The 111,944-nt window shown below is 44.9% G+C and overlaps 1 protein-coding gene across 2 annotated transcripts; it reads left to right on the top strand.

Moving 5' to 3' along the window:
* Positions 1 to 23,538: 23,538 nt before the first annotated feature.
* Positions 23,539 to 110,265, top strand: LOC144506648 (E3 ubiquitin/ISG15 ligase TRIM25-like). 2 transcript variants are annotated; one of them, XM_078233041.1, is made up of 9 exons: positions 23,539 to 24,894; positions 26,461 to 26,556; positions 54,805 to 55,035; positions 57,778 to 57,800; positions 78,599 to 78,670; positions 85,724 to 85,804; positions 89,838 to 89,909; positions 96,631 to 96,740; positions 108,380 to 110,265. In XM_078233041.1, the coding sequence occupies exons 1-9, from the start codon at positions 24,328 to 24,330 to the stop codon at positions 108,397 to 108,399; spliced, it is 1,272 nt and encodes a 423-aa protein (XP_078089167.1). In that variant the 5' UTR covers positions 23,539 to 24,327; the 3' UTR covers positions 108,400 to 110,265. The 2 variants fall into 2 exon arrangements, with proteins under 2 accessions (XP_078089167.1, XP_078089168.1); XM_078233042.1 differs by lacking the exon at positions 85,724 to 85,804 and having other exon boundaries at positions 23,540 to 24,894.
* Positions 110,266 to 111,944: the final 1,679 nt, after the last annotated feature.

Genomic DNA, 111,944 nt, shown 5'->3' with positions numbered 1-111,944 from the left:
TAGGAGAGTGGGCCAAAATGTGGTAGATGGAGTTTAACGCGGATAAATGTGAGGTCATGCATTTTGACCAGAAAAATGGGAAGGCGACTTTTTATCTAAATGGGGAGAAACTTCAGGGTGCTCCAGTGCAGAAGGATCTGGGTGTCCTCGTTCATGAGTCACAGAAAGCTAGCATGCAGGTACAGCAGATAATAAAGAAAGTGAATGGAATGTTGGCAGTTATAGCTAAAGGAATAGAATATAAAGATAAGGAAGTATTGTTGCAACTATACAAGGCATTGGTGAGGCTGCACCGAGAGTATTGTGCACAGTTTTGGTCCCCTTATTTGAGGAAGGATGTAGTTGCATTGAAGGCAGTTCAGAGGAGGTTCACTAGATTGATTCCAAAGAGGAGGGGTTTGTCTTAAGAAGAGAGATTGAGCAGTTTAGGCCTATATTCGAAGAATGAGGGGGATCTAATTGAGATATATAAGATGCTAAATGGGATTGACAGATTAGACGTAGAGAGGATGTTTCCCCTTGTGGGGCAATATAGAATGAGAGGCCATAGTATTAGCATAAGGAGTAGCAGATTTAAAACAGAGATGAGGAAGAATTACTCTCCTTATGGGTCGTAAATCCATGGAATTCAGTACTTCAGAGTGCGGTGGATGCTAGGACATTGAGTAAATTTAAGGAGGAGATAGATTTAATTAGTAGTGGGTTGAAGGGTTATGGAGAATGGGCAGGAAAGTGGAGTGGATCTGAGACAAGATCAGCCATGATCGTATTGAATGGCAGAGCAGATTCGAGGGGCTGAATTGATTACTCCTGCTCCTAGTTCTGATGTTCATACCCCATTTATTCTTTGCATTAATATCATATCCAAGTTCTGGGAATCTTTAGTCGAACAAAGCTGGAAACCATGCCATTGTAAACTAGTGAACATTTGGGTGGCATGGTAGCACAGTGGTTAGCACCACTGCCTCTCAGCACCAGGGACCCGGGTTCAATTCTGGCCTCAGGTCACTGTCTGTGTGGAGTTTGCACATTCTCCCCGTGTCTGCGTGGGTGTCCTCCGGATGCTCCAGTTTCCTCCCACACTCCAAAGATGTGCGAGTTAGGTTGATCGACCATGATAAGTTGCCCCTTAGTGTTGGGTGACTAGGAGGGTAAATATGTGGAGTTATGGGGATAGGACTTGGGTGGGATTGTTGTCAGTGCAGGTTTGATGGGCTAAATGGCCTCCTTCTGCACTGTAGATTCTATGATTTAATGCCTATTTACAGAGAGAAACGTCTTTCCTCAGGTTCTAGTTACATGTGATCTGACATCACAGATGATGCAGTCTAGTTTCTAACATAATTGCTTTATGCATAGGCAGCTGGGGTCAAGTGAATTTCTTGAAGAGTACAGGGGGTGTAGGAGTAGAGTTAAGAGAGAAATCAGGAGGGCAAAAAGGGGACACAAAATTGTTTTGACAGATAAGGCAAAGAAGAATCCAAAGAGCTTCTACAAATACATAAAGGGCAAAAGAGTAACAAGGGAGAGAGTAGGGCCTCTTAAGGATCAACAAGGTCATCTATGTGCGGATCCATAAGAGATGGGTGAGATCCTAAATGAATATTTCTCATCAGTATTTACTGTTGAGAAAAGCATGGATGTGAGGGAACTTGGGGAGTGTTGAGGAATGTGCATATTACAGAGAAGCGCATCAAGGTAGATAAATCCCCGGGACCTGATGAAGTATATCCCAGGATGTTGCGGGGAGGCTAGGGAGGAAATTGCGGGTCCCCTAGCCGAGATATTTGAATCATCGATAGTCACGTGTGAGGTGCCTGAAGATTGGAGAGTGGCAAATGTTGTGCCTTTGTTTAAAAAGGGCTGCAGGGAAAAGCCTGGGAACTACAGGCCAGTGAGCCTCACATCTGTGGTGGGTAAATTGTTGGAAGGTATTTTGAGAGACAGGATCTACAGGCATTTAGAGATGCAAGGACTGATTAGGGACAGTCAGCATGGCTTTGTGAGTGGAAAATCATGTCTCACAAATTTGATTGAGTTTTTTGAAGGGGTAACCAAGAAGGTAGATGAGGGCAGTGCAGTTGATGTTGTCTACGTGGACTTTAGCAAGGCCTTTGACAAGGTAGGTTGTTGCATAAAGTTAAATCTCACGGGATCCCGTGAGATTTATCTAAATGGATACAAAATTGGCTTCTTGACAGAAGCCAGAGGGTGGTTGTAGAGAGTTGTTTTTCAAACTGGAGGCCTGTGACCAGTGGTGTGCCTCAGGGATCAGTGCTGGGTCCACTGTTATTTGTCATTTATATTAACGATTTGGATGAGAATATAGGGGGCATGGTTAGTAAGTTTGCAGATGACACCAGGATTAGTGGCATAGTGGACAGTGAAGAAAGTTATCTCCAATTGCAACGGGATCTTGATCAATTGGGCCAGTGGGCTGACGAATGGCAGATGGAGTTTAATTTAGACAAATGCGAGGTGATGCATTTTGGTAGATTGAACCAGGGCAGGACTTACTCAGTTAATGGTAGGGCATTGGGAAGAGTTACAGAACAAAGAGATCTAGGGGTACATGTTCATAGCTCCTTAAGTGGAGTCACAGGTGGAGAGTGGTGAAGAAGGCATTCGGCATGCTTGGTTTCATCGGTCAGAACATTGAATACAGGAGTTGGGATGTCTCGTTGAAGTTGTACAAGACATTGGTACGGCCACACTTGGAATACTGTGTGCAATTCTGGTCACCCTATTATAGAAAGGATATTATTAACTAGAAAGAGTGCAGAAAAGGTTTACTAGGATGCTACCGGGACTTGATGGATTGAGTTATAAGGAGAGGCTGGATAGACTGGGACTTTTTTCTCTGGAGTGTAGGAGGCTGAGGGGTGACCTTATAGAGGTCTATAAAATAATGAGGGGTATTGACAAGGTAGATAGTCAATATCTTTTCCCAAAGGTAGGGGAGTCTAAAACTAGAGGGCATAGGTTTAAGGTGAGAGGGGAGTGATACAAAAGTGTCCAGAGGGACAATCTTTTCACACAGAGGGTAGTGAGTGTCTGGAACAAGCTGCCAGAGGTAGTAGTAGAGGCGGGTACAATTTTATCTTTTAGAAAGCATTTAGATAGTTACATGGGTACAGAGGGATATGGGCCAAATGTGGGCAATTGGGATTAGCTTTGGGGTTTTAAAAAAAAAAGGGCGGCATGGACAAGTTGGGCCGAAGGGCCTGTTTCCATGCTGTAAACCTCTATGACTCTATACTTCATCTCCCCCAAGTCTTTTGATCTACTCATTAACATTAACTAAGCATTAATTCTGTTCCTATCCCCTGCACCACCCCCCCCCCCCCCCCCCGCCCCCCCCAACCTCCCTTGCGTAGGTGACATCAACCTCTGACTATGTTCTTGACTATCTTTGGCCATCAATTGGATGTATACTCTCCAGAATCTTCTCTTTGGAAGGCACCGACCTCCTCAGACAGAAATGTACTTTTCTGGTCTGCTGTGTAAAAGCAAAGAACAGAGTTTTCCTTTTCTTCTCTTTTTCTCTTTCTTTTTTTCTTGGTGCTCTCCAGGTTGGTCTGCTGACTGCTCTTATTTGAAAGAATGAAGCTCGTTCAGCTCCCCTAAGGAGATTTGCACAGCTGTAGAGGGTCTAGAAATTTCTGCTGCTGCAACAAACAAGGTATTATATCATGTTTCATCTATGAATAAATCAGATGGATGAAGACTATTCTGAAGAAAAAAATGATGATTGTCCTTCTAATACTGCAAGAATGTCTTTATCTGTGGCTAGCAGTTCAACTTGCACCGCACCCTTCCTTCAGATTGGATTTGCCCCTCAGCAGGCATGAACATCTCTGGAACTTCACCAGAATGTATGCTGTCACCAGCATTAACAGTGAAAGAAACATGCAGAAACAGAGAAATTACATTTCCTCTTACATCTATGGCGTTCATAAGATTTGCAGTAAGTACCTCTGTAGTTTCTTAATTTCCAGATTTAAGATTTAACAAGAGTAGGGATTTGTTGTACAATGGTTGCAGCAGCAATTCTGGTCTTGATTCTTCATTGTACAAATCAGCTGCTGCTTCGGGTTGTTGTATGTCATTGGTGTCAGTGGCAGAATGAAGGATTTGCATCTTTATCACCTTCTTCAGTAATGTTCTGTCCTCCATCAGCAAAGAACAAAGAACAGTACAGCACAGGAAACAGGCCCTTCGGCCTTCCAAGCCTGTGCCGCTCATTGGTCCAACTAGACCATTCGTTTGTATCCCTCCATTCCCAGACTGCTCATGCGACTATCCAGGTAAGTCTTAAACGATGCCAGCGTGTCTGCCTCCACCACCCTACTTGACAGCGCATTCCAGGCCCCCACCATTCTCTGTGTAAAATACGTCCCTCTGATATCTGAGTTATACCTCGCCCCTCTCACCTTGAGCCCGTGACCCCTCGTGATCGTCACCTCCGACCTGGGAAAAAGCTTCCCACTGTTCACCCTATCTATACCCTTCATAATTTTGTACACCTCTATTAGGTCTCCCCTCATTCTCCGTCTTTCCAGGGAGAACAACCCCAGTTTACCCAATCTCTCCTCATAGCCAAGACCTTCCATACCAGGCAACATCCTGGTAAACCTTCTCTGCACTCTCTCTAAAGCCTCCACGTCCTTCTGGTAGTGCGGCGACCAGAACTGGACGCAGTACTCCAAATGTGGCCTAACCAGCGTTCTATACAGCTGCAACATCAGACTCCAGCTTTTATACTCTATACCGCGTCCTATAAAGGCAAGCATACCATATGCCTTCTTCACCACCTTCTCCACCTGTGCTGCCACCTTCAAGGATTTGTGTACTTGCACACCTAGGTCCCTCTGTGTTTCTATACTCTTGACGGCTCTGCCATTTATTGTATAACTGCCCCCTACATTAGTTCTTCCAAAATGCATCACTTCGCATTTATCTGGATTAAATTCCATCTGCCATTTCTCCGCCCAATTTTCCAGCCTATCTATATCCTGCTGTATTGTCCGACAATGTTCATCGCTATCCGCAAGTCCAGCCATCTTCGTGTCATCCGCAAACTTGCTGATAACACCAGTTACACCTTCTTCCAAATCATTTATATATATCACAAATAGCAGAGGTCCCAGTACAGAGCCCTGCGGAACATCACTGGTCATAGACCTCCAGCTGGAAAAAGACCCTTCGACTGTTACCCTCTGTCTCCTGTGGCCAAGCCAGTTTTCTAACCATCTCGCCACCTCTCCTTGTATCCCAGGAGCCTTAACCTTCTTAACCAACCTGCCATGAGGGACTTTGTCAAATGCCTTACTGAAATCCATATAGACGACATCCACGGCCCTTCCTTCGTCAACCGTTTTTGTCACTTTCTCAAAAAACTCCACCAAATTTGTAAGGCACCACCTCCCTCTTACAAAACCATGCTGTCTGTCACTAATAAGATTGTTCCGTTCTAAATGTGCATACATCCTGTCTCTAAGAATCCTCTCCAACAACTTCCCTACCATGGACGTTAAGCTCATTGGCCTATAATTACCTGGGTATCCCTGCTACCCTTCTTAAATAACGGTACCACATTAGCTATCCTCCAATCCTCAGGGACCTCACCTGTGTCCAATGAAGAGACAAAGATTTCCGTCAGAGGCCCAGCAATTACATCTCTTGTCTCCCCGAGCAGTCTAGGATAGATGCCATCAGGCCCTGGGGATTTGTCAGTTTTAATGTTACCTAAAAAACCTAACACTTCCTCCCTTGTAATGGAGATTCTCTCTAACGGGTCAACACCTCCCTCTGAGACACTCCCAGTCAACAAGTCCCTCTCCTTTGTGAATACCGATGCTAAGTATTCATTTAGGATCTCCCCTATTCCCTTGGGTTCTAAGCATAATTCCCCTCTTTTGTCCCTGAGAGGTCCGACTTTTTCCCTGACAACTCTTTTGTTCCTAACATATGAATAGAATGCCTTAGGATTCTCCTTAATCCTATCTGCCAAGAACATTTCGTGACCCCTTTTTGCCCTTCTAACTCCCCGTTTGAGTTCTTTCCTACTCTCTCTGTATTCCTCCAGAGCTCCATCTGTTTTCAGTTGCCTGGACTTAACGTACGCCTCTCTTTTCTTTTTGATCAGATCCTCAATTTCCCTGGTTATCTACGGCTCTCAAATCCTACCTTTCCTATCCTTCCTTTTTACAGGCACATGCCTGTCCTGCAGCCTTATCAACTGTTCCTTAAAAGACTCCCACATGTCAGACGTGGACTTACCCCCAAACAGCCTCTCCCAATCAACGGCCACCAATTCCTGCCTAATCCGGCTATAGTTAGCCTTCCCCCAATTTAGCACCCTACCCTTAGGACAACACTCGTCCTTGTCCATTACTATCCTAAAGTTAACAGAGTTGTGATCACTATTTGCCACATGTTCCCCTACCGAAACTTTGACGACCTGACCAGGCTCATTTCCCAGAACTAGATCCAGTATAGCCCCCTCTCTAGTTGGGCTATCTACATACTGTTCCAAAGAACCTTCCAGTGCGCATTTTACAAATTCCTCCCCGTCCAGATCCCCAACCCTAAGCACTTTCCAGTCTATACCAGGGAAATTGAAGTCTCCCACTACAACAACCCTATTCTTTCTGCACATATCCAGAATCTCCTGACATATCCGTTCCTCCATTTCCCGTGGGCTGTTGTGTGGCCTGTAGTATACCCTCAGCATAGTGATTGCACCTTTCCTGTTTCTGAGCTCCACCCACAGCGACTCATTACCTGACCCCTCTAAATTGTCCACCCTCTGCACCGCTGTAATATGCTCTCTAACTAATACCGCTACTCCCCCATCTTTTTTAGCCCCTCCTCTGTCTCGCCTAAAACACTTATAGCCCGGAATATTCAGCTGCCAGTCCTGTCCTTTTAACCATGTCTCCGTCACCGCAACCACATCCAAATTCCGTGTAAGCATTAAGACCCTAAGTTCGTCCGTCTTACCCGTTACGCTCCTCGCATTGAAGCAGATGAAGCAGGAGTATCTGGGCTCACATTATCAGCATCTGCATTGTCTTCAAAGTAAAACAAGTTTCAGATCTCCTCCTGTGACAAATCATCTTGGGTTATCATTCTCTTTCCCTTTTTTTCCAAAAGAGCAAACTGAGGTCTGGAATGTAATCTTGCGGTTGGCCACCTTCACCCTTTGTGCACCTGTCTCCTGTATCACCTACCCCTCCTCTATCTATGATGTTCTCTTGTGGTTGTAACGATGGAGTTTTATCTATGAAGACTGATTCATGGTGTTCTGAATCAACTTAAGTTTATTTATTAGTCACAAGTAAGGCTTACATTAACACTGCAATGAAATTTCTGTGAAATTCCCCTGAAACTTCAGCTTCTTCCGCATTCAGTGAATGAAGATGATGTCAAGCTAAACAAGCTTCTCTGCTGAACAAAGAATAATATTAATCTGGAATTGCATATGGAGTGGTACTGAGTTTTATACCATTACGACAAAACATGGCAGTCATCTCTCCTCATGCCGCAATTGGAATACCTCCTATGCCACGAAGTTGAATGGTAGATAGTTGGAGAAATTCAGTCTTCAGCCACAAATGGATTCGGCGCAGGCCACTCAAGTCTGCTTCGCCATTCAATAAGCTCAATCCTGATCTATTTGTCACCTCAACTGCCATGGTCTGGTATCAGAAAGAATGGGCACTCCTGCTCCTGTGCCCAGAAATACTCATGTGGCTCTGCCACTTCACCTAAGAGGAATATCTTCAGTATTTCTTGGACACTTGCAGATTGGAATGGCTCATCTTGAAACTTTTGAGCTGAACACACAAATTTCCTGCTGCTGCAGCACACTATTTTAAAATGCTCCCCCTTGTGGCAGGAGGGGCACTCTGCATTAATGGCAGGGCAAGTTTCGTACCGGTGAGGGGTTTTGCCCTTCATAATGCAGACATGGAACAATGGTGGCGGCTATGTCCTCTTCATCCTGGCCCCAGTTTCTGGCAGGCTGCTGATAGCCCTATGCGATTCACAAGTTGGACCAATTTGGTGGTCTGCCCCAGGAAGGCTCCCTATTGCCCTGGATGAAGAGCTTGTTTTGCTTGCAAAGTTCAGTTGCCTGACTAACCACTGCTTTGGACAAAGGGAGATCTTCTCTGGACTGTAAGAAGTCTAACAATGCTTCATGGATCACCCCCATTACAATGAAGTGTCTGGTGAGCTCCTCTCTCAATGTCCCACACTCTCAGTTATCTGCTAAGTGATACAGATCATTTATAAAATAATCAATATTCTCTCAAGGTTCCTGGCTTCTCTCGCCAATTATAGTACAGTGTCACAGGCTGGAGTAGGTATCGAAGGCTTTCATGACTTATTCACATTTAACAGTTTCTTTTTCAAACCCTGTCTTCTTAAAATGTCATTGGCATAGCTGCTGATTATATAAAGGGGAACATTGACCTGATCCTTATCTAGTTTCTGAGCGAGTCCAGTGACAGTCCATTATCGACTGAATCAGTGATGCAGTTTCTCCAGTGCGCAGCTTAGTCAAGGCTCTTTACAAGGTCCAGGGGCTTAGCACGGTTAAGAGTTTCTCCATACCTTTGTGCACCTCTAATCTGCTGTCAATGAGCTGCACTGATTACTGCTGCTGATATTTCTCGAGTGTGATCTGCTGAACTGACAGCTGTCACTTTTCCTGCCCTTATTGATGTTGACTGGAATCCTAAGTAAAGTTCGCAGGTCATTGCCACCATGTATTAGTCTCACAGCTGGGCTCTGGGTGTCTTCGACATAAAGAGCTGGAAACCATGCAGTTGCAAACCAGTGAATATTTATTGCCTATTTGCAGAGGCAAACCTTAGCAGTGCTCGCTTGGAAATTTTTTCTCTCAGGTTCAAGTTACATGTAGTTTGACATCATTGAAGATGCACTCTTGCTATTAGCATAACACTTTACAATACACTCATCTGGCTCCATATCCATTTGGTTATACATCTATATCAGTCTTGAAAGTTCCACTAGTCCCCGTTTTAGATTTACCCTCCATTAATTTGAGGTCATCTGAAATTCTGCAGCCCATTGCCTTAACTCACACCAAGTCCTGTTCACTCATTACTACTGTACTTGCTAATCAACACTGGCCCCCATTAACCAACACCTCAACCTAAAAATTCTCATCCTTGCTTTCACATCCCTCCTTTCTGCTCCTTATCTGTGTAATCACCCCAAGCCTGCAACCTCCAGGATATCTGCACTCTAATTCTGGCCTGGTCAATACCCCCAATCTTAGTTGCTCAAACAGTGGTGGCCGTACCACCAGCTACCAAGGTCGTAAGCTCTGGAATTCCCTCCCTATACCTCTTGCCTCTCTACCTCACTTTCCTCTTTTAAGACCCTCCTTAAAATCTTGCTTTGAGTAAGCTTTTGGTAATTTGCCTTCATATCCTTTTACGTGGCTTCATGTCAAATTTATTCGGTAATGCTCTTATGAAATATCTTGGGACATTTTACAATAAAGGTGCTATATAAATACAAGTGTTGTTGTTCTATTAGCCTCTGTGGGAAAAGGGTTTCCTTATTTTGCTTCTGAGTGAACTCATCAAAATTTTACAGTGATGTCTCCCTCATGCCTTGATCCTCTTGTGCAAACCAGTCCTTTTATATTTATTCATGATCTAATTGTTAATGTCAGTTGCATAATATGCACGTTTACAGATAATACCAAGATCTGGGCACGTGTTAGGACTGTGGGTGCACTATATCCAGCCAGTCTAAACAAATTTCTCCTCTATCATAGAATCATAGAAACCCTACAGTGCAGAAGGAGGCCATTCGGCCCATCGAGTCTGCACCGACCACAATCCCACCCAGGCCCTACCCCCACATATTTACCCGCTAATCCCTCTAACCTACGCATCTTAGGACTCTAAGGGGCAATTTTTAACCTGGCCAATCAACCTAACCCGCACATCTTTGGACTGTGGGAGGAAACCGGAGCACCCGGAGGAAACCCACGCAGACACGAGGAGAATGTGTAAACTCCACACAGACAGTGACCCGAGCCGGGAATCGAACCCGGAACCCTGGAGCTGTGAAGCAGCTCTACTTGTAACTCCATCTCATTGTAATCTCTACTTGTAACTCCACCAATGGTGCAGCTTTTTCTGCAACTTACACTGTGCACACAATACAAACTAAATATAACACATAAAAACAACATTTTTAGAATGTTTTACCAAATAATTAAGTACATTGAGGAAGAGCGGAGGTTTTATTTCACTTTAATCAATCATTATGGAATCATGAATTCATGACTGTACTTCACAGTCTAAGTGGCTGAGGCATCACACCTTAGGAAAGATATATTGGCTCTGGAACTATTCTCATAAACTTTCCAAACTTTAAATATTTTGGGTTTATATTCCATCTATGCATTTTTTGGCAATCACTTCCTTAATCTGTAGTAATTTATTAATATATGTCATTGTGGTATTGAACTAGAGGAAAGTTTATTTAGAGATGAATTTGCTGAATTTCCCCAAGGTTTTTGCAGGTACCCTATTTCCACTCTTAATTACCATCCTGTGACTCCTGACTGAAACAACCATCAATTTCCATGATTTGGTGAGGATTGAGGATATAAATACTGGGCAGACTGTTCAGGTGAGTCGCACATACGAGGAGTTATCTCATGTCCAAAACATGAACAAAGTTAAAAGCAGCATTCACCAGTTGAAACGCATGGCCTGCTCGTGTTCTGGTCACAAATTCTAAGCTGACATTGCATTAGTGGAATTTTCCAGTCAGGAAACAGTGCATCTACCCAGAGATGGCCTCTTAGTTTGTCAGACTAGGGGGGGCTGGCATTCCAGGCAGGCAATGGAGGCTCTCTTTTTCTGCCTGACTTCAGCTACAGCCACAGGCTGTTGTGCACCCCACCCCCTCCCAATGGTATCCAGGCTACAGAGGGCTTTGTTAAAATGTTTGCATTTAAGAACGGTGACTTCCATCTTGGGACACCCTCCCTTTCACCTACCTCAAAAGTGATCCTGCTGCTGCTTTTGAATGTTGTGATTCCTATTGGACTTCAGGTTTCAAGAACCTGCCCAGTATCCAACGTCAGACATGGAGCCCGCTCCCTGGCCACTAACTGACTGGTTCAAGGAAAATCACAGATGAGCGACTGCTCCCCATGCTGAAGGCTTCTGACACCCATTTGGCCTTGACGACAGGGTTCTAAAATCTGCAGGGAAATCCTACCTATGAATATTGTACAAAAATGGAGAGTGTCAGCCGCCTCTCCTACTTACCTTACCTAGTCTGTTGGACACCCAGAAGGTGCCTACTGCCCTAGCTCTCAACTCACATCATCCTCCAGCTTTCATCCCATCTCACTCTGACCCTATCTTGCCCATGGGACTGACTTCTGCTTTCTGGATCCTAGTCCAACTAAACCACTGACCACTCAACTTCCTTGACAGGACACCACGTTAGCTGATATCGTTCATGGTTCTCTCCTCTCAGGTACTGTCCTCTTGCTTTTCAAATCTGCAGTCATCACCTCCTCTATACTTGAAAACTAGTGGTCCATTTCCAATATCTGTTTCCTCTCTGAAATCCTTGTTCATGCTGTTGCTTCCCAAATTCCTCTTTCCCGCAATTCATGTTTGAATCCCTCCATTCTGGTCTTACCACACCTGCCTTTGTTAAACTCACAAATTACATTCTGTTTGATTGTGACCAGGATAAACTATTCCTTCTCAGATTTCTCAACATGTTTACAGCTCTCAACACAGTTGGCCACGCCACCGTCCTCCAGAACTTCTCCACTATCATCCAGCTATGTGACCCACCCTAGCTTTGTTTCATTCTTATCTTTCTCATCATAGTAGGAAATGACCAACAATCTCTTCTCAGTCTTGCTCTGATACCATCTACGAGATGCATTGCAGTAACTCACCAAGGCTCCTTCAACAGCACCTTCCAAACAAAGAACAAACAAAGAACAAAGAACAATACAGCACAGGAACAGGCCCTTTGGCCCTCCAAGCCTGCACCAATCATGTGTTCCTAACTAGACCATCCGTTTGTATCCCTCTATTCCCAGTCTGTTCATGTGGCTATCTAGACAAGTCTTAAATGATCCTAGCGTGTCTGCCTCAGCCACCTTGCTTGGCAGTGCATTCCAGGCCCCCACCACCCTCTGTGTAAAATACGTCCCCCGCATATCTGTATTGAACCTTGCCCCCCTTACCTTGAACTTGTGACCCCTTGTGTTTGTCATTTCTGACCTGGGAAAAAGCTTCCAACTGTTCACCCTATCTATGCCCTTCATAATTTTATAAACTTCTATTAGGTCGCCCCTCAACCTCTGTCTTTCCAGGGAGAACAACCCTAGTTTACTCAATCTCACCTCATAGCTAATACCCTCCATACCAGGCAACATCCTGGTAAACCTTTTCTGCACTCTCTCCAAAGCCTCCACGTCCTTCTGGTAGTGTGGCGACCAGAACTGGACACAGTATTCCAAATGTGGCCTAACCAAGGTTCTATATAACTGCAACATCATATGCCAACTTTTATACTCTATGCCCCGTCCAATAAAGGCAAGCATGCCATATGCCTTCTTCACCACCTTTTCCACCTGTGCTGCCACCTTTAAAGATCTGTGGACTTGCACATCCAGATCCCTCTGTGTGTCTATACTCCTGATGGTTCTGCCATTTATTGTATAGCTCTCCCCTGCAAGAGATCTACCAAAATGCATCACTTCGCATTTATCTGGATTAAATTCCATCTGCCATTTCTCCGCCCAATTTTCCAGCCTATCTATATCCTGCTGTATTCTCTGGCAATGTTCATCACTATCCGCAACTCCAGCAATCTTTGTGTCGTCTGCAAACTTACTAATCAGACCAGCTACATCTTCTTCCAAATCATTTATATATATCACAAACAGCAGAGGTCCCAGTACAGAGCCTTGCGGAACACCACCAGTCACAGACCTCCAATCAGAAAAAGACCCCTCCAGTGCTACCCTCTGTCTTCTATGGCCAAGCCAGTTCTCGACCCATCTAGCTAGTTCACCTTTGATCCCATAACCTGCAACCTCTGCAACCTTTAAAGGCAAGGGCAGGAGATGCATGGGAACACCATTACCTGCAGGTTCCCCTCCAAGCCACACACCATCCTGACTTGGGAATATATCACAGGACCTTTACTGTTACTGGGTCAGAATCGCAGTACAACCTCCCACACCACATGGACTTCAGCGGTTAAAGAAGGCAGCTCCCCACCAACTTCTCATGGGAAATCAGGAATGGGCGGTAAATGCTGGCCTAGCTAGCAAGACCCACATCCTGTGAACAAATTTTAAAAAATACCTCTGGAGTTCTCCAAGGATCAATTCTTGGTTCCCTTTCATTACCCATCCAAATCCTGGCTCTTAGCAATATCATCAGAAAACATCATATCAGGGGTTGCATATATTCTGATCGCATCTTTCTCTCACATGACCACTTTTGTGGACTCCTCAGCTATCTCTAATTTATAACACTCCATGTCTGACATCCAATATAGGATGAGAAAAAATTTCCTCCAGCAAAATATTAGGAAGCTGAAGCTATTCTCTTTGATCCCACCACAAACTCTATTCCTTGTCCACCATTTCCACTCCAGTAACTGTATTAAGTTGAGTAAGACTGCTTGCAACCTGTGTTGTGTTTGACCCAGAATTAAACCACCCTCCACATTTCAACTCCATTACCAAGACTGCCTGCTATCCGTATCTTAAAAATCTCACATTCACCTATCTGCTTGGTAACCTTCACTGACAACACTTACAACACCCCCATTTAAAAATCCTTATCCTGCTTTCCAATTCCCACCATGATCTTCTTCCTCTCCATCGGTAACTTCCTTCAGCTCAACAAGCCTCCAGGCTCTCTGCTCCCCTCTAATTCTTGCCGCCTGCACATTCTTTTTTTAAAATTCATCCATGGGATGCGGGCATCACTGGCTGGGCCAGCATTTATTACCCATCCTTAATTGCCCTCCATTTCAGAGGGCATTTGAGAGTCAACCACAATGCTGTGAATCTGGAGTCACATCTGGCTAGACCAGGTAAGGACGGCAGATTCCTTTCCCTAAAGGACATAGTGAACCAGATGGGTTTTTATGACAATTGGCAATGATTTCATGGTCATCATTAGACTTTTTAAAAATGTCACCATCTTGCACTGGGTCTCTGGATTACTAGTCTAGTGACAATATCACTACACCTCACCACCATTATTGCCCCTATGCATTAGAATTCCCCAACCCTCACTGCAATAAACCCTCTCTGCCCCAACCTTCTCTGCTTCTAAGACACTCTCTCCTCTTTTAAGGTGCTACTAAAAACATTGGTCTGTGATCAAATTTTTAGTAATCTTTCCTGATTTTCCCTTCTGTGGCGAGGTGTCAGAAACTATCAAAACTGTATTTCCTGGAATGTTTTGCAGCATAAAATGCGCAATATTAATAACTTTATACAGAGAGACATAGATAACAAAAGAAAGGAAGTAAGATTAACCTTTATAAAACTCTGCTTTGGCCACCACTGGAGTTTTATATTTAATTCTAGATACCACACTTTAAGAAGAAAAGATTAAGGCTTTAATCTGGTACCACCTGCTTCAGGGTCTTTGCATAAGTTGCCCAGTTGCGATGCCAGGCTTTATCTGGCATTAGCGTTGTCCATGCATGCTGATCCAGCAATCAGAGTATCGCCTTTCCCTGCATGTGCTCGTTGATCCACCAATCACAGCTTTACCCCTTCCCCCATGCCCTTCATCCCAATCATTCTCTCCTCTTGGGGTTTGAATGCCGTAACCTCAGGGCTATGAGCCAAACGCTGGAAAATGGGATTAGAGTAGTCAGATCTTTGTTGACTGGCTTGGACACAATAGACCGAATAGCCTCTTTCCGTGTTGTAAACATCCATGAATCTTAGTTCCTTGCTTAGTTCCTCCCTGCCACACAACCTCGTGTTTGCTGATCCACCAACTAGAGCTTTACCTTTCTCTGCTGGTGCTCGCTGATCCGTCAATCTTTCTCTGCTCTATCAATGTTGTATTAAGTCAAATAAATGATCTCGAGAGGGACATGGAATACACTGCTGCATAAATTGATGCTGCGGCCATTATTACCCTCCTATGTGCAGAACTAGATCAGGTTGTCCTAACTTGTTCACGTTCTCACAGACTGTGCTGGTGCAGTAGGGGGACCCTGGGTGGGATTGTGGTCAGGGCAAGCTCGATGGGCTGAATGGCCTCCTTCTGCACAGCAGGGATTCTATGTTCGCTGATCCACCAGCCAGATCTTCACCTTTCCCCACACAGGATCTTCCAATAGCTTTCACCCCCTTCCCCTTCAACCATTCGATCTTTTCTCATTGGGATCTCAAATCTTCGTCTCCCCCGCCCCGCCCGCGGATCCACCTTTATTCACCCCTCCCCCCTCCTCCCAACAGCTCCCACCGTCCTCCTGGGGGAGGGGAAGGGGGGTGAATGCCCGCTTATCCACCAATCAGAACCTGGTCTTTTCCCCACGTGCTCGCGGATCCACCAATCAGCGCTTGTCCTTTCCCCGGCGGGTGCTGGCGGATGGTCCAATCAGAGCGGCGCCTCTTTCCCGCTCCCGGTTTGCTGCCGCGTGCGTTTGCGGTTGGTGCTTGAGTGGCGGGCTCGAGGCCGCCCTATCTGTGTCCCTCTCTGTGTCTCTCTGTCTCTGTATATCTCTCTCTGTGTCTCTCAGTCTCTGTATATCTCTCTCTGTGTCTCTCAGTCTCTGTATATCTCTCTCTGTGTCTCTCAGTCTCTGTATATCTCTCTCTGTGTCTCTCAGTCTCTGTATATCTCTCTTTGTGTCTCTCTGTCTCTGTCTGTGTCTCTCTCTCTCTGTGTCTCTCTCTCTGTGTCTCTCTGTCTCTGTCTATATCTCTGTATATCTCTCTCTGTGTCTCTCTGTCTCTGTCTGTGTCTCTCTATCTCTGTCTCTGTCTCTCTCTGTCTCTGTCTCTCTGTCTCTCTCTGTGTCTCTGTGCATCTCTGTGCCTCTGTTTGACTCTGTCTCCCTCACGCTCTGTCTGTCTCTCTGTGTCTCTGTCTGTGTCTCTCGGTCTCTCTGTATCTCTCTGTCTTTGTTTGTCTCTCTCTGTCTCTGTCTCTCTGTGTCTCAATCTCTCTGTCTCTCTCTCTATATCTTTCTGTCTCTGTCCGTTTGTCTCTCTCTGTCTCCCTCTCTATCTCGATCTCTTTCTCTCTCTGTCTCCGTCTCTGTCTCCCCCTCTCTCTCTGTCTCTCTCTCTCTCTCCCTGTCTCTCTCCCTGTCTCTCTCTCTCTGTCTCTCTCTCTGCCTCTCACTATCTCTGTCTCCCTCTCTCTCTGTCTGTCTCGGTCTCTCTCTTTCTGTCTCTGTCTCTGTCTCTCTATCTATCTCCCTCTCTCTCTCTGTCTCCCTCTCTCTCTCACTCTGTCTCTCACTGTCTCTGTCTCCCTCTCTGTCTGTATGTCTCTGTCTCCCTCTCTCTGTCTCTGTCTCTCTCTCTCTCTCCCTGTGTCTCTATCTCCCTCCCGGCTCTGGGCCTTGGGAAAGTATTGTAAATCAGAAACAGCAGCACAAATGGTTCAGCAGGGTTGACAGGGAGAGGGCCCAGCTTTACCACTGGATGTAAAAGCACCAAGGGTATGGGGGAAACACAGATGAAGTGCTGGTTGACTCTGAAGCAGGAGGGGAGGTGATGGCCTAATTGTATTATCAATGGACTTTTAATCCAGAAACTCAGCTAATGTTCTGGGAACCTGAGTTAGAATCCCACCATGGCAGATGATGCAAAAACTATCTGGAATTAAGAATCTACTGATGACCAAGAAACCATTGTCGATTTTTGGAAATACTCACCTGGTTCACAATGTCCTTGAGGGAAGGAAACCTGCTGTCCTTACTTGGTCTGGCCTACATGTGACTCCAGAGCCACAGCAATGTGGTTGACTCTTAAGGGGCGGCACGGTAGCACAGTGGTTAGCACTGCTGCTTCACAGCTCCAGGGTCCCAGGTTCGATTCCTGGCTTGGGTCCTTGTCTGTGTGGAGTTTGCACATTCTCCTCGTGTCTGCGTGGGTTTCCTCCGGGTGCTCCGGTTTCCTCCCACAGTCCAAAGATGTGCGGGTTAGGTTGATTGGCCAGGTTAAAAATTGCCCCTTAGAGTCCTGGGATGTGTAGGTTAGAGGGATTAGCGGGTAAAAATATGTGGAGATAGGGCCTGGGTGGGATTGTGGTCGGTGCAGACTCGATGGGCCAAATGGCCTCCTTCTGCACTGTAGGGTTTCTATGATTCTATGATTCTAACTGCCCTCGGGCAACTAGGGATGGGCAATAAATGTTGGCTAGCCAGTGATGCACATTACCCATGAATGAATTTTTAAAAAGCAGACATCGAGATGAGGGAAATGCTAACCAGACCATGTCTGGAACCCAAAACATGGGAATTAGAGTATCACCGTAGCAGGGAACAACTGGTCACGGTGTGGTCAGAATTCAACGTGGGCAAGTGCGAGGTCGTACACTTTGGAAAAAAGAATAGAGGCATGGACTATTTTCTAAACGGTGACAAAATTCATAATGCTAAAGTGCAAAGGGACTTGGGAGTCCTAGTCCAGGATTCTCTAAAGGTAAACTTGCAGGTTGAGTCCGTAATTAAGAAAGCAAATGTAATGTTGTCATTTATCTCAAGAGGCTTGGAATACAAAAGCAGGGATGTACTTCTGAGGCTTTATAAAGCACTGGTTAGGCCCCATTTGGAGTACTGTGAGCAATTTTGGGCCCCACACCTCAGGAAGGACATACTGGCACTGGAGCGGGTCCAGCGGAGATTCACACGGATGATCCCAGGAATGGTAGGCCTGACATACGATGAACGTCTGAGGATCGTGGGATTATATTCATTGGAGTTTAGGAGGTTGAGGGGAGATCTGATAGAAACTTACAAGATAATGAACGGCTTAGATAGGATGGACGTAGGGAAGTTGTTTCCATTAACAGGGGAGACTAGGACGCGGGGGCACAGCCTTAGAATAAAAGGGAGTCACTTTAGAACAGAGATGAGGAGAAATTTCTTCAGCCAGAGAGTGGTGGGTCTGTGGAATTCATTGCCACAGAGGGCTGTGGAGGCCGAGACGTTGAGCGTCTTCAAGACAGAAATTGATAAATTCTTGATTTCTCGAGGAATTAAGGGCTATGGGGAGAGAGCGGGTAAATGGAGTTGAAATCAACCATGATTGAATGGTGGAGTGGACTCGATGGGCCGAATGGCCTTACTTCCGCTCCTATGTCTTATGGTCTTATGGTCTTATGGTGAAGCATGCTCCAATGAAGGATGCAGGAAGATATGAAGATAGATTCAGACAGTGATCGGCGGGGAACACATAGTGACATGTTGTCGAAAAACATCTTTGCAGGCAGCCCAATGGCTGTATGTAACCTTCATGATACTTGGATCCACCTGCGCCTGTGCAGAAACAACAATGTCTCCGATTTCCTGAGAAGCACCAGTCGTGAAGAAGAGCAGAGGAAATGCATCTTGTTAATTTACCAATGAATTTCCTGCCATCAAATGACCTCAGCTGAATGTAGAGAAAGATCAACTTAAAATGAGGTAGGTCCATTCAAAAGTCTGAAAGCAGCAGGGATTTTACATGCCTTCATCTTGTGGCCCGTTATGTCTTGCAAACCTTGCCATAGTCAATGGGAGTCTGTGTGGCCAGCCTGGGACTCTAGATTGGTCCGGTACTGCCCCTTGGCATCTTTGATGGTTCTCCGTTGTGAAAAGATAAGAAGGATCAAACTATTAGGAGGGCACAGTTGCAGTACACAGCAACATGCTCCAGACAATCCTGAACATTGTAGTTGAGATGTTCATGGCTTACAGAGCACAACACTTGCAATCATTAAATTAGTTCAAGGCTTAGTCAAAAGGAGGTAGCCTGATAGAGGTTGATAGCACATACCCACCTGATTCCAGCTCTTTTTGTGAATGCCCTGTCATGCTGGCGGAAGACGGGGAGATACTCAGCTATCTGTGATCCATCAGGGTGGCAGGTCCATTACAAGGATGGATGTGGGGATGGCATACATGAAACAAGAGCAGCCTAAGGGCTTCACAGTGGATTCACAGCTTGACAATGGAAGGTGATTATTGCAAGGTAAGGTGCAATCACGTCTTTGATCTACTTGTCCACAGCAAAAACGAGGAATGTAGTATGCGAGTTGTAGACAACACTGTCTTCCACATAGCTTGAATGCGACTGAGGAGGATAAGGACCTGTCTCCTGACAGGGCTAAGGGTGGAGCCTGAGAGGTAAAGGTCAGTAAGCCAGACAACAACAGCACCACCACCCTCGTTGGCAGGTTTGATAACAAAGTCAGGGTTGTACTTGGAGTGCAGCAAGTTCAGAAGGAAACAGGTTGGAATAAGTAAGAGGAGCAGAGACATTGAGACGGCCGAGGTTGTGCTGGCAATTCTCAATGAAAAAGTCAAAAGCAGGTAGGCCATAGGGAGGTGTTCAGGTTGAGGGAGAAGACTGGTGGTGAGTGAACGGATCCATTGAAATCATAGAAGAAATCATAGAAGCCCTACAGTACAGAAAGAGGCCATTTGGCCCATCGAGTCTGCACCGACCACAATCCCACCCAAGCCCTACCCCCATATCCCTACATATTTTACCCACTAATCCCTCTAACCCACGCATCTCAGGACACTAAGGGGCAATTTGAGCATGGCCAATCAACCTAACCCGCACATCTTTGGACTGGGGGAAATGGGGGAGGACTTTTGCCCAAAGAAGTGAGTGAAGGCGAAGGCGATGGAAAAGGATTTCAGCATCATGCTAAGCCCGAATTCATGGAGGTGAGGATGTAATGGGATGAAACTGAGCCCTTTGCTGAACACAGAAGAAGTTGACTTACGCTGGCAGAGCGGATGAGATAATTCATCCTCTTCCTGCACCACAGGAGGGATTGTCTTCTGGGGTCCACAGGGGATGACCTCCCTGGCAACCTCCTCCCAAACTGGCATAGTCAGGTTGTTGGGTCTCCTGCTGTGTCAGAGTTCTTTGGGTAACAGCAAACTAAAGGCACTCAGTCGACTCTTAACACAAACAGCTCTGGACACCATGTATCCAATGCACAGTCTTTAATTACTTGTGCACAAGGAGAACCCCCTCCATCCACGGAATGGTCGGAGCAGTTCTGAGGTTACAGAGAAATAGCTCAGCAGTTATAGTCAATTATAGCAAATCAGGAACAAGAGATTTTTCACATCTTTCATTGACTTACATATTTGCCAATTAAATCCCAACTTTTTGCCCTTTCTCATTCGATGAAAAATTGACTTCTGCTAATCCTTCATTTGCATTGCATATCCTCATATTTTGCCTTTACTATTGTTATGGAAAAAATCTGGTCTTGCTCACCCTCTGGTGAAGGCCGAAAAAGGAAAATGTTATGGGGCCTACGAAAAAATAGCAGAGACCTACTCCTTTTGAAGATCAGTAAGCTGATAAACATTTTCCACTACTGTACAAAGCATGAAATTATAATTTGAACACTTTAACTTCCGCACAATTTAACTTTCAAATTATGAAACTTAAATCTGAACATTTTAACTTCCACAACTGCCATCTCTTGGATAGATGATCTCCTGCCAGACAGCCTGGAGCAGTCTCTCCAGGAAGTTGTTGCTGAACCATGGAGCGGAGGTGAAGAGTTTTGTTACTTCTAAACAAGAATACAAATGCACACACACACACACATGGATCTGCTGCTGAACTGAGCTTCCCAAGAAAAAAACAGATTTATTCTTACCAAAAAAGGATAATCTGGATTTAGCACACCCTACTGGCAGGATTTTTATATAGCACTTTATTTTTAGATAAAATGTTCTTTTCCAAAAACATAAACTTTAGACACAAACATCACAAGAGGTTTTCATTCTTTTTGGTGCCATGGACAATTCCCAACAAATCTGTCCTGTAGAGAGTGAATGTCCGTTTAAACATGTCATCTGGATCTTCAACCCCATGAGGTAACAGCAGTGCGGGAGAAGCCCTGCCCATCCTGCCACGAGATTTGACAAGCTCCTCCTTGATGCATAAATAATAAGATGAAAAGCGGACAATCTGGTACCAGAACTTGCTCCTCTATCCAGTGGGAATCACACTAATTTTCCCACCTACTACCGCACTTAATCTCCAGAACATAAAGTTCTGCCCAATGTATTCATATGTTATTGGCATGTAAAGTGCACACTGATATCATTAAACACATGGCTTGGTCATCTTGGAGTCTGTCTTTCTTTGTAAGTACCTCCCAATATGTAGCAGATGAAGAGGATGCAAAGGGGCTTCAGGAGGATTTGACAGGCTTTGTGAGTGGGCAAGAACGTGACAAATGAAATATAATGTGGCTAAGTGTGAGGCTATCCGCATTGGTAAAAGGAATGGAGGCGCAGAGTATTTCTTAAATGGTGAGTGATTGGGAAGTCCTGATCTTCAAAGGGACCTGGATGAACCTTCTCATAAGATGCTGAAAGCTAACATGCAAGGTCAGAAAGAAATTAAGAAGGCAAATGGTATGTGATCCTTTATTACAAGAGGATTTTACTTGAGTAAAGACATCCAGCTTCAATTATATAGAACCGTGGTTAGACTGCACCTCAAGTATTACCATAGAGGGAGTGTAGCAGAGGTTCATCAGACTAATTTCTTAGAATGGAGAGACTGTACAATGAGGAGAGATTGAAGAGACTGGGTCTATATATTCTCAAGAGTTTAGAAGAATGAGAGGTGATTTTATTGGAACATGCAAATTCTAAAGGACTAGAATGTGGTGTAGGAACACTGACAGTGCTGTTAGAGAGGGAGTTCCAAGATTTTGACTCAAGGCAGATGGAGTATAATGTTGACAAATGCGAGGTTATTCACTTTGGAGGAAATAATAGCAAATTGGATTATTATCTAAATGGAAAAGAATTACAACATGCTACTGTGCAAAGGGACCTTGTGCATGAGATGCAAAAACCCAGTCTGCAGGTGCAACAGGTGATCAAGAAGGCAAATGGGATGTTGGCCTATATCGCAAGAGGGATAGAATATAAAAGCAGAGATGTCTTGCTGTATCTGTACAGGGCATTGGTGAGGCCGCAGCTGGAATACTGTGTGCAGTATTGGTCCCCTTATTTGCGGAAGGATATATTGGCCTTGGAGGGAGTGCAGAGAAGGTTCACCGGGTTGATACCAGAGATGAGGGTGTTGATTATGAGGAGAGACTGAGCAGATTGGGTTTGTACGCGTTGGAATTTAGAAGGCTGAGGGGGGAGACCTATAAGATAATGAAGGGGCTGGATAGGATAGAGGTGGAGAGATTCTTTCCACTTAGAAAGGAAGCTAGAACTAGAGGGCACAGCCTCAAAATAAAGGGGGGTCAGTTTAGGACGGAGTTGAGGAGGAACTTCTTCTCTCAGAGGGTGGTGATTCTCTGGAATTCTCTGCCCACTGAAGTGGTGGAGGCTACCTCGTTGAATATGTTTAAATCACAGATAGATGGATTCCTGATCGGTAAGGGAATTAGGGGTTATAGGGATCAGGCGGGTAAGTGGAACTGATCCACTTCAGATCAGCCATGATCTTATTGAATGGCGGGGCAGGCTCGAGGGGCTAGATGGCCTACTCCTGCTCCTATTTCTTATGTTCTTAAGGAACAATGATTTGTTCCATGTTAGGATGATGTCTGGCTTGGAGGGGACCTTGCAAGTGGTGGTGTTCCCATGTGTCTGCTGCTTTTATCCTTCTAGATGAAAACAGTTGTGGGTTTGGAAGATGCTGTTGAAGGAGCCTTCGGTAAGTGGATCTTGTAGATGGTGCACATTGCACCTTTGTGTTGGCGGTGGACGGAGTGAATGTTAAAGGTGGTGGATGAGGTGCCAATCAAGTAGGTTGCTTTGTCTTGGATGCTGTCGAGCTTCTTGAGTATATATTTTTGCTTAAACTTCTTGAGAATATTTAAATAAAAGCTACTTATGTGATGTTTCAATAGTAGACTGCAATAAGAAATCCCAAAATACTAGTGATTCAACAAGATCAATATCGAACAAATAAAAAAAATCACATATTCTTAAATATTTCCTTTTTCTTTAATTTGTAATTTGTGCTCTTAATCTCATAGAATCATAGAATCCCTACTATTCAGAAACAGACCATTCGGACCATCAAGTCTGCATCGATTCTCTGACAGAACATCTTACCCAGGCCCACCTCCCTGCCCTATCCTCATAACCATGCAAATTTACCCTGCTAATCCCCTTAATCTACACATTTTGGGATACCAAGGGATAATTTAGCATCGCCAATCTACCTAACCTGCACATCTTTGGACTGTGGGAAGAAACTGGAGCACCCAGAGGAAAACTACGCAGACACGGGGAGAATGTGTCAGTCATCCAAGACCTGGTCCCTGGAGCTCTGAGGCAATAACATTAGAAAACAGCTGGGCAAATGTTACATAATCAAATGTCATGTGATCAAGCAACACATTTTTGTGTCAGAGAACCAGATGCCGTGTGATCAAATGTTTACTGATCAAATTAGGAATACATCAAACCAATGTTGATAACATTGCCCATACTCAAGTGGATACATTGAGGAAAACAGAAGGCGCAGTTTAGCTATGTAAACCCGTTTCAGGCATCGTGGATTCTCTGTTTCTACACATATATCCCTACGGACAAGCAGCAGGTCCCAGTGAAACCAATTGTGGAAGTGCAGGAAAATCAACACCTCCTATGCTAAACTTGCCAATGGTCAGAACCTGGGCAAAGGAAGGGGAGGAGAAGATCCAAAGGTGATCCGAACCTTTTTTGGCGGCTAAGGAAGAGATCTTCCTGTCCCCACCGAAAAATAAAATCCTGTGGTATTGTGTGTAAGGTCTGCAGCAGTTATTTTAAAGATCGCTGGAAGTGGACAGTGCATTTGTATAAGTAACGTGGTGAAAATGGGACAGTCATTGCCCATCACGATTAAGCCTCTGATGCACGGAGTTAAAATGGGCCCTTGTATTTTTACTGTTCAATATTGCAGAATTCAAAGGGTTAAACTTCAGTCGGGTTCTGAAACTGAAAGCAAATATTTTTCTCTCCAGTCACGGTTCCACCCGTTCGTTTCTCTTCCACTTCCTATTTCTATACGTGGGTTATCTTTGCAGTGTTGGAAGAATGGAAGCTGCCGGAGCTTTTGCAGAGGAGTTGACTTGTGCGGTGTGCCTCCAGATATACCAGGACCCTGTCGTACTGCCCTGCCAGCACAGTTTCTGTTTGAAGTGCATCGACGATGTTTGGCGATTTTCAGGAGTTCCAGGTGGAGTGAGCTGTCCTCAGTGCCGTAGACAGTTCAGCCCTAGGCCCTACCTGGAGAAAAACTTCACTCTACGTAACATAGTGGAGAAGTACAACCAGTCCCAGACCACTCATGCTGAATCTGCCCCTGTCATGTGTGAATACTGCATTGAGAATCCATCTCCAGCTGTGAAGACCTGTCTCAAATGTGAAACTTCATTTTGTTCCCTTCATTTAAAACCGCATTTGACAAAAGAGACCTACAATGACCACATCCTGATCGAGCCTACAGCTGACCTTACAAAGAGACAGTGCCTGGATCATAAGAAAATTCTTGAGTTTTACTGTGAGGAGGATGAAAAGTGTGTGTGTATATCCTGTACAGTAATAGGGATGCATAAATCCCACACTCTGCTGAGTCTGGATCAGGCAGAAGCTAAAATCAAGGTGCGTGTTGATTTTTCAGATGCTGTCAGAATTTCACATATTGCTGTTCATCTTTGATAAAAACTAGACTGTAATTGAATCATCACAAAGAAAATGTTGCTATGATTTACACAATGTAATCTATCATATATATTCTATAAAATTATAAAACAATTCCAATATCCTTTACTCTGACGTTCAGGTCAATTTTAAACTTAGCCACTCAAATCTCTCCAGTTTTGAAAAGAATACTAATATTACAACTAATTGCAGAAATTTAGTAGTGCAGTATTGTTTTTGCCGACACTAAAGGTTTTCACTTATAGTGCAGCAGCGAGAAGAGGCTCAACATCTGTTGAAAGAATAGAGCCATCACAGATGCTGTCAGACCTGCTGAGATTTTCCAGCATTTTCTGTTTTTGTTTCAGATTCCAGCATCTGCAGTGTTTTGCTTTTATCTTATTACAGACTGACTGCTTGAAAATAGAACATAGAACAGTACAGCACAGAACAGGCCTTCGGCCCATGATGTTGTGCCGAGCTTTATCTGAAACCAAGATCAAGCTATCCCACTCCCTATCATCCTGGTGTGCTCCATGTGCCTATCCAATAACCGCTTAAATGTTCCTAAAGTGTCTGACTCCACTATCACTGCAGGCAGTCCATTCCACACCCCAACCACTCTCTGCGTAAAGAACCTACCTCTGATATCCTTCCTGTATCTCCCACCACGAACCCTATAGTTATGCCCCCTTGTAATAGCTCCATCCACCCGAGGAAATAGTCTTTGAACGTTCACTCTATCTATCCCCTTCATCATTTTATAAACCTCTAATAAGTCTCCCCTCAGCCTCCTCCGCTCCAGAGAGAACAGCCCTAGCTCCCGCAACCTTTCCTCATAAGACCTACCCTCCAAACCAGGCAGCATCCTGGTAAATCTCCTCTGCACTCTTTCCAGCGCTTCCACATCCTTCCTATAGTGAGGTGACCAGAACTGCACACAATACTCCAAATGTGGTCTCACCAAGGTCCTGTACAGTTGCAGCATAACCCCACGGCTCTTAAACTCCAACCCCCTGTTAATAAAAGCTAACACACTATAGGCCTTCTTCACAGCTCTATCCACTTGAGTGGCAACCTTTAGAGATCTGTGGATATGAACCCCAAGATTTCTCTGTTCCTCCACAGTCTTCAGAACCCTACCTTTGACCCTGTAATCCACATTTAAATTAGTCCTACCAAAATGAATCACCTCACAAAAATGTGTTACACTACCTCAGCCTGATTGTTCTTTAACTCTGCATGGTGTTTCCTGATGATGAGCAGAAACTGAATGTAAAAATTATGATTGTGTCTGTAACAATTTGGAATTTATTTATCAAAATATTTTATTCTTGTGATTATTTGTGATCCTATTTCTTGATAATCATAATTTATTTTAAAACCGAGATGAACCTGCTAAATGTGTCCCAGTCCTTTAAATTTCTGCACCACTCCTACCAAAGATCAGTCCTGGAACATAGTCATTTTCTGTTTAAATTCCTTTTGGGAATCCACTTACTGAACTATTTCAATTGCCATTTTTAGGACAAGTTGAAGGTAAAAGTTGCAAACCTTCATAGAGTTCAGGAAAATTATGCAACTGAACAACAAGACTTGAAGAAATCAGAAGCTGAAATAAAGGTAGGAAAATTGTATGTAATTGGATTTGGAAAGGATTTTCCTTGGAGCTGTATCTTATATCTCAGAAAGAGAACTGATAAATCAGGCTGGTTCTGTTAGGGACGTGTCACTGGTTACGCTGAGTAGCAGTGTGTTTAATGTGGGGTGAAATGCTTATCTCCACTCCCACATCAGATAGAATATTAACAAGTTTTTGATAATCTCCAAAAATGACTCAGTCAAAATCTGATTTGAAAAGTGACATGGTTGCGAAGGAAATCTCTCTTAGTGTCTTGGACTATGGAAGAACAGAAATGTTCTCCACCATCGGCCCAGGACATTGGGGTATAACTCAGCACCATCTGCTTTCTGCTTCATTGATTCTGACCATGGTTGGGGTTATGGCTGTTCATCCTCCCAAGTCATGGGGATGCATACGGTGAACTTCCCAGGAATTACACTGCCCTCAAACGAATTGATGTCTGTCACATTTCTGCCCATTCCACCAACCTGTCTACATTCTCTTGAAGTCCTCACAATTCACAATTCTTCCAAGATTTATGACAGCCACAAATTTTGAAACTATGCCTTGCACACTCAAGCCTCGGTCATTCATTTAAAAAAATTAATTCAAAAGAGTATGCAAGCGTCGCTGGCAAGGCCAGCATTTACCGCACATCTGTAATGACCCTTGAGAAGATGGTAATGTGTCACATGTGTAATTCTTCAGTATTATTGCATGACCTGAATGTTGGTGAACCACTGTCTTGATCTGACATAGCCCAAGTATTTTTTTATTCATTCAAGGGTTATGGGCTTCGGTGACTAGGCCAGCATTTATTGCCCATTGATAAGGTGGTGGTGAACAACTTGCTGCAATTCATGTGGTATAGGTGTACTCACAGCGCCATTGGGGGGGTTCCTGGATTTCGACCCAGCAACAGTGAGGGAGCGCTTTCGTTCCAAGTCAGGATGGTAGAGGGGAGGGGAACATCTAGTTGATGGTGTTTCCCGGCACCTGCTGCTTTTGTTCCACAAGGTGGTGAGGATACAGATTTGGAAGGTTTTATCGAAGGAGCCTTGGTGAGTTCCTGCAGAGTCGGTTGTAGATGGTACACAGTGCTCCCATGAGCACAATGTTGGAGGAATTGATGTGTCCAGTGGATTGCTGATCAGATGGGCCACCTTATCCCGGATGGTGTCCATCTTTTTGATCGTTGTTGGAGCTGCAGTTATCCAGCTAAGTGGTGAGTATTCCATCATGCTCATAACTTGTGTCTTGTAGATGGTAGACAGGCTTTGGGGAGTCAGGAGGTGAGTTAACCTCTGACCTGCTCTTGTAGCCACAGTATTTCTATGTCTGGTCCCGTTAAGTCTCTGACCAATAAATTAATACATCTCGATTGAAAAGCTTCTCTCAGTAATTATGTTCATTAAACTACTGGATTGTGAGAATAAACCATCTGGTGCACTAATGTCCTCCATGGAAGAAAATCTGCTGTCTTTATCTTTGGCCTGCATGCGCTTCCAGACCCATAACAATGTTGTTGATCCTTAATTGCGTCTATAACAGCCAGTCAGATAAAATCCTTACAAAAAAGTCAAATTAAAATAAAACCAGATGATCTATCTTGCATTTACCTAGGCACCAGAAAAGATACAAGACACTGGAAATGACAGAATTGTATCTTGTCCATTTGACTTTGAAATTATATATCAAGAAAAGGCACATTACGACAGTTACATTCTGTAATACAGACATAGAATCATAGAATCATAGAAACCCTACAGTGCAGAAAGAGGCCATTCGGCCCATCGAGTTTGCACCGACCACAATCCCACCCAGGCCCTACCCCCATTTCCCTACATATTTTACCCGCTAATCCCTCCAACCTATGCATCTCAGGACACTAAGGGGCAATTTTAGCATGGCCAATCAACCTAACCCGCACATCTTTGGACTGTGGGAGGAAACCGGAGCACCTGGAGGAAACCCACGCAGACACGAGGAGAATGTGCAAACTCCACACAGGCAGTGACCCGAGCCGGGAATCAAACCCAGGTCCCTGGAGCATAAAATGCTGGAAACACTCAGTGGATCAGACAGCATCAATGGAGAGAAACAGAATCATTCAGATCTATGACGTTTCATCAGATTGGGAAATATTAGAGATTAAATAGGTTTTGAGCAAGGGTGTGTGAGAGAAGAACAAAAGGAAGGTCTGTGATAGGATTGAAAACAGGAGAGATTGAATGACAGAAAGATTAGTCTTCCAGGGGCTCAAACAAGAAAAGAAACAAATAACCAAAAGATATGCCCAGAGTAGGTATGCTGCTGGCTGAAACGAAAGCAAAACAAGCAAAGGAAATGGAGCAGAGATTATGGTCTGAAATTGTTGAACACAATGTTGATTCCGGAAATTGATTCCTAATTGATTCCTAATTGAAAGATAAGGTGCAGATCCTCATACTTGTGCTGAGTGTCACTGGAACAGTGGTCCTTTTGGTTAGATTCTATTTTGTTGGAAATGATCATTTCCTGACACTTATGTGGCTCAAATATTACTTGCCTATAATCTTTACGCTCGTCATCACAGACCTGAATGTTGTCCAGGCCTTGCTGCATGTATCTTCATAAGTTCATAAGATATAGGAGAAGTATCAGGCCACTCATTATTTGATCATGGCTGATATGCTCCTCATCCCGATTTTCCTGCCTTCTCCCCATAACCCTTCAACCCATTACCAGTTAAAAATGTGTCTAACTCCTCCTTAAATGTGTTCACTGTCCCAGCATCCACCGCACTTTGGGGTAACGAATTCCACAGATTCACAACCCTTTGGGAAAAGTAGTTTCTCCTCAACTCTCTTTTAAATTTGCTACCCCTTACCCTAAGACTATGACCTCTTGTTCTAGACTGCCACACACGAGGAAGCATCTGTTCCACATCTACTTTATCCATACCTTTTATCATCTTGTATACCTCAATTTGATCTCTCCTCATTCTTCTAAATTCCAGATAGTATAGGCCTAAATAATGCTAAAGTGCAAAGGGACTTGGGAGTCCTAGTCCAGGATTCTCTAAAGGTAAACTTGCAGGTTGAGTCCGTAATTAAGAAAGCAAATGTAATGTTGTCATTTATCTCAAGAGGCTTGGAATACAAAAGCAGGGATGTACTTCTGAGGCTTTATAAAGCACTGGTTAGGCCCCATTTGGAGTACTGTGAGCAATTTTGGGCCCCACACCTCAGGAAGGACATACTGGCACTGGAGCGGGTCCAGCGGAGATTCACACGGATGATCCCAGGAATGGTAGGCCTGACATACGATGAACGTCTGAGGATCGTGGGATTATATTCATTGGAGTTTAGGAGGTTGAGGGGAGATCTAATAGAAACTTACAAGATAATGAACGGCTTAGATAGGATGGACGTAGGGAAGTTGTTTCCATTAGCAGGGGAGACTAGGACGCGGGGGCACAGCCTTAGAATAAAAGGGAGTCACTTTAGAACAGAGATGAGGAAAAATTTCTTCAGCCAGAGAGTGGTAGGTCTGTGGAATTCATTGCCACAGAGGGCTGTGGAGGCCGAGACGTTGAGCGTCTTCAAGACAGAAATTGATAAATTCTTGATTTCTCGAGGAATTAAGGGCTATGGGGAGAGAGCGGGTAAATGGAGTTGAAATCAACCATGATTGAATGGTGGAGTGGACTCGATGGGCCGAATGGCCTTACTTCCGCTCCTATGTCTTATGGTCTTATGGTCTTAAACTGTTCAATCTCTCTTCATACGGCAAACTCCTCATCTCTGGAATCAATCTAGTGAACCTCCTCTGAACTGCCTCCAATGCCACTACATCTTTCCTCAAATAAGGGGACCAAAACTGTGTACAGTATTCCAGGTGCAGCCTCACCAATGCCTTGTATAGTTGCAACAATGCTTCCTTATCTTTATATTCTATTCCTTTAGCTATAACTGCCAACATTCCATTCACTTTCTTTATTATCTGCTGTACCTGCATGCTAGCTTTCTGTGGCTCATGAACGAGAGTACCCAGATCCTTCTGCATCGGAACACCCCGAAGTTTCTCCCCATTTAAATAATAAGTCGCCTTCCCATTTTTCCAATCAAAATGACGACCTCACACTTATCCACGTTAAACTCCATCTGCCACATTTTGGCCCACTCTCCTATCTATCCATTTGTAAGACTCTTATTTCCTCTTTGCAACTTACTGTCCCACCTATTTTTGTGTCATCTGCAAATTTGGCGATAGAGCCTTCTATCCCTGTATCCAAGTCGTTAATATAGATTGTAAATAGCTGGGGCCCAAGGACCGAACCCTGTGACACCCCACTAGTTACTTTTTGCTATCCAGAAAAAAAACATTTATCTTGACTCTCTGTCTCTGTCCTTCAGCCAGTCACCTATTCAAGCTAATAAACTACTCCAATCCCATGTGATCTAACCTTGTGAATTAACCTTTTGTGTGGTACCTTATCAACCGCCTTCCGGAAGTCCAGATATACTACATCTACAGGATCCCCATTATCCACTTTGCTTGTTACATCCTCGATGAATTCTAGCAAATTTATCAAACATGATTTGCCCTTCATAAAACCATGCTGACTCTGATGGATAGCATTTTGACTTTCCAAATGTCCTGATATTGCTTCCTTGATAATTGATTCTAACACTTTCCCAACAACAGATGTTAAACTAACTGGTCGGTAATTTCCCACATTTTGCCTCCCTCCCATTTTGAATAAGGGCGTTACATTCGCATTTTTCCAATCCATTGGAATCTTTTCTGCGTCCTGGGAATTTTGGAATATTATAACCAATTAATCCACTATCTCCGCCGCCACTTCCTTTAATATCCTAGAATGTAGGCCATCAGGCCTGGGGGACCTATGTGTCCTCGATCCCAATAGTTTACTGAACACCTTTTCCCTATTGATGTTGATTGTTCTAAGTTCTACCCTTTCTATTACCTCTGACTTGCTCGTTCCTATAGGAATGGTACTTATGTCTCCACCATGAACACTGAGGCAAAGTGTTGACTTAGATCTCCGCCATTTCAGTGTTCCCCACTATTAATTTTCTGGTTTCATCTTTTAAGGGGCCAACATTCACCCTAGCGACTCTCTTCCCTTTTATATACCTATAGAAGCTTTTGCTATCTTTCTTGATATTTTTTGTTAGTTTTCTTTCGTAATTTACCTTAGCTGTTTTTATTACTTTTCTAGTATCCCTTTGTTCATGCTCGAAAGTTTCCCAATCTTCCAGCTTGCCACTGGCCTTTGCAATATGGTATACCTTAGTTTTTGTCTTTATATTGTCCTTGACCTCCTTGTTTAGCCATGGGTGTTTTTTAACCCCCTTACCATCTTTCTTCCCCACTGGGATGTAATTTAGTTGTGAGGACTTGAGTATTTCCTTAAACAACTGTTGCTGCTCATTCGCTGTGCTACCTTTTAGTCTTCCTGCCTACTCTACTCGGGCCAAATCTGTTCTCATGCCGATGTAATTTCCTTTAATTCCAAAACGCTAGTGTGAGACTCCATTTTCTTACCCCAAAGTGAATTTTGAATTCTATCATACTATGGTCACTACTCCCTAGAGGATCCTTAACTATGAGGTCATCAATTAATCTCTCCTCATTACACAATACCAAATCCAGAGTAGCCTGCTCCCTGATTGGTTTCACAACATACTGTTCCAAGAAACAATCTCTAATACATTCAATGAACTCTGTCTCCAAGCTACCCTTGCCAATTTGATTCTTCCAATCAATGTGCATTGTAAAATCACCCATGATTATTCTGTACCTTTCTTGCAAGCCCCCGGTATTTCCTGGTTTATACTGCGCCCCACTGCAGAACTACTGCTTGGGGACCTATAGATTATCCCTACCAAGTACTTCTAAACAACTGTTGCTGCTCATTCGCTGTGCTACCTTTTAGTCTTCCTGCCTACTCTACTCGGGCCAAATCTGTCCTCATGACGATGTAATTTCCTTTAATTCCAAAACGCTATTGCGAGACTCCATTTTCTTACCCCAAAGTGAATTTTGAAATCTATCATACTATGGTCACTACTCCCTCGAGGATCCTTAACTATCCTTATTTGCTATTTCTTATTTCTACCCTGACTGATTCCACATTTTAATCTCCCGTGCTTATGTCATTTCTCATTACAGCTCTGAACCCTTTTTTCACCAGCAAAGCTACAGCACCTCCTTTTCCTTTCAGTCTGTCTTTCCGAAATGCTGAGTACCCTTGGATATTCAATTCCCAGAACTGGTCTCCTTGTAACCATGCCACCAAATCATATGCTTTTTGTATTTGCGCTGTTAACTCATTAATTTTGTTCCGAATGCTCCATGCAAGTAGAAGCAAAGCTTTTAAATTTGTTCTACTGGTAAATTTCCTTACTCTTTTATAATCCCTTGGTGCATAATGACATTCACTGATTCTGTCCTGCTCTTTTATTGTCTGGTAACCATCCACCACATCATTAACCTGCACACTTACCTCCTCCTTCAATTTGGGTTTTCTAATTTTCCCTAGAACTGAACCCTGCTCCCCGCTATTCAGTTTAAAGCCCTATCTTCAGCCCTAGTTATGCAATTCGCTAAGACTCTGGTCCCAGCATGATTCAGATGAAGACCGTCCCATTGGAACAGGTCCTTTTTTCCCAGTACTAGTGCTAATGTCCCAAGAATTCAAACCCATTTCTCCCACACCAATCTTTAAGCCACGCATTGACCTGCTTAATCTTATTGACACTGTGCCAATTAGCCTGTGGCTCAGGTAGTAATCCAGAGATTATTACCTTTTTGGTTCTGCTTTATAATTTAGCCCCTAGCTTTCATACTCCCTTGTAGAACCTCTGCCCTTGTTTTATCTATGTCATTGGTACCTGCGTGGACCATGACATCTAGATCTTTACCCTCTCACTCTAAGTTCCTCTGCAGCCCAGATGAGATATCACGAACCCGAGCACCAGGTAGGCAACACAACTTTCAGGATTCTCAATCCTGGTCATAGAGAATAGTGTCTGTGCCCCTAACTATGCTATCCTCAATTACAACCACATTTTTCTCTTCCCCACTTGAATGGCTCCCTGCACCATGGTGCTGTGGTCAGTTGGCTCATCCCCTCTGAATTCCCCATTCCCGTCCACACAGGGAGCAAGAATCTCAAACCTGTTGGGCAAGGACAAGAGCTGAGGCTCCTGCAACCCTACCTCCTGGATCCCTCTACCTGCCTCACTCACAGCCACACCCTCCTATCCCTGACCACTGGCCGAATTCAAGTTAGTTAGTCTAAGGGGTGTGACTGCCTCCTGAAACACAGCGTCCAGGTAAATCTCCCCCTCCTTGATATGTCGCAGTATCCGAAGCTCGGAATCCAGCTCATCAACTCCGAACTGGAGTTCCTTGAGCAACTGACATTTACTACAGACGTGGTCACTGGGAACCACAATGGGGTCCACCAGCTCCCACATCATTCAGGTACAACACATCACCTGACCCTCCATCCTTATTTTATTTAATTTGTTTTCTTAAATTTTAATTTTTTTTATATCTCTGCTTATTATCTCAATCTGAACGCAACTTATAACAATTAATTTAGCACAGATTCAAATTTAACACATTCAAATTTAGCAGATTCCCTATTAGCCAATCAAATCATAACCTTACTGTGACATCACTGGAAGGGACCAGGTAATCTGTCCCCCATAAAATTCTGTCATGGGTAGCTAACTTTGTTATCAAACTGTACTTGCTGATCTATGTTCATTTTGGGTTTCATCAACACCACTCAGCTCCAGACCTCATTACTGCCTTTGACCAAACATGTACAAAAGATAATGGTTGGAATGCGAGTCTTTACAGGTAATCAATTCTTAAAGGTACACACAATGTGAGTGGAGAGAGGGCTAAGCACAGGTTAAGGAGGTGTGTATTGTCTCCAGCCAGAACAGTTAGTGAGATTTTTCAAGCCCAGGCAAGTCGTGGGGATTACAGATAGTGTGACATGAACCCAAGATCCTGGTTGAGGCCGTCCTCATGTGTGTGGAACTTGGCTATCAGTTTCTGCTCAGCGACTCTGCGCTGTCGTGTGTCGTGAAGGCCGCCTTGGAGTACGCTTACCCGAAGATCTGAGGCTGAATGCCCGTGACTGCTGAAGTGTTCCCCGACTGGAAGGGAACACTCCTGCCTGGTGATTGTTGAGCAGTGTTCATTCATTCATTGTCGTAGCGTCTGCATGGTCTCACCAATGTACCATGCCTCGGGACAGCCTTTCCTGCAGCGTATCAGGTAGACAACGTTGGCCGAGTTGCAAGAGTATGTACCGTGTACCAGGTGGATGGTGTTCTCACGTTAGATGATGGCATCCGTGTCGATGATCCGGCATGTCTTGCAGAGGTTGCTGTGGCAGGGTTGTGTGATGTCGTGGTCACTGTTCTCCAGTAGTCATGCAGTGAAAGATGCCTGGCTGCTTGCTATTCCCCTGCATACAGAAAAATTGTGGCAGAGGTGATTGAAGCCCTGAGTGGCAGTTAATTAGCACTTAAGAGCCTCAGTAGGCCTAAGGGCAGCCAGGTTGCCTGATTTATTATGGGGAATAGGGTGTGGGTTCCTCCCCACTGCCCATTTATTTTATGCCTCTCCGCATTTACAAATGTGCTTGTGGGGAAGTCATAACATTCATCGCCCAGAATCATGACTTTTCAGTCGTTTGAGTCCATGGAGGTTCCCTATAAAGTAATTGGTCATGGTTGATGCTTGATGCCAAGCCATGAGAGATTGTGGTAGAATATGATTCTGCTGCTGCTGCTGTTGGCTGACAGCATCTCATGGATGCTGAATTTGAACTGTTAGATCTGTTCTGAATTTATTCTATTTTGAATGGGGATAGTGCTACACAACACGACGAAGGTGCCCTCAGTGTGAAAACAGGACTTTATATCAGACTATGCGGTAGTCACTCCTACCTACTGTCAAGGACAGATTGAACTGCGGCAAGGAGTTTTATGACACAGGCTGATGCCAGTTTTTCCCTTTTATAGGTTCTCTCACCAGCTGCCACAAACCCAGTCGAGCAATTATGTGTTGCAAGACTCAACCAATTCAGGCATGGGGAAAATTTGCAAGCTCCACACAGACAGTCACCAGACAGTCAACTGTGGAGAGAGAAACAGAGTTAGTGTTTTGAATCCACATGACTCTTCTTCAGAGTTAAAGAGAAGGAAGAATGTGATGGATTTTATACTGTTTAAGAGGGGGTGGAGCAGTTGAGCAAAGTAAAAGTTCAGTGCTAGATGCTGAGAGCTAGGAGTGATTGCACAAATTATCTTTAACTTATAGAAACATAGTAACTAGAACTAAGAGTAGGCCATTTGGCCCTTTGAGCCTGCTCCGCCATTCATTTTGATCATGGCTGATCATCAAATTCAATAACCTGATCTCCAGTTCCTTCCATATCCCTTGATTTCTTTAGCCCCAAGAGCTATATCTAATTTCTTCTTGAAATCAGACAACGTTTTGGTCTCAACTACATTCTGTGGCAGTGAATTCCATACATTCACCACCCTCTGGGTGAAGAAATTTATCCTTACTTCAGTTCTAAAGGGTTTACCCCTTATCAAACTATGACCCCTCGTTCTGGACTCCCCCACCATTAGGACCATTCTTTCTGAATCTACCCTGCTGTAAACTCTAGTGAATATATTCTGAACCGCCGTAGTCTCTGCTCTTATGACAGCCCTGCATCCGAGGAATCAGCCCAGTAAACCATTGCTGTACTCCGTCTATAGCAAGGATATCCTTCCTCAGATAAGGACACCAAAACTGCACACAGTACTCCAGGTGTGGCCTCACCAACGCCCAATACAATTGCAACAAAACATCCCTATTCCTATCTTCTCACTATGAAGGCTAACATACCATTAGCCTTCTTTACTCCCTGTTGCACCAGCTTGCACTTACTTTTAGTGACTGATGTACGAGGACTCCAAGGTCTCGTTGAATATCCACCTCTCTGAATTTACACCCATTCAAATAATAATCTGTCTTCCTATGATTGCTACCAAAGTGAATAACCTCACGTCCACATTATATACTGCATCTGCCATGCAGATGCCCACACACTCAGGTTGTCCAAATCACGCTGAAGCATCTCTGCATCCTCCTCACAGCTCGCTCTCCCACCCAACTTTGTATCACCTGCAAATTTTGAGATAATACATTCGGTTCCCTCTAACAAATCATTAATATATAATGTGAACAGTAGGGGTCTTAGCACAGATCCCTGCGGAACCCCACTAGTCACTGATTGCCAATCAGAAAAAGACCCATTTATGCCAACTCTTTGCTTCCTACCTGCTAACCAGCTTTCTATCCATCTCAAGACATTATCTGCAATCCCATGTGCTTTAACTTTACATAGTGGTCTGTTATGTGAGACCTTGTCAAAAGCCTTCTGAAAGTCTAAATAAACCACATCCACTGGTTCTCCTCGGTCAACTCTACTAGTTACATCCTCAAAAAATTCCAATAGCTTTATCAAGCATGATTTCCCTTTTGTAACTACATGCTGTCTTTGTCCACTGCCTTCAAAATGTTGAGTTATGAAATCCTTGATGATAGATTCTAGCAACTTCCCCAGTACCGACGTTAGACATACTGATCTTTAGTTCCCCTGTTTTCTCTCTACCTCTCTTTTTGAATAGTGGGCTTACATTAGTTACCCTCCAATCTGTAGGAACAATTCCAGAGTCCAAAGAATTTTGGAAAATAACCACCAATGGATCTACTATGTCCAGGGCTACTTCCTTAAGTACTCTGGGATGAAGATTATCAGGACCTGGAGATTTATCCACCTTCAATCCCATCAATTTCCCTTTCAACTTGAAATGTTAACTCTGTTTCTCGCTTCAAAGAGGCTGCAAAACCTGATAGGCTTTTCCAACATTTTCTGTTTTTAATTCAGATTTCCAGCATCCACAATATTTTGCTCTTATTGTTATGGTGTAGTATTGAGCTGAGTGAAATGAAGAACATTGATAGGCAGCATGAGGTTTCCTTGACCCAATGCCATGAAACTTCATGGGGGTCCAGAGTCAATGTTGAGGACTCTCAGAGCAAATGACTCTCTACTGTGAATCAGTGTGCTGCCACCTCTGATGGATTTGTTCTGCCAGTCAGGGTATTAGAGAAGGCAATGATGGACTTATTTGACTTTCTGTCTTTTACAAAACACTCACTTCACTTAAAGCACTTTCCACCCTTGAATTACAAGATAACAAACTGATGACTCAAGCAAAGGGTTGTGATGTTAAATGGTCTTTGTTTATTTGTATCCACGATTACAGATTTCAAATGGACAAGGATTTGAAGTAATTATAGGAAAAGTAAAATGATTACACGGAAAATAATTACAGATTTAACAGTTGAAAAAGAAGAACAAAAAACTTTTGCTTCTTCGAGCAAAGGAATGCATCACTGATGCCCAGCATCTGAATGCTCAAATAAATTACTTTATATTACTTTATATTCTGGACAAATGTGAGGTAATGCATTTTGGAAGGTCGAGTACAGATAGGAAATATACAGTAAATGGCAGAACCCTTAAGAGTATTGATAGGCAAAGGGATCTGTGTGTACAGGTACACAGGTCACTGAAAGAACAAAGAACAAAGAACAGTACAGCACAGGAAACAGGCCCTTCAGCCCTCCAAGCCTGTGCCGCTCCTTGGTCCAACTAGACTAATCGTTTGTATCCCTCCATTCCCAGGCTGCTCATGTGACTATCCAGGTAAGTCTTAAACGATGTCAGTGTGCCTGCCTCCACCACCCTACTTGGCAGCACATTCCAGGCCCCCACCACCCTCTGTGTAAAAAACATCACTCTGATATCTGAGTTATACTTCGCCCCTCTCACCTTGAGCCCGTGACCCCTCGTGATTGTCACCTCCGACCTGGGAAAAAGCTTCCCACTGTTCACCCTATCTATACCCTTCATAATCTTGTACACCTCTATTAGATCTCCCCTCATTCTCCGTCTTTCCAAGGAGAACAACCCCAGTCTACCCAATCTCTCCTCATAGCTAAGACCCTCCATACCAGGCAACATCCTGGTAAACCTTCTCTGCACTCTCTCTAACGCCTCCACGTCCTTCTGGTAGTGCGGCGACCAGAACTGGACGCAGTACTCCAAATGTGGCCTAACCAGCGTTCTATACAGCTGCATCATCAGACTCCAGCTTTTATACTCTATACCCCGTCCTATAAAGGCAAGCATACCATATGCCTTCTTCACCACCTTCTCCACCTGTGTTGCTACCTTCAAGGATTTGTGGACTCAAAGAACAAACAAAGAACAAAGAACAATACAGCACAGGAACAGGCCCTTCGGCCCTCCAAGCCCGCGCCGCTCCCCGGTCCAGGATTGAATCCTGAATCCAGGATCCCTGCCCAATTTTCCAGCCTATCTACATACCAATATCCTATCCACCGAGCTGTCCCTCACAGCTACGATGCTTTGTTCATTACAACCTATTAACTTACCCCCACCCCCCCATTCCAGACCATGTGATCTCCAGGGAGAGGCGAAAACCCAGAGTGAAAAACCCCAGGGCCAATATGGGGAAAAAAAAATCTGGGAAATTCCTCTCCGACCCCCTGAGGCGATCGAAACGAGTCCAGGAGATCACAATGGCCCCGATCGGAAAATGCTTCCCAACCCTAGTCATTTCCACTTCCACGAACACCATATGAATTCCCTGCCCCCGAGACAGGTTCCCAACTATCCGCAGTCTCACTCTGTACTGGCACCAGCAAGATGATCGTAGAATGAAGCCTTGAAACGAGAAACCAGGAACAATTAGCCCGCGCCGCTCCCTGGTCCAAACTAGACCACTCTTTTGTATCCCTCCATTCCCACTCCGTTCATATAGCTGTCTAGATAAGTCTTAAACGTTCCCAGTGTGTCCGCCTCCACCACCTTGCCCGGCAACACATTCCAGGCCCCCACGACCCTCTGTGTGAAATATGTCCTTCTGATATCTGTGTTAAACCTCCCCCCCTTCACCTTGAACCTATGACCCCTCGTGAACGTCACCACCGACCCGGGGAAAAGCTTCCCACCGTTCACCCTATCTATGCCTTTCATAATTTTATACACCTCTATTAAGTCTCCCCTCATCCTCCGTCTTTCCAAGGAGAACAATCCCAGTTTCCCCAATCTCTCCTCATAACCAAGCCCCTCCATACCAGGCAACATCCTGGTAAACCTCCTCTGTACTCTCTCCAAAGCCTCCACGTCCTTCTGGTAGTGTGGCGACCAGAACTGGACGCAGTATTCCAAATGCGGCCGAACCAACGTTCTATACATCTGCAACATCAGACCCCAACTTTTATACTCTATGCCCCGTCCTATAAAGGCAAGCATGCCATATGCCTTCTTCACCACCTTCTCCACCTGTGACGTCACCTTCAAAGATCTGTGGACTTGCACACCCAGGTCCCTCTGCGTCTCTACACCCTTTATGGTTCTTCCATTTATCGTGTAGCTCCTCCCTACATTATTCCCACCAAAATGCATCACTTCGCATTTATCAGGATTGAACTCCATCTGCCATTTCCTTGCCCAAATTTCCAGCCTATCTATATCCTTCTGTAGCCTCTGACAATGTTCCTCACTATCTGCAAGTCCTGCCAGTTTTGTGTCGTCCGCAAACTTACTGACCACATTGGCTATCCTCCAATCCTCTGGGACCTCACCTGTGTCCAGTGACGAGACAAAGATTTGCGTCAGAGGCCCAACGATTTCACCTCTCGTCTCCCTGAGCAGCCTTGGATAGATTCCATCAGGCCCTGGGGATTTGTCAGTCTTTATATTCTCTAACAAACCTAACACTTCCTCCTTTGTAATGGAGATTTTCTCCAACGGTTCAACACTCCCCTCCGAGACACTCCCAGTCAACACATCCCTCTCCTTAGTGAATACCGACGCAAAGTATTCATTTAGGATCTCCCCTACCTCTTTGGGCTCCAAGCATAAGTCCCCACTTTTGTCCCTGAGAGGTCCGATTTTTTCCCTTACAACCCTTTTGTTCCTAACGTATGAATAAAATGCCTTGGGATTCTCCTTAATCCTGTCTGCCAAGAACATTTCGTGACCCCTTTTTGCTCTTCTAATTCCCCGTTTGAGTATTTTCCTACTTTCATTATACTCCTCCAGAGCTCCCTCCGTTTTTAGCTGCTTGGACCTAACATACGCCTCTCTTTTCCTTTTGACCAGTCCCTCAATTTCCCTGGTTATCCACGGTTCTCTAATCCTACCCTTCCTATCCTTCTTTTTTACAGGCACATGCTTGTCCTGTAGCCCTAACAACCGTTCCTTAAAAGACTGCCACATACCAGATGTGGATTTACCCTCAAACAGCCTCTCCCAATCAAGAGCTGCCAATTTCTGCCTGATCCCAATAAAGTTAGCCTTCCCCCAATCCAACACCTTACCCTTGGGACACCACTCATCCTTTTCCATCACTATCCTAAAGCTAACAGAATTGTGGTCACTATTTGCCACATGTTCCCCGACCAAAACTTTGAAGACCTGACCGGGCTCATTCCCCAGCACCAGGTCCAGTATAGCCCCCTCTCTAGTTGGGCTGTCCACATATTGTTCCAACGAACCCTCCTGTACACATTTTACAAATGCCTCACCATCCAGAGTCCCTGCCCTCAGCGATTTCCAGTCTATACCAGGGAAATTGAAGTCTCCCACTACAACAACCCTATATTTCCTGCACCTATCCAGTATCTCCTGACATATCCATTCTTCCACTTCCCTTGGGCTGTTGGGGGGCCTGTAGTACACCCCCAACATAGTGACTGCGCCTTTCCTGTTTCTAAGCTCCACCCAGAGTGACTCGCTACACGACTCCTCCGAATTGTCCTCCCTCTGCACCGCTGTAATATGCTCTCCAACCAATACCGCTACTCCCCCACCTCTTTTGGCCCCTCCTCTGTCTCGCCTAAAACACTTGTACCCTGGAATATTCAGCTGCCAGTCCTGTCCCTCTTTCAACCAAGTCTTGAGCTGCTTGATGTGGGAGCTGGCAGATCCCATTGCGAGCAACAGCGACCACATCTGCAGTAAGTGTTGGCTGCTTGAAAAACTCCGGCTCAGAGTTGATGAGCTGGAGTCTGAGCTTCAAACACTGAGGCACATCCGGGAGGGGGAGACTTACCTGGACACTGTGTTTCAGGAGGCAGTCACACCTGTCAGAGTAAATAGTTTAAATCCTGCCAGTGGCCAGGGACAGCAGGGTGTGACTGCAAGTCAGGCAGGTAAAGGGAACCAGCAGTCAGGAACTCAGGAGCCTCAGCCCTTGACCCTGTCCAACAGGTACGAGGCACTTGCTCCCTGTGTGGATGGCAAACAGGGCTGCAGGAAGGATGAGTCAGCTGACCAAGGCACCATGGTTCAGCAGGCCATTCAAGGGGAGGAAGTAAATAGGCAAGTTGTAGTTGTAGGGGATTCTATTATCAGGGGGATAGATAGGATCCTTTGTGAGCAGGATAGAGTGTCCCGTATGGTATGTTGCCTGCCCGGTGCTAGGGTGCGGGACATCTCTGACCGGCTTGAAAGGATACTGGAGAGGGAGGGGGAGGATCCAGTTGTTGTGGTCCATGTTGGTACCAACAACATAGGCAAGTCTAGGAAAGAGGACCTGTTTAGAGATTATAAAGAGCTAGGATTCAAATTAAAAAACAGGTCCTCAAGGGTCATAATCTCCGGATTACTGCCCGAGCCACGTGCAAATTGGCATAGGGAGGCAAGAATAAGGGAAGTTAACACGTGGCTGAAAGAGTGGTGTGGGAAAGAAGGGTTCTTTTTCATGGGACACTGGCATCAGTTTTGGGGCAGGGGGGACCTATACCGTTGGGATGGTCTCCACCTGGACCGAGCTGGGATCAGTGTTCTGGCGAAGAGAGTAAATGGGGTGGTCAATAGGACTTTAAACTAGAGATTGGGGGGGAAGGGAAAGTCAGGGAACCAAGAGGTGAAGGAATCAGTGGGAAGCGTAGCTGCTTAGGATTACAAAAAATCACGAAAAGACAGCACTCAGGAGAGGTTACGATAGTCCCCATCTCACAAAATATGACACAGTGTCTGGAAAGGCTCAGTAGACCAAGGTCCACCACACTACGAAAACAAAAAGGGACGGTCAATAGGGAATTAAAGGTGCTATATTTAAATGCCCGCAATGTCCGGAACAAGATAGATGAGCTTGTGGCCCAGATTGTGACTGGCAGGTATGATGTGGTAGGCATCACAGAGACGTGGTTGCAGGGGGTTCAGGACTGGCAGTTAAACATCCAGGGATTCACAACCTATCGAAAAGACAGAGGGGTGGGTAGAGGGGGCGGGATTGCCTTGTTAATTAGAAATGAAATTAAATCAATAGCACTAAACGACATAGGGTCAGACGATGTGGAGTCTGTGTGGGTAGAGTTGAGGAACCACAAAGGCAAAAAAACCATAATGGGAGTTATGTACAGGCCTCCTGACAGTGGTCAGGACCAGGGGCACAAAATGCACCACGAAATAGAAAGGGCATGTCAGAAAGGCAAGGTCACAGTGATCATGGGGGATTTCAATATGCAGGTGGACTGGGTAAATAATGTTGCCAGTGGACCCAAAGAAAGGGAATTCATTGAATGTTTACAGGATGGCTTTTTGGAACAGCTTGTGATGGAGCCCACGAGGGAACAGGCTATTCTGGACTTAGTGTTATGTAATGAGCCAGACGTGATAAAAGATCTTAAAGTAAGGGAACACTTAGGAAGCAGTGATCATAATATGGTAGAATTCAGTCTGCAATTTGAAAGAAGGAAGGCAGAATCAGATGTGAAGGTTCTACAGTTAAATAAAGGTAATTACAGGCGCATGAGGGAGGAACTGACAAAAATCGACTGGAAGCAGAGCCTAATGGGAAAGACAGTAGAACAGCAATGGCAGGAGTTTCTGGGAGTAATTGAGGACACAGTGCAGAGGTTCATCCCAAACAAAAGAAAGGTTATCAGAGGGGGGATTAGGCAGCCATGGCTGACAAAGGAAGTCAGGGAATGCATCAAGGCAAAAGAGAGAGCCTATAATGTGGCAAAGAGTAGTGGGAAGTCAGAAGATTGGGAAGGCTATAAAAACAAACAGAGGATAACAAAGAGAGAAATAAGGAAGGAGAGGATCAAATATGAAGGTAGGCTAGCCAGTAACATTAGGAATGATAGTAAAAGTTTCTTTAAATACATTAAAAACAAACGGGAGGCAAAAGTAGACATTGGGCCGCTCCAAAATGACGCTGGTAATCTAGTGATGGGAGACAAGGAAATAGCTGAGGAACTTAATAAGTACTTTGCGTCAGTCTTCACAGTAGAAGACATGAGTAATATCCCAACAATTCAGGAAAGTCAGGGGGCAGAGTTGAATATGGTTGCCATCACAAAGGAGAAAGTGCTAGAGAAACTAAAAGGTCTGAAAATTGATAAATCTCCGGGCCCAGATGGGCTACATCCTAGAGTTCTAAAGGAGATAGCTGAAGAAATAGTGGAGGCGTTAGTTATGATCTTTCAAAAGTCACTGGAGTCAGGGAAAGTACCAGAGGATTGGAAAATCGCTGTTGTAACCCCACTGTTCAAGAAGGGAACAAGAAAAAAGATGGAAAATTATAGGCCAATTAGCCTAACCTCAGTTGTTGGCAAAATTCTAGAATCCATCGTTAAGGATGAGATTTCTAAATTCTTGGAAGTGCAGGGTCGGATTAAGACAAGTCAGCATGGATTTAGTAAGGGGAGGTCGTGCCTGACAAACCTGTTAGAGTTCTTTGAAGAGATAACAAATAGGTTAGACCAAGGAGAGCCAATGGATGTTATCTATCTTGACTTCCAAAAGGCCTTTGACAAGGTGCCTCACGGGAGACTGCTGAGTAAAATAAGGGCCCATGGTATTCGAGGCAAGGTACTAACATGGATTGACGATTGGCTGTCAGACAGAAGGCAGAGAGTTGGGATAAAAGGTTCTTTCTCAGAATGGCAACCGGTGACAAGTGGTGTCCCGCAGGGTTCAGTGTTGGAGCCACAGCTGTTCTCTTTATATATTAACGATCTAGATGACGGGACTGGGAGCATTCTGGCCAAGTTTGCCGATGATACAAAGATAGGTGGAGGGGCAGGTAGTATTGAGGAGGTGGGGAGGCTGCAGAAAGATTTAGACAGTTTAGGAGAGTGGTCCAAGAAGTGGCTGATGAAATTCAACGTGGGCAAGTGCGAGGTCATACACTTTGGAAAAAAGAATAGAGGCATGGACTATTTTCTAAACGGTGACAAAATTCATAATGCTAAAGTGCAAAGGGACTTGGGAGTCCTAGTCCAGGATTCTCTAAAGGTAAACTTGCAGGTTGAGTCCGTAATTAAGAAAGCAAATGTAATGTTGTCATTTATCTCAAGAGGCTTGGAATACAAAAGCAGGGATGTACTTCTGAGGCTTTATAAAGCACTGGTTAGGCCCCATTTGGAGTACTGTGAGCAATTTTGGGCCCCACACCTCAGGAAGGACATACTGGCACTGGAGCGGGTCCAGCGGAGATTCACACGGATGATCCCAGGAATGGTAGGCCTGACATACGATGAACGTCTGAGGATCGTGGGATTATATTCATTGGAGTTTAGGAGGTTGAGGGGAGATCTGATAGAAACTTACAAGATAATGAACGGCTTAGATAGGATGGACGTAGGGAAGTTGTTTCCATTAACAGGGGAGACTAGGACGCGGGGGCACAGCCTTAGAATAAAAGGGAGTCACTTTAGAACAGAGATGAGGAGAAATTTCTTCAGCCAGAGAGTGGTGGGTCTGTGGAATTCATTGCCACAGAGGGCTGTGGAGGCCGAGACGTTGAGCGTCTTCAAGACAGAAATTGATAAATTCTTGATTTCTCGAGGAATTAAGGGCTATGGGGAGAGAGCGGGTAAATGGAGTTGAAATCAACCATGATTGAATGGTGGAGTGGACTCGATGGGCCGAATGGCCTTACTTCCGCTCCTATGTCTTATGGTCTTATGGTCTTAAGTCTCCGTCACCGCAACCACATCCAAATTCCTCGTGCGCATTAAGGCCCCAAGTTCGTCTGTTTTACCTGCTACGCTCCTTGCATTGAAGTATAAGCACTCCAGACCCCCAGGCTCAGTGAGGTCGTCCTCCCCCAGAGTGCTCTTCTTCTTTGCCAGCCTTGTCCCAGCCCCAAGCTCGTCCCCAGCCACCACACTTATAGACCTAATAGTTTGATCCCCACCCCCCTGCCATACTAGTTTAAACCCCCCCGAACTGCACTAGCAAAGCTCCCAGCCAGGATATTTGTGCCCTTCCAACTTAGTTGTGACCCCTCCCTCTTGTACAGGTGCCATCCTCTCCTGAAAACCTCCCATTGGTCTATGAAAATAAAGCCCTCCCTCCTGGACCAGTCCTTTAGCCAGGCATTCATTTGAACCAACTCCCTATTCTTATCCTCAGTGGCACGAGGCATTGGGAGCAGCCCAGAGATGGCCACCCTAGTGACCCTACTTTTTAACCTATTTCCCAACTCCCTGAATTGCTCCCTTAGGACCCCTCTACTCTTCCTATCTACGTCATTTCCACCAATGTGTATAATGACATCCGTTTCTTTATCTTCCCCTTTTAAAATGCCTCCTATCCGCTCGGAGACATCCGTGACCCCAGCACCAGGTAGGCAGACTACCATCCTGGAGTCCCGTTCGCCCCCACAGAATCGCCTGTCTGTCCCTCTAACTGACGCATCCCCCACCACTATCGCTCTCCTAACCCCTCTCTTCCCTTTCCGGGCCACAGAGCCTGACTGTGTGCCAGTGACCTGGTCACTGTGTCTTACCCCTGGAGAGGCACACTCCTCCACACTATCTAAAACAATGTACCTGTTTTGGAGTGGGACAACCACAGGTGACCCTTCTTCTAACTGTCCACTCCCCTCCCCTCTCACACCTGTCACCAAGCCCTTCCTATTTTGAGACACCTCTGGAGACCTCCCTTGTACTTTACCCTTCTGCCCTTTACTCCTCCTAACTGTGACCCACGTGTCATTCTCCCGATGCCCCGGTGTAACTAGTTGCCTATAACTGCTGTCAATTTTTCTCCCATTTTCCCTGACTAGGCTAAGGTCAGCGATCTGCAGCTCCAGTTCCCTAACACGGTCTCTCAAGAGCTGCAGTTCCACGCACCTGGCACATATGTGAACCTCTGGGAAGCTCGGTGTTTGCAGAAACTCCCACATCCCACATCGGAAGCACTGAACTGGCCGATCACTCATATCTACCCTTATCCTTTATAGGGTTGGGTAAAAAATAACTAGCCTTGCCTTGCCCTTTTAGCCCAAGCCCTGTGAGCCAAAGCCCTTATAATGCACACTCTGCTCCCCACTCACTCCACTGCCCGCTCCCGACGCTGCCCGCTGTATAGTGCAGACGGCTTTTTATGCTCCCGACGAACCCCCCAAGTAACTGCCTTTTGTACTAAGACTCAACCTCCCAGAATCCCCTTCAGCTGACCTCACTTCCTCAATTCAAAACCCTGAAAAAAGCCCGCGAAATATACTAGGAATACCCTTAAATGAATAAATGAATAATTAAATCACTTCTTAGCTTACTCTCAGCACTCCTGCTAAGACTCTCTCCCCCACTCTCACTCCAGTTAAACAAAGAGTGGGTCCCTCTGTGTTTCTATACTCCTGATGACTCTGCCATTTATTGTATAACTCCTCCCTACATTATTTCTTCCAAAATGCATCACTTCGCATTTATCCGGATTAAACTCCATCTGCCACCTCTCCGCCCAATTTTCCAGCCTATCTATATCCTGCTGTATTGCCCGACAATGCTCTTCGCTATCCGCAAGTCCAGCCATCTTCGTGTCATCCGCAAACTTGCTGATTACACCAGTTACACCTTCTTCCAAATCATTTATATATATCACAAATAGCAGAGGTCCCAGTACAGAGCCCTGCGGGACACCACTGGTCACAGACCTCCAGCCGGAAAAAGACCCTTCGACCACTACCCTCTGTCTCCTATGGCCAAGCCAGTTCTCCACCCATCTAGCCACTTCTCCTTGTATCCCATGAGCCTTAACCTTCTTAACCAACCTGCCATGTGGGACTTTGTCAAATGCCTTACTGAAATCCATATAGACGACATCCACGGCCCTTCCTTCATCAACCGTTTTTGTCACTTCCTCAAAAAACTCCACCAAATTTGTAAGGCATGACCTCCCTCTTACAAAACCATGCTGTCTGTCACTAATGAGATTGTTCCGTTCTAAATGCACATACATCCTGTCTCTAAGAATCCTCTCCAACAACTTCCCTACCAAAGTGGCAATGCAGGTGGAGAAGGTAGTCAAGAAGGCATACGGCATGCTTGCCTTCATCGGCCAGGGTATTGAGTTTAAAAATTGGCAAGTCATGTTGCAGCTTTATAGAACCTTAGTTAGGCTGCACTTGGAATATAGTGTTCAATTCTGGTCGCCACACTACCAGAAGGATGTGGGGAGGCTTTGGAGAGGGTACAGAAAAGATTTACCAGGATGTTGCCTGGTATGGAGGGCATTAGCTATGAGGAGAGGTTGGAGAAACTTGGTTTGTTCTCACTGGAATGACGGAGGTTGAGGGGAGACCTGATAGAAGTCTACAAGATTATGAGAGGCATGGACGGAATGGATAGTCAGAAGCTTTTTCCCAGGGTGGAAGAGTCAATTACTAGGGGGCATAGGTTTAAGGTGCAAGGGGCAAGGTTTAAAGGAGATGTATGAGGCAGATTTTTTACACAGAGAGTAGTGGGTGCCTGGAACTCGTTGCCAGGGGAGGTAGTGGAAGTGGATACGGTATAGTGGAAGTGGATACGGTAGTGACTTTTAAGGGACGTCTTGACAAGTACATGAATAGGATGGAAATAGAGGGATATGGTCCCCGGAAGGGTAGGGGTTTTTAGTTAAGTCGGGCAGCATGGTCGGTGCAGGCTTGGAGGGCCGAAGGGCCTGTTCCTGTGCTGTAATTTTCTTTGTTCTTTGTTCTTTGTACTCATAATTCTTGATAACCATGACACTACTGTTTTGTTGTAAAAGCCTGATTTACAAATTTCCTTCAGGGATAGAGTCTCTATCTTTACCTAGTCAGGCATATATGTGACTCCACACCCTCAGCATTGTGGCTGACTCTTAACTGACCATGGGGCAGCACAGTGGCACTGCTACCTCATTGCGCCAGGGACCCAGGTTTGATTCCCGACTTGGCTGACTGTCTGTGCGGAGTCTGCATGTTCTCCCCATGTCAGAGTGGTTTTCCTCCGGGTGCTCCAGTTTCCTCCCACAGTCCGAAAGACGTACTGCTTAGGTGCATCAGCCATACTAAATTTTCCCTCAGTGTACCCGAACAGGCACCGGAGTGTGGTGACTCGGGGATTTTCACAGTAACTTCATTGCAGTGTCAATGTAAGCCTACTTGTGACACTAATAAATAAATTTTAAACATAAATGGCCTAGCAAATGAGACAGTTGTACCAGACAGCTATGAAAAAGCTTAATGCAAATAAATCTGAATGGAAATTTTAGTTCCTCCCCACAACTTCCCCTGGCAATCCTTATTTTGATGTGGAGATGCCGGCGTTGGACTGGGGTGAACACAGTAAGAAGTCTCACAACACGAGGTTAAAGTCCAACAGGTTTATTTGGTAGCAAATACCATAAGCTTTCGGAGCGCTGCTCCTTCGTCAGATGGAGTGGAAATGTGCTCTCACACAGTGCACAGCGACACAAAATCAAGTTACAGAATACTGATTAGAATGCGAATCCCTAGAGCCAGCCAGGTCTTAAAGGTACAGACAATGTGGGTGGAGGGAACATTAAACACGGGTTAAAGAGATGTGTATTGTCTCCAGACAGAACAGCTAGTGAGATTCTGCAAGTCCAGTGGGCAAGCTGTGGGGGTTACTGATAATGTGACATAAATCCAACATCCCGGTTTAGGCCGTCCTCAAGTGTGCGGAACTTGGCTATCAGTTTCTGCTCAGCGACTCTGCGCTGACGTGTGTCGTGAAGGCCGCCTTGGAGAACGCTTACCCGAAGATCAGAGGCTGAATGCCCGTGACTGCTGAAGTGCCCCCCCACAGGAAGAGGACAGTCTTGCCTGGTGATTGTCGAGCGGTGTTCATTCATCCGTTGTCGTAGCGTCTGCATGGTTACCCCAATCCTTATTTCCACAGGGGACACCAGGCTTTGGGGAGTGTATTGCAAGGCTGTAACACACTCTAGGAATTTGGATTGTATTATAATAGCGAGTTTTGATAGTTTAAATGTTCATCTGAAGCTTGGTACAGAAAAATATGGATGTCAGTGGAGATTACAAGGGATATTTCTATTCTGTTACTTTGGTGCCATTTTGAATGTTAACTCCCTTAATTGCAGGATTCAGGTTTAGAACATAGAACATAGAAAGCCACAGCACAAACAGGCCCTTCGGCCCACAAGTTGCGCTGATCATATCCCTACCTCTAGGCCTATCTATAGCCCTCAATCCCATTAAATCCCATGTACTCATCCAGAAGTCTCTTAAAAGACCCCAACGAGTTTGCCTCCACCACCACCGACGTCAGCCGATTCCACTCACCCACCACCCTCTGAGTGAAAAACTTACCCCTGACATCTCCTCTGTACCTACCCCCCAGCACCTTAAACCTGTGTCCTCTCGTAGCAACCATTTCAGCCCTTGGAAATAGCCTCTGAGAGTCTACCCTATCCAGACCTCTCAACATCTTGTAAACCTCTATCAGGTCACCTCTCATCCTTCGTCTCTCCAGGGAGAAGAGACCAAGCTCCCTCAACCTATCCTCATAAGGCATGCCCCCCAATCCAGGCAACATCCTTGTAAATCTCCTCTGCACCCTTTCAATGGCTTCAACATCTTTCCTGTAATGAGGTGACCAGAACTGCGCGCAGTACTCCAAGTGGGGTCTAACCAGGGTCCTATAAAGCTGCAGCATTATCTCCCGACTCCTAAACTCAATCCCTCGATTAATGAAGGCTAGTACGCCGTACGCCTTCTTGACCGCATCCTCCACCTGCGAGGCCGATTTAAGAGTCCTATGGACCCGGACCCCAAGGTCCTTCTGATCCTCTACACTGCTAAGAATGGTACCCTTCATATTATACTCCTGCTTCATCCCATTGGATCTGCCAAAATGGATCACTATCCGGGTTGAAGTCCATCTGCCACTTCTCCGCCCAGTCTTGCATTCTATCTATGTCTCGCTGCAACTTCTGACATCCCTCCAAACTATCCACAACACCACCTACCTTGGTGTCGTCAGCAAACTTACCAACCCATCCCTCCACTTCCTCATCCAGGTCATTTATGAAAATGACAAACAGCAAGGGTCCCAGAACAGATCCCTGGGGCACTCCACTGGTCACTGACCTCCATGCCGAGAAAGACCCCTCCACAGCCACTCTCTGCCTTCTGCAGGCAAGCCAGTTCTGGATCCACAAGGCAACAGCCCCTTGGATCCCATGCCCTCTCACTTTCTCAAGAAGTCTTGCATGGGGGACCTTATCAAACGCCTTGCTGAAGTCCATATAGACCACATCCACCGCTCTTCCTTCGTCAATGTGTTTGGTCACATTTTCAAAGAACTCAACCAGGCTCGTAAGGCACGACCTGCCCTTGACAAAGCCGTGCTGACTACTTTTGATCATACTAAACTTCTCTAGATGATCATAAATCCTGTCTCTCAGGATCCTCTCCATCAACTTACCAACCACTGAGGTTAGACTCACCGGTCGGTAATTTCCCGGGCTGTCCCTGTTCCCTTTCTTGAATATAGGGACCACATCTGCAATCCTCCAATCCTCCGGAACCTCTCCCGTCTCCATCGACGATGCAAAGAACATCGCCAAAGGCTCCGCAATCTCCTCCCTCGCCTCCCACAGTAACCTGGGGTACATCCCATCCGGTCCCGGCGACTTACCAACCTTGATGCCATTCAATAGTTCCAACACATCCTCTTTCTTTATGTCCACATGCTCGATCCTTTCTGTCCACCGCAAACCAGCAGTACAACCACCCAGATCCCTTTCCACCGTGAATACCGAGGTAAAGTATTCATTAAGCACCTCCGCCATTTCTAACGGTTCCGCACAAACTTTTCCCCCTTCACCTTTTAAGGGTCCTATGCCTTCACATCTCATCCTTTTACTCTTGACATATTTGTAGAAAGCCTTGGGATTCTCCTTAATCTTACCCGCCAAGGTCTTCTCATGACCCCTTCTCGCTCTCCTAATTTCCTTCTTAAGCTCCTTCCTACATCCCGTATACTCCTCTATAGGAGTATAGGTTTATAGGAGAGGAACACTGACAATATTCAATTTTTTCTAGCTAACTGTGATTCTCAGTGTATATATAACAAATTACCATGGCTACTGGAACAGGTCGGCGACTGAGTATCCCTCAGTGAGTGCCTCAACCTTCAACTCTTAAAGCCTGTTTACTGTCTATGAGGCATAATGTGGAGGTGCTGGCGTTGGACTGGGGTAAGCACAGTAAGAAGTCTCACAACACCAGGTTAAATTCCAACAGGTTTATTTGGTAGCACAAGCTTTCGGAGTCTCACTCCTTCTTCAGGTGAGTGAGGAGTTGTGTTCACAAACAGGGCATATATAGACACAAACTCAATTTACAAGATAATTGTTGGAATGTGAGCCTTTACAGGTAATCAAGTCTTAAAGGCCAACACACCCGGCCGTCCCATCGTATCAGGCAATGGGACCCTGTGTGAGAACATCTCCAGCTACGTCGAGGGCATCCTGAAACCCATTGTACAAAGAACCCCCAGCTTCTGTCGCGTCACTACGGACTTCTACAGAAATTCAGCACACATGGAGCAGTTGAACCAGGAGCACTCCTCGTCACGATGGATGTCTCAGCGCTCTACACCAGCATCCCCCACGATGACGGCATTGCTGCAACTGCCTCAGTACTCAACGCCAACAACTGCCAATCTCCAGATGCAATTCTACAACTCATCCGCTTCATTCTGGACCACAACGTCTTCACCTTCAACAATCAGTTCTTCACCCAGACACACGGAGCAGCCATGGGGACCACATTCGCACCTCAATATGCCAACATCTTCATGCACAGGTTCAAACAAGACCTCTTCACCGCACAGGACCTTCAACTGATGCTATACACTAGATACATCGATGACATTTTCTTCCTTTGGACTCATGGCGAACAATCACTGAAACAACTATATAATGACATCAATAGGTTCCATCCCACCATTAGGCTCACCATGGACTACTCATCAGAATCGGTTGCATTTTTGGACACATGCATCTCCATCAAGGACGGTCACCTCAGCACTTCACTGTACCACAAGCCCACGGATAACCTCACGATGCTCCACTTCTCCAGCTTCCACCCAAAACATGTTAAAAAAGCCATCCCCTACGGACAAGCCCTCCGTATACACAGGATCTGCTCAGATGAAGAGGATCACTACAGACACCTACAAACGCTGAAAGATGCCTTCATAAGAACAGGATATGGCGCTCGACTCATCGATCGACAGTTCCGACGCGCCACAGCGAAAAACCGCACCGACCTCCTCAGAAGACAAACACGGGACACGGCGGACAGAGTACCCTTCATCGTCCAGTACTTCCCCGGAGCGGAGAAGCTACAACATCTTCTCCAGAGCCTTCAACATGTCATCGATGAAGATGAACACCTCACCAAGGTCATCCCCATACCCCTACTTCTTGCCTTCAAACAACCGCACAACCTCAAACAGACCATTGTCCGCAGCAAACTACCCAGCCTTCAGGAGAACAGTGACCACGACACCATACAACCCTGCCACAGCAGCCTCTGCAAGACGTGCTGGATCATCGACACGGATGCCATCCTCTCACATGAGGACACCATCCACCTCGGTACAAGGTACATACTTTGCGACTCGGCCAACGTTGTCTACCTGATACGCTGCAGGAAAGGATGTCCCGAGGCATGGTACATTGGGGAGACCATGCAGACACTATGACAATGTACAGCACTCGACAATCACCAGGCAGGAGTGTTCTCATCCTGTCAGGGAACACTTCAGCAGTTATGGGCATTCAACCTCTGATCTTCAGGTAAGCGTTCTCCAAGACAGCCTTCACAACACACGACAACACAGAATCGCTGAGCAGAAACTGATAGCCAAGTTCCGCACACATGAGGACGGCCTCAACCGGGATCTTGGGTTCATGTCACACTATCTGTAACCCCCACGACTTGTCTGGCCTTGCAAAATCTCACTAACTGTCCTGGCTGGAGACAATATACACCTCTTTAACTTGTGCTTAACCCTCTCTCCACTCACATTGTCTGTACCTTTAAGACTTGATTACCTGTAAACACTCGCATTCCAACCATTATCTTGTAAATTGAGTTTGTGTCTATATATGCCCTGTTTGTGAACACAACTCCTCACTCACCTGAAGAAGGAGCGAGACTCCGAAAGTGTGTGCTACCAAATAAACCTATTGGACTTTAACCTGGTATTGTGAGACTTCTTATTATAAGGCAAAATTCAGGAATGTGTTGAATATTTGCTTGGGTGGCTGGAGCATCTGCAATACTCAGAAGCTCAATACTAACGGGGAAAAACAAACTTCTTGATCAGCAGCCAGTTCACATGCTACACAGCCATTTTCTCCAGGACTAGTTTATCTTGGTTACAGTGTTTACTACTTACCGAAAGCACTGCAGCACCTCATCAAGTTTTCTTCATCACCATCTGCGAAACCTACGACCTCCACCACTTAGAACATCAAGTTGGTACATGTGAACACCTCCACCCCCACGTTTCCCTCCAGCAGAACACTATCCTAATTTGGACACATTGCTATATGTTCATTACTGCTGGATCAAAATCTTGAAATTCCCTACCTAATTATACTCTGGGAGCACATGTCTTCACCACATGTACTACAATGGTTCAGGAAGAAATTTCACCTCCATTTTCTGAAGGGCATGAAATTAATAATGAACAAAGCTAATTGTCTTACACCTGCATAATTCCTATGTTCAAGAATAACAGTTTTGTGTAAGGAATGTTTGTAATGAGAGTGTGGGATTGATTTTTAGACACTCACCAATGAACTGAAAGGAACGTTGTCGAAGGAGTTCTCTGAATGGAGAAAACAGTTGGAAGAAGATGAAAAGTACGCACTGAAACTGATCGATGACGAGGAGCACCGCATTCTCTCTCGGATCAGGAGTGATTCAGAATCACTGAGAAAAAAGATGGAACAGATAAAGTTAGTAGATGTTGAAGCACAGAAACAACTGCAAATGGATCGTCTCTCCTTTATTCAGGTACAGTTCATTTTTCCTATGATCACCTCTCTTGTAAACTCATTATTAATTGGTTCCACAGTCACCTACAACACTTAATAACCATTCTGAATGCATATGCATAAAAATCAACTGTCAGTGGGCTAGTGAACTGCAGAGAGTTTGACAGCTGATCACAAGTCAGTTTCTTATACCTGATAATGAATGGGAATGCTGATACATAGAAAGCAACATAGGAACAAGAATGACCTCAATGAAGCCATTGAGGTCGGCCTCTTGGAACATTCCTCTTAATAAATCTCCCTAATTGAGCTCATTATTACCTGTCCAATCAGGGAGTCTATTCTGTGTATATAACTGGGAGTACCAGGTCTTCTGGCACTGGACTTTGTGAGTATGAAGTACTTGATAAATAGAGCTTGTAAATAAAGGGAATCTGGTGAAGGGACACTGGCCTCTGGAGACTTATTTTGAGCCCCTCAATACTGTTCTGCCATTTGATGAGATCATGTATGATCTGCAATCTAATTCAATAAGCCTGCTTTTGCTCCCTATCCCTTAACATCTTTTGATAACAAAAATATTATCAATCTCAGATTTAAAATTAATAATTGACTGAGCATCAATTGCTGTTTGCGGAAGAGAGTTTCAAACTTTGATCACTCTTAATCTGTTTATCACTGCTTTCTAGTTCTGGGTTATCTCCAAACAGGATCTCTTGACACAAAACAGAATGCTGGAAAACCTCAGCAGGTCTGGCAGCATCTGGAGGGAGAGAAAACAGAGTTAAAATTCCAAGAACGTTTGACTCCTCTTCAGAGCATAATGAATGGATCGAAACACTGCCTCTCCAATACCTTTACAAGCTGGCTTGAGATGGCACCAGGCAGGCAACACACTGTGGGGCTCATCATTATGCTTAGACAGGATATCTGTCTCTCTAAGTATTGACCCCCTACAACTATACAATACAGATCCTCTCTCTCCCTCCTCCTCCTCCATTTCCTGTTTTGACAACCTCCTTCTCCAAGGTTCCAAAATTTGTTAATTCCCCTTCAATAAGTTTTTTAAAGTTAATTCTATATCCCCCTTGTGATTGATCTTTCTGTGAAAGGGATTAGATTCTTCCAATTAAATCTCTATATGTCTCATGATTTTAGACATCTGAACTAAATCTCTGTTCTAAAGAAAATAACCCGAGCCTATCCAATCTTTCCTTATCACTAACGGGCGGCACGGTAGCACAGTGGTTAGCTGGTTCACAGCTCCAGGGACCTGGGTTCGATTCCTGGCTTGGGTCACTGTCTGTGTGGAGTTTGCACATTCTCCTCGTGTCTGCGTGGGTTTCCTCCAGGTGCTCCGGTTTCCTCCCACAGTCCAAAGATGTGCAGGTTAGGTTGATTGGCCATGCTAAAATTGCCCCTTAGTGTCCTGAGATGCGTAAGTTAGAGGGATTAGCGGGTAAATATATAGGGATATGGGGGTAGGGCCTGGGTGGGATTGTGGTCGGTGCAGACTCGATGGGCCGAATGGCCTCTTTCTGTACTGTAGGGTTTCTAGGATTTCTAGGAAATTTCCCATTCCTAGCAACATCCTTGTAAATCTTCTTTCTAATGTCTCTCGTGATAAATCTTTTCTGTAATGAGGTGACCAGATCCACACTCTAGCTGTGGCTGAACTAGCATTTCATACAGTTTTAGAACCTTCTTTCTCTTATATTTCTGTGTCTAGGCGATTGGAAGGTATTCCATATTACTTAACCACTTTATTTGCCTCTGCTGCTAACTTCAGGATCTGTGGACATGCACTCCAAGGTCCCTCTGTTCCTCGACACATTTCGGCATCCTACCATTTATTGTCCTCTACAATGCCTTACTTGGATTGAATTCCATTTGCCACACTTCTGCCCACCTGACCAGTCCATTAACATCTTCCTGCAGTCTGAAGCTTTCTTACTAGCAACTACTCAATCAATTTTTGTATAATCTACAAATAGCTTAACATGACCACCTAGATTTAAGTCATTGCTGTATGCCCCAAATAACATGGAAACAAGTGCTTGGGAACAAGTAACCATGTGGAATCCCACTGGAAAAAGGCTTCCAACATAAATGCACCCATAGACTATTATCCTTTGCTTCCTGTTACTTCACCAACTGTGAACTCAACTTGCCTCCTTTCCATGGATCCCATTGGCTTTTACTTTTCTGATTAGTTTGCCACTGGGATCTTGTCAAAGGCATTGCTAAATGGGCAGGATTTTCTTTGTGGGCTTTGGGGCCCAATGTTAGGGTCAACTGAGGGACAAAAGCCAGCACACTGTGGGGATTTTGTGAGTTATGATTTTCCTGGAATGGCCAATCAATTAATGTTCTCTCTGCAAATGTGACTTTCTGCTTCTGGTTGCTTGCTTCTAATTCACCATCCCACTCCAACATGTCTATCTTGAGTCTCCTACACTGCAGTGAAGCTCAGTGTAAGCTCAGGGAACATAGAACCATAGAATCCCGACAATGCAGAAAGAGGCCATTTGGCCAATCGAGTTGCTCTCCAATTGAACATCTTACCCAGGCCCAGGCCCACCATCTCACCGCCTTGATTCAGAAGGTGCCGTAGACAAATGTTATTCCATTACTCACTCTACCTGCTGAACTCTTTAACAATGTTATTCCATTACTCACTCTACCTGCTGAACTCTTTAACAAAGTCATTCCCTTTGTTGCATTCGACTGTGTGTTGATTGATCTCTCTTTTTGTTTACAGGACTCAAAGCAATTCCTTTCCAGGTGAGTTTATTTCATTGTACAGTAAGTGCTGCAAGTGGGAATTTTCATTAGTACCTGGTAGAGATCAGATGCAGGAAACCTAGGTTTGAAACAGGCTTAAAAGCAAATTACTGTGGATGCTGGAATCTGAAACCAAAAGAGAAAATGCTGGAAAATCTCAGCAGGTCTGGCAGCATCTGTAAGGAGAGAAACGAGCTGACGTTTCGAGTCCAGATGACCCTTTGTCAAAGCTAAAAGGCATAGAAAAGCTTACATTCCAGGCTTACCTGCATTGCCTTTGTTAATGACCAGATGGAATACTGAGTGTGACAATTTGATATTTGCATCTTGACTAAATGAAACTTTGTTCACTGTTGAATAAAACTGTTCTTGAGAATTGTAGGTTGAGCAAAAGTGAATTATTTCCTGAATATTCAGAACACTTCTGCTAATTGGATGCAGATTAATATTAATAATATTTTAAATTTGGCATATGCCTTTATTTAGGCATCACCACTTGTAGCACTCTAGGTAAAAGGAAGCTTTTCACAACTTCAGGATGAGCCAACACACTTTTACTGCCAGTGAAATAGATTTGAAATGTAACCAATTTACAGCCAATTTCTGCACAGTAAGCTCCAACAGACAGCAACGTAAGAATGATCAGATAGTCTGTTTTTAATTATGTTGATTGGGGGATGGATATTGGCTAGGACACGTGAGTGTTCTCCCTCAAAATAATGCCATGAGGTCTTGTACATCCACCCAAGAGAACAGCTTGTGTTAATATAAAAGCAAATTAATGCTGAAATCTGAAACAAAAAACAGAAAATGCTGGAAAATCTCAGCAGGTTTGACGCATCTGTAGAGGGAGAACGGAGCAACATTTTGAGTCTGGATGACTCTTTGTCAGAGCTGAAGACAACTGGAAATAGGATCAGATTTATACTGTTGTGGGGATGGGGCTGAATAGAGGGCCATCGTTGGTGGAGGCAAAGAAGAGATTGACACAGATGTCATTGAGGTTAACAGCACAGAAACAGGCTCTATGTCCCTACCTGTCCATGCTGCCCTTTTTTTTAAACCACTAAATGAGTCCCAATTGCCCGCATTTGGCACATATCCCTCTATAATCACCCTGCCCATGTAACTTCTAAATGCTTTTTAAAAGACGAAATTGTACCCGCCTCTACTACTACCTCTGGCAGCTTGCTCCAGACACTCACCACCCTCTGTGTGAAAACATTGCCCCTCTGGACCCTTTTGTATCTCTCCCCTCTCACCTTTAACCTAGTTTTAGACTCCCCTACCTTTGGGAAAATATGTTGACTATTTAGCTGATCTATGACCCTCATTATTTTATAGACCTCTATAAGATCACCCCTAAGTTTCCGATGCTCAAGGGAAAAACATCCCAGTCTATCCAGCCCCTCCTTATAACTCAAACAATCAAGTCCTGGTAGCATCCTAGTAAATCATTTCTGCACGCTTTCAAGTTTAATAATATCCTTTCTATGATAGGTTGACCAGAACTGTACACAGTATTCCAAGTGTGGCCTTACCAATGTCTTGTACAACTTCAACAAGACATCTCAACTCCTGTGTTCAATGCTCTGACCAATGGAACCAAGCATGCCGAATGCCTTCTTCACCACTCTGTTCACTTGTACTCCACTTTCAAGGAACTATGAACCTGTATCCCGAGATCTCTTTGTTCTATAACTCTCCCCAACACCCGACCATTGACTGAGTAAGTCCTGCCCTGGTTCGATCTACCAAAATGCATCACCTCGCATTTATCTAAATTAAATTCCATCTGCCAATCCGCAGTCCACTGGCCCAATTGATCAAGATCCCATTGTAATTCTAAATAACTTTCCTCAGTGTCCACGATGCCACCAATCTTGGTGTCATCTGCAAACTTACTGACCATGCCTCCTAAATTCTCATCCAATTCATTAATATAAATGACAAATAACAGTGGACCAAACACCGATCCCTGAGGCACACCAATGGTCACAGTCCTCTGGTTTGAAAAACGATCCTCTACAACCATCCTCTGTCTTCTGTCATCAAGATGTGGAGATACCGGCGTTGGACTGGGGTAAACACAGTAAGAAGTTTAACAACACCAGGTTAAAGTCCAACAGGTTTACTTGGTAGCAAAAGCCACACAAGCTTTCAGAGCCTTAAGTCCCTTCTTCAGGTGAGTGGGAATTCTGTTCACAAACAGGGCATATAAAGACACAAACTCAATTTACATGAATAATGGTTGGAATGCGAATACTTACAGCTAATCAAGTATTTAAGATACAAACAATGTGAGTGGAGAGAGCATCAAGACAGGCTAAAGAGATGTGTATTGTCTTCAGACAGGACAGCCAGTGAGACTCTGCAGATCCAGGCAAGCTGTGGGGATTACAAATAGTGTGACATGAACCCAATATCCCGGTTGAGGCCGTCCTCATGTGTGCGGAACTTGGCGATCAGTTTCTGCTCAGCAACTCTGCGCCGTCGTGTGTCGTGAAGGCCGCCTTGAAGAACGCTTACCCGAATATCAGAGGCCGAATGCCCGTGACCGCTGAAGTGCTCCCCAACAGGAAGAGAACAGTCTTGCCTGGTGATTGTCGAGCGGTGTTCATTTATCCATTGTCGCAGTGTCTGCATGGTTTCCCCAATGTACCATGCCTCGGGACATCCTTTCCTGCAGTGTATCAGGTAGACAACGCTGGCCGAGTTGCAAGAGTATGTACCGTGTACCTGGTGGATGGTATTCTCACGTGAGATGATGGCATCTGTGTCGATGAGCTGGCACGTCTTGCAGAGGTTGCTGTGGCAGGGTTGTGTGGTGTCGTGGTCACTGTTCTCCTGAAGGCTGGGTAGTTTGCTGCGGACAATGGTCTGTTTGAGGTTGTGCGGTTGTTTGAAGGCAAGAAGTGGGGGTGTGGGAATGGCCTTGGCGAGATGATCGTCTTCATCAATGACATGTTGAAGGCTCCGGAGGAGATGCCGTAGCTTCTCCGCTCCGGGGAAGTACTGGACGACGAAGGGTACTCTGTCCACCGTGTCCCGTGTTTGTCTTCTGAGGAGGTTGGTGCGGTTTTTCGCTGTGGAGGTTCGGAACTGTTGATCAATGAGTCAAGCGCCATATCCTGTTCTTATGAGGGCATCTTTCAGTGTCTGGAGGTGTCTGTTGCGATCCTCCTCATCCGAGCAGATCCTGTGTATACGGAGGGCTTGTCCGTAGGGGATGGCTTCTTTAACGTGTTTTGGGTGGAAGCTGGAGAAGTGGAGCATCATGAGGCTATCCGTGGGCTTGCGGTATAGTGAGGTGCTGAGGTGACCGTCCTTAATGGAGATGCGTGTGTCCAAAAATGCATCCGATTCCAGAGAGTAGTCCATGGTGAGTCTGATGGTGGGATGGAACTTGTTGATGTCATCATATAGTTGTTTCAGTGATTGTTCACCATGAGTCCAAAGGAAGAAAATGTCATCGATGTATCTAGTGTATAGCGTCGGTTGAAGGTTCTGTGCGGTGAAGAGGTCTTGTTCGAACCTGTGCATGAAGATGTTGGCATATTGAGGTGCGAATTTTGTCCCCATGGCTGTTCCGTGTGTCTGGATGAAGAACTGGTTGTTGAAGGTGAAGATATTGTGGTCCAGGATGAAGCGGATGAGTTGTAAAATTGCATCTGGAAACTGGCAGTTGTCGGCGCTGAGCACTGAGGCTGTTGCAGCAATGCCATCGTTGTGGGGGATGCTGGTGTAGAGTGCCAAGACATCCATTGTGACGAGGAGCGCTCCTGGTTCAACTGCTCCATGTGTGCCGAGTTTCTGCAGGAAGTCCGTCATGTCGTGACAAAAGCTGGGGGTTCTTTGTACAATGGGTTTCAGGATGCCCTCGACATAGCCGGAGAGGTTCTCGCACAGGGTCCCATTGCCCGATACAATGGGATGGCCGGGTGTGTTTGCCTTGTGTATCTTCGGGAGGCAGTAGAGATCTCCAACGCGGGGAGTATGTGGGATGAGTGCACGGAGGGTGCTCTGAAGGTCCGGATCAAAGGTCTTGATCAGAGTGTTGAGTTGACGGGTGTATTCTTTGGTCGGATCTGCGGGTAACTGTCTGTAAGAACAGGATATGGCGCTCGACTCATCGATCGATAGTTCTGATGCGCCACAGCGAAAAAGTGCACCGACCTCCTCAGAAGACAAACACGGGACACGGTGGACAGAGTACCCTTCGTCGTCCAGTACTTCCCCGGAGCGGAGAAGCTACGGCATCTCCTCCGGAGCCTTCAACATGTCATTGATGAAGATGAACATCTCACCAAGCCCATCCCCACACCCCCACTTCTTGCCTTCAAACAACCGCACAACCTCAAACAGACCATTGTCCACAGCAAACTACCCAGCCTTCAGGAGAACAGTGACCACGACACCACACAACCCTGCCACAGCAACCTCTGCAAGACGTGCCGGCTCATCGACACGGATGCCATCTTCTCATGTGAGAACACCATCCACCAGGTACACGGTACATATTCTTGCAACTCGGCCAATGTTGTCTACCTGATACGCTGCAGGAAAGGATGTCCCGAGGCATGGTACATTGGGGAAACCTTGCAGACGCTGCGACAACGGATGAATGAACACCGCTCGACAATCACCAGGCAAAGACTGTTCTCTTCCTGTTGGGGAGCACTTCAGCGGTCACGGGCATTCAGCCTCTGATATTCGGGTAAGCGTTCTCCAAGGCGGCCTTCACGACACACGACGGCGCAGAGTCGCTGAGCAGAAACTGATCGCCAAGTTCCGCACACATGAGGACGGCCTCAACCGGGATATTGGGTTCATGTCACACTATTTGTAATCCCCACAGCTTGCCTGGATCTGCAGAGTCTCACTGGCTGTCCTGTCTGGAGACAATACACATCTCTTTAGCCTGTCTTGATGCTCTCTCCACTCACATTGTTTGTATCTTAAAGACTTGATTCGCTGTAAGTATTCGCATTCCAACCATTATTCATGTAAATTGAGTTTGTGTCTTTATATGCCCTGTTTGTGAACAGAATTCCGACTCACCTGAAGAAGGGGCTTACGGCTCCGAAAGTTTGTGTGGCTTTTGCTACCAAATAAACCTGTTGGACTTTAACCTGGTGTTGTTAAACGTCTTATTCTGTCATCAAGCCAATCTTGTATCCATTTGACTACCTCACCCTGGATCCCATGAGATTTTACCTGATGTAACAACCTACCATGTGGTACCTTTTCAAGGGCCTTGCTAAAGTCTATGTAGACAACATCAACTGCACTGCCCTCATCTACCTTCTTGGTTACCCCTTCAGACAACTCAATCAAATTTGTGAGACATGGTTTTCCATTCGCAAAGCCATGCTGTCTGTCCCTAATCAGTCCTTGTCTCTCTAAATGTCTGTAGATCCTGTCTTTCAGAATACGTTCTAACAACTTCTCTACTACAGATGTTAGGCTCACCAGCCTGTAGTTCCCAGGCTTTTCCCTGCAGCCCCTTTTAAACAAAGGCACAACATTTGCCACCCTCTAATCTTCAGGCACCTCACTTGTGGCTGTCAATGATTCAAATATCTCTGCTAGGGATCCCGCAATTTCCTCCCTCGCATCCCACAAGGTCCTGGGATACATTTCATCAGGTCCCGGGGATTTATCTACCTTGGTGCGCTTTAAGACTTCCAGCACCTCCTTCTCTGTAATATGTACACTCCTCAACACGTCACTATTTATTTCCCCAAGTTCCCTAACACCCATGTCTTTCTCAACAGTAAATACTGTTGTGGGAATTTTACCACTTCGGGGTCAGACTTGGAGGTTTCAACAATACAGTTTTATTTCGGATACGAAGCTTCGGGAGAAAGCACTGGTACTCTGCAGTACTTGGCAGCTACCTTCTCAACTACACAATCGTAGTTGATCATTTTTATACCTTTTAGACAATAGGCAGAACGGACATTAGCCTTAACACATTGTTAGAAGTTGAGTACATCGATAGTTGACACATCGTTACAAGCAGACATGTAAGGACATGGACAGTTAACATACCATTGTTCATAGAATGGATACATTTATGCAGTTTTGTCCTCTATCAAGGACTGGTTTCGATCGATACATTCAGTGGCTGATCTTGTTGCATTTATGTACTTATGTCCCCATCTGTGACTGACCTTATTATCAGACTCATTGTTCTGGGCCTGCCCTTATCTAAAGTGCCTCAAGCTCTGACCAGCTTCCTGTAGCATTTCGGATCCTGCATGTTTTAACTTTTTAGTAACTGTCTGTGCTAAAAGCCAGTGCCTGTTAATGTCCCTTCCCAGGTAACCATTTTGTGTGCCAGGCAACCATTTTGTGTCCATCACTTTAATTCCCCCACAACAATACCAATGAGAAATATTCATTTAGGATCTCACCCATCTCTTGTGGATCTGCACATAGATGACCTTGTGATGCACTATCAATCAAGCAAAGACTAGTTTGTATGCAAGAACAAATAGGCTTTTATTAGCAAAAGACTTGGAGCACACCCACGCCGAGTCCAGAGACTGAGGCAGGGGGTGGGGAGCAGTCACCTTTATACCTGGACCAGGGGGGGAGGAGTCCCAGGCAGGGCCGGCAGGGGCATGTCCAGGCATGTCTCACACACACACACAAGGCAATAAGCTATCAGTGGTTTACCACATTCACCCCCTGCTTTTAAAAAAGAGTCCGGCGGGGGTGAAGTGGGTGGAACGATATTTACAGAATTGCAAATTTAGTCTCTCTGGGGGCTTGATCTGCCGCTGCGACCGCCGTAGTGCCGGTTGTGGTGTCGGTTCCAGTGGCCACGGTGTTGGTTCAGGCGCCAGGCCGTAGTCGCTCGAGTCATCTGTAGTCCCTCGATTCTCCACCTCAATATTTTATCATTTTTGATCTTGCCCCGCTGCGTGTTATTAAACATGAATGCAACTGACCGTTGGTCCGTGAGTAGGGTGAATCGTTTACCAGCTAAGTAGTGGCGCCAGTGCCGTACAGCTTCCACTATGGCTTGGGCCTCCTTTTCGACGGAGGAGTGTCGAATTTCAGGGCCTTGGAGAGTTCGTGAGAAGAAGGCCACGAGTCTGCCCACCTGGTTAAGGGTGGCGGCTAGGGCAAAGTCAGGTGCACCGCTCTCCACCTGGAACGGGATGGATTCGTCTAGAGCGTGCATCGTGGCCTTCGCGATGTCTGCTTTGATGTGGTCGAAGGCCAGGCGGGCCTCTGCCGTCAGGGGAAAAGAGGTGGATTTGATGAGCGGACGGGCTTTTTGCGCATAATTGAGGACCCACTGGGCGTAATACGAGAAGAAGCCCAGGCATCTCCTCAGTGCTTTGAGGCTGGTGGGGAGGGGGAGTTCCAGGAGGGGACGCATGCCGTCGGGATCGGGACCGATGACCCCGTTTTCCACAACACAATCAAGGATTGCGAGGCGGGGTGTGCGGAATACGCACTTCTCCTCATTATAGGTCAGATTTAGGAGTGTGACGGTGTGGAGGAATTTGTGGAGATTGGCGTCGTGGTCCTGCTGATCATGGCCGCAGATGGTGACGTTATCCAGGTACAGGAAGGTGGCCCGCAGCCCGTTCTGGTCCACCATTCGGTCTATCTCACGCTGGAAAACTGAGACCCCGTTGGTGACGCCGAAGGGGACCCTAAGGAAGTGATAGAGGCGGCCATCTGCCTCCAAGGTAGTATATTGGCGGTCTTCCGGGCGGATAGGGAGCTGGTTGTATGCAGATTTTAAGTCGATGGTGGAGAACACCCGATATTGCGCAATCTGATTAACCATGTCAGATATCCGGGGAAGGGGGTACGTGTCCAGCTGCGTGTACCGGTTAATGGTCTGACTGTAGTCAATGACCATGCGATGTTTCTCCCCAGTCTTAACAATTACTACTTGGGCTCTCCAGGGGCTGGTACTGTCCTCAAAGATCCCCTCCCCTCGGAGCCGTTGTACTTCAGACCTGATAAAAGCCCTGTCTCCAGCACTGTACCATCTGCTCTTGGTGGCGATGGGCTTGCAGTCGGGCGTGAGATTTTCAAACAGTGAGGGAGGGGCGACTTTAAGGATCGAGAGGCTGCAGGTGGTGCGCGGTGGGCGATCTAAGAACTGCTGATTGCAAACGGAGAGCGGGGGAAAAGGCCCATTCTACTCCATGGTGACGCTCTTAAGGTGACACAGGAAATCTAGCCCCAGGAGTTCGGTACCGCAGAGTTGTGGCAGCACGAGGAGCCTGAAATTTTTGTACACTGTGCCCCGTACAGTCAGGCCACGCAGTACCCGAGGACATCCACCGAGTGGGACTTTGAAGCCATGGATATCGTTTGCTTCACTGGCAGTACTGAAAGGGCGTAGCGACTCACTGTGTTAGGGTGAATAAAGCTCTCTGTACTCCCACAGTCAAATAAACAGTTTGTAGTGCGACCGTTTACCTCGATGTCCATCATGGACCTGGCGAGTTGATGAGGCCTGGATTGGTCCAGCGTAACCGAAGCCACCATTGGATTTTGCGACGTGGCTGACGGCGTCCAAGATGGCGGTCCGCACGGCTCACACACAGCTGAGGGCGTCCAACATGGCGGCCCGCACGGCTCACACACAGCTGAGGGCGTCCAAGATCGCGGTCCGCACGGCGCACACGCGGCTGATGGCGTCCAAGATGGCGGCCCGCACGGCTCACACACGGCTGATGGCGTCCAAGATGGCAGCCCCCGCACGTCGCACGCGGCGCTACTGGGCTTGGAGGTCGATTTCGCCCTGCATACCTTCATGTAATGGCCCTTCTTTCCACACCTGGAGCAGATCGCATCCTTCGTCTGGCAGCGTTGTCGGGGGTGCTTCCCCAAGCGCAGAAGTAGCACTTCGGGCCTCCTGAGACTGCCGCAGTGGTTGGGTCATTGGTGGGACATGGCGTGGCGTAGGCCTGCGGCCCTCCCGGGTACAGAGGTGGCGGCGACCGCGGTGTCCTCGATGCGCCCCCGTGGTCGGGGGTGTAGGCCTCGAGATTATGGAAGACCACCTCTAACGAGTCGGCAAACGCCACAGTCTTTTGTAGGTCCAGCCCACCCTGTTCCAGCAGTCATTGTCGGATATAGTTTGATCTGATACCCGTGACATAGGCATCTTTGATTAAGTCCTCAGTGTTTTGGGCGGCTGTTATGGCCTTGCAGTTGCAGGCCCGGCCAAGTGCTCGCAACGCACGCAGGAATTGATCGCCCGATTCTCCTGGCTGTTGTCTGCGAGTAGCCAGAAGATGTCTGGCGTAGATTTCATTAGATTGTTTGTTGTACTGACCTTTTAAAAGTTCGATTGCACCCTTGTAAGTTTCAGCGTCTCTAATCATCGAGAATACTTGATCCCTTACCCGGGCGTGGAGCACGTGTAGCTTGTCGGTTTCGGTCCGGACGACAGAGGTGGAGGCGGTGAGGAAAGTTTTGAAACAGCGCAGCCAGTGATCGAAGCTGTTAGAGGCTCCTACAGCTTGAGGATCCAATTCAAGTCTATCGGGTTTTAGTATCTGCTCCATCCCAAAACTTTTGCGAATAAAATTGATGCACTATCAATCAAGCAAAGACTAGTTTGTATGCAAGAACAAATAGGCTTTTATTAGCAAAAGACTTGGAGCACACCCATGTCGATGAACTGGTCCAGAGACTGAGGCGGGGGTGGGGAGCAGTCACCTTTATATCTGGACCAGGCGGGGAGGAGTTCCAGGCAGGGCCGGCAGGGGCATGTCCAGGCATGTCACACACACACACAGGCAATAAACTATCAGTGGTTTACCACACCTTGTTGATCCTTAAGAGGCCCTACTCTCTCCGAGTGACTCTTTTGCCCTTTATGTATTTGCAGAAGCTCTTTGGATTCTCCTTTGCCTTATCTGCCAAAGCAATCTTGTGTTCCCTTTTTACCCTCCTGATTTATCTCTTAACTCTACTCCTACACCCTCTATACTCTTCAAAGGATCCACTTGATCCCAGCTGCCTATGCATGTCATGTGCCTCATTCTTCTTCTTGACCAGGGCTTCAATATCCTGAGTCATCCAGGGTTCCCTGCTTCTACCAGCCTTGCACTTCACTGTAAAAGGACTGTGCTTACCCTGAACCCTGGTTAACACACTTTTGAAAGCCTCCCACTTACTAGATATCCCTTTGCCATTCCACAGACTCCCCCCATCAACCTTTGAAAGTTCCTGTCTAATATCATCAAAATTGGCCTTGTCCCAATTGACAATCTTAACTTTTGGGCCAGACCTAACATTCTCCATAGCTATCTTAAAACTAATGGAATTATGGTCACTGATCCCAAAGTGATCCCTCACTGACACTTCTGTTACTGCTCTTCCTTATTTCTCAAGAGGAGGTCAAATTTTGCCCCCTCTCTAGTCGGGCCATCCGCATACTAAATGAGAAATTCCTCCTGAATACACTCAACAAATTTATCTTCATCCAACCCTCTAATACTATGGCTGTCCCAGTCAATGTTGGGAAAGTTAAAGTCCCCTACTATTACCATCCTATTTTTCTTGGAGCTATCTGTAATCTCCTTACATATTTGCTCCTCAATTTCCTGCTGACTATTTGGGGGCCTATAGTATCGAAGTGGATAAAAGAACAAAGGGAATGGCTATGAAGAATGCTGAAAGTGGCAAACTCCACAGATCAGAATGTGTTCATGGAAGAACAATGGGAAGCAGTATGTCAAAGGATAACCTGGAACAGATAACAGATGGCCCTCTTGGAGTGGGCTGGGCTGGGGGGAGGGGAGACAGTGGTAATGGAAAAAGGTTGGAAAGCGAGATTTAAAAAGACGATGGAATGGAACAGTGAATTAGTGGAAGAAATGAAAAAAAAAGATGGAAATGGGGTGAAGGTGGAGGAGAGAATTCATAGTCTAAGTTGTTGAACTCAAAGTTAAGTCTGAAGGCTGTGAAGTGCCTAATTGTTTTAATGTTGTATCTGAAAGAGGGCATCTCTGACAATGCTGCGCTCCTCTAGATCGTCAAACTGCATTTTTTTTACTCAAGTCAATAGAACTGGGACTTGAACCCACAACCATCTGACTCAGAAGTCATGGTGCTACCCACTGAGGCACAGATAACAGACACAGTTTCACTTAGATAGATATTCCCATTATTCAAGGAGCAGCTACATAGTAGAGTCATGTTGCACTTCTACCAGAAGATGGAGGTACATCTCCAAGAGCTATATCACTATTAGGTACAACCAACTCCTGTCATTCATGACTACTTCATTGCAAATTTGTTTACCAGTGCAAATGTTTTAGTACACCCAATCATGATTCATGGCCCCAAAATTTCACTCATCCACAATTTAGAAAAATGTTAAACTTCTGATCTAAATGCAAGTTCATCCCGAAAAGTCATTAAAACACTGAACAAAGAGGATCTGGTGGACTGAAATGCATTTGTTTCAATGAGAGAAGTGTAACAGGTAAGGCAGATGAACTTAGAGCTTGGATTAGTACTTGGAACTGTGATGTTGTTACCATTACAGAGACTTGGTTAAGGGAAGGACAGGATTGGCAGCTTAACATTCCAGGATACAGATGTTTCAGGCAGGATAGAGGGGGATGTAAAAGGGGCAGGGGAGTTGCACTACTGGTTAAGGAGAATATCACAGCTATACTGCGAGCGGACACCTCGGAAGGCTCATACAGCGAGGCAACATGGGTAGAGCTCAGGAATAGGAAGGATGTAGTCACAATGTTGTGGGTTTACTATAGGCCTCACAACAGCCAGTGAGAAATAGAGGAACAGATATGTAGGCAGATTTTGGCAAGGTGTAAAAGTAACAGGGTTGTTGTAGTGGGTGATTTTAACTTCCCCTATATTGACTGGGACTCACTTATTGCTAGGGGCGTGGATGGGGCAGAGTTTTTAAGGAGCTTCCAGGAGGGCTTCTTGAAACAGCAGTCCAACTAGGGAATGGGCCATACTGCACCAGGTACTGGGGAATGGGCCTGGCCTGGGTGGTCGACGTATAAGTAGGGGAGCAATTCGGGAACAATAATCACAATTCAGTAAGCTTTAAAGATAAAGATAAGTGTAGTCCTCAGGTGAAGGTGCTAAATTGGAGGAAGGCTAATTCCAACAATATTAGGCAGGAACTCAAGAATGTAGATTGGGGGCAGATGATTGAGGACAAATCAACATCTGGCATATGGGAGGCATTCAGATGTAAGGTAATAAGAATTTAGGACCGGCAAGTTCATGAAAGAATGAAGGATAAGTATGGCAAGTTTCTGGAACCTTGGATAACGGGAGATATTGTGAGCCTAGTCAAAAAGAATAAGAAAGCATTTGTCAAGGCTAGGAGGCTCGGAACACATGAAACAAGTGTGGAATACAAGGAAAGTAGAAAGAAACTTAAGCAAGGAGTCAGGGAGGGCTAAAAGGGGTCACAAAAAGTCATTGGCCAGCAGGATTAAGAAAAATCCCAAGGCTTTTTATACATACATAAAAAGCAAGAGATAGCCAGGGAGAGGGTTGGCCCACTCAAGGACAAGTGAGGGAATCTATGCGTGGAGCCAGAGGAAATGAGCGAGGTATTGAAATGAGTACTTTGCATCCGTATTCACCAAAGAGAAGGACTTGGTGGATGATGAGTCTGGGAAAGGTGTGGGGATAGTTTGGATCATGTTGAGATCAAAAAGGAGGAGGTATTGGGGGGCTTGAAAAACATTAAGGTAGACAAGTCCCCAGGACCTGATGGGATATACTCCAGAATACTGAAAGAAGCAAGGGAGGAAATTGCTGAGGCCTTGAGAGAAATCTTTTTATCCTCACTGGCTACAAGGGAGGTAAACACAGTAAGAAGTTTAACACCAGCAGGTTAAAGTCCAACAGGTTTATTTGGTAGCAAAAGCCACACAAGCTTTCGGCTTGGAGCTCCGAAAGCTTGTGTGGCTTTTGCTACCAAATAAACCTGTTGGACTTTAACCTGCTGGTGTTAAACTTCTTACTGTGTTTACCCCAGTCCAACGCCGGCATCTCCACATCATGACTACAAGGGAGGTCCCAGAAGATTGGAGAATAGCCAATGTTGTTCTTTTATTTAAGAAGGATAGCAAGGATAATCCAGGTAATTACAGACCGGTGAGCCTTACATCAGTGGTAGGGAAAGTATTGGGGAGGATTCTTTGAGACAGGATTTACTTCCACTCGGAAATAAATGGACGTATTAGTGAGAGGCAACATGGTTTTGTGAAGGGAAGGTCATGTCTCACTAACTTGATTGAGTTTTTCAAGGCAGTGGCGAAGATGATTGATGAGGGTAGGGCAGTGGATGTTGTCTACATGGACTTCAGTAAGGCCTTTGACAAGATCCCTCATGGCAGATTGGTACAGAAGGTGAAGTCGGACGGGATCAGAGGTAAGTTGGCAAGATGAGTACAGAACTGGCTTGGTCATAGAAGACAGAAAGTAGCAGTGGAAGGGTGCGTTTCTGAATGGAGGGCTGTGACTAGTGGCATCTTTTCTGTGCCCTCTCCAAAGCCTCCACATCCTTCTGATAGTGCAGTGACCAGAATTGAACACTATATTCCAAGTGCAGCCTAACCAATGTTCTATAAAGCTGTAATATGACTTACCAATTTTTAAACTCAATGCCCTGGCCGATGAAGCCAGTCTTAAAGACTGGATTAGTTGTAAGTATTCGCATTCCAACCATTATTCATGTAAATTGAGTCTGTGTCTTATAAGTTCTGTTTGTGAACAGAATTCCCACTCACCTGAAGAAGGGGCTCAGAGCCTCGAAAGCTTGTGTGGCTTTTGCTACCAAATAAACCTGTTGGACTTTAACCTGGTGTTGTTAAACTTCTTACTAGTGGCATTCCTCAGGGATCAGTGCTGGGACATTTGCTGTTTGTAATATATAAATGACATAAATCAGAATTTATGTCACACTATTTGTAACTCCCACAGTTGCGTGGACCTGCAGAGTTTCACTGGCTGTCTTGTCTGGAGACAATACACATCTTTTTAGCCTGTCTTGATGCTCTCTCCACTCCCATTGTTTTGTTTCTTAAAGACTGGATTAGTTGTAAGTATTCGCATTCCAACCATTATTCATGTAAATTGAGTCTGTGTCTTATAAGTTCTGTTTGTGAACAGAATTCCCACTCACCTGAAGAAGGGGCTCAGAGCCTCGAAAGCTTGTGTGGCTTTTGCTACCAAATAAACCTGTTGGACTTTAACCTGGTGTTGTTAAACTTCTTACTAGTGGCATTCCTCAGGGATCAGTGCTGGGACATTTGCTGTTTGTAATATATAAATGATTTGGAGGAAAATGTAACTGGTTTGATTAGTAAGTTTGCGGACGACACAAAAGTTGGTGGAATTGCAGATAGCGATGAGGACCTTCGGAGGACACAGCAGGATATAGTTTGGTTGGAGACTTGGGCGGAGAGATGGCAGATGGAGTTTAATCTGGATAAATGTGAGGTAATGCATTTTGGAAGGTCTAATGCAGATGAGAAATATACAGTTAATGGCGAACCCTTCAGAGTATTGATAGGCAGAGGGATCTGGGTATACAGGTACACAGGTCACTGAAAGTAGCAATGCAGGCGGAGAAGATAGTCAAGGTGGCATACGGCATGCTTGCCTTCATCGGCCAGGGCATTGAGTTTAAAAATTGGTAAGTCATATTACAGCTTTATAGAACATTGGTTAGGCTGCACTTGGAATATAGTGTTCAATTCTGGTCACTGCACTATCAGAAGGATGTGGAGGCTTTGGAGAGGGCACAGAAAAGATTTACCAGGATGTTGCCTGGAATGGAAGGCATTAGCTATGAGGAGAGGTTGGAGAAACTTGGTTTGTTCTGACTAGAACGACAGAGGTTGAGGGGCGACCTGATAGAAGTCTACATGATTATGAGAGGCATGGACAGAGTGGATCGTCAGAAGCTTTTTCCCAGGGTGGAAGAGTCAATTACTAGGGGGCATAGGTTTAAGGTGCGAGGGGCAAGGTTTAAAGAAGATGTAAAAGGCAAGTTTTTATAGAGAGGGTGGCGGGTGCCTGGAACTCGCTGCCACAGGAGGGAATGGAAACATACAATAGTGACTTTTAAGGGGCGTCTGGACAAATACATGAATAAGATGGGAATAGAGGGATATGGTCCCCGGAAGGGTAGGGGTTTTTATTCCAGACGGGCAGCCCATGGTCGGTGCAGGCTTGGAGGTCAGAAGGGTCTGTTCCTGTGCTATAATTTTCTTTGTTCTTTGAATTCAGAAGGCATAAAAATTACTGCTTGTTGTCTTTCCCATGTAGAAGGTCCATACTGTGCATTTGCAGTCTCTAACTGCACATAGGTTGCTGTGATTTAGAGGTTACATAACCCACAAAGGACCATTTGCAGCTGTCTTTATTGAAGAGAGAGACAGTTCATTTTATATTTAGCTTGAAGGGCATCATTGTGCAAGTGTGAGATAAGGCGAGGAGACAGGACCTTCATGGACTATTAAAAGAAAAGAAAAGTACTGAAGCACCACAGCAAATAAAGGGATTCAACCCATGGGGTCATTCTGCACCATTTTCCTGTTGTATAGTGGAGAACCATTTTACCGACAGGTTCACCGCTCTAACTTTCTAGCCTTCACCTTGAGTTGGTTGCTTCATTTGTGCTGACCTTTCAGCTGAGTGTGTTTCCTTCCCCTCAATTTTTTCTAATGTTCTTTTGGCCTTTTGGATTTATTTTTGCCACAGACCAAGAGTTTCTCAAGCCTCCAGGCTCATTGGAACAATAACCCAGCTCACAATTCCATCTCCCACTATTGCTTCAGGCCCATGGCTGCTGCACACAGTTTTTCCTCATGAGATTTTATTTCTGAATTTTCATGACAATGTTGAATATTTTATCAATTTAACATTCATTTTATTACATTTCTTAAATTTTCTCAGCTCTAATGCCATTGTGGCTTAGCCTTATTACCCCATCTGTAATTGCCTTTACGAAATTGGTGGCTAGCCACTTTCTTGCAGCCGTGCGATCCATGTGGTCCAGCGGCACCCACTGTACTGTTAGGAAGGGAGGTTCAAGATTTGATTAGGATAGTATATGACTTGGTAGGGAATTTGCAGGTGATGGTGCTTCCATGTGACGGCTTCCCTTGTTAGAACAAAGAACAGTACAGCACAGGAATGGACCCTTTGGACCTCCAAGCTTGCACCGATCACATTGTCTTATCCAGACTAACCGCCTGTATCACTCTATTCCCCGCCTGTTCATGTGTCTATCCAGATAAGTCTTAAATGTCGCTAACGTGTCTGCCTCAACCACCTCACTTTTCAGTGCATTCCAGGCCCCCACCACCCTCTGTGTAAAAAACTTCCCCCGCACATTTACTGAACCTTTTCCCCCTTAGCTTGAACTTGTGCTGCCTTATATTTGTCATTTCTGCCTTGGGAAAAAGCTTCCAAACATTCACCTTATCTATGCCCCTCCTAATTCTATAAACTCCTATCAGGTCGCCCCTCAACCTCCATCTTTCCAGGGAGAACAATCCCAGTTTGTTCAATCTCTCCTCATAGCTAATACCCTCCATACCAGGCAACATCCTGGTAAAGCTTTTCTGTACTCCCTCCAAAACCTCCACGTCCTTCTGGTAGTGTGGTGACCAGAATTGGACACAGTATTCCAAATGTGACCAAACCAACATTTTATATAGCTAACTTAATTTGCCAACATTTATACTCAATGCCCCAGCCGATGAAGACAAGCATGCCATATGCTTTCTTCACCACCTTTTGCATCTGTGCTGCCACTTTTCTAAGGATCTATGGACCTGTACCCCCAGATCTCTCTGTGTGTCTATGCTCCCGATGGTTCTGCCATTTATCTTATAGCTCCCACCTGAATAGGATCTACCAAAATGCATCATCTCATATTTGTCCAGATTAAATTCCATCTGCCATTTCTCCGCCCAGTTTTCCAGCCTATCTATATCCTGCTGTATTCTCTGACAATCTTCATCACTATCCACAACTCCAGCAATCTCAGTATCATCCGCAAACTTGCTAATCAGACCAGTTACGTTTTCTTCCAAGTCATTTATATATATTACAAACAACAGAGGTCCCAGTACTGATCCCTGCAGAACACCACTAAGTATAGACCTCCATTCAGAAAAACACCCTTCCAACATTACCCTCTGTCTTCTATGGCCAAGCCAGTTCTGAATCCATCTAGCTCGTTCACCCTTGATCCGGTGTGATTTAACCTTTTGTGCCAACCTACCATAAGGAACCTTGTCAAATGCTTTACTAAAGTCCGTGTAGATAACATCCATGGCCCTTCCCTCGTCAATCATTTTTGTCACCTCATCAAAAAACTCAATCAAATTAGTGAGACATGACCTTCCTCGTACAAAACCATGCTGTCTGTCAGTAATAAGACCATTCAGTTCCAAATATGTATAGATCCTATTTCTAAGAATCTTCTCCAACCATTTCACTCTCGCTGACGTCAAGCTCACTGGCCTATACTTACTCGGGTTATCCTTGCTACCCTTCTTAAATAACAGGACAACATTGGCTATCCTCCAATCCTCTGGGATCTCACCTGTGGCCAACAAGAAAGCAAAGATTTTTGTTAAAGGCCCAGCAATTTCCTCTCTTGTTTTCCTCAGTAATCTGGGATAGGTGCCATCTGACCCTGGGGATTTGTCTACCTTAATGTTTTTTAATACACCTAACCCTTCCTCCCTCGTGATGATGACCTGCTGTATAGAGGGTTTACGTACCCCTTTGAGACACCATCAATCAACATGCCCCTCTCCTTTGTGAATACTGATGCAAAGTACTCACTAAGGATCTCCTCCACTTCCTTTGGTTCTCTCCTTTGTCTTTGAGTGGACCAACTCTTTCTCTAGTTACATTCTTGTTCCTAATATATGTGCAAAATGCGTTGGGATTCTTCTTAATCCTGCCTGCCAAGGACATTTCATGACCCCCTTTTGCATTCCTAACTCCCTGTTTGAGTTCTTTTCTACTTTCCCTGTATTCTTCAAATGCTTCATCTGTTTTTAGTTGCCTAGCCCTTATGTATGCATCCTTTTTCTTTTTGATTAGACTCGCAATCTCCTGTTCATCCACGATTCCAGAATTCTGCCTTTCCTGTCCTCCTTTTTCACAGTAACTTGCCTGTTCTGCACTCCAATCAACTGTTCCTTAAAAGATTCCCACATGCCAGATGTGGATTTACCCTCAAACAGTCTCTCCCAAACAACAGCCTCCAAATCCTGCCAATCCGGTTGTAGTTAGCCTTCCCCCAATTTAGCACCTTAACCCTAGGACAGCACCTGTCCTTTTCCATTAGTGTCCGAAAACTTAGGGAATTGTGGTCACTGTTCACTGCATGTTCCCCCACTGCAGCTTTGATGACCTGGCTGGGCTCAATCCCTCGTACCAGGTCCAGTATAGCCCTCTCTCTCGTCGGACTATCAACATATTGTTCCAAAAAACCTTCCTGGACAAACTTAACAAATTCCTCACCATCCGGACCCCTGGCCCTAAGGGATTTCCAGTCAATATGAGGAAAATTAAAGTCTCCCACTACAACAACCCTATTATTTCTACATCTGTCCAGAATCTGCTTACATATCCATTTTTCAACTTCCTGTGGGCTGTTGGGAGGCCTGTAGTACACCCCCATCATAGTGACTGCTCCCTTCCTGTTTCTCAGCTCTACCCACAATGTCTTGTTACATGATTCTTCCAAGATGTCCTCCCTCTGTCCAGCTGTAATATGTTCCCTAACCAGTACTGCAATTCCCCCTCCTCTTTTGCCTTCCTCTTTGGGCCTCTTTGTTGTTCTCACATCCTATCCTAAGCTTCATTTGTTGCAAGATTATCCTCTTAGTGCCAGTCTTTAGCTGCCCAGGTTTTTTTTTCATAGAAGTTTCATATTATTTGCAAACCTCATCTTCAGAAATATGTTGACAGAGAACCAAAAACTTTGTTCTTGAAGTTTGGGGTTCATGCATAGTTTGCCAGCAATGGCAATTACCATTAGTTAAGATAAATGTGTCCTTGGGTTCTCGGTGGCATTGGCAAGGCAGTATTATTGTCCAATGCTAGTTGCTTTTTGTTGAGCCATCACAGTTCTTGAGATAACGCTTCTACAATGGCATGGCAATTCCAGGATTGTGACCCTATAGTAATGAAGAAACTGTTATATACATCTGTCAGGTGTGGACTTGAAGAGGTACTTGTAGGCGATGCTGCAAGAGGATTCAGGCCTAGCCATGGAACAAATGTTTTTTTGTCAATATGTACTATATTGTTGATATTGTTGGCATCCTCCCATCTATGGAAGATGACAGATACAATCCATTTCTGATGGACTGTGTTCATATAGTACACCCTACGCTGGTAGTTGCAGAGGTCAAACCTTGAGAGGTAGATTTTGCCACAAGTACCTCACATGAAGTTGCCATGTGATGCTGTGGAGAGCTCTTACTGACCTTGGCACCAGTTGCTAAGTTGCAGTATGACTAGTCTTCATGATGGTGCATGCTGGTCCCCAATGATATTGCTATTTTCCTCTGTTGTCATGACTCCTAAGTGTAATAATTGATGTTTAGGTCCTTCATGTTATCCTTGAAGCAGAGCTTTGGGAATCCTGCCGGACATTTGGCTTTAGAGACCTCACCAGACAGAAAGTCCTTACATCCTGTCAACGGAGCCGAACCACGAAGCCGCCTCTCCCTGATATGTGCTAACAACCTTGGGAGCTCTGTCTTGAGAGGACTGCCACATTCATGACTTGTCCTGCTAGTTTATTTCCATAATGTGCCATAGACACTTACATAAATTTACCTCAATTTTTACTCCCTAATTTAAATTTGACTGGCCAAGTTCTGGAATCTGGATTGGTCTCACTTCAAAGCTGCTTTCCAGAACATTCCAGACCAATACTCTTCGGCATCTTTCCATCCTTTTTTCAATTCAAATACTTATCCATTTAATTATCAGTATTTTTGCATAATTGTAATTCATCAATATTTACTCGGGCTGTACACATATTGAAGAGTACTCATTTGCAATTCATTTGAAAATGATAATTATAACATTACTTCGGTCATTATATAAATGTGATTTTTGTGTTTTCATGTATGACATTTTGTTAGTTAAACCATTTTCACATTTTACTCAATTATTTGTATTGGACTGAATTTTGCTGGTGACGTGGAAGTCCTGACTGAAAATGGGAGGTGAGACTTTGGCCAGAGTGGAACCTGAGGTGACACATTGTTTGCAAAGACTAGTTAACAAGCTGCCAGCACTGCCACCATCTAATTAAGAACCGTTTCAGGGCCCAGTCTGGAATGGCAGATCAGCAGTGGCACCAAGTGCTGAGGCTTGTTGACCTCAGTGGTAAAGAGGATGTTGGGAGGTCACAATTGCTGCAAGGCTGCCGGGCTTCATCTAGCAGCATCCCCATGTTGCGATGGACCCTCCCAGTGCAGGCAAAATGCCCGTGGAAGTGGAAAGTGGCCTTTAATTGGCCACTGAAGTAGTTGAATTGGTTGCCCAGCAACTTCCAAACCACCAGCTATCCCGCCAATGGCAAAGTGGCATTGCAAAGAGGAAAGATCAGGCCTCCTTCCTGACACTTCCCCTCCATTTTGCCAGCCCTCTTACCTCCTAATTTGTCCCTGCAGGGTCCAGAAAATTCAGCCCATTATGTCAAATTTTTATTCATTTTTTATAACTGAAAACTATTTTCATTATTTCTGTCATTTCAGAATTTCGCACTTCGATAATACCATGACACCAACAGCTATTTTGACCAAGCCAGCTGTCGCTGATCCATTCACGTAAGAGATTGTATACTGTTTCAGCTGCCCCCAGTTACTGAGAACTATAACTGTTCAGTTGTTGATCTTATTCAAGACAGAGGTTAATAGACTTCTGGATACTAAAGGAATTAAGGGACATGCAGTTAGTGTGAGAAAGTGGAGTTGAGGTAAAAGGTAAGCCATGATATTATGCAATGAAAGAACAGGCTCGAGGGGCCAAATGGCCTATGCTGCTAGTGTTCATTATAGAGTCATAGAGGTTTACAACATGGAAACAGGCCCTTCGGTCCATGCCGCCCAGTTTTTACCATTAAGCTAATCCCATTTCCCTCTATACCAATCTTACCTATGTAACTGTCTAAAAGACAAAATTGTACCCGCCTCTACTACTAAATCGGGCAGCTTGTTCCAGACGCTCTACACTCTCTGTGTGAAAAATATTGCCCCTCTGGAACCTTTTGTATCTCTCCCCTCTCACCTTAAACCTATTTCCTCTAGTTTTAGACTCCCCTACCTTTAGGAAAAGATGTTGACTATCTACCTTATCTATGCCCCTCATTATTTTATAGATCTTTAAAAGATCACCCCTAAGTCTCCCAGGCTCAAGGGAAAAAAGTCCCAGTCTATCCAGCCTGTCCTTATAACTCAAACCATCAAGTCCCGGTAGCATCCTAGTAAATCCTTTCTGCATTCTTTTTAGTTTAATAATATTCTTTCTCTAATTGGGTGACCAGAACTGTACACAGTATTCCAAGTGTAGTCTTACCAATATCTTATACAATTTCAACAAGACGTCCAACTCCTGTATTCAATGTTCTGACCAATGAAACCAAGCATGCCGAATGCCTTCTTCACCACCCTGTCCACCTGTGACTCCCCTTTCAACGAGCAATGAACATGTACCCCTAGGTCTCTTTGTTCTGTAACTCCCCCCAATGCCCTACCATTAACTGAGTAAATCCTGCCCTGGTTCAATCTACCAAAATGCATCACCTCGCATTTATCTAAATTAAACCTCATCCGCCATTCATCAGCCCACTGGCTCAGTTGATCAAGATTCCTTTGCAATCCGAGATAAGCTTCTTCACTGTCCACTATGCCATCCTGGTGTCATTTACAAACTTACTAACCATGTCTCCTAAATTCTCATCCAAATCATTAATATAAATGACAAATAAAAATGGACCCAGCGCTGATCCCTGAGGGATTGAAGTGCCATAAAATAAATGGCTACATATTAAGAGCTGACAAGTGCGCTTAGACTCCATAGTTCTTTCTGGACCAGCACAGGCCTCAATGGGCTGAATGGCTTTCTACTGTGCAGTAAATGTTCCAGCATTCTAAAGCAAACTTTCTAAATCTCCGCCACCATCTGTAAAATTATAATTACCCATTATACATAGTCAATGGGTGCATTAAACATTTGAATCCAGGCCATAGCTAGAAATTATATAAAGATTAAAGTAGATTTCATCATGCAGCAAAATGGAAAACATGAAGGAAACATCCATCTAATGTCAGGAGAATGTGTCCTTTTATATATTTTTAAAATGTTCTGGTTTCTAAACCTCAGCTTGTTTTTGTATCCTGAGAAAACTGAAAGAGTAAGTTTCTTTTCTATGTTTGCCTGTTCTGTTTCCCTTTACACTTTGTTTCTGGTTTAGTTAGGACGTGCATCAAAAACAACAAATTAAATTAAAAAACATATTCTTCACAAGATCCATTGACACGTTTTAAAAGGTTTGATATATCTTTTGAAAAAGGTGATTGAGAGAAAGCAAACATTTTATACTTAAATGGAGGATAACACAAGAAGAGGTGTTGATATGGTCATGATAATCCAAATGACGTGGACAGGGATTTTGTCTAATATCGTCAAAGGTTGATGTCAGGATGGGGGAAAGCGGCACTGAATCCACCTATGGCATTGGTGGCTTTTCATACAGTAATAGTGTGGCACTTCAGGCCAGAAACTTCCATGCACGGGTTCCACACCGAATCACTGGCAGGATGGCCTCTGAGTCGCCTATTCCACCATCACCTCAGCTCTTCATCATCGGGACACTACATTTAAAGGCCACCACAGTGCACACCAGCTACACTTCGCAGGTTGCCGGGAAATGATGGCTGCCAGGAAATTTGCCTCCAAGTTTTCGGATGCCTCACTGGAGACTCCCTGATGCTGTTTAGGCCAGTTGTGATGTACGCTATCCACACACAGGATGAAAGCCAGCCAGCAAGGTGACAAAGCCAGCATGGGAGATGGTGGTCAGTACCAATGCCCTGCAGGAGAGGACCACCATGCAGTGCAGGAAGAAGATAAATGTTCTGTTCTGCTCGGGTAAATAACTCTTCTCATCACTTTCAATTCACACTCAGCACATCACACATCCACAGGGATTTCATGAGACGCCAGCTCAGGAGACACCATCATTCACTCTCCCACACGCATCTTCTTCTCCCCTGTAGGTCATGTCCTCATCAACTCGCTGGTCCCACTCACCATCCACACATGCCAGGCATCTTTATCATCTGCCCTGGTACCCTGGAACACAGGGGAGGCGATGGCCGAGTGTTATTATCGCTAGACTATTAATCCAGAAACTTAACTAATGTTCTGGGGACCTGGGTTTGAATCCTGCCAAGGCAGATGGTGGAATTTGAATTCAATAAAAAAAATCTGGAAATAAAAATTTACTGATGACCATGAAACCAGTGTTGATTGTCAGAAAAACCATTTGGTTCACTAATGTCCTTTAGGGAAGGAAATCTGCCATCCTTACCTGGTGGCCTACATGTGACTCCAGAGCCACAGCAATGTGGTTGACTCTCAACTACCTTAGCGCAACTAGGGATGGGTAATAAATGCTGGCCAGCCAGCATGTCCCATGAATGGATAAAAAACATCCTGCTTACACTCTCTCCATCTGTCTCAAAGCAGGAAAAGTTGGCTCACAACACGAGGGAGAGATCCCAGAAGGATGGAGGGATGCCAGAACTGAAGGCCCTCGAACTTTGAGGACAGAGCCATCCAGTTGGCCGGGAGGACATTGACATTGCGCTGATGATTAGGTCAGTAGCGATAAATCAAGTGGGAATCCAACACTGCAAAATCCATCAGACAGCAATGCTGTGAGTCATGTCTCCTGTTTCTAAAAACCCCTGCTATGCACCAATGACCTCTCCTTTCTGTTGCAGGCATATCTGGGAAGCAGCCCAGAGAGTCCACCAGCTAGGTCTTTGACTCCAGCTCCAACAGCAATGCAAAAGAGGAGCTCACAGACCCCAACATTGAAGATCCATCACAGCGCACACCCACAACTTCTGCACGCGCGGGCTCACACTACTCGATGGGAGTTAATTTTAGAGCAGCTTCAGTGAGCACATCACACTGTCTGATCCACAGCAGACAGAGGCAAGGATGCCCCCTTGTACCAGCATTTAGAGGATTGCTGGAGGCCAGTCCCAGTCAGATGACGAGCCTCTGGATTCAGTCATGCCTCAGTTGCTGCAGCCCAAAAGGTGAGAAAAGGGAAATCAGTAAGGGATGTATGATACACTCTTCGGATTGAAAGGCAGCATGGAGGAGTCCGTCCGCCTTATGTCCGAGGTGATTTACTCACATTGTCTGTACCTTTAAGACTTGATTACCTGTAAAGACTCGCATTCCAACCATTATTTTGTAAATTGAGTTTGTGTCTTTATATGCCCTGTTTGTGAACAGAGCTCCCACTCACCTGATGAAGGGGCAGCGCTCCGAAAGCTAGTGGCTTTTGCTGCCAAATAAACCTGTTGGACTTTAACCTGGTGTTGTGAGACTTCTTACTGTGTTTACCCGAGTCCAACGTTGGCATCTCCACATCGTGATTTCAATGCACCAATGTTAAAGCAGTTCGGGTGGCAGCACTGCTGTAGGACATGCTGGTATCCATGAATGCCAACGTCAGAGGACAGTAGGGCTCCTTGACCTGATTCCAGCTGCCCCTCCATCTCAAGGTGAAAGATAGGGGCCCTTGGGCACCTGTAGGGAGGAAGAGTTATTGGTGCACTCCACAGGCCAAGGAGGGTGGCACTGCCACACGGAAGACCCCTAAAACATGCCGGGGCCCTTCGTGTCTCAGCCCTGCAGAGGACACTTGCCAAGGCCATCACAGGAGTGGCAGACAGCAGGCTTCCTCATCCTCCGTTCTGGATGTTTGGGATGCACCAACACGTACTGGCAGGGTTAGAAAGCTAAGGAAGCATGGGCACAGGTGATAAACACTTATATATTATGTTTACCTCTACAAATAAACATTGCATCCTTTCTGCGATTCCTTGCTTTGATGAGTTTGTTATACAGCTTTATTTAAACACCTTCCAAGCATTCCAGTTTAAAGAGACAAACAAGGACAGTAATTCAATTATTTCTTTATTTAACACTTCAAGCATCAACTCAAACATAAACAGTTGCAACTCATTAACTATTTACTGAACATTAACTCTAACTGAACATCAACTTTCAACTGATCTTTAACTCTTAAACTGCACTTTAACTGAACAACTTTGACTATTTAACTGAAAATAGATACTACTGAGTTTAGCAAAACCTTGGCCAAGAAATATCCTTGATGTAGAATCTATCTTCTTGTTCTCTCTGAAGCATCCTTCAGGGTACAAGTTCTTGTTGCGATGGTTGGGCTCTTCGCGTTTTTTGCTGCTAAACAAAGGACTCGCATGTCTTTTTATCCACAATTCTTTACTCGCTTCCAGAAGATTCTGTGCCATCCAGCCAACTGTGTAACCAGAAACCGATCACATGGCTCGAACATCCAGTGAAATTATTTTTGATCAACACCATGATGCTTAGTTTAATTTTCAAGTACCATACATAGGAGCCATAAAATTCAGAGTCACATTGTCTCGGTTATGTAAACAGCTTCCCTTATCTGAGCCAACACAGGAAGCTTCAGATCGCAGTTCCCAGACCAGAGTCTCGTTACAATCTGCTTCTGTTTTTAATCTCTCAGTTGACCAAATTCCCAGCATGCTTAGCTGTCAGTCAGAATAGCCATTTTAAAGCCACTATTGCCATTATTGTTGTTAAATCATTGTTGCAGCCCTTCTTTCTCCATCCACAAGTTATGTTCCTCAAGGGGGCAGCTCACGAAGTATGCCGTCAGATCAGGAGAGGTAAAGCTTTCCCATTGTGTCACCATGATATGATCTTAGTCATTAAGAGCAAGCGCGCTGCCGTCAGCCAGACAGGAATCAAGCATTCACAGAAGCTCTTGTGAGGATCTGTCCCCACTGCAAGTCATCATTATCTTCCTGGAATAAAGGGACTATGAGCAACCACTGCATTCTCATGACAGGATCCTTATCAAAGAGGATGTGTGTTGCCATCAGTCAGATGGGAGATCAATGTCATAGAAGAATTAGGACGTCCTCATCACCCTCCATGAATCTAGTGGCAATGGCCCGTCCTAAACTCGCTTGCCTTGTCTGGACATTGTTATTGCCTCATGGCTGACATTGACTCCCTTGAGGACCTCCTCAGACTTATCCCAATCAATGTCTTTCTCATTAGAGGAAACTTGTTGCTCCTCCACCTCCTCCTCAGGCAGTTCCTCCCCTGTTGCAGCTCCAGGTTGTGCAGAGTGCAGCAGGTGACCACAATGCATAACACATACTGCAGATTGTACTGCAAGGCTCTACCAGACCAGGCAACGGAACCTTATCTTCAGCATCGCTATGATCTGCTCCACCAAAGTGCGAGTTGCAGCGTGAGCCTCATTGTGGTCTCAGCTGTACTATGCGGTCTCCACACAGGTGTCATCAGCCAGCTCTTCAGTGAGCAGCCTTTGTTCCCAAGGAGACAACCCTGTATCTGGAAACATATCGGGAATCCAAGAGCAGCCCAGAATGTAGGAGTTGTGCACACTTCCTGGGAATCGGGCACATCCGCAGGATGCGTTTAGTCTGGTCGCAATCCAGCTGAACATTCAGTGAGTGAAAGCCTTTGTGGTTCACATAGTTCAGAGTTTGATGCCCTGGAGATCTGAGTGCAGGTGACGGCACCCTGCACCTGTAAAAAACTAGTTATATGCGTAGCGCCCATCACTCCTGCACCCAGGCTTACCTAATCACGATCAAAATGGACAAAGCTGTGTGCCCCCACATAGATTGCTTCCACCACCTCCTGGATGCCCCTGTGTGCAGAGGCTTCTGAAATCCCAGAGGTATACCTATACCACATTGTTTGCAGCAGTTCAAGAAACTAACTCACTACTACCTTCTGAAGGTCAATTAGGGGCAGTCAGTAAATGCTGGTCTAACAAGTGATGCCTACACCTGATCATCAAATAGACAAAGTTTTTACAGAAGGCACTGAAGAGATGTGAGAGAGCTATTACTAAAGAGAAATAATTGAAAAGGAAACTGTTTTGGAATAAAGTAAAGGTTTAGAAGTCATTTACTATATTGTTTACCAATCAGAATACTAAGGTGTTTGGGAAACTGATATCTAAGGAAATAACACATTTATCAGATACCTTTAGTAACATGGATTAGTGTTAAAAGGCTAGAAGGCTCTGTTCAAAAATAATGACTGATAAGGCAATAGATGCTGACCTAGCCAACAACTCCCACATCCCATGAAAAAATAATAAAAATAAGTGCTTACTCGATGGTGAATAAACTTCTGGAGTTCATTATAAAGGAAAGAAATAAATGCACTACCTTATTGGCTTCTTTTAAATTTGGGAATATTAATTTATTTAGTTGCTCACATTTTAATATCAATGTGAACATTGTGACCAACACTTTTCTACATTTTTGATTACTATTGTGTTAATTTTAATTTGAGTCCAGAACGAACAGTACTCCGTTGCAATTCGTTTTGAAAATGACAATTGTACCATTTTACTTAGCCCCATCAGATAACAGATCATTTCTGTATTGTCTCTATAACAATTTATTAAACATTTCTACAGTTTATTCAATTAATTACTAAATCATTAATTGCTATATTATGTGAAATTGTACATTTTTTATTCAAAATAAGAATATTTGTTATTTCTGTAATTTTAGAACAATGGCACAACGCTACCCAGATACCCGGGATCCAATGCGCAATTTAAGTGTTATGCCAATTGAATGGTACGAAAGCAGGTAAGAGAATTATTCAGCTCCAGCTAGTCCCTAGGTACAGATGGCTGATACTCTATCATTTTGACTCATGATCAACAATGTGAGGGGATAGCAATTCACATTTCAGAAATGAAACCAAAAAATATTAAATGCACAAAAGTTTGAGTAGCTTCAGTGAGCATATCACACTGTCTGATCCACAGCAGACAGAGGCAAGGATGCCCCATTGTACCAGCATTGAGAGGATTGCTGGAGGTCAGTGCCAGTCAGATGACGAGCCTCTGGATTCAGTCATGCCTCCCTTGCTGAAGCCCAAAAGGTAAGAAAAGGAAAATCAGTAAGGGATGTTTGATACACTCTTCGGATTGAAAGACGACATGGAGGAGTCCGTCCGCCTTATGTCTGAGGTCATTTCAATTCACCAATGTCAAAGCAGCTAGGGTGGCAGCACTGTAGTAGGACATGCACTTGCTGGTATTCATGAATGCCAACATCAGAGGACAGTAGGGTTCCTTGACCTGATCCCAGCTGCCCTTCCATCTCGAGATGGAAAAATTGGGGCCCTTGGACACCTGTAGGGAGGAGGATTTACTGGTGTACTCCACAGGCCAAGGAGGGTGGCACCGCCACACAGAGGACACCGAAAGTAGCCCGTGGCCCCTCATGTCTCAGCCCTGCAGAGGACACTTGCCAAGGTCATCACAGACAACAGTCGTGGCAAATGGCTGGCTTCCTCATCCTCCATTCTGAATGTTTGGAATGCACCAAGATATAGTGGCAGGGTTGGAAAGCTAAAGAAGCATGGGCACAGGTGATAAGCACTTGTACATAATGTTTACCTCTGTAAATAAACTACCACTAATTGCATTCTTTCTATTGCTGCCTGCTTTGATGAGTTGTGTTCCTCAAGGGGGCAGCTCATGAAGTATGCCATTGGATCAGGAGAGGTAAAGCTTTCCCCACTGTGCCACCATGATATGACCTTAATCATTGAGAGCAAGCAAGCTGCCGTCAGCCAGACAGGAATCAGACGTTCACAGAAGCTCTTGTGAGGACCTGTCCCACTGCAAGTCATCATTATCTTCCTGGAATAAAGGGGCTATGAGCAATCACTGCATTCTCATGACAGGATCCTTATCAAAGAGGATATGTGCTGCCATCAGTCAGATGGGAGAGCAATGCTCATAGAAGAATTGGGATGTCCTCATCACTCTCCATGAATCTAGTGGCAATGGCCCGTCCTAAACTCGCTTGCCTCGTCTGGACATTGCTATTGCCTCATGGCTGTCATTGACTCCCTTGAGGACGTCCTCAGACTCATCCCCTTCAATGTCTTTCTCATTAGAGGAAACTTGTCGCTCCTCCACCTCCTCCTCAGGCAGTTCCTCCCCTGTTGCAGCACCAGGTTGTGCAGAGTGCAGCAGGTGACCACAATGCGTAACACCTACTACGGATTGAACTGCAAGGCTCTACCAGACCAGACCAGGCACCGGAACCTTATCTTCAGCATCGCTATGATCTGCTTCACCAAAGTGCGAGTTGCAGCGTGAGCCTCATTGGGGTCTCAGCTGTACTATGCGGTCTCCACACAGGTGTCATCAGTCAGCTCTTCAGTGGGCAGCCTTTGATCCCAAGGAGACAATCCTGTATCTGGAAACATATCGGGGATCCAAGAGCAGCCCAGAATGTAGGAGTTGTGCACACTTCCTGGGAATCGGGCACACATCGGCAGGATGCGTTTGGTCTGATCGCAATCCAGCTGAACATTCAGTGAGTGGAAGCCTTTCCAGTTCACATAGTTCAGAGTTTGATGCCCTGGAGATCTGAGTGTAGGTGACGGCACCCTGCACCTGTAAAAAACTGGTCATCTGCGTAAAGCCCATCACTCCTGCACCCTGGTTTACCTAATCACGGTCAAAATGGACAAAGTTGTGTGCCCTCGCGTAAGTTGCTTCCATCACTCCTGGATGCCCTCATGTGCAGAAGCTTCTGAAATCCCAGACATCATAGAGTCATAAAGGTTTACAACCTGGAAATAGACCCTTCGGCCCAACTTGTCCATACCGCCCTTTTTTTTCAAACTTCGGAGCTAGTCCCAATTGCCCGCATTTGGCCCATATCCTTCTATACCCATCTTACCCATGTAACTGTCTAAACGTTTTCTAAAAGACAAAATTGTACCCATCTCTACTACTACCTCTGGCAGCTTGTTCCAGACACTCATCACCCTCTGTGTGAATACGTTGCCCCTGTGGGCACTTTTGTATCTCCTCTCACCTTAAACCTCTGCCCTCTAGTTTTAGACTCCCCTATCTTTGGGAAAAGATATTGACTTTCTAGCTGATCTATGCCCCTCATTATTTTGTAGGCCTCTATAAGATCACCCCTCAGCCTTCCATGCTCCAGAGAAAAATGTCCCAGTCTATCAAGCCTCTCCTTATAACTCAAACCATCAAGTCCCGGTAGAATCCTAGTAAATCTCTTCTGAACTCTTTCTAGTTTAATAATATCCTTTCTATAATCGGGTGACCAGAACTGTACACAGTATTCCAAGTGTGGACTTACCAATATCTTGTACAACTTCAACAAGACATCCCAACTCCTGTATTCAATGTTCTGACTAATGAAACCAAGCATGCCGAATGCCTTTTTCACCACTCTGTCCACCTGTGACTCCACTTTCAAGGAGCTATGAACCTGTACCCCTAGATCTCTTCATTCTGTAACTCTCCCCAATGCCCTACCATTAACTGAGTAAGTCCTGCCCTGGTTCACTCTACCAAAATGCATCACCTCACATTTATCTACTTGTCACTTGTGGAGCCCTGGAACGAACCTCTGGCATAGAAATTGAGCGCTTCTGTAACTTTCAGCGACACTGGCAGTGGATGCCCCCAAGTTCCTATGGTGCCAAATGTGCAGGTGGTGGCTGATGTGACCAACCAATTCCCTGGACATGTGTAGTCTTCAATGACACTGGTTCTTGAACATTCAGCAGGTATATTAGCCGCAATCTGTAGACCATGGGTCTAGTGAGGCACCACCGAGTGAAGGCTCTCTGGGGTTCATTCTCTGTTTGAAGCAGCCTTGTCATCCGTTTCTCTTCATGGTTCTACTCCCAACTCTAGCGAGGCAGGCGCAGCCATTGACGTTTTCTTCTCTCTTGGATTTGAGTGAGTTTAATTCCTTCCCCCTAATTCCTTATACCTATACCACATTGTCTGCAGCAGTTCAAGAAACTAACTCACTACTACCTTCTGAAGGTCAATTAGGGGCAGTCAGTAAATTCTGGCCTAGCTAGTGATGCCCACCCCGATCAAGAAATAAACAATAAAGATTTTACAGAAGGCACTGAAGAGATGTGATAGAGCTATAGCTAAAGAGAAATAATTGAAAAGGAAGCTGGTTTAGAATAAAGCAAAGGTTTAGAAGTCATTTACTATATTGTTTACCTATCAGAATACTAAAGGTGTTTGGGAAGCTGATATCTAAAGGACCTAACACATTTATCAGATGTCTTTTGTAAGATGGATTAGTGTTATAAGGCTAGAAGGCTCTGTTCAAAAATAGTGACTGATAAGGCAATAGACGCTGACCTAGCCAACAACTCCCACATCCCATGAAAAAATAATAAAAGTAAGTGCTTACTCGATGGTGAATAAACTTCTGGAGTTCATTATAAAGGAAAGAAATAAATGCACTACCTTATTGGCCTCTTTTAAATTTGGGAATATTAATTTATTTAGTTGCTCACATTTTAATATCAATGTGAACATTGTGACCAACACTTTTCTACATTTTTGATTACTATTGTGTTAATTTTAATTTGAGCCCAGAACGAACAGTACTCAGTTGCAATTCATTTTAAAAATGATGATTTTTTCATTTTACTTAGCCCCATCAGATAACAGATCATTCCTGTATTGTCTCTATAACAATTTATTAAACATTTCTACAGTTTATTCAATTAATTGCTAAATCATTAATTGCTATATTATGTGAAATTGTACATTTTTATCCTAAATAAGAATATTCATTATTTCTATAATTTTAGAACAATCGCACAAAGGTACCAAGCTACCCGAGCATCAATGAACAATCTATCAATTGATAGGAAAGGAAACAGGTAAGAGAATTATACAGCTCCAGCTAGTCCCTAGGTACAGATGGCTGATACCCTACATCATTTTGACTCCTGATCGACAATGTGAGGGGATAGCAACTCACATTTCAGAAAATTGAAACCAAACCAAAAAATATTGAATGAATAAAAGTTTGAAGGATCAAGATAGATGGGATAGGAAAGAGTTATTTCCTTTCATTGAGAAGTCAACAACTAAAAACCATACTTTTAAAGTAATTGGAAGATCAGAAGTGTGTTGCTGAAGTTAATCTTGTACAACTACTGTGCACTGTTTGCAGAGGAAATTGTTTAATATGGTAGATGGTTTGTCAATCAAGCAGGCTGCTTTGTCCTGGATGGTACTGAGCTTTTTTGATTTTGCTTGAATTGTCAGCATGTGGAAAATGTTCATTCACATTCCTGACCTGTGCTTTGTAAATGATAGACTGACTTTGCAGAGTCAGGAAGTGGGTTACTCTCTCCAGAATTTCCAGCCTCAGATCTGTACAACCACATCTGTGTTAATGCTGAGAAACACAGTAAGAAGACTCACAACACCAGGTTAAAGTTGTGAAACTTCTTACTGTGTTTACCCCAGTCCAACGCCGGCATCTCCACATCAATGCTGAGAAAACCAGATTGCAGGTTGATATCAGTCTCAGCTGATCTTGTATTATAGAAACAAAGAGGGATAGCGACTAAACACAAAAGCACATAACCCCCAAATCTCTCTGGGTTGCAGACTTCTGCAGTCTTTCTCCATTTAAATAATATTCAGCTCTTTTATTTTTCCAACCAATGTGCATAACTTCACATTTAACTTACGTTATATTCTACCTGCCAAGTTTTTGCCCACTCATTTAACCTATCTATACCCCTCTGCAGATTCTGGGGACAATTTTACCATCGTATTGGTACCGACGCAGTGGTAAAGTGGGGCGCAAAGTGCTTCGGATGATTAGCACCGGTTTTCACGACCGGCGCCATTTTATGAGCGCCGGATTTCTGGCGCGGTCAGCCTCTCGCTGGAAATGGGCGAGAGGCAGGTTAACGCATGTAAATTTATTTTAATGCTGTTTTACATCCGATTAGCGAGCCCGGCCATCAATCGTCCGGGCTCGGCCCCCTTTATGACCTCACCGGGAAAGGTTCTCGCCGGCGAGGAATAGCCTTGCACCCCATGAATGGGGAGCAGTCGACTTGGTCTCGCCGGTGGAACCGGAGGCCATTGAGGCCTCCGCAGGGAGGCCAAGAGCAAGGGGGTGAGGTGCCCCTTGGGCAGTGCCAGATTGACAGTCCCACCTGGACAATGCCAGTCTGGCACCTGGACAATGCCAGTCTGGCACCTGGACAATGCCAGTCTGGCACCTGGGCAATGCCAGTCTGGCACCTGGGCAATGCCCACTCGGCAGTGCCAGGGGGTGGGGCTAATGAGGAAGAGGCCTGTGGGGGGTGAGGGCTAATGGGGAGCAGTGGGAGTGGGGCCAGTGGGGGCTGGGGTTAATAGGGGCAGGGCCAGTGGGGTCGGGGCTAATGGGGGAGGGGCTAATGGAGGGAGTCTTTCTATGATTTCTATGATTTCTATGAGTGGGGCCGCTGCCACTCTGCAGGGAGCGGTGGGGGGAAGGAGGGAGAGGGGGCCTGCTGCCACTCTGCAGGGATTGGTGGGGGGGAGGGAGGGAGGGAGGGGGCCTCGCTGCCACTCTGCAGCGATCAATGGGGGGGAGGACGGTTGGTCTGCGATTGGTGGGGGAGGGGGCGTTCATGTTCAGTCTGGGAGGCGGGAGTCGGTGGGGGCCGTATCTCGGGCCATGTAATATCCCTTGAACTTTAATTTTACACGCTGATCTCTTATGTAGGATTCTGTCAAAAGCCTTTAAAGTCCAAATTAACAACATCCACTGGCAACATCCACTTCAACTCTACTAGGTACATCCTCAAAGAATTCCAGTAGATTTGTCAAGGATGATTTTCCTTTCATAAATCCATGCTGACTGTCCAATCCTGCCCCTATTTTCCAAGTGCACTATTATTAAGTCTTTAATAATGGATTCCAGAATTTTCCCCACTACTGACGTCAAACTGACTTTTCTCTCTACCCCTCTTTTTAAATAGTGGGGTTATATTAGCTACCTTCCAATCTATAGGAACTGTTCCAAAGTCTACAGAATTTTGGAAGATGACTGCCACTATTTCTTGGGCCACTTCCTTAAACACTCTGGGATGAAGATTATCAGGAATTAGGGATTTATCAGCCTTCAATCCCACCAATTTCCCCAATACAATTTCTCTTCTCGTGCTGATTTCCTTCAATTCCTTCCTCTCAAAAAAAATCTTTGCTCCCCAACATTTCTAGTACACTATTTATATCTTACTTTGTGAAGACAGACCTAAAGTATATATTTAGTTGGTCAGCTATTTCTTTGAAGGTCTTGGATGCCCCACTCAGAGAAATGCAACCTTGCTGTCAAGGGTACTCACTAAAAGACAGTACCGAACCAAGCTAGAATCCCAGGCTAGCCACACGAACTCCCGCCGACAATGGCAAGGTCTGCAAGACATAACAGGCTACAAGATGAAGGCAAGTAAAATCGCTGGCTCCAATGCACCCCTCCCCGATGAGCTCAACACATTCAATGCCCGTTTGGAACAAGAGGTCAGCAAGAGCATGCTGTCCATCCCGGAAGCCTTGAATGAACCTCTATCTGGGGTCACCATTGCCGACATCAGAGGAAAGGTCATCCCACAGAAAGCAACTGGCCCAAATGGGGCACCTGGACGAGCACTCAGGTCCTGTGAGGACCAGCTGGCGGGGGTATTCGCAGACATCTTCAACCTCTCTTTACACCAATCTGAAGTCCCTACCTGCTTCAAGAAGACGACCATCATCTAGGTACCAAAGAAAACCCAGGCAGCGTACCTTAATGACTATTATCCAGTGGCTCTGACATGCATCATTATGAAGTGCTTCGAAAGGTTAGTCATGGCACAAGTCAATTCCAGTCTCCCAGACTGCCTGGATCCTGGACTTCCTAACCCATAGACCACAATCAGTAAGGATAGGCAACAACACCTCCTCCACCATCATCCTCAACACCGGTGGCCCAGAAGGCTATGTCCTCAGCCACTTACTATACTCCTTATACACCTATGACTCTGTGGCCAAATTGCCCTCCAAATCGATTTTCAAGTTTGCTGATCATGCGGGTCGGATCTCAAACAATGACGAGACACAGTACAGGAAAGAGACAGAGAATCTGGTGAACTGTTGCGACAACAATAAGCTCTCCCTCAATGTCAACAGAATGAAGGAGATAGTCATCGACTTCAGGAAGCGTAATGGAGGGCATGCCCCTGTCTACGTCAATGGGGACGAAGTAAAAATGGTCGAGAGCTTCAGGTTTTTGGGTGTCCAGATCACCAACAACCTGTTCTGGACCCTCTATGCAGACACTATAGTTAAGAAAGCCCACTTTCTCAGGAGACTAAGGAAATTTGGCATAGAACAAAGAACAAACAGCACAGGAACAGGCCCTTCGGCCCTCCAAGCCCGCGCCGCTCCCTGGTCCAAACTAGACCATTCTTTTGTATCCCTCCATTCCCACTCCATTCATGTGGCTATCTAGATAAGTCGTAAACGTTCCCAGTGTGTCCGCCTCCACCACCTTGCCCGGCAGGGCATTCCAGGCCCCCACCACCCTCTGTGTAAAATACGTCCTTCTGATATCCGTGTTAAATCTCCCCCCCCTCACCTTGAACCTATTACCCCTCGTGAACGTCACCACCGACCTGGGAAAAAGCTTCCCACCGTTCACCCTATCTATGCCTTTCATAATTTTATACACCTCTATTAGGTCACCCCTCATCCTCCGTCTTTCCAGTGAGAACAACCCCAGTTTACCCAATCTCTCCTCATAACTAAGCCCTTCCATACCAGGCAACATCCTGGTAAACCTCCTCTGCACTCTCTCCAAAGCCTCCACGTCCTTCTGGTAGTGTGGCGACCAGAACTGGGCGCAGTATTCCAAATGTGGCCGAACCAACGTTCTATACAACCGCAACATCACACCCCAACTTTTATACTCTATGCCCCGTCCTATAAAGGCAAGCATGCCATATGCCTTATTCACTACCTTCTCCACCTGTGACATCACCTTCAAGGATCTGTGGACTTGCACACCCAGGCCCCTCTGCGTATCTACACCCTTTATGGTTCTGCCATTTATCGTATAGCTCCCCCCTACGTTAGTTCTACCAAAATGCATCACTTCGCATTTATCAGGATTGAACTCCATCTGCCATTTCTTTGCCCAAATTTCCAGCCTATCTATATCCTTCTGTAGCCTCTGACAATGTTCCTCACTATCTGCAAGTCCAGCCATTTTCGTGTCGTCCGCAAACTTACTGATCACCCCAGTTACACCTTCTTCCAGACGTTTATATAAATCACAAACAGCAGAGGTCCCAATACAGATGTTTGCTATAACTCTGACAAACTTCTACGGATGCACCATAGAAAGCATTCTTTCTGGTTGTATCACAGCTTGGTATGGCTCCTGCTCTGTCCAAGACCACGATAAACTGCAAAGCGTTGTGAACGAAGCCCAGTCCATCACTCAAACAAACCTCCGATCCATTGACACTGTCTACACTTCTCACTGCCTCGGAAAAGCAGCCAGCATAATAAAGGACCCCACGCACCCCGGACATACTCTCTTCCAACTTCTTCCATCGGGAAAACAATACAAAATTCAGAGGATACGTACCAACCGACTCAAAAACAGCTTCTTCCCTGTCGCCATCAATCTTTTGAATGGACCTACCTTGCATTAAGTTGATCTTTCTCTACATCCTAGCTATGACTGTAACACTACATTCTGCACTCTCTCCTTTATGGATGGTATGCTTTGTCTGTATTGAGCGCAAGAAACAATACTTTTCACTGTGCACTGATACATGTGACAATAATAAATCAAATCAATTCCCACCTCACCTCCAGAATTCTGTTATTTTGTACATGTTTGGATCAGAACTGTTGTGAGATCTGGAGCCAAGTGTGCATGGCAGAACCCAAGCTGAGTATTTGTGAGCAGGGTATTTGTGACTAAGTTTATTTGATAATGTTGATGTTTGAGAATAGACTGATGGGGAGGTAATTGGCTGGATTTGATTGACCCTGCTTTTTGTTGTTAGGACATAGATGTTGAAATTTTTACTTTGTTAAATAGTGGCAGTGGCTTGTGGCAACATTTGGCTCTATCTTCAGCAATTTCTTAAATTTCTGACTAACAGTCATTCTTTACAATCCTTGATCAGACCCGGGGATGTGGGGGCGGGATCTGGTTAGGGACCAAAACATTTAGTTTAAAGTAGATAAACTTTGAGATTTAATGTGCTTACTCAGTACATACGGATTGAGTTGGCATGGTGGCACAGTGGATAGCACTGCTGCCTCACAATACCAGGGACCCGGGTTCAAATCCAGCCTCACGTAACTGTCTGTGTGGAGTTTCCACATTCTCCACGGAAACATGGGTTTCCTCCAGGTGCTCCAGTTTCCTCCCACAGTTCAAAGATGTGCGTGCGGGTTAGGTTGATTGGCTCTACTCAATTGCCCCTTAGTATCAAGCAGAATTAGCAGGATAAATACATAGGGTTACACAGATAGGGTCTGGGTGGGTTCAGGCTTCATAGAAATCATAGAAACCCTACAGTACAGAAAGAGGCCAATCGGCCCATCGAGTCTGCACCGACCACAATCCCACCCAGGCCCTACCCCCATATCCCTACATATTTTACCCACTAATCTACTCATCTCAGGACACTAAGTGGCAATTTTAGCATGGCCAATCAACCTAACCCGCACATCTTTGGACTGTGGGAGGAAACCGGAGCACCCGGAGGAAACCCACGCAGACACGAGGAGAATGTGCAAACTCCACACAGACAGTGACCCAAGCCGGGAATCGAACCCAGGTCCCTGGAGCTGTGAAGCAGCAGTGCTAACCACTGTGCTACCGTGCCGCCCCAATCATTACTTGATGAGCCAAATGGCCTCTTTGTGTACTGCAGGGATTCAATGATTCCATGGTTTTGGAGCAAACAAAAATAAACTTCACTTAGAAGGTCACAAAGACAGAATCACAGAACCCAGTCTCGGAGCCATGCTAAAACATGTTGTTATGGGATCTTTCTGTCCAGAAACTGAGAAATAATTCAACCATAAAACCTCCCAGTAATATCAGACTTCAGGCCGCCAGATCCTGTTCCTTCTCCACCTATTCAGTTACATGCAGAAAAGTGAGTCCAGACTGTAAACAACAATATAATAACATTAATAAAAAATACATTGGATGGGATTTTCTGGCCGCTTTGGCCTAAAGTTCTGCCCGCCATCAGTCGACCTTTCCATGGTCCGCCACTCGTCTGCTCCGATTCCCATGGCGAGCGGGGCGATAATGACTGCAGTATAGAAGGACTGAACTGAAACATCAACTGCATGGAAAACTCTAAATTGAGCTGAAACAGCAACAAACCTGGATTCCACTGAATGTATTGTCACTGGGAGTGCAGGAATAGGTGAAAATCCCTGGATTTTTGCATTTAAGTGATGATTTGTTGGTCAATATCAGCACAAGTTTAGTTGTTACAATTATTGTTTGTTATTCTCTGGGTTTCTGATCTTAAATGTTTGCACTAATAAAAGATTTATTTTTATTTATAGAGCTATTGGCACTCAAAATATCAATCTGAATCTTACCAGTGTTCATCAATCTATTGTGGAGAGGATGAAAAAGTATCAGATGTACCAGTCAGCCATATCTGCAAGTTTAAGTAAGAGAATACAGTCTTTTAAATTCAGAAATTTACTCCCTCAATCATCAGCGCTATGTGACTGTAGTGTGAACCATCTACAAGATGTACTTCAGCATCTCATAAACACTTCTTAAACACCATCTCTCAAACCCAAAAGCCCTATCACGGAGAAGGACAAGGGCAGCAAGTGCATGAGAACACCATCATGTCTAAGTTCCCTTCCATGTTGCACACCATCCTGACTTGGAAATATATTACTCTTCCTTCATCATTATCCTTATCTAGCTGCACTATGGGAATACAGTAGACTCACCATCACATTCACAAGGCAATTAGGGATTGGCAATAATTACTGGCCTTGCCAGTGACACCTATGTGAATTAGTAATTTTAAAAAAACTAAAATTTGTCAAATTGCAGGAACTAACAGCAAGATTTTTTAGATCTGTTCAGTGACAAGATAGTATGCAAGAATACTGACAGAGACAAAGAGAAGTAGATATAGGCACACACACAAATGCACAGGGGCACAAAGGACATTATCCCATTCAGCGCTTCAACATAGACCTTTATAGATCCTATAAAATCTGCTCACTCATGTATTCCATTCCATCATTTTAATTGCAAGACAGAAAGTACGCCTGGGGCTCAAATTTTAGAAAAATGCCCAGTGCACTCATCAATCCTATTGGGGGGACTTTACAGCCTCGCTCAACCTGAGACTGGAAACTCCCGCCCGAGTCCAATGGATCTTCTCATTGTTTCCCCCTCACCCGCTCCGATTCCATGGTGGGCAGTGTGGTAGAATTCCGGCGTATGTCTCCATTCTCCAACTGTTGTCTGCTACCCTCTGCAGACCCTTGCACCATCCCTGCCACAAAAGAATATTACCCATTGCGTTCCATGGAGGGTTTGGTCTACTTTTTGTAAGCATTCAGACCCTTTCATGTTGATCCAGCATTTTCATGATGAAGACAAATTTGTTCAGGGAAACTGTTCGAGGTACCTTATGTTGGCCGATTGGATAGGTAACTGGCTGTCTGATCGAAGACAGAGGGTGGTGGTGGATGAAAAATTTTCGGATTGGAGGCAGGTTGCTAGCGGAGTGCCACAGGGATCAGTGCTTGGTCCTCTGCTCTTTGTGATTTTTATTAATGACTTAGAGGAGGGGGCTGAAAGGTGGATCAGTAAATTTGCTGATGACACCAAGATTGGTGGAGTAGTGGATGAGGTGGAGGGGTGTTGTAGGCTGCAAAGAGACATAGATAGGATGCAAAGCTGGGCTGAAAAATGGCAAATGGAGTTTAACCCTGATAAATGTGAGGTGATTCATTTTGGTAGGACTAATTTAAATGTGGATTACAGGGTCAAAGGTAGGGTTCTGAAGACTGTGGAGGAACAGAGAGATCTTGGGGTCCATATCCACAGATCTCTAAAGGTTGCCATTCAAGTGGATAGAGCTGTGAAGAAGGCCTATAGTCTGTTAGCTTTTATTAACAGGGGGTTGGAGTTTAAGAGCCGTGGGGTTATGCTGCAACTGTACAGGACCTTGGTGAGACCACATTTGGAATATTATGTGCAGTTCTGGTCACCTCACTATAAGAAGGATGTGGAAGCGCTGGAAAGAGTGCAGAGGAGATTTACCAGGATGCTTCCTGGTTTGGAGGGTAGGTCTTATGAGGAAAGATTGAGGGAGCTAGGGCTGTTCTCTCTGAAGCGGAGGAGGCTGAGGGGAGACTTAATAGAGGTTTATAAAATGATGAAGGGGATAGATAGAGTGAACGTTCAAAGACTATTTCCTCGGGTGGATGGAGCTATTACAAGGGGGCATAACTATAGGGCTCGTGGTGGGAGATATAGGAAGGATGTCAGAGGTAGGTTCTTTACGCAGAGAGTGGTTAGGGTGTGGAATGGACTGCCTGCAGTGATAGTGGAGTCAGACACTTTAGGAACATTTAATTGGTTATTGGATAGGCACATGGAGCACACCAGGATGATAGGGAGTGGGATAGCTTGATCTTGGTTTCAGATAAAGCTCGGCACAACATCGTGGTCCGAAGGGCCTGTTCTGTGCTGTACTGTTCTATGTTAAGTTAATCTTTCTGTACACCTAGCTATGACTGTAACACTACATTCTGTACCCTCCTTTATTTCTCCCCTGTGTACTCTATGAACGGTTTGTTTTGTTGCCTTTATACAATCTTAGAATCCCTACAGTAGAGAAGGAGGCCATTTGGCCAATCAACCCTGTACCGACCACAATCCCACCCAGGCCCTATCCCTGTAAACCATGTATTTACCTTGCTAGTCCCCCTGACACTAAGGGGCAATTTTAGCATGGCCAATCCACCTAACCCACACATCTCTGGACTGTGGAAGGAAACTGGAGCACCCGAAGGAAATCCATGCAAACACAGGGAGAATGTGAAAACTCCACACAGACAGTCACCTGAGGTTGGAATTGAACCCGGGTCCCTGGAGCTGTGAGGCCAAAGTGCTAACCACTGTGCCATCCAAATAAACTGTCAAATGGTATAGTCGGCTATGACAAGAATGAAACAGTATCAATCAAACTTATCCCTTCAGAACCTTGCTGTAACTTTGTCCTGACTTACAGGTGTTCCCTTGAGGTGATTATGGAGGCAAATTGAATGTTGGTGTTCATTGCAAGGGGAATCGAGTATAAAAGCTACAATGCTACAATGGTAAAGAATGTGGGCGGCAGAATTTTCCTGTCCTGCCCATCACACGAATCGTAGCGGGCGGGGGCGGACCATACAAAGGTCCGTTGACCTTGGGCGGGAATTTTCGGACTTGGGGCAAGGGCAGTCGGAAAATCCCGCCCTGTGTCTGGAATACAGTTTTAGTTTCCTTATTTAAAAAGGATATAACTTTATTAGAATCTGTTTGGAGAAGGTTCACTTGACTGATTTGTTAGGTTAAAGGTGTTATTTTTGAGGTAATGTTGAGCAGTTTGTGCCTGTATCCATTGGAGTTTAGAAGAATGGAAGGTGATGTTATTGAAACAGATTAGATCCTGAGGGGTCTTGATGGAATGGAGACCAGCAGGATTCTTCTTTCTGTGAGGGAGTCTTGAACAAGGGGACGAAGTTTAAAAAATAGGAATTTCTCATTTAAGATTGAGATTATGGGAATTTTTTTCTGTCAGAAAGTAATTAGTCTGTGTATTGTAGTTGTAGATGGGGATAGTATAGTCAGGGGAATAGACACTGTAGCCAGGATACAGAGTCTCGAAGGCTGTGTTGCCTGCCGGGTGCCAGGGTTTGGGACACCTGCTCTGGGCTGAAGAGGAATATGCAGTGGGAGGGGAAGGATCCAGTGGTGGTGGTCCATGTAGGCACCAATGACATGGGTAAAACGAGGAGAGAGGTTCTATGTAGGCAGTTTGAGGAGTTAGGCACTAAATTAAAGAACAGAACCTCCAAAGTTATAATCTCTGGATTATTACTTGAGCCACGTGCAAATTGGCAAAAGGTACCTAAAATTATAGAGATGAATACGTGGCTCAAAGACTGGTGTGGGAGAAATGGGTTTTGGTTCGTGGGTCATTGGCATCTGTATTGGGGAAAGTTGGGGCTTTACTTTTGGGACCACCTGCATCTCAACTATGCTAGGACCAGTGTTCCTGTAGACCGTATAACTAGGGAAATTGAGAGTGCTTTAAACTAAAGAGTTGGGGTGAATTTTTAGTTGCTTGGAAAATTGGGAAGTCAAAGTTAAAGATAGGAGTGCAGAATAGTGATCAGTCTGAGTGTCAATAAAAAACTACAAGTAGGGACAGATCATATGAATATTATATTACACCAAGGACTAATTCAAGAGCCCTAACTAGGAAGGGGGAGAGTTCCAAGAAAGGAAGGTTTAAAACATCAGTATTATATGAGGGAGCAGTGGCACAGGATAGTGAGGGGGAACATGACAGTCATAGTGTGACAGGCCAGGGCAGGAAATATAAACAAAAATATCCAACACAAAGCAAATCAAGAGTAACAACTGTAAAAAAATCAAAGCTAAATGTTCTTTATCCGAATGCAAGAAGCATTTGCAACAAGGTAGATGAGTTATAGAGTCATAGAGGTTTACAGCATGGAAACAGGCCCTTCAGCCCAACTTGTCCATGCCACTGAATTTGTACCACTAAGTTAGTCCCATTTGCCCATGTTTGGCCCAATAGAATCATAGAGGTTTAGATATCATAGAATTGATAGCACAGATTGCAACATATGAGAATGATGTATGAGCTATTACAGAAAAGTTATTGCAAGGTGACGAGGGCTGGGTGCTCAAGATTCCAGGGTATACAATATTCCGAAAGAACAGACCAAAGGGAAAGGATAAAAACAAATTACTGCAGATGCTGGAATCTGAAACCAAAAGAGAAAATGCTGGTAAATCTCAGCAGGTCTGGCAGCATCTGTAAGGAGAGAAAAGAGCTGACGTTTCGAGTCCAGATGACCCTTTGTCAAAGCTAAAAGGCATAGAAAGTGGGATATATTTAAACTGCAGGGGGAGGGAATGAAGGATGAGCCATAGCCATAGAAACCCTCATCCCTTTCTCTCAGCTCCTTCGCCTCCTTCGCATTTGTTCCAATGATGCCACTTTCCAAAGTGGTGCTTCTAATATGTGCTCCTTTTTCCTCAACCGTGGGTTCCCATCTACAGTTGTCGACAGGGCCCTCAACAGCGTGCGGTCCATCTCCCGTGCCTTGACCCTCATCCCCTCCCCGAACGAGGATCGAGTCCCCTTTGTTCTCACATTTCACCCCACCAGCCTCTGCATGCAAAGCATAATCCTCTGCCATTTCCGCCAACTCCAGCGTGATGCCACCACCAAATGCATCTTCCCTTCACTCCCTCTGTCAGCATTCTGCAGAGACCATTCCCTCCGGGATAACCTAGTCCACTCCTCCACTATACCCAACACCTCTCCCGTCACTCACGGCACCTTCCCATGCAATCGCAGAAGGTGTTACACCTGCCCCTTTACCTCTTCTCTTCTTACCATCCAAGGTCCAAAACACTCATTCCAGGTTTAACAGTGTTTCACTTGCACCTCTTTCAATTTCGTATATTGCATTCGCTGCTCCCAATGTGGTCTCCTCTACATCAGGGAGACCAAGCATAGACTGGGTGATCGCTTTGCTGAGCACCTTCGGTCTGTGCGCAATCAAGACCCTGATCTTCCGGTTGCTTGTCATTTTAACACACGATCCTGCTCCCATACCCACATGTCTGTCCTTGGCCTGCTGCAATGTTCCAGTGAAGCCCAACGTAAACTGGAGGAACAGCATCTCATCTTCCGACTAGTCACTTTACAGCCTTCCAGTCTCAACATCAAATTCAACAACTTCAGATGATTTGGTCTATCCCACCTCGGCCCCCTTTGTTTTCATTCTATTTTATTTAATTTTTTGCTGTTCTCTACCTTTTATTTCTTTATTGTCTTTCTTCATTTTTCTCCCCCCCTTACTCTTTCCCCCTACTTCATCCCCCTTCCCTTATCTTTTCTCCCCCCTGCTTCCCCTTTTCCTCATTTTACCTCTGTCCAATTTCACCCCCCTCCCCCAACATCTTCATCTGTCACAGTTTACAGCTTCTCTGCCGTTTGGCCATTTACACCCTTTGTTCTCTCTGTGGACAGCTATTAGCAGTCTTTTCCCCTGGTTTCTGTGGCTATGACTCATCTTTCATTCCCTCCCCCTGCAGTATAAATATCTCCCACTTTCTATGCCTTTTAGCTTTGACAAAGGGTCATCTGGACTCGAAACGTCAGCTCTTTTCTCTCCTTACAGATGCTGCCAGACCTGCTAAGATTTTCCAGCGTTTTCTCGATTGGTCAAAGGTGAAAGGAGGTGGGGTAGCGTTGTTAATCAAGGAAGGTTTCAGAGCAATGCTAAGTTGTGATATAAAGGCAGTGGATGGTGCTTTAGAATTGGTTTGAGTTGAAATGATGAATAGCAGGGGAAGGAAGACAAGGGTGGTAGTAGTCTATAGACAGTAACCTCTCAAGAAGTCAGAGCATAAATGGGGAAATATCAAGAGCATATTTGAAGGGAGCTGCAATTATCATGGGAGATTTTAAGCTGCATATTGATCGGACAAACCAAACCGGTCAGGGTAGCATAGAAAAATAATTTGTGGAGTGCATCAGCGATTGCTTTTTCGAGCAGTACGTTGTGGGACCTACCCGGGAACAGGCTACTTTAGATTTGGCTTTGTGTAATGAAGAAGGATTAATGAGGGATCTTGTGGTTAAGGATCTCGTAGGGGATAGTAACCACAATATGATAGAATTCCAGATACAATTTGAGGGTGAATGCCATAGGTCCATAGCCAATGCCGACAATTTAAATATGGGCAAATATAATGGTATAAGGGAGGAGTTGTCGAACCTGAACTGGGTAAACAAGCTAAGATACAGGCCAGTAAATGAGCAGTAGCAGATATTCAAACAGCTGGTCCTGCTGGGTGGTTAACAGTAAGATTGAGTGCCTTGGGCTACAAGAAGATAAAGATGGAATGGTCAAATGGGCAGATAAGTAGCAGATGGAATTTAACCCTGAAAAGTGTGAGGTGATACACTTTGGAAGAAGTAATTTGACAAGGAAGTATTCAACCAACGGCATGACACTAGAAAGTTCTGAGGAACAAAGGGACCTTGGCGTGTTTATCCGCAGATCTCTGAAGGCAGGAAAGCATGTTAGTGGAGTGGTGAAGAAAACATATGGGACACTTGTCTTTATCAGTGGAAGCATAGATTACAAAAGGGAGGTCATGTTGGAGTGTATAGAACTTTGGTGAGGCCACAGCTGGAGTATTGTGTGCAATTCTGGTTGTCACATTGTAGGAAGAATATGATTGCACTGGAGGAGGTGCAGAGAAGATTCATCAGGATGCTGCCTGGGATGGAACATTTAAGTTATGAAGAGAGGTTGGATAGGCTTAGATTGTTTTTGTTGGAGCAGAGAAGACTGAGGGGTGACCTAGTCGAGGTGTACAAGATTATGAGGGAGCATGGAAAAAGTGGATAAGGAGCAGCTATCTTAGCTGAAGGATCAGTCATGAGATACCACAAATTCAAGGTGAGGGACAGGAGGTTTAGGGGAGATATGAGGAAAAACTTTTTCATCCAGGTGCTGGTGACAGCCTGGGATGCGCTGCCTGGGAGGGTGGTAAAGGTGGGTTGCCTGAAATTCTTTAAAAAGTACTTGGATTAGCACTTAGCATGTCATAACATTCAAGGCTATGGGCCAAGTGCTGGTAAATGGGATTAGATAGGTAGGTTAGGTGGTTCTCACGTATCTGCACATACTCGATGGCCTCTTCTGCAGTGTCTGTTTCTGTGGTTCTCTGAAAATGCTCAGCAGGAGTTTATCCCAATCAAAAAGAGAGATTCCAAGAAAAAGAGGTGAAATCCATGGTTAACAAAGGAGGTTGAGAATAATGTCAAACTGAAAAGCAGGATATACAAAGTGGCAAGGGATAGTGGTAGACCAGAGGACTGGGAAGTTTTTAGAATCCAACAGCAAAATACTCAAAAACTGATGAGCGGGGTGAAAATGAATTTTGAGAGAAAACCTGCATGCAGCATTAAAACAAACAGTAAGAGTTTCTATGGGTATGTAAATAGGAAGTGCGTGGCTAAGATAAATGTGGGACCTCTACTGAACAAGGCTGGTGAATTGATAACAGCAAACAATGAAATGGCGGATATGTAAAATAAATTTTTTCCATCAGTCTTCACCGTGGAAGACATTGCAGATATCCAGAAGATATCAGATGGGCTGATTTCAAACAAAAAGTTAAAGTAAAGTTAAAGTTTATTTATTAGTCACAAACAAGGCTTACGTTAACAGTGCAATGAAGTTACTGTGAAATTCCACTAGTCGCCACACTCTGGCGCCTGTTCGGGTCAATGCACCTAACCAGCACATCTTTCAGACTGTGAGAGGAAACCAGAGCACCCGGAGGAAACCCACACAGACACAGGGTGAACGTGCAAACTCCACACAGACAGTGATCCAAGCCTGGGAATCGAACCCAGATCCCTGGCGCTGTGAGGCAGCAGTGCTAACCACTTGTGCCACCGTGCCACCCATGTATATAACATGGTAGACTTACAAAAGTCCCAATCACAAACAATGGAGTATTGGAGAAAGTCAAATGGTTAAAGGCAGACAAGTCACCAGGACCTGATGAACTGCACGCTAAAATCAGAGAATCATACAGTGCAGAAGAGGCCCATTGAGATTGCACCGAAATGCGAGAAACACCCGACCACCCACCTAATCCCATTTGCCAACACCAGTGAAAAGCTTTGAGAAAGGCAACAAGAAGACACCTCAGTTACTGCAGTAGGTGACCCTGACCCCAGACACCTGACTTGGATTAGGACTCACCCTATGCTAGTCACCTGACTTGGATTAGGACTCACCCTATGGTAGTCACCTGACTTGGATTAGGACTCACCCTATGGTAGAATACAATGGATGGACAGAGTACAGTTAGATTTTTGAATTCAAGAGCTAGTACCCCAGTTGCTGGAAATGTGAAATTAAAACAGAATATTTTGAAATACTCAAAAGGGTCTGGCAGCACCTGTGGGAAAGAGAAACAAAATTAACATTTCAGGTTGATGTCTTCTTGAAGTCCCAAATCCTCTGAGGACTGGATTGCCGTTATGCTCCTGCATTTCTGGCTGGGATTTCTGATCCCAACTTCTCCAAAAATGTGGAGTGATCTGAAATGGGGCTGTTTAGTTGTAGAACTGGTGCATCAGTGGAATACAAGCCACGCTCCCTTTTCACAACACTAGTTGCCATATTCCATATTCTGCTAAATAAAGAGATTAAGGCCGGATTTCTCCAACCTCGCCCGTGGCTGGGTTACTCCGATCCTACTGCACTGAATGGAGATTTGGCAACGGGGGCAGGGCGAACAAAATTGGAGAATTCCAGCCTGAATGTTCCAAAGCTTCCTTGAAAAGCTATTGAAAGATGGCAAGTGGATGAGGAGGTTGGATAACAGGAGAGTAGGCTGGCAAGTAGGTGAAAAGGTACAGTGTTTGGTGGGTGATTGGATGGCAGGTGGGTAGAGTTGTAGATGGACATGGTGAATAGGGTGATAAGCAGTTATGGGTGGTAGGTGGTGAATGAGGATCTAGGCTGGGAGATGTCAAAAAGGTTGGGGCAGTTAGCTGGTGAAGGCTAATCAGGTCTTGCCAGTGGCGTCGGGGTAGTCAGGTGGTTGGGGCTAGTCAGGTCGGGGGTTTGGGTGTCTGGGGGTCAGGGTCAGGATGTATGTGGGAGTTGGAGGATGTGGGGTGATTAATGGGAGTGTGAGGGGGTCAAGGGGAGAGAAGGGGATGGGGGTGAATGATTGGGGGTGGCGGGGGTGGGGGCATCAGTTGTACAGTTACCCAGTAGTTAGACTATGGCAAGAATTTTCCATCCCCTCCAGCCAATGAAATCTTTCAGTCCCTCCAAAGTCAATAATGTTTGAATGGCTTACTGCAGGGGAATCTGCCCCGGCAAATGTGGAAAATTCCACCATGGGTTTTTTTCCTGTCTAATATTTCCTTGTTAACTATCCAGTAAGTAAGTAACCCCAGGTGAGGTTCCACAAATTTGTGAGGGCGGACAAGATCCCTCAATTTGTTACCTTTTGTCTGGAATACCTCAAATTGTTGTGCTCCCAGGTGAAGAGGGGTGAAGTGGTTCTTTTTTTCAATTCAACCCCCTCGGTTGGTCACAACAAGATTAATTTACAAAAAAAAATTCCATGCCTTCGCAGATAACTTTTCCTAGTTTCAGGTTTGTTTTAAAAGCAACTAATTTAACCAGGCTTTCCTGAATTAAAGCAAGTGTGAGTTTATTCACTACTAAATGCTAGAAATATGATAAAACACAAGCATATACATTCACACAGATTGGAAATAAGAATTGAGTCCAAACTACGTCAGCAAAAAAAGAAATAGAGGAGTCAGTTGTAGAGCTTGTCCATGAAGAGTAGATGGTATTTCAGTAGCGCTAACTTCAGCAGGTGAACAGTTGGTTTTGATAATCCAATGTTATGCATTTCAACTGAGAATCTTCCCTGTCTCATTTTTGGCTGTGATTTTGCTGATTTGGCTGACTTCAGCAATTAGAGATACAGGTACCAACTAAAACCTTTTGCAAGGGTGTCTACTGCTGGTTGGCTTTCTGCTTCTGTGCCACACCCACTCTAGTCCAAATCTGATCAAGATTTGCAGCTAGCTTTTATCACAATCTTTGTATATTCCTGGAAGGCAAAATCCATAAACAGATCTGGGATATTACTCACAGGATCTCATTCTGGTGGAGATAATTATCTCCACAGAAGATGGCAATTATTTTCTGTCTGGCTTTTAGGCTCTTGATGCATCGGTCCATGTCTGGAAACAGGTTGTGGTTCTATTGTCTCTCCCCTAGTCATGCAGCAATTCAGCCAGTGACTGAATATACATTCTCAGCCATCTTTGACAGTATATCCACTTTTAAAAACCAAAATTTAAAAAAAGTATTTTTAAAGTTCAATACTTCCGTGCACAATCTGGTATTTTTATTCTATCATCATGATATTGGAACCTGTCTAATGTCTCCAACTGTAACTCGGATTTGGAGACCTTTTCAGAGAGCCCCGGGAAACAGGAGAATACCCACTGTGAGTTTAAACTTTCTGGGTAATTTCAACAGAATCATTATGTGTTGGGGCCTCTGAGTTATGCAGTTGTGCATCTTCAAAGGTACATCGAACCTGACCATCTGGAGACTGGAAGATCTGGGCCTTAATGTTTGAATTGATGGAATTGGAAGTAAACTGTGGTATATGATAGATATCACATATGATGTACCTGCAGTTTAGTGTATTAGTTTTAATATGCTAGTAAAGTCAAGCCACTTTAGCAGCAGATGGTCAGTTTAGACGCAACTATTCCAATGTTCTCGTGGCTGGCCTCCCACCTTGCATTTTCTGTAGATCTGAGCTCATCCAAACTTCTGGTGCCCATTTTCTAACCTACAGCATTCCATTCATCTATTAATCCTGTGTTTCCTGTCCACACTGGTTCCCATCACATACCATTTTTGAAACACTTATCCTTATTTTTAAATCCCTGTTTGGCATTGGACGCCCCTATCTCTGTAAGTTTTTCTAGCCTTTTGATCTGCTTGCAATATCTGTGCTCCTTCATATTGTGGCCACGTGTAATTTTAATCACTTCATGTGTTGGTGGCTGTGCCTTCAGCTGCCTGGCCCTATGTTCTGGAATTCCCTCCCTACCCCTCTATACCATTACTTCTTTCTCATCCATTAAGACATTTACAACCTATCTCTCTGACCAAACTTTTATGTAAATCGCCTTGGTGACATGATGTCAAATTTTGTTTAATAATGCTTCTTGGGAAGTTTTGTTACATTGAAGCTGCTATAAAAATGCCAGTTACTGTTTTTGCTTTTATATTTAAACTATTCGAACTAATCAAATTTACAGTCAGTCAATAAATGTATTGTTTAGTCACATGGAAAACTGGAAGCATCTTCTTACTCTTTAAGTATGTTTCATTGACAACTTTACTTGATTTTGGTTTGAATTTTTTTTTTCTGGTTCATTTTCAGGCAGATACGCAAATAAATAAACCACAAGCTGTGGAAAGATCATCCAGAGAATGACAAGAATTTCCGTTTGTCAGGCAACCTACTTACAATTATTCTGATCAACAATATTATTTTCTGTACTAGCAAGGTTGTCTATAGTTCTACAAATATTATGCTGGCTTCTTTATTTTGTTTTCCACCTGTCAGAATTACTTTTAAAATTCTCTTGTTTACAATATAAATCAATATCTTATAGAATGATTATTCTACTGTATTCCAAAGACCACAAGTGGATTCTATCCATTGTTTGGAGACAGTAATAGGGATTTCTGATCAACCCTGAACTTTTTGCATCACTTAGCTGCCGGGGGAGATAGTGGAAGCAGATATGATAGTGAATTTTAAGGGGCATCTGGACAAATACATGAATAGGATGGGAATAGAGGGACATGGTCCCCAGAAGTGTAGGGGGCTTTAGTTCAGTCGGGAAGCATGGTTGGTGCAGGCTTGAAGGGCCGAAAGGCCTGTTCCTGTGCTGTAATGTTCTTTGTTTCTTTGTTTAGAAACTAGACACAGTAAAGTCTCACGCCCTGCCTCATTGGGAACAATCATGTTGGAGTGGTCTTGGTGCTGTACGCAAAGAAAATATCTTGAGTATAAATTCATGACTGTTTAGTTTACTTAGTATTCTTTTGGAAATATTAAAACCAAATTGTCCCTTCTTATTGTTTCTTTAATTAATCCTATATCCTGGCCTCAACTAGCTGTTGCTCACTCTCTGTGGAAAGTAAAACTTCCTGAAGTGTGTCCTAAATTTTCCTTTCGAAAACCTCGAACTCGAGCTCTCTTTGTCTGCTGCTGAGGCATATTGAAAGTGTTCATTTTCTATATCCTATTGCAAGTGTTTCACACGCCATGATAAAATGGTCCCAAGACATCTGTTTTCAGTTGAGGATCTGCTTGTATGTTTCCTCGAAATTCATCACTTTGATACTTGGATCAGCCTTATTGGTCTCCTCTGCACTCCCTCGAATCTCTGCTTTTTCACTTGCTACAATCATAGGCAGTACACAATGGGGTCGGCAGGATGCCACACAGTTTCCCAATGTTCCCAAGGGATTGGATTTCAACTAATTTGACTAAAAAGCATAACCTGTTTGAATACAGTGATTCATGAATTAAATAATTCCCCAATTACATTTTTTGATGCTCTATACCATGTCAATCATTTTTATTTACAAACTAATAGGTTTCATTTTGAGTAGATGAGGGATCCACATTTTTACAACCAATACAAGTTGACCCCCCACTTAGAGGTATGTTTTTAAAATTGGGCCAGGCTCTTCAAGGATCCAAGTCTCAGTCATGACCTGAGCCCCATCGTCTGAGCTCCCGTAAGTATGCTTTCAGAGACTAGAAGAACCTCCACCAACATTATACTGAATCCCGACAGATGGTTCCCAAAGTTGAAGGTCTGATTGAAGTGTGCAGAGTTCTGCTCTTACAAAGCCATCCTGGAATTCTCAACTAAGATCATGTCCTGGCTAATGATTTATTTATACATTGTCAAGCAAGGAAAATTTAGTTCCTTCTCCTTTTCCAATGTGTTTGTGATGGAGGGGCAACCTTGCCACTCATGCTAAGTTTCTTTTACTTGAACCAATTTGCTTCCCATCTTTGATTTCAAATTCTCAAATGTGGCAAGCTATAGATTTTCAAGGTGAATACTTTGTTCTGTCAGCAACAGTGAGGCTTTCTGAAAGATAATACAAAAATTAAATTGTGTAAAAATTGGTTATATCAATGTATTGGAATAATATCCAAATGTATGTTTAGATTTCTTCAGCAGAAGGCAATAGCTAGTGATCATATTAGAAATAAAACTTAAACATGTTAAAATCTTTGTTAAAAAATTGAGTACTTGTGATTCCTTTTATATATTTTAACTAATCCTGCCATCCCTGTGGATGTTCTAGTCCCTTTAAAATCCCAGGTATCTGGAAGTGACTCAGGATGTTGGAGTCTTGGGAACTGCCTGGGTGCCATGCACACATGCAGCATGCGCTTGCGATGGTCACACATGTTAATGGAATGGTAGCACTTTCAGTTTATAAATATTAAGGGCTGTTGCCATTGTGCCCACCTAGCCACATGGGTGCAGTCTATTGTATACTGCATTCTTGGGAAGCCTGAGGTGGTTGCAAAGACATTGGCCGAAATTCTCCCGTTTTGCCCACCATGGGAATTGTGGCGGATGAGACAGAAAATTCAGCAGATCAGTAAAATGTTCGTTGAGCTCAGGCAGGAATTTATGGTCTTGGGGCACACGGGTCTGGAGAATCCCACCCAGTCTGTCTTCATGCAGAGCAAACCCGACAAAATGCTGGACCTTTCTATAAAGAGCATTGGTGACTTCCTTTATTGCAGCAGTGTGTTGCATGTGGAATGAGAGATGCTATACAGGTCCCCTGTTGATCCCTGGAAATGCCCAGAGGCAAAGAAATTGAGCATTGCTGTCACCTTCCTGCTGCCTCAGAAAAGCAGCCAGCATAATCAAGGACCCCATGCACCCCGGACATATTCTCTTCCATCATCTTCCATCGGGAAAATGATACAAAAGTCTGAGATCGCGCACCAACCAACTCAAGAACAGCCTCTTCCCTGGAGCCATCAGAGTTTTGAATGGCTCTACCTCATATTTAGTTGAACTTTCTCTGCACCCTAGCTATGACTGCAACACTATATTCTGAGCCCTCTGCTTTCTTTCTCCCCTATGTACTTTATGAACGGTATGCTTTGCCTGTTAGCACACAAGAAATAATACTTTATACTGTATTCCAATACATATGACTATAATAAATCAAATTAACCTTCAAAGCTACTGACAGTGTTAAGCCTCCAACCCACAGGGTGTCAGGTCTTCACAAAGAATGTGGCAAATGTGATCAGTGAGGAGTTGGGATGATCACAGGCATGCTTGCCAATGTCGCTTACACATTTGCAAGTAGGATACTCTTTGACAATTAACCCCGGAGTGGTGAGTCACCTCCAGTGCCTAGATCTGTCCTCCTCACCCTTCTGTTCATGATCTGGCTCCCCTTGGCCATGTCCTCAGGCACTGTCTCCCACTGGAGCTGCGTGCAGTGATGCCTCTCCCTCTTTCACCTCCTCCATTGAATAAGAACACTGAGAAACACAGCATGGAGCCCTGGGTCCATTGCTCCTTTTGCCTTCTCTCTGAAATGAAACATCGAAGCAGACAATGATTAAAGGCTGCAGAAAGGGAAATTCTGATTGATACACCTATGGGATATGTTGGGCACAGTAAGAGTTTTAACAACACCAGGTTAAAGTCCAACAGGTTTATTTGGTAGCAAATGCTCCGAAAGCTAATGGTATTTGCTACCAAATAAACCTGTTGGACTTTAACCTGGTGTTGTTAAAACTCTTACTGTGTTCACCCCAGTCCAACGCCGGCATCTCTGCATCATGTTGGGCAGCACAGCTTTGGCTGCCTTACTTGTATTGCACCTGATGCAACATATTCCCAAGATGCTAGCACATATATTGAAGTGAACAACATTCC

The sequence above is a fragment of the Mustelus asterias genome, chromosome 17, assembly GCF_964213995.1.
Source record: "Mustelus asterias chromosome 17, sMusAst1.hap1.1, whole genome shotgun sequence".
Classification (NCBI taxonomy): domain Eukaryota; kingdom Metazoa; phylum Chordata; class Chondrichthyes; order Carcharhiniformes; family Triakidae; genus Mustelus; species Mustelus asterias.
This window is presented reverse-complemented; position numbering and strand designations above follow the sequence as displayed.

Bases quoted from the DNA above. Each gene is read 5' to 3' on its own strand.
- LOC144506648 (XM_078233041.1), top strand. From the start codon at position 24,328: ATGGAAGCTGCCGGAGCTTTTGCAGAGGAGTTGACTTGTGCGGTGTGC. The intron at 24,895-26,460 runs GTGCGTGTTGAT...TGCCATTTTTAG, and splicing joins AGGCAGAAGCTAAAATCAAG to GACAAGTTGAAGGTAAAAGT. The intron at 57,801-78,598 runs GTGAGTTTATTT...CTGTCATTTCAG, and splicing joins TCAAAGCAATTCCTTTCCAG to AATTTCGCACTTCGATAATA.